The sequence below is a fragment of the Argiope bruennichi genome, chromosome 11 (assembly GCF_947563725.1).
Source record: "Argiope bruennichi chromosome 11, qqArgBrue1.1, whole genome shotgun sequence".
Lineage (NCBI taxonomy): Eukaryota > Metazoa > Arthropoda > Arachnida > Araneae > Araneidae > Argiope > Argiope bruennichi.
Window position 1 is genome coordinate 64,870,955 of NC_079161.1, and position 144,179 is coordinate 65,015,133.

At 28.2% G+C, this 144,179-nt stretch overlaps 3 protein-coding genes across 5 annotated transcripts; 2 read left to right on the forward strand and 1 right to left on the reverse strand.

Moving 5' to 3' along the window:
- Window positions 1-10,340: 10,340 nt before the first annotated feature.
- Window positions 10,341-63,539, reverse strand: LOC129957021 (ubiquitin carboxyl-terminal hydrolase 7-like). Of its 2 annotated transcripts, none has more exons than XM_056069129.1 (34): window positions 63,281-63,539; window positions 57,122-57,232; window positions 56,090-56,192; window positions 55,872-55,970; window positions 53,506-53,579; window positions 51,892-51,956; window positions 49,881-49,969; window positions 45,861-45,969; window positions 45,196-45,326; window positions 43,195-43,249; window positions 43,004-43,084; window positions 42,216-42,306; window positions 40,861-41,053; window positions 39,245-39,401; window positions 38,469-38,613; window positions 37,049-37,118; window positions 35,924-36,055; window positions 35,307-35,370; window positions 35,122-35,223; window positions 34,923-35,022; window positions 33,115-33,207; window positions 29,454-29,521; window positions 29,210-29,364; window positions 27,522-27,621; window positions 27,279-27,346; window positions 26,424-26,532; window positions 26,190-26,267; window positions 25,541-25,644; window positions 22,569-22,737; window positions 21,277-21,324; window positions 21,112-21,183; window positions 17,700-17,799; window positions 17,097-17,235; window positions 10,341-11,864 (listed from the first exon to the last, which is right to left on the reverse strand). In XM_056069129.1, the coding sequence occupies exons 2-33, from the start codon at window positions 57,132-57,134 to the stop codon at window positions 17,129-17,131; spliced, it is 3,144 nt and encodes a 1,047-aa protein (XP_055925104.1). In that variant the 5' UTR covers window positions 57,135-57,232; window positions 63,281-63,539; the 3' UTR covers window positions 10,341-11,864; window positions 17,097-17,128. The 2 variants fall into 2 exon arrangements, with proteins under 2 accessions (XP_055925104.1, XP_055925103.1); XM_056069128.1 differs by having other exon boundaries at window positions 62,968-63,539.
- A 618-nt stretch (window positions 63,540-64,157) lies between these two features.
- On the forward strand, window positions 64,158-84,173 carry LOC129956956 (HUWE1-associated protein modifying stress responses-like). Its single transcript, XM_056069014.1, has 4 exons — window positions 64,158-64,500; window positions 68,669-68,740; window positions 73,198-73,497; window positions 77,366-84,173. Exons 1-4 carry the CDS (start codon window positions 64,317-64,319, stop codon window positions 77,569-77,571), a joined length of 762 nt encoding a protein of 253 aa, XP_055924989.1. The 5' UTR covers window positions 64,158-64,316; the 3' UTR covers window positions 77,572-84,173.
- Window positions 84,174-87,916: 3,743 nt separating this feature from the next.
- Window positions 87,917-107,498, forward strand: LOC129957180 (T-complex protein 11-like protein 1). Of its 2 annotated transcripts, none has more exons than XM_056069374.1 (10): window positions 87,917-88,152; window positions 93,785-93,924; window positions 95,976-96,117; window positions 97,623-97,743; window positions 99,212-99,432; window positions 101,277-101,413; window positions 101,789-101,955; window positions 103,972-104,156; window positions 105,692-105,864; window positions 106,954-107,498. In XM_056069374.1, exons 2-10 carry the CDS (start codon window positions 93,786-93,788, stop codon window positions 107,145-107,147), a joined length of 1,479 nt encoding a protein of 492 aa, XP_055925349.1. In that variant the 5' UTR covers window positions 87,917-88,152; window position 93,785; the 3' UTR covers window positions 107,148-107,498. The 2 variants fall into 2 exon arrangements, with proteins under 2 accessions (XP_055925349.1, XP_055925348.1); XM_056069373.1 differs by having other exon boundaries at window positions 87,918-88,152; window positions 105,689-105,864.
- Window positions 107,499-144,179: the final 36,681 nt, after the last annotated feature.

The following is a 144,179-nucleotide window of genomic DNA, read 5'->3' on the forward strand; positions in this document are numbered from 1 at the left end:
TTTACCTGAATAACCCACGAAATTTAATATTCATATAATTTTTTATCTAAGTATAAAGAATACTGAACAAATATACAGTGAAAAATAAAGTATCATTCATATTGAAAATTATGAAGAATTGTATGATCAAAAGATTGGCTTTTATCATTTATAAAATTAGATTTCATAAAAGTGCACATATTAGTAGGCAGTTTAAGTAATGTTAAAAGTATTAAATAATCAGCCTTAACCTTTTTATGTTCTGATTTCTGTTATAAAATATTTTAAAATATGATTTAAAATTTATAAACTACAAAAGCTTTATTGGAAAGTAAAACTCCGAATATCATTATTTAAAAGAAGGAATAATGCAAAAAAGATCACATAAAAATTTTCCTATTAAAAAAGATCAGATAAAATCAAGTTTACAGTTTAAAAATTATCTTTTGAGAATTTTTCTTCTTCATTTTTGTAAAAACAAATTAGGGAAACTCAATAAAAAAATTAATCAGATTTAAATTTAAATATTTATTTTCTGTTTTACTTCTCACTACATACAGAATAGGGCAAATGTACTTCTATAAATGAAGATAAACTGGCCGGAGAAAGAAGAAGGGGGCGGGGAAGAAAAACAGAATTAAAACAGAAATGTATATTATCATGCATCTTCCTTTATTTATTCCCTATTTCTTTCCGGGTATGGGGATAAAAAAAGTGAGATACTTAGAAGTTTTTGAATTTATTCAATTTTTGGGTACCTCTTCTGTCTTTTAGCTAATACACGGTCAGTGCCCTAAACACAATTTTGATGGGTCGGATCGAAATGGATATTCAGCTAATAAACGGCGGCGAATTTGAGTTCTAAAGCTCTTCAGACTGAAGTTCGGAGAAATTCCCTTCTTTTTGATGCGACTTTTTATGGAAGTATGAACAGTTCGGTGAATATGAACGTTTTCGGAAAGGGGCTCTTTGGAACAACTTCCAGTCGATTGACTGCCTTTAACGGGAGAATAAGGTTTAACATACTTTCTTCGCCAACCACACTACACGATAACAACTGCTGCAATCAAGTGGAAGATTTTAACTCTGCTCTGCGCTGATCTCAATAAACTGCTTGAATGATGGTAGAGGGAAGGAGGGGGCTCAACGACAGATGTGTCATGATCAGAGTCAGACCTCTGGGGTTGCTCTTGAGTCGCACCATCCCCTAAACAGGACCCAAGTAGCAATTCTACAATGGAATTTTTAAGTACTTCACCCTTCTAAAAGCGTTTTTTTTTAATCAGTAATATATAAAAGTTATTAATCCCTTAAAACCTAAGACCTTCTGGTACTTTCTGTCAGTCATTTTTTTTTCCATGTTTAAAGAAACAGCGATTTCGAAATCGAAACAATTTAAGTGGAAAATACGCAAAAAATTCAAACTAAACTAAATGCAATAATAATAAATATTTTTTTTTTAATTTAAAAATGCTACAAAGTCAATTATTTTTTAGTAAAAAAAATCTGAAAATTAAAACAGAAATTGTAAAAATGCAAAGTGCAGATAGAAACGTGCTCACTAAACTGGAATAACAATCACATTTATAATTTATTTACTTTTAGATGATAAATGTATAAATATTAGGTTTATGACTTCTGTTTTGAATTTATATCTTTTGTTGTTAATTTTCTGTCTCTCGTACATTTATTATTTTTGTCTTGAACTACAGATTTGTAACAGAAAAAATAATTTTCTCGTTTCATATATCAATAACTTTGTTTAATAGTTATTGTTTTCTAATTTTAGGTCTTTAATGCATTCATCAAAAAAAGAAAAGGAAACACACATACACATACAAAAGTTCAAAATTCAGTTTCTGATTGGTTATTGGTTATTGCTCTTTGAGACATAAAAAATCAATTTCTCTTCAAAATAGCAAAAAAAAAAAAAAAGTTTGCAAGCATTAAATACACAGTAGTAAAAAAAATGGCGCTTTTTTCATAATCTGTTAATTTTTCGTTCATTGCACAAAGAAAACAAAATGTGGATATAATTTAAATAATTTAGCTATACACTGTGTGTTTTTTGATATAAATGAATGAATTTTTATCGAAAATTATCTAATTAAAAATGATTATTCATTTAAATATAATTATTTAAATAATTTCCTATTTCAAGGGAAAACAATAATATTTTCGTCATTACGATTTTCCGCAGAGCTCTTTCAAATTTACTTTCTAAGCTGATTTTTCATTTAGTTGCGTTTGCACTGTATTATCTATGCACATGGATCCAAGTAACAATATCATTCATTTATTTATTTTCGTGCTTTTATATTTTTTTTATTTATAAGCCGAATAGGAATTTTTATCCCCTAACTGGTAACAATTCATTTCCCAATTCAGCTCACATGCATATAAAAAAAATCTTTGGATCTCTGCATGTTTACATAAATATTTTTTTGCTTCAATTTCATATTTTGTTTTTCCCCTTATTGACATGTATTTGAAATAATATTTTTGTCGTTTTAACTTATTCAAACCCCTCTCAACTTGATTTCGTTGATTGTTTGATTCATGCGAATTTTAGTGGCGCAAAAGCCCACCCTCGATAAACTGCGCCAGTCGTATGGTTAAATATTAAAATCGTGGGTAAAAAACTAAGTTAAAAAATAATTGTGTCAAAGGATTTTTAAAAGAATTACATTAAAAGACTGAATTCCACTAGGTAAAAAGTTGAAAAATTTTATTAGAAAAAATGGTAAAACCTAAATGTATCCGTAAAAGCCAATGACTCTCGAAAACTGAAAAAGATTTTCATAGGGATTTACTCCCACTATGTCTGACATTGTTAATGATGAAATTTTGAAAAAATGAATACCTTCAGTTTTAAAATTTGGGCACTCAATCAATATATGACTGACACTACAAACAGTATTGTAAGTAGGACATTTAGGTGCCCTTTCTCCGAAAAACAATTGTTTGTGCGTAAACCTCGTGTGTCCTAAACGCAGACGAGTCAACTTCACATCATATACTCGCAAAGGCAGAGCTGGCCACAAGCCAACTGAAGGTTTAACAGCATGCAGCTTGTTATTGGTTTTTTTTTTTTTATTTTTATCCCTGGTTTCCTGACATAATTCATGTACGAAATTAGCAAAGGACCTTTTGCCATCACAATAAGCAAGAGGGTGCTTCAAAAGCATGGAGGCGTCTCTAGCAATTTTGCCTGCCAGTTCATTTCCAAAAATTCAAACACGGCTGGGAACCCAACAAAACAGGATGGAGAAACCCTGATTCTGGATAGTGAGCAAAAGGATAAATATTTCATGAACAACGGGGTGTATTTGACAGTGAAAATTTGAGAGCGTCTGCAATGAACTCATGCTGTCGGTATAAACATAAAACTTGTGGTGAGTGAAAAGTAGTATTTTCTGAAGAGCACAGAGGATAGCTGTTTGCTCAGCAATAAATAAAGAGCAAGAGCTCTCCAAACGATAACTGTGGATATCAGATCTAATAACTACTCCACGGCCAACATTTCCGCCTGATTTTGAGCCATCCGTATAAACTGGGAAGCAAGAACCATACTGATAGCGAGGAGAATAAAACATTTATTGGAAAACAATTGGCGGAGCTGTAGATTTATCAAATCCAGAAAAAGGGTTAAGGAATGTAAATTGTAGAAGATCCCACAGTGGAAAGCGCTAATGGATCATTAGTTCGAAGAGTAATATCATCAAAGCCAGAGCCATGAATGATGTTTTTAAGTCTGACACTGGAAGGGAGGATGTGAGAGGGGCGAGCACTGTAGAGTCGAAGGAGAGACGAGTGATGAGGGTGCCGGGGGACTGATAATGTACGGAAATAGTATAAAAGTTTCTTTCGGCACAAATAAAGAGGCAATTGATTACAAATTACATAGCTTTCGATAGGGGAAGTAGCATATCCTCAGAGCAGAATGATGTATGGTATCTAGTCTGCGTAAAACAGCATAACGGGCAGATCCATACACCATGCATCCATAATATATGCGAGAAAAAATGATTGCAGAATATACATGAAGTAGGGTGGTGCAATCGGCTCCCCAAGATGTATTAGATAATACCTTGAGAATGTTCAAAGATTTCTTACATTTCTTCCAAAGATATAATATATGTGGAAGGAAACTCAATTCTCTATCGAAAATCATCCCTAAAAACCTCATGTCATTCACCACTGGAAAGGAAATGTTTTTAATATAGATAATTGGATCTGGATGCAAATTTTGCTTCCTGCAGAAGTGCACACAAGATTTTTTTCAGGAGAAAATGTGTGCCTATTAGCCTCACAACACACCACTAGCTAATTCATTGCGTTTTGCAACTGCTGCTCAATAAAGCTCATATCAGATCCTTGACAGGATATTTGTAAATCATCAGCGTATAAGGCTCCGCGAACAGAGGATGGTAAATGATGTAGTACTTGAGTAAGATGAAGGTTAAAAAGGGTTACGCTAAGGAACGCTTCCTTATGGAACACCCTCAGCTTGGTTAAAATAATCAGAATAACAATATCCCAAGCAAACACGAAATGTTCGAAAGGATAAAAAGTTCTTTAAAAAATATGAGTAAATGTCCTCTAAGATCAAGATTAAAAAGCGTTTGGATAATGCCATAGCGCCAAGCGCGATCATAAGCTTTTTCCAAGTCAAAGGAAATGGAGACAAGGTGGTTATGATGAACGAAAGCATTGCGAATTTCTGTTTCAAGTACAATTATATTATCAGAAGTTGGTCATCCTCTACGGAAATCACTCTGTAATTGAGGTATGCAACCCTGTTTTTCCAGTTCGTAGACCAAGCGAGCATTGGCCCTGCTCTCGAGCATTTTGCATAAACAACTCATCAGTGCAATAGGTCGATAAAAAGAGGATTGGCTTTAATATTGGGATCAGCAAATGCACATAAGAATTCAATGACGAACGATTCTGCTTTCACTTCACCTATTTTTTTTTTTAAAGACATTCTGGGATTCCCCAAAATATCTCTTTATATTAATTGTAGTTTCATTATTTCATACTTTAATTTAAAATTGAATTTTATAGAAAATGAGAGAGAGAGATGCATAATACAATGAACAGAACGGCTTAAGGCCTACATAATATGTAAAAGTGAATAATATGACTATCAGAATTTGAAACTTAAAAACCTAATGAGAACAAGTTACATAAAATATTATCTGAACGTTTTAACGAACATTAATACTGGCGAACCGGCTGGTTGCCAAAGGTGGATAGTTTTAAATAAATCTAGACCAAAATAGCTTTTTTTCCGTGATTAATTTCATGGAGCAATTTATAGTTGAATTATATATTTACATAATTCATAAATATCACATTTTCCCTCACTCTCACATGCATTGTATTATATACACTGGTGTGCAAAACTTAAGCAGCAATTACTTTTTTGCCATAACTCCACTAGAAATCATATGAATTTCAGAAATGAGAGACAGCATTTTGCACTTAAACAATGGCGAAAGCATAGCTGCGCAAAAATGAATACAGTGCATATATATAGTATGGAATCAAACAAAACAAAAAAAAAGCTTCATTGAACTCATAGGACCGCTACACATGATTTCTGTCCAAGAGGAAGAACAACAATCAGTTATTAATTAGTATGGAATATGCCCTCCCCTTACTGCAATGATTGCTTCGCACCGTTTCTCCATACTCAGCACCAGATTGTCCAACAGTTCTTGTAAGAGTTCCCATTCCTCATGCAGCATCTGTTTCAGTTCTTGGGAGTTCCCCAGAGGATGTAATCGTGCCGCAAGGCGTCTCCCCAAAGCATCCCACACATGTTCTATGGGATTTAAATCAGAAGAGAATGCTGGCCAATCCATTCGAGTGATATCTTCACTTTCCAATAACTGCTGAACATGAGCAGTCAGGTGTGGCCGTGCATTGTCATCCATAAAAACGAAGTCTGGTCCAATAGCACCTCGGAACAGACGTACATGAGGAAGGATCACCTCCTTACAACAGCGACCTCCAGTTACAGAACCTTTGTCGAAAACGTGGAGCTCAGCATAATGCCTCCTGGACGACAGCTCCAGAACCACCCTAGCGGTCTCTTTCCCTGATGTTAGTGGGATGAAACCGTGTCCCGACCTTTTTCAAATCAACTGGCGTTGAGAATCACTTGTGACACTGGAACGACTCTCATCCGTAATGAGGACACAGGACAATATGGATGAGATGTCCAGTTTTTGTGCTCCTTACACCATTCTAATTGGTGCCACCGACGGCCAACTTTCAAATATATGCAGAGTTCACAACGATTGGGTGAATAGGCCACCTTTGTGAAGGCGTCTGGCCACAGTAAACGACGACACTTGCCGGCCTGTTCCTGTACACAGTTGCTGAGTAGTAGCGCTTGTTAACTGGTCTCTTTTCTCCTGCATGACGATATATCGGTCATCCACTGCAGTTGTTTTCCAAGGGCGGCCATCACTAACCTTTCTAACAACTATACCTATGGTTTGGAAGGTTTTCCAAGCCTGCGAAACGGCACTTTTGTTGATTCCGAAATTTTCAGCTACACTGGTCAAACTGCGCTCCTCCTCCAGCTTTCCGATCATTCTTCCACGTGTGAAGTCGTCCAGGTGATTTCTTCTAGCCATATTTCACGAAAAAAACTCGCTTGCACTTGCAGCGAATGTCTTTAATTGCGCCTCCGTCCTTCCTTTTCTTGTAGTCTTGAGCTGCGTGCCCCGACGGTAGGCGTTTTGCGTACACTCACGTCGCCTATGATGTTTTGTTCTTGAAATTTGCATGAGCTTCACTTTCTACTGAATTATGTGTTTATTGTACTGATCGCAATAACCCCTTTTCTGCAATTTCATGGGTACCTGCTTAAAATTTACATTGTTGCTTAAGTTTTGCACACCAGTGTATATATATTTCAAATCTTACAAGCAATGTTATAATCAATATTTATATTGTATATAACTGATTACAAAAATAATTATTTAATATCTTAAAAACCATATATATTTTTTTAAAAACTTTTGACACGACATTTTGAATAGGAAAAGTTGTAATCACATTTTATGAAACTGACTGCTCGAAACATCCCCCTCTCCTTCGATCTCTTTAGCTATCCTCTTAGAATTTTGTTTGTTTCGATTATCATGTTTTTAGCTATGTCAGTCGATTGAAAGTTCATGTCTCGAATAGATTTTAAGTTTAAAGCTAGAGTAAATTCGAATCTGAGACCATAATGGGATGCTCTTTCAGATCGTACGAAATTTTGTAACACTATTCATTTTATCAAAGTATTGGACAATTTCATTGCAATGAAGAAAATTTAGAATCCTAAATTTATAAAAATGCTAAGACATCATAAAATATGCCAAGTTGAAGTTTAAACAAATTTTTAAATTCATCTTTTAAAGTTGAAACAGTTGGTAAAGGAAATCCGAGACTATCTTTACAAAAAGTTGCAGCATCTTTTGGAAACAGCCTTGAGTAATGGTTCTGTAAATATTAGATATTCCCAAATTTTCTCTTTCAATAACTATTTTGGTTCATTCATAGAAAATAATTTTTCTAAAATTCTACTGATATTTTTAGAAACTTTCTATGGATATTTTTTTATGTCTTTTCGAAGTATTTGACAATTTGAAACGTTCTATTCCATTTTTAGAGAAATAATCAGCGAAGTACCGAATTCTTATTCTGAAATTTGTTTCGGTGGTAATAAACAACTCAGAGTTTCCAAAACATATTTTCACATTATACGAGACATTAGTCGTTTACTTTTTTCAGATAATTATACACATTCGTTTGACGGCAAATTTAATACTGGCGCAGCTTCTTGTTTCTTTCTTTTCCGCAAAGAAATCAATAATGAGAAATACAACCTACAAAATGCAAGAATAATCGCTGTCGTTGAAATGAAGAGAACGAATTTGAGCATTTGTAATGTTAAAAGTACAGGGTGTCCCACAAGGTATGCAGTGTCTAATATTTGCAGATTCGTATACAACATGTCACGACGAGTATTTTAATGCATAACATAGGGGGTCCCCGAATATAGCGTCATAGTTAATTAAAGTGTGAAATTTATGTTATGAAAACTTCAAGGAATAAGGGGGGAAAAAATGAAAATCAATGTTTATTATGAACTTTCAATACAACAGGTTTTCGAAATGTCAGCCGTACGAACAAATGGCACGTTGAAATCTGGAATCGAAGTTCGCAATTGTTTTCTGCCAAATATCTGTTCCAATTTCCTTAACTTATGTTTCAATTGCTGCTCTCAAGTCGTACTTATTGAGGGCTGTGCGAGATACACTGCGTTTCAGACATCTCCATAAAAAAAGTCGCACGGGTTAAGATCCGGGAAGTAAGGTGGCAAATCTATACTATTGTCTGTTTTCGTAATGGAATCCAACCCGATCAGTCTATCATGAAAATGTTCCGCTAGACATCGAAGTTTCGCTGAATGCGGCGAAGCCCAGCAGCATCTTTCATGAATCAATAATCGCTTATCTTGACTTTGCCAAGCAAGGATGGGATGAAAACACTATGCTCAGTCGAATATTTGCTCATTTCAGAACCACAACGATTACGTACAGTACACAGTAATTTCTTAGTGACTAGCGCGCCACTCATTCCCAACAAAACTTTTTTCTAGCCTTCTATGCCACTTTGCTGACGCGCTTTTTCTCTCACTGGTTGAACAAATTTGTATAGTCACCTGTGGAGGCTTTCATGTTGTGCAATCGTAGTATGCATCTTAATTTTTAAAACAAATGGTCGGATTCTTAATTAACGTTCTTCGTGCAATTAGACCACGCAACTATATTCGGGTACTCCACATGTCAACACTCGTCTTGGCGTGTTCTATCCGAATCTGTAAGTATTAGACGCTGCATACCTTGTGGGACACCCAGTACATTTCTTCTAGAATATGAAGCTTCAAATTTTCTTAACATCAGGATCTTTCGAAAAGGAATGGCAAAAAATATTTTCTCATTTGCATTCCTTAAATGCATAAGATCATGTCACTTAGTAAGCTTCTTAATGAATATCAAGATACCACGGTAATGCTAAATTTTTATTATTTCATTAAATTGCGATTTCGCTTTCCAATCGTGATAGAAGGCACTTCCAAATGCCTTTCTTTCTTCAAAGCATGGGAAGCTTTGTCTATATTTAGAATTTAGATAAAAATACACTAAATTTCATAAATGAATTCATTCCGAGATTATACACCGTAAGGAATTTACACTTATTTGCTTTATGCAAATACATTTTTTTCTTTGCCAAGTCAAGGAGGGGGGGGGGATCTGAAATTTACGTGTTTAAAAATAAGCTTTTATGCTTATATTCATTTGTAAAACTGTTGGTGTGATACATTTTATGTATTTCTTTAGGACTTTTGTTATTGAATAGCAAATTTGCTGCTCTTCAAAGGATTTCCAAAATTAAAATGTAGACTTCTATGTGTAAAATTTCAATTAAATTTTATTAGCAATCATTAATGCAAATTTACATGCTTTTTATATTTGAAAATATTAGTGTGTAAAGTATGTTTTGTAAAATTGTGCACACACTTGCAAATAAATATGATTTATAAAATGAGAAAGAGTCTATTATTTTTAAATCAAAGCAGGGATGTTTGTGACCCTATTTGAACTATGCAGAAAACTACAAGCAAGAAATGACAATGTCAATTAATTCAAAATAAAAATGTGTTACACATACATACATACAAAATAAACTTTAAAATAGTATTAATTTTTTTTTCACAGAGTTGTTTACTTTTACAGTTTATCAATATTTTTTAAAAACCAAAATGCCATATTTAGAAGGTTAAACAATAACTTTTTACATTATCTTTTGATTATTAAATGTGAAAATGTAATTTGCATAATAAATATGTAACAGATAAAGAATTGTTAGTAAGATATTGATCCGTTAATGTAGTTAAACTCAATAGCTATTTTCAGCCAATTATATCAAAAGCATTTACCGTAAGTAAAAGTAGTCACTCTTAGCAAGAATTTGAAAAGATCTACAATTATTTTTTATTAATGAGAATGGCATATCGTTCTGTGTGGAAAATTATCATGTATAGAAAGAAGATTATTGTATTAAATTTTGTATGTTGTTTAATCAGGGGTATAAAAATATTCAGATATTTTATATTCCACATCAAAAAAAATCATTCATATATAATTAATTTTTGAGTGATACATTTGCTCTCACACAACATTTTAAAAATATGTGTAAATTTAGGATAATGTGTTTCTAAACCATTCTGGATAAATCTGGATCACAATCACCCATACTAATGATTTTCTTTTGATAAAAAAGAAATGTCATGAAAACCTGGAATCAATTTTTATTCATACTCATGTGCCAAACTCCAAACTAAACATGAATTTAAATGGGATAGCAAAAGAAGCAAGGGTCAAATTTATACATTTGAAAAACATACGAAAATTTCCCATTCAGGAAACAAGCATAGTAATACAAAGCAAAAACCACATGGAATGCAAACTATACAAATGAAACTATTTTAGATATTAAAAAAAAAGACTTCATACATTATATCTCTTTTACAAAAAGTGTTTACAGTAAAGCTAAAAAAAATGATTCACTTTTAAACAAGTTTAGCTGTTAGCATCACAGTATTTCTGGTAGATGTAAAAAGAAATATCAAATGTAACCAAATATTTTGTCTATCTGTTGATAATAATAAAAAATCACAACAAACAAGATTCTAACCAGTTTTAACTGGTTTCTTTTAAAAAAACTGATTTAAGTATCCGACTCACATACAGGTAGGTGACTTAGCATTAAAACAGATAAAAATGCAAAGAAAAGTTGAAAAAAAAAATATATCATTGGGATGCAAGGTATGAGTATGTCTAACAGAAATTAAAAGGCTTTTAAGTTTATATCCTGCACTTCATTAATATTAGTATATTATCACATGTGATTGATAGTTTTGACTTAAATCAGTGAACTTATCGATCATGGTCAATTAATAAACTAAAAGTATTAGCTGGAACAAGTGAATAATACTACAATAAATTAAAACACACATATTTGTAAAAAACAAGACTGTAAAAGAAATCTTTCATTTTTGCCAGTCATTTAAACAAATTCATTTTTTTTTCTTAAGAAAGATGGCAACATTTTCATTTTATTAATACTTTTGAATTTTATACATCTTACTTATAGACAAGGCAAACAACTGAAAGTGTCATCACATGATCACTCAATTCAAACATGGCATACTCTAATTAAAGGGAATATTGCTTTAAGCCATAACTGTTCAAGAAAATGACCAACCACAAATTGAGCCTCAAGTTCACACTCACCAAAGTAAACAGCCTACTTTGTGTGTGTACAAACCAAGAATGTAAATATTATTTCCTTCTTCTCGCAATAAGAAATCTACAATTGCGCATGATTTGAGCTATTTTTTTTCCCACGGATAATTTCTTCGAAGTCAATACATGCAGCAAAAAGTCTTCTCCAGCTTCTGGCAACCTTCCATGCTGACTTTCCACAGGAATTCCAGATCCTTTGAGTAATATAAATTAAAAAATAAAAAACAGGGAGGGAGAAAAACAACAAAATGTAAAAGAGTGCAGAGCGCAGGTTAAGTCCATGGACATTTCCATCTGGGAGAGTACAAAGGCCACAGAAACGTCCAACAACGAAAATTGCTGGCGATTGTATATCCAAATGGTTGTTATTCCCCCATCTTTTCTTTCTACTCAACACAGGAGGGAACGCGTAAATGTTTGTACATTGATGAAAGACTGAACGCACATTTGTCCAGCAGAGAAGGGTCGCAGCCGCAGAGGAGCTGCAAGGCTGGAGAAAGCTGATGCCTAAAAATGTAAGAAGAAAAAAAACGTTAATGCCTAAGATATACAAAAACTATTTGAAGTGGCTCAATATTTCTATCTCGAATAAAAAAAGCATAGCATTTATCTGCATTAAATCATTTAAAATAAATAATGCATTTAATTAAAATCTATTTATTTACTTTTGGCTTTGAAAATAGAGAAATATAAAATGAAATAACAAGGATAAAAACAGAAAAGAGAGTGAAAACATTTAAAAAAGAAAATTAATATTTTATTAATAAAGAATTCTATCCTTTTTAAACCCAAATTTAGAATTTCTGATGCCTAATTTGCAAAGGAAATTAGCTTCACAATTATAAAACCTTGAAATAACAATTCTTTTTAAACAGTATGCCACAGCAGCATTTAGTTATTATGGTTCAAAAAATATAATCAAAAACTGAATTTTTTGAATTTTACTCAAGAACTAAATTTCTTCCAGCAAAAATGAAATTTAAATCTTGTTGCTGGCTAACATAATGATTAGCAAAAGTATATATATATATATATATAAATATTACAATAGAACTGTATTGTGTTTTTAAGTTTAACCAAACGCAAAAAGTATGCACAGTGAAATTGATATTTTATCAATATCTATTTAATAATCATATTTTTATGATGATTAGGTACAAAAATAAGAAAGAATGTTCTCCATTTGATATCATATGACTTCCTTTTCATTAGTAAGAAGTTTTCAACTCGTCTTTTGCATGTGGGCATTTCAGTTAATTTTAACAAATGCAATATTGCTTATTCAATTGAATTCTCTAGCAATAACAGATATAATATTTTATTATGAAATTTTAAAGAAGAATGAGTGTCTATGTGCATTGGTACTCTACGGAAAGACTGTTTGACCTATAGCTATCAAATTTAAATAAATATACTTTAAGAGAGTGAGAATGTGCACCTTAGTTTGGTATTTTTGAATTTTTATTTAAAAATTAAGCCCAAATTTAGCATTTTCTGCAATATTTTTTTTAAAAATATCTTTGTAATTAAACCAAATTTATTATTGCACACAAATTTTTCTGGAATTTCTACATTTTTTTACTTAATTTTTACCAATAAAGTGCACTAAAATTTAAATTGATTTCATTTCTCCCTCAAACATTTAATTGTATGATATTCTTCCAATCTTATAAATGAAGAAAGATTCTGCTTAGTATCAACACAGTTAATAAGGAATAATTAAGAGAAGTAATATCACAGTGAAAGTTAATAATAAATAAACGAACTGGTGATTACATTTTTAAAAGCATTATGATGTCCCGGCCTCCATTAGGATGGTTTTTACATGAAGAGAATATAAAACTATTTTAATAATAAATAAATTAATTATAACAATATTGATGCATGCCACAGTTTGATACTCAAGAATATTTTCTTTGCAGAATCATGAACGCTAAGTCATGCGCAAGAGATTTAATTGAAAGTAAGCACAATCAAAATTCCCATATAACAGCAACTGGCCCCCTAAAGATGATTAATTTGCAAATAAATTGAATATCAAACATTTCATATAAATAGAACCGTTTAAGAATTGAACCAACATCATATATAAGACAAAGATATTAATGATTGAATTACCCTCAATGTATAAAATAATGGTCAATTTAATAAACTGATATTTTGATATAATTGTGAATTTGCTTAATCTCATAACTAGAGATTAATAAATATTAGAAGTGAAATTAAAAATGCTAGAATTTTAGCTATAACCTAAGGATTTTTTTAAAAAGAAAAATGAAACAAATATTTTAAACTATATTTCATCTAGCATTAATGAATTATATTCATTAAAAAGAATGAAGAGGGGAGAGACAGATTTAGTAAACAATCTTAAGGAATATACTGGGCACTTTTAAAATGACAAAAAAATTGATGAAAATAACAAATTCAGAAATATATTTTTTCAAATTATTATTCATTATTGCACTTTTAGTTCTATATATTCTACAAAAGAAAGCATTTTTAAAATAACTATTAGGTAATTTAAAATCTTTAACAGAAAGAAAATCAGTATTTTTTTTTTTTAATTTAACTTCTCTTTAATTTCAAAATAATATTTGGATTCTTTTTTTAAAAATATGGTTTATATAGGTACATAATTATAAAAAGTTAAATTTTTATTTAAAAAATAATACATTGAAAACAAATTAATGGAAGATAACAGTATGAAAATATATTAACATGAAGAAGCAGGGGGGAAGAGGGACTTAATTTCTTAGGGACTAATTTATTAAACATTGGCAAAATATATATGGGGGAAAAAACCCATTTAGAGCCTCCTGCATTAAAAATTTTAGTCCATTTCCTTAAAGGACAATAGTGTTTCTGAATCTAATACTAGGATCATTAATGTGTAGAAAGATAATATTTATGACTTTGACTGAGACTCTAATATAAACACGATTTTATGCAGTCATTTTTTATTGAATTTGCCTCTAATTGTAGAATTACAGTTTCAGTCAATAAATGCATTGCTGAAAAAAAATTTCAGCCTGGATATTTATCTCCACCTTCTACCCTTCTCCCATTCCTATTGTTCATATTAATAAATATTCTTGGCACTTTAACCTTAAAAAAAAAAAAAAAAAAAAAAAAAAAAAAATCCAATCTTTTGTGACCAAAATGTGTGTTATGAAACTTCAAACCTTAAAACATTTATCATCACCTCAAACAGCATAATTTTTTATACCATTCAGAGCATCTTTATAATTGTTAGTTTATATATTAATGATAATAGACAGAAAGTCACAATATAAATCAAGTATAAAAATTAAATTATAATTAAGAGTAGGCATCTAATAGAACAAATATATTATTGTGAAACTAAAATTTATCTAGAAAAATTTAATACTACATTGTTTTATTTTATTCAATAGAATTTTTAATGCATTATAAATATTGCCAAAAATAAGATACGAATCAGGATTAATTTACAAAAGTTTTCAACATTAAAATACAAATCAGAACAGATTATTCAAGGTCTTTTAATTTTTCCAAAGCCAGAACAATAATTCATATATTGAAAAAATACACAAAACCAGTACTTCAATCCGAATTTAGTTTTAATAATATAATTTGCAAAAAAAAAAAAATCATAAAAACAAGTGGCAATCTATTTAAATAAACTTAACATGACAGATATTTTCATCAATTTCTGGTAATTTGAATTTTAAAAAAATTCAAACATTTTCTTCTACTTTCAAATAGTTTACTACATAATATGACTGGAATTAATTGTAATAATTAGTATAGCAGGTTATAATTACATTACAATGGTTTGCTGTCAGCCAAATTCAGTTTCACTATAAGATTATTATAAGATCAAATTCAGACAGGACTGAAGATTATCTTACATATACATTCGGTGTAAATTAAAATCCAGGTCAGTCAAATGGAAGTTTGCACAGTGAAATAAATGAGCCAAGAATAATTTTATTATGGATTTTTCAAAAAATAATTAAACTTTAATAAAGTTGAGTTCATGAAACTCAATATTTGAATTTTGAATAATGTTTTACTTTGAAGCAACTTAATAATTAATGTGAACAGAATTGGTAACTTTAAACAGTAGCCAAAATCACAAAAACAGCATTCTGCTGCATCCAAATTTATACAATAAAAATAAATTTACCCTCAGTCCTTACCATTTTCATATTTTATATTAGTATTAGAAGTAATTATCCTTTTAATAAATAATTAAATTCAAAGTTCATATATTTATTTCATTATATTTCACAATTATCAGAATATGAACACATTGCCCTTAAGAACAAAAAATGTACAATTCTTATCTAAAACCACTCACACTTTCACAAAATAATGTATTCAAAGCATAATATGACAAATGTTCTGCAAATCATTTGTCATATTATGCTTGTAATTAGATTAGAGTTTATCAAAATTTGGATAATTAAATGTTTTTTAGATTAGGTCCATGTTGTTTATTTATTACTTATGAGCTGAGATGTAATTTATATACATGGTCTTAGGAAATTGAATTTGTGAAAAGTTTTGATAGTATACCTAGGTACCAGGTATAACTTAAGTTAAAATGCTAATTAATATTAAACACATTTTTTAATGGTGGTACACAATTTAAATTATAATTATTAGAAATTACATATTCTTCATTCTAATTCTACAGAACCATTTTTATCTGTGAAAATGAGAGAAGTTGATAATTTATTAAATTCTTAAATAGATGATGTCAATTTTAATTATTAGAAAAAAAAGTAACAGAAAAAAGATGTTAAGTCTTAAACAAATTCAATTTTTAAAATCATTTTTGGAGATATATTTATTTAAATCTTATATAAAGCATCAAGAATTAATTGAATTTGAGTAATTACGGGATGACTTTAATAAAATAAAATCAATAATTTATCAACAATTACCATTGCTAATTTTTAATAAGATGGTCCAATAGGCTTGATATAAATTACAATTCAATTTCTTAATACATTCAACAATTTTTAAAAAATACTGAAAGTTAATATCCCTCCCACTCCCCCTAAAGTTATTTATAGTTAAAGAAAACTGTAAAAATTAATTAAACATTACAAGTAGCAAAATGGTGGCAAATAAATATAATGACTTAAAATATCTTCATTCAATAAAAGTGGAAACTTGAAATGATTTTTTTTTCTATGCATGGAAACATCGTTTTCAACCAATAAAAAAAAATTAATAATTTATCACCATGTAATTTTCTATATACTTCATAATACTTGAAGAAAATCTAATGAATATTTTAGATTGCATAATGTAAAAACTATTTATGAATTTTAATATAATTTATATACATCATTAACATTCAAATGTCATTTTAATTAAAGCTCTAAGGTAAAAAAAGGGCTGAATTCCTTTCTCACTTTCGTTTCATGCACTTTCTTCTGTTCTTATATGCACAATATTAAGATTTGATATTATCGATATTTCTCACCATGCCATTTTAACAGGGATATTTTATTTCTAATTAAATTGAACACCAGAAGTCATGGTCTACAACGGAATATTTAGCAGCTGGTTTCCAACTGAATAATTTTTCAAACAACTTAACAACATCAAATACAGAGAGAGATAAAAGTAAAAAATAAATAAATAATTTAACAAGTTGTAAAATACAAATTTATTACTGTAGAGGAAGAAAAAAAAAAAAAAAAAAAAGAATAACAGTTTCTATTGAGGAAATTTACTTACAACAATAATTCTAAAGAATTAATATTCCTCTGTCAGTTATGAATTTTAATTGCTTTTTCCAAATAATTATATCTTGATCTCTTTGGAGCTTTGTTTATATGTTCTAAGCCAAGCCAAGGTCTAGGCTGAACAGCATTACCTATAAAATAATAATTCTTAAGTAAGTAGGCAGCAAATAATTCAGTTTTTCAAAGATAACGAAAATTTAATAAGATGAAAAATCAGTAACACATTATACATTCTACAGAATACATAAATGAGTTCACAGAATTGTATGCACACAAATAATCAGTAATTATAACTGAAAAAAATTATTAATATATGTCCAATAATCCTACGCCTTCACAACATTCCGGAATTTTATTGAGGTTTTTTCATATCATTGAATTGTTTTATCATCTCAAAGTGTTAAATAAAGACTGCTAAATACAATTTGATAATGCATTTTACACTTTAAATGAAGATATTTTTATTTTAATTACAAAATATATCATTAAGCAGTAGATTCATGTGAATATATAATGCAGATTTTCTTACAGTAGCAATTTTCTTTAATACAAATATCTAAAAAAATTATTAAATCTTACTAAAAATCATACTTACCAGTTTGTGGATGTGGTAGAAAATCTGGTAAATTAATATAATAGTCCATTTCATCAGTAATAGGCTGTGGTCTACCCATCACAATGATTGCAAATTTATACTATATAGAAGAAGGAATGAATTAAAATCAATAAGTTGAAAAATTGGCGAATGCATAGTTTTAAATAGTAAGGTGTAAAAATATTTAGCATACCTTAGAATAAGAAACTATTCATCATAGAACATAGGTGCATTAAACAAATAACTGTTTGTTAATTAGGTGGAATATATAGTGATGGCCAAAACTGTAGATAATTTTGAAAATCTTTGTTTTCTAGCTTTGTATGCTTATAGAAAATGTTAATTTCACAAAATGCAAAATTTAAATATTTGCAATACCAAATAAAGTTATACTTATTTTAATTTGAAAAACAAACAATAATGAAGTGGATTGTAATTTCTAACTTTCCTGACCAATCACTGTTCTTGTTCTGTAGAAAAAATGCTGTTTTTTTTTTTTTTATGTAATCAAATTACAAGTAAGAAATTGTTAAATTTTTTAATATTTAATTAAAATTTTTGTAAATATTTCTAATATTTAACTTAGATGCAATGTCATCAAATAAAAGAACAGATGGGATACCTAGAAGGAGAACTAAGATTACTGTGTTACAATTGAATGATGCTAGAGCTTCTGTCATTTTCAGAACAATCAGGAGATTATTAGATGTTGGATTAAGGGGGAAATTCCAAGAAAAAAAGCCTTATCTCAATTTACAATAACGAATAAAAAGATTATAGTGGGCAAAGGAAAACATTAATTGGACAAATGATCAGTGGTCACAAGTTACATGGAGTGATGAAACAAAGATATTGTTCTTTGGTAGTGATGGTGAAAATAGGTCAGACATAGAATAGGCGAACAGCTACATCTTGACTACATTCAGGCAACTGTGAAGAACTCAGTCTTACGATTTGGCCATGCATGTCAGCAGACGATATGCTATCGACAGGACACTAAATGCAAGAAAATACATTGACACTATTCTAGAGCCAAAACTTACCTTCAACCAGTGATCTCTTTCTCAACAATGGCATCATGTAATAAAGAAGGAAGAACTTAAAACTCTTGTCAGCTCAATAAAACATTTATGTGAAGTTGTAATAAAAAATAAAGGCTACCCTACTAAGTGCTGATACCACACTGCAATCATCAGCATCTAATGTATCTCGAGAATTATTGCTGTTAAACTTTTTTGTGTAGCAAATATTTGAATTTTGCATTGAAATCAGCCTTAAATTCTCTTTAAAATGATATGCAAGAATTGGCAGTTTGGGAAACTTAACATTTTTTTAAAAGCATACAAAGTTAGAAAACAAAAATGTTCATATTATATAAAGATGATGCCCAACAAAGAGAAGAACATATAATTTGTAAAGAAATTATCTAGATTGCTTTATTTAATTATTACTTGATATTGAAAAATACTTAAATTATGATTATTACTTGATATTGGAAATAAAAAAATAAAATCCATACTATTACTAATTGAATGTATTAATTACTATTAATAAAGTGGCTGCATGCACAACCAACTACATGCTCATCATTTATATACTTAAAATAATTGGCAAGATCAAAGAACTATTCCCCTAGCCACGAACATTGCACCAATTTTTTTAGTTTTTACTTTCTCATACTCAAGTAGAGAAAAGTATTGTAATCCTCAAAAAATTCAATTTTTACAAGTTTCCATGTTTTAGATATGCCCGAGTTCGAAAAACAGATTTTTGGCATTATATCTGGGACAAAGATAACTTAAAATGTTTTGAGCTATATGAATGTAAGTACTTTAAAGCAAATTCATAAATTTCTATAAAATTTTGAACAAAACTCATTCAGAGGAAGTCTTTTTGATCGACTGTTCAAATATAAGTTAATAAAATAACTACAAATTAAAGAGATGGAGAAAATTCGATACATAGATTTAACATCTATAGTGTAGATACCTATAAAATTTGGAACCAAATCCATCAAGAGGTCAATCCTCTGTCAGTCTGTAGTTTCACAAGCAAGTAAATACGATAACTCAAAAATGTAATGACTTAAATATATGAAATTTAATATCCAATTTTACGATTAGTCTTGTTTCAAATTTTAGTTTCGCTACATTGGAAAAAGACATATTGAAAATACAAATTTGATTATCAGGAATCTATTGATGAATGTTATGCATTAATAAAAAAGAAAATTGTCGGTTTATTTGACAGATTTAGTAAAAACACTAAATTTATTCCAAAAATCAATATTTCTTAACCATTGTTTGCAAATGCCTTATAAATAATTTGTGGCTTTACTCAATCCACAATTCTATGTGGGGAGGAAAGAAATAATATCTTTATCAGAAAGTATGAGAGAAAGTTTTGGGAGGACCAATCCCACTGGCTATTTCATATAACAATACTATCCTCAATGGTCATATGAATTTCACATCAAATGATTATAGTTTTTTTTACCAATCACTGCCCATTACCGAGAAAAATTTCAAAGACATTCTTTCAATATACTATGTTTTAGAAAAATCTGACATAATTAGCCAGTCACAACCATTAAATAAAACACCTAAAGGACTGATTTTGAAATTTTTATTTACTATGAAAACTTGCAATCCCAAGACAATAGCCCTCTCCAATATCAACAAATGATCAATTTTTATTCCAAACTAATTTGTCCACTTTGCAAGCACAGTTAAACAGATCCATCATTATTTTGCAGTCACAGTTTAAAATAGTTTTACAAGCAAAATATTTGTTTTCATGAATTTCAACAAAATTCATAAAAAGATTCATTAGGACGAGTATATTAAAGATATTATTACGGACGTTGAAGGCAACTAGTATTAATAAAATTAATTTAATCATGCCAGATAAATTTGATGAATTGCATCTTATACAGACAAAAGTAAAAGAAAATGCATGGTTGGAATAAGTAAAAATTGTAAAATAATGGTAAAAATTTCAGATTGCTTAGCTGTACTTCAAAGTGATGAAATTGTTTAAGTTGGACAATTATTGTTGGTTTGAAGCAATTCCAGCTGCTGAGGTTGTGGACTGTGTGAAAGATTTATTTTGCAATACCTTCTGAAATGGGGAGGAAAAGGATAGACTGCCATTATGATATATCTCAAGGATTTATATGAAACAAAAATGTTCAAAATCGGTACAATGGTTGTGGATGGGAATTCTGGTGAGGTTTTCCTACATAAAAAATGTGTAGTGAAGTAAAATGTTTGTTGATTTCTCTCAAAAATAATGAATGATGCACAGTAGAGGTACACTATAGAAAATAATTACAGATAACATGAAATTGTTTAGTTAGAATATTCAAATCATGTTTCACATATATTCTATCAATAAAATAGAGATAAATTACCCGCTCAAATTCTTTATCGGGCACTTCCAACTTCTTCTGTATCCTCTCTTTGACTTTTTGGAATGGCTCTTTCTAGAATATCAAGAGAAATAACACAAAATGAATTCTAACAGTTCTTTAAATGCAAAAGTTTTGAAATACATAAAAATTATCAATTTCACTTACATGCTTAATTTTCAAAAGAAATGGCACACCAAATGTAGAAAAGACTTCCTAAGAACAATAAAAGGAATAATTTCATTCAGAAAAGTAAACAAAAATGGAAGCAATAACATTTTTTTCAAGTATACTCATTCTTAGGAAACATTTAAACATTAAGCTACAAATTATTAAATATTTTACAAATTTATAAAAAGGATATTCTTTAAAATCAGATAAAAGTCTTAAAAATGCCTTTTTTTTCTACTTTTACTTTTCAAATGAAAACATAAATGAAGACATTGAAAGTATATCTTTGCACCTACATAAAAATTCTGCTCCTAAAATAGTTAATTAAGTGCTGTCAAACACTTTATATTTATAACAAAATATTCTAGTACCTAAAAGTGCAACAGTCATTAGAGACTCAGAAGACCATGATAGATTTTATTGGTACACAGAAAATGTTTTTCATTTCTCAATAAGCATATTTTAAAAAAATTGTGCCTACATCTTTAAATAAAATGTAGCGCGATGTATATTTTCTAAGAAAAAATGATGCTGCTATAAAAATTAATAATTTTTAATTTTTTAAACTTAGCTTTTCAACAAAAGATTTTACTTATGCTTCAATTTTGCAGCAGCTACCATAAAAAATAAGTTTCGTGTTTATGGTATAAATAAATTTTATACAATTTATAGTTTTAATATTTTGCAATTCAAAATATTTCACATTTAGAATTTCATTCAACTTTTTGTCAATCATTTTTCAGAAACATGTTCTTATTTATCTAAAATGTAAAGTATAAATATTTGACATCTTCAATATAGTAATTTCTTGGAAGTATTTGTTAATTACTGAGAAATAGACTCAAACAATTAAAATCCTACAGTAATGACTCATTTTATGATTTCTTGGTTTTGAGAAATAAAAGAAAAAAACCTTTTCCTCCAAAGGTAATTTATTACTTAAATATCAATATAGAGAAAGGAAATTTTTTTATGTAGACAGCCTGAAATCAACGTAATCAGTAATAAAGTCAAAAAGACCAAAATAAAACAATCATCTATTGTTTTTACTTAAAATATAGAGGCTATTTTTGAAAGGATGAAATTAAATATATCCAATATTACAATTAATACAGTGAAATAACAAAGGAATTTAGTCACAAATACATTATATATTGACAAAGAAATTTAAAATCAATTTTAATGCATAGATTTCTAAAGTAATAAAATAACATTTCTAGTAAATTTAGAGAAAATTATCTAGTAAATAGTCCAGTTAAAAGCTGTAAATACTTATAAGCTATACTAACCTTTTGGAAATGAGCAACAGGTATTAGCAATTCATCATCTGCAATTTCCAACTCATCAACAGGTATTTCTTCAATCCTCAGGGACTTTGTACCAGCATTAGCAAGTGAATCTAAAGGCATATCTTCTCGCTGAACAGCAAAGATTTTATAACTAATAATTTCTAATAACCTGCAAAAATATCAGAACACGTTTAGTAACAGATTGATAATAAATAAAATGAAATAAAGGGGGGGGGGTCATAAAATTGCCTACAGTTTTATAATGCACAGATCTAGCTATGAAGCCATCAATATAAAATGATATACAATATTTATTTACTTGAAAGCATTGAACTGTAGACACTGTTTCTATTGCTAATTTTAATACAGTACTGTGCAATTTAATTGGGACAAACACAAAAAGTTTCACCTTTGTTGTTTATTTAGTATAGGTTCACTTACATGCATGGTATAGCAATCAAACGGCAAATATGTCCTCCAGTAGCTTTAATGAGATCCTGTTCATGTTTCAACATGGATTCCACTAATTTATAACATACGCTTTTGATGTCATCAAAATGAGAGCAAACTTTTATGACATTCTCAAACATATTTCTCTTATTTTAACAGTCCGTTTTACTCACACGTTTCTTCACAATTCTCTAGGAATTTTTGATGAGATTTACATCTGGGGAATTATCAGGCCAATCCAAAACTGTTAATACCTCTTCTTGAAAAAATTCTTTACTACCTTGGAATGATGGTTGGAGCAAGATCTTGTTGAAAGACACCAACACCACCAGCAAACATTTGCATCAGAGGCACAATTTTTTCTTCTAGTATTGAAATGTATTTCTTAGAGTTCATTATCTCTTCAACTGGTATTAAGCTACCAGATCCTGCAGTTGTAAAATGATCCCAAAATATCTTCTTCTGAGAATGCTTAACTATTTGATTAAGATGTTGTTCTCCGATGGGTTTTCCAGCACTTAGTCTGACAAATGTTGATTGAATCACTTGCACAAAAAAATGCTTTGTCGATGAATACAACCTTATTCCAGCCTTGTGCATTCCAGGATTGATATTTCCTAGCCCAATACAAACGTTAACACCAGCAATGAAGAGATAACAGCTGTTTTTTTTTTTACTGTTTTCCTACCTATCCCCCTGCTTCAATACGCCTTTGTCATATTGTTGATGAATCAATGCTCAGACCAGTAGCTAATAATTCTCTCTGAAGATCTGTACTTGTTTTGCAAAGGTGCATTTTACTATTTTTTACAAGAAATTTGTCTGTCTGAAGTGTTGTATTGCGTTTGCATATACATTTAGTCTTTCGTTTTGGAGAAACTGTCCCAAACTTAATTTGCAGATTAATAATCCTTGAAACGCTCAATTTTCCAACTCCAGCTGCTGCAGCAATATTCTTCACTATTGAAGTGTGCTGACTGAGGATACCAATTCTAGTCCTTTTCATGGGAGTGATATATACATTTTTTAATATGCATTAGAACTAGACAATTTACACAATCAACTTCCTGCAGCAACTGAAACACAACTGAGGGTAAAATGTTTTACATGTGATGATCACATGGTCAAACCAGTTTAGATTAGTCAAGAACAACCCTTTTTTGTAAGAAAATGTAGTTGAAACTGGTTTGAGACAGAAAATTCCTAAGAAATGAAGAAATTTATAAAAAATGGAGTTTGTCCCAATTAATTTGCACACAACTGTAAAATGCTGTCAATGTGTCATATTTATGAAAATTAGTATACATTTCTATTGCATACAGAGAAAAATTGCAATATCAAATTTGTAGATGAATCAAAATGCAATGTAATATTTTCATACTATATTAGTTACAAGTGCAATAAAATTTGAAACCATGGCAATTCACTTAAGATGATCATAATCTCCACCATGGATTCACACAATAAGCTGTTAAGTTAGCTAGTGAAAACTGTAAAAAATATTTATGAAAGAGGTTAACATCACTTTCAATTATACCTCTTAAAACCAGCAAGCATTATGAAAACAGCTGAGTGAACATTCTATAAGACTATAATTTATTTAGAATAAATTATATTGCTTGTAATTATTTTATATTCAAGAATTAGAACTGCTGTAATTTCCTGCGATATAATCCACAGATTATCTGTTAAAAAGTAATCGCAAATAATCTGTCGCTGTGAACAATCCACAAATGATATGGTGATGCGGATTATCTGATTTTTTTTCTTCTCTTTTTTACGGCTAAAAATTAGTACCTTAGGATTATATGCCACCGCTGATACAGGCAGGAAGTTACAGTAGGGAGCTTCTCCCCTGCTTTAGATTTAAAATTAGAAAAAATCATAGAATTATCATGAAAAGAATGGATAATACTTGAAAACTCAATGGTAAATATGCAAACAGCAAAAATAGAAAAAGGTTGTTTCTTAAGGGATTGTAAATAACATACAGTTTGTTAAAAAATATTTCATAAATGATTTTATTTATATACTAGTCTCTTTTGGCATCCAGCTGGTTCACCAGCGATATTAAATCCCTTTAAATCATTTAGATATATTTTCATGCTTATGATTCTGCTGAATTATTAGGCATAAAAAGCTATATAATTTTATCGTTCTGCACATGCATGCTCTGTTCACTAAGTATATGAATCTTTTTAATGGAGACTAATTCTACGACATCATAGTTCTATTAAAAATGAAAACGGCCAGGTCATCCGTCTTCTAAAATCTAAAATATTGTATGTTTACTTTTTTTATATGAGCATTGTAAACTGTAGGTAATTAACAGAACACTTCTTAATTAACTTTCAACAATGGAAGAAAATCATTAAATTTAGTATCTGATAAAACAATGAAAACGGTTTGAATTTCATAGCAACAAAGCAAAGGTGAAAATTAAGTAAAAAATATCTTTAAAAACTCCTAAATTTCCGGAAAAATTTGCACGGCTATCAAATATAACTACAGTAGATATTCACCTAAGTCTACCAGAACCATTTTCAGACAATTCCACTTGTTTCTTGGCTTCTTCTAATAGGTCAGCTACCACACCATTTTTGCTAGGATATAATACAAGTTCTTTCTGAAACACCAAAAATACAACAGAATTAGAAAAATCAAATCATATAATATATATATGTAATGATATTTTAAACTCTTAATTTAAATGAAATTAATTTCCAAAGCTTTATCTTAATTTAGTCCATCGTAACTTCCTTCTAAAATATTCTCTTATTTTGAGATCCAATTCCAATTTCAGTTTAATAAATCCCTCTGTAAAAATAATGTGCCATCAATACTATGTATCAAATGAAAGTGATTCCTTCGGTACCTTTGAAAAGTTGTCAAAGGTCACCATGTGAGTGTGGCCGGAAATCCTATGTTATATAGTGATCATTTGTTTCGAGCCCTTTCTGCTTTTGTACCACCTGCATCTGCTCGTAAATAAATTGCTTTCACGAAATGGATATTAAAATTAATTTAAAAATACAATGTCTCTTCTATGTCTTCAAACCTGCATTCTGCTGCAAACAAAATAATGTTACATATATATCCATGAATTTTATCAAAAAGATATTTTTTGAGTAATAAATCTGAATGCTAGACAAGTCAATAAAATACACTTACCTCTTCTTTTAACTTGCTATTAACCCATGTACACTTGAATTGCTTTTTGTTTTCTAATTCACTAACTCTAATATTAAGCTATAAAATATAAATAAGATTAAGAAAATTAATACTATCAGTAAGAAAAAAGCAAAATTTAAAAAATTTAGTTAAAAAAAAGAATGTTTAACATAAATACAATATAATTTTTACAACATTTCGATTATTTTTTTTAATAGAGAGAGAGAGGCCTACCTGCTGGTAATAAATTTTTTTGGGTTGTCTAGCTTTAACAGGCACCAAGAGTTCCTTCAGTGTTCCTTCATATGTACATCGTAAGGCAGCACCGGGACCATCTCTATAGCTGCATCAAAAATCAAAATTTCTATTTAAGGTTTTCTATCCAAAAATAAACCAAGTTAGTAATTTGGCACTGCATAATAATAAATTTGGCATAGTTTATGATAATATAATACTACCCAAACTTGGGTAAAAATATTTAAAATGACCAGAAAAGATTAATTCTCTTGAATTTCTCCAGTGTAGATCTTCCTAATTAATGCATCATACTTCCATCCAACATATATTGAATTTTTGAGTGTATCTGACCGATTGATTTCAGTGTTTCAGCCAAGAATTTCTGAAACTTTTCTTGAGATTAAATTAAGGGGTCATTTCATATATGGATACGCTAATCTTGGGGGGGGGGCATTTTTGTATCAATAGAGGCAGGAGATAAAATTGCTAAATATCACCAATTATATTAACTTTTATATTCTCTTAGTGAAAATTGAGTTATTTTGCTTTTGAAATTTACTTTTAATTTATGTCTGAAATTTTATTAATGAATCATATTATAATAAAATATTTATCATTATCAAACTCAAATAATATTCATAAGTATGTACATACATATCAAATTTAAAAGATAAGGGAGCAAAATATTTTGTGCAAAACTAAATAAAGGAACGTTTTAATGGCCTATTGGACAGTTTCACATATATTTAGTAAACAAAATTACAAACTTCAAAAAAGTAAAAGACAAAAAAAAAATAGAGTTATTAAAAATAATTCTGAATAACAATCCAATTTCTATAAAGCAATACTCACTTAGTAGTTTTAAAAAACTGTAGCAAATAAGGATCTGTATTTAATCTCTGAGCAACTGCATGGGCCATCTGAAATTTAAAGAAACATAATGTTAAATCATATAATTTAAAAAAAAAAAATGCTTTTACTTTTTATTTAATTCGCTAATTATTTACAAATTATAAACTTTACATAAAAAAATTAAAACTGAAAAGAATGCAAAGTTTTGAAAAATAATTTATTGAAAACAGTTCACATACATACCTGATCATAATTCATTTTCAAAGACAGTTCTATTGTAAAACCAGGATCAGTAGGAATAGTTTTATCACAGAAAGTTACATCAACTCTATGAAATAGATCACTGCAATGGGAAAAAAAAGTTTATTAAGTATTTTATAGCTAATATTTTTAAATTCTACCAGATTCTGGAAATATACTTTTCTTTAAAATTAAAATACAGTAAGAGAAAGTCCACTGAAATACGAATAACAGAAAATATTGGAGGGGAAAAAAAAGTAGTTGAATTTGTTTTGTTGTTTATTTACTTTCAAAAACAAAACATTTTAAAGTAGGAGAGACAAAATAGAAAAAATGTGTCATCAGTCTAAAAGAAACTGGTTTTGATTATAACTTTTTTAAAAAAAGAATTTTTTGATTATCTAAATTTGTCTTGCAGCCGGTCTTGTAATATTAACTGGCAATGATGACATCAGAGACAGTGCCCTCTGGAGGCTTGTAGCGCTGTGACTGAGTTCAGATCTAGCGATGGGATGTACTGCATACTCTGATCCATTCTATTTATTTATATATAGTAAAATTATTCTAACATTTTGTATGTAAATTGTCTGTGTATAATGTAACATATAAATAAATAACTGTTACAATAATTTGGATTGTTTACTAAACCCATTAACGATCCCACAGGCCCAGGATACACCAAATAAAGTATGAAATTCTTTGCACTGAATCATATTTTCTTTCTTTGTTTCCACAAATTGCTGTAGCTTAGTTATTGGTCTTCTTAAACCAACATTTCGTGCTTTAAAGTCATCTCTCTCTCTTTTTTCTTCTCCTATTTGGCATGTTCAATTTCAAATTCAGGGGGACTAATAATTATAATCACTATGGTTATGCTTTTGTATGAGTCCCCTTCATTTGGCCAGTTTAATTTAAGCAATTCTTTGTGATCCAATATGAACAATAGTAAATAAATTTTAATTTGCCTCCTAAATTTATCCCAAAATTATATTAACAAGATTATTTCATAAAACTGTATTTAATTAAGTTTCTTTTTTTTCTGGTGATACAATAACATTTTGTTATTTATTTTAAAACAGCATAGCGACTATTAGTCTTTTGAGAAAAAATTAATTGCCAATATTTAAAGATAAACATTTGTTTTCCAACAGCAAACATGAGTACTTTTTCTATCAATGATTCCATAAACCATTGATAGAACCATTGATTACCTTTTTTATAATTCAAATATTTAATAGAATTCAAATTAGGATATCAGTTTAATCAAGCTGATGATAAACATTTGCAAATCTGCTGCATTTAAAAGTTACATAAAGCTTAAAACTGAAGAAAACCAATTAATATTTAAAAAGATGTCGAGACTTATCCATTTAACTTTGAAAACAAAGTTGAAACAAATTAAAATTTCTGTTAAGAATATAGTATCACTTTGCAGTAGCTTATCAAGGTATTCTGCCTTGTTTTAACAATTTTCTAACAGGGCTCTTAAAAAATAGTCAGTATTTTGTATATCAAAACAAAAACTTAATCCTGCAAACAGCCATGACATTCTTTTCCAACTAAAACATGGTTTGAGAACAAATAACAAATATACAGTGTCATAAGGGATAATTTTGATGTGCAAATCCAAATCATAGTATTTGATCAACACATCTTTCTGACAAAACGTTATGAAAATGAAACATGCATACCGAAAGTATTCTTTTGCTGTTGGTAATTCACAATCAGCAAAATTTATATCAGCTCTTTGGAAAACGATGATGTCACCATCCATCAACTCGTCCAGGACTTTTTCAAGAGGTAAATCTATGTTTTCAATGCGCTCAACGACATTAGGTTTCACTTCCTGCAATAAAATAGCAATTACTCATTATTAATAATAAAAGCATAATATTTACATAATTACAAAAGACTAATTCCAAATATTTCACAAACCTCAAAAAGCATTAATTCTGTGTCTTCGGGGAAACCAGCCCTGTCATTTAATATTGGGACTAAGCTCCCTGTCAAAAGAAAAATATAAATACTGATGTACTAAATGAAAAAAATATTTTTCTAATTTCATATGCACAGACAATGAAAACCTAAAATAGTTAATACTGATAGCCTAAATGAAAATACGATTGACACAGCAACATTACAAAATCAAAGCTTGATATATTTGCAAACATGTATTTTAATACATTTAGGGATAGGATAAATAAACAAAATAACTACTGTTTGAAAAAGCCAACTAAGATCAAAGTGATCACTCTCTCACACAGCAAAATCATTTTTTAATTTCCCTCACAATTCCGCCACCCAACAGAGCCAGCTAACCACACTCTTGCAACGGAAAAATAGAAAAGTAAAACTACAGTATCCAGCCACTAAAATCTCAGTCGCAACAGACATGAGAATAGTCCCTTTTAAACTCGCAAGACAATCTCGTATACAGAGAAAAAAAATTATCATTTGCATAATGTTACAACTTTTTGTATATATCAGAGTGAGAATAATTTCATCTATTTTTATTATTCATATTAATTTTGTGCAGCACTGCATATATTATCATAATAGCTATATAATTTGCCTTGTTATGGTATGGGAAATAGGATTAAATATACAGACAAAACAATCAATTTCATAACAGAATCAAAAGAAAACCAGACTCATTTAGAACTCTTCACAGAAATTTTAAAGCAAGCCAGATAAATACTCAACATTTTCAAAACCATAATATTGATACTATCAACTTCTATTTCCTGAAATCCTATTGAACACTTTATTTATTGTATCTATATATAGTATAAAATGAAGTTCTCCTAAAAGTGTCTGTATGTTGAAACCCTAAAAATTCGAGAAATACTTAACTAATTTGGATATATTTGTACCATTTTGTAGGGCATTTATTGGGGAAAGTTTCAATATATTGAAGTCATATTAAAATAAAAAAAAAGGAGTTTTATAATTGCGATTTTAATTATTTTCCTACTACGATTCGTGTATACATAAAGCAGCAGTATCTGTGTTTTGCACTTATTCGCACGTGAGCAGAAATCTCAAACTTCGCATATGCAAATAGCAAGAGCTGCGGTATTTATATGCAATACACATCCGATATGATACGATTGTTTACGTCTGATTTTAAACGGCGATTCAAATCTCATTATTCCTAAAAAAAGGAAATTCAACCTTGGCCAGAGCACATTAAATGACAAAACGCTTTGTTTGTTGTGCAATAATGAAAATGTAGAGGAAAGAAATTTTAGACTAGCGAATATCACAGAAAGAATGTCGATACTTTCTTCAAAGGAGAGCGAATGTGGTGAGAACGGCAGCAAAAGTGACACCAAAAAATTGCCAACTTCGCAAGGCGCAAAATGACTGCATATCAAAGCTTAGCCCAGCTTTAAAATGGAAAGATGAATCAAAACGCATGTGTTGTTTACAAGGAAAAATTGAAACCATTTTAACAGTATAAATATAGAACAGCATTGATATTCAGTCATTTTCACCCCAAAAGTTTATCCCTAAATTTTAGCAAAATGGCTGAATGTGGCACAAAGGGCAGCAATAGCATTTCCAATCTAAAGGTTCTGAGAAACACTGCAGCAAATTAACGGAAATATAGAAAAAAAAAAGTCAATAAATGCAGTAAAATGAAATGCATGCAAAAAAATTTAATCAAAAATAATAAAAGTAAACAGAACTATGTGCAGTACGAAAACAAAATCAAGGGAAATGAACAGGAAAGATCGAAACACAGTAGCATATAGTAACAAAAAAAAGAAAGAAAAAAAAGGTGGTTATGTAAACACAAAGTGCCACCGAAAACTGCCAACCTCTCAAGGTGCCAAATGACTGTATATCAAAGCTGAGCCCTAAACATTTCTGAATATGTGCTATAAAAAATTGTTTTGTAATTATTTTTGATGATTTCTAAATATCATTTTGATCCCGTTATGACATTCCCATGTCATATCGGGTGGAGGCTAGACTTAAGTCTAAAGCTAGTTTTTCCTTTCAGATGTTATGCCATGGGCAATGCTGCACGGGTACTGCTAGCATTAGATAGAGAAAAAAGCACAATTCATTAGGAAAAATAACACGAGACACACATCATTAGTTCGCATTTTTGATTATAATTTAAAAATTGAATGTTTATACTTAAGTTTATCATAACAAGAATCAATGAATACTGAGTTTTTTCCCCTTCGTCCTCCCTCCTTTTCTTCTTTGGAATACCACTTGACACTAAATCCACTGTATTGTTATTTCAAATACATATGGTTAATTTAGATAATGTATGAATGAAATGAATGTAGGCTATATGAATTCTTAGCTATTTTGCAAAACTTGATACAGAATTAACATAAAAAGCTACAGATGCTTTATGAATTGATATATCTAAAAGTTGATAGCACTCCTTGGATTGATATCAGACAAAAGGCATTTTTTAAAATGTAGTTATATTTTCAAATTTTTATCCTTATTCTGAAAACAAATATCTAACAAAATAATGTCTAAAAAATATAAAAGAATAAGCTTTATCGTTAAAAAATATTATTCTATTTGGAATATACTGAATGATAATGTCAACAATTTTAATAAATATCAATAATTTTGACTGGCTTTTTCTATAAGACAGATAAAAAAATTGCAGTTTTATGCTTTACTCTTATGCACCCCATAAAACTTAAGACAGGGATACGATGGACCAAAATTCAAAAGAGGAAATCAAAAAATGTAACATGAAACCTTGTGCAAAGAAAAAACATGCAAAAGTAAATTATCAAAATTAACACCCAATTGGCTTTTATATTCATGTAAAAATATTTATAAGAAATCAATGGCATATGATTTTTCAAAAGCATACTATCCAAGGCAAATTTAATTGTATATAGGACAATAAGTATGAGGGAAAAGTCAATATTTTATTATAAATACACCTCACTAGCATATTTTAGCAAACATTTCTTTTTAATAATCAATGGACTTTGCAACATGTGCTGTACACATTAACGGCTTTCCCCCCCCCCTCATTTTCTTATCTTTTTATAGGTCTTCAACTAACATTTCATACTTTGCTTCTGAACATTAGCCACAATGGTAGAACACGCAGCTTCATTTTTGTACAAGATTCAGATGTGGGAGAAATTATTGAGACCTGGGATACTAATTTTTTCATATGAATATTTCTTTACAATTTGACAACTTTCACAGATATTTTACATGCAGTTTCCTTTGCCATTAGACTTTTCCTTGAACTTGACTGTTTGTAACAAACATTTTTTTTTTCCCTGATAAGAACTTCTGCTCTGTACTTGTTTGCTATTGAATTCGTATTTTTACACAGAGTACTTTAGTTTTTCATACGTTTGAAAGGCAGATTTTTTTTGAGACATTCTTAATAGTCTGAATAGCATCAAAAAACTTAATGCTTAACCTATTTGTTACAAAAAAGATAATCGAGTTCATGATAACCAAACCATATTTCAACTTTAGGCCCATGAAAACATGAGAATAAGTGAAAAATGGTTGTAAAAAAAAATGAAAAATGACGGCAAATATTTACACAATCAGATTATATAAGCAATAAAGCCAAGATACTTACGTGCTCGAGAATTGATTGACATATAAGTGTGACCACAGTAAGACATCCTTTTATTTTTAGGATCATATAATTTAAAAAACAGTAGTACATCACCTTTGGAGGAAAAAAAATAATTTGTAAGTAAAAAGTAAAAAAAAAAAATAAATAATTGTAAGAAAAACAACACATACTGACATAGTAGTTAAAAATGGCTCTTGAAATTTCAACAAAAATTAAAGAGCTTTTCAATAATCAAGCAAAAACTATGCAAAAAATATTTTCATTACCAAACAACTCAAAATAAATAAAATTCAGATTAAAAACAAAAATATGGAATAAGAAGAATATAACTCAAATTATTTGCTATCTTATTTTAAGTTTCCATCAAATAATATTCCTTTTAACAAGCAACCATTTTTAATTATAGCATACATTTATGTTTAAAACACAGAAAAGCTGTGTATTTCTAATTCAAAACGCTTTTGTATAAAAATATAAGCTTGATAGCTAGACAAATATTTTAAAAATTTATAATAAGGTATTGTCGTTTAGCAAAATGTGACAATCTATCATTTAATTTAAAACATACCAGCAAGTAAATGTTAATAGTAGCATAATTATTATCATTAGAATTGCAATTATTATCATAATAGCCAACTTTGATGCCCAGCTAGTTTGCTGGAAATCCTGGTTGTGTTTGCCTTCAAATAAATCTCATATGTATCACCTAATGATTTATGAAGAAAACAATTCTAAGTTTCAAATTGTGACAAAGTCATGTTATTTTAATAATCTTACATTGGTTATGTTCACTGCATACATGAACGATCCAAATAGAACTAGTCCCAAGACATCATAGTGCTATTAAAAGTGTAAATGTCTGGTTAATTTACCTTCTAACTTTAATGGAACTGTAACTTCACTTCCTTATTCTTTATAACCAGATATTAAACTGAATTTTGGCATTTTTCCTAGATAACTTCCAAAAATATTATAGCACAAAATTGAATTTTAAACTATATAATTTTAAAAAAAATAATCAAGCAAATTTTCATTATATATATATATATATATATATATATATATATTGCTTGACTTCTAATAACCTTGTTGCTTGAAAATTCAAAACACTTTGATTTTTTTATCATATAACTTCCCCCATTATTTACTCATCGGTTGAAAATTGAAGAAAAAAGATTCTGATTAATGTCTATGTAATCTACAAAAGAAAAAATTGCAATATTGAGAAATTTAGAAGATAGATAAATTGGATAATTGTATCTTTAACAGTGCAGTTATGTTATGGGACTAGGCTCCTTAATAAAGGCCTATGTATACAATAACAGAATTTAAGACAAATTATATAATATGGATTTCATGTCAAACAATTTGGCAGAATATCGAAAGGAAGTTATATCCGAACGATTTATCAGAAATTAAGATATAGCCAATATTGCAGGTGAATTAACTGGTTACCAGAGGCAATTACTATATAATTGCCAAAATTCAGGAAAAACTTGCACAATCCAGCAAAGACAATTTCAATTCAAAATGGTAAGAAAGTTAGATTTGTTCAATAATATTTTCAATAGTAAGGGAAATTTAAAAAAAAAAAATGCGGTTAATTTCTAATTAATTAAAATTTTGAAAGAAGTCACTGTGGTTCTTGCACTGAGGTTCACATTTCCTACTTACAAAGTATATTTTTAGCATTTTCAACTTCCAAAGTATATATATTAGTAGATCTAAGTCAAATCTGCTCATCAGTACATACATAAATATTTTTATTAATATAAGGGTAAATCATCTAAATTCAAAGAGATACATACTTTCTTTATCAAATTCCTGAATACAGGGCAGCCCCGAATCTGGCTCAACGGTTTCTAAAAATATTGTCCATGGACTAGTACTATCAGCAATATCTATGATCTAAATAAAATATTATAAATGAATGGGAACAGGAAATTATATGTTTTGTTATATGCTTGTTATATTAACCAAATGACAACATTAGTAATTTATACTTACACTTTTATTAGAATCTACTTCTAAGTCAACAGCCACTGGTCGACAAGTCTGATTCGTTCGGTATATCAGTGGCCAAGGCCGTATCATTTCAAGAGGGTATTTCTAAATAAAACGCATACAAAGAATGAGACGAAGGTAGCATCGAAAAGAGAATTGAGAACTATGGTATTGCATTCATTTCATACCATTTGCTCAGCAACAAGTTCCATGAAATCTCTCAGGGTTGACATCTTCTTTACTTTAAAACACCTTCACAGAGGAAATGATAACAATTAAACTGATGAACATTTTAAAATTATTTTTACAAATACTTTTTAAAAAATGTGATTAATAAATTTATTTCCCTGGCAGAACTATCATTACTAATACACTAATTTAAATTTTATCTAAATAGCAATCATTCTATTTCTGGCAATGTACAGATAACCTACAAAAATATATGAGGGGAAAAGACCAAGGCATGACATTAAGGCCATTCTTAATAATAATAAAGATATAAATTTGTTATTCCCTTTTTTTAGTTAAAAGAACTTCTAATTTTCTTCCTTCTTTCTAATCTAAATATAAAACTAGTTATTTCGTAGAAAACATGAAATAACAATGTACAGATAACCTACAAAAATATACGAGGGAAAAAGAACCAAGGCATGACATTAAGGCCATTCTTAATAATAATAATAATAAAGATATAAATTTGTTATTCCCTTTTTTTAGTTAAAAGAACTTCTAATTTTCTTCCTTCTTAATAATCTAAATATAAAACTAGTTATTTCGTAGAAAACATGAAATAACATCTACTCACCTATAATTTATTTTGTCTGGGTCAAACAGGTCTGTTCCTTGATGGCCACAAAAGCTATCAGAAGTAACAATTTGTACAGTCATGTATAAATGAGCTTCATTCCGTTCCTTACGCCTGAGAGTTTCTTGGCGCCTGTAAAAAAAGTTTTATTTAAAACCAGTAAAAATTCATGAGACACTTTTCCACATTTAGTAACATTCTACCAATTACAGAAATAAATTAAGTTGGTGAAACGGGCGATTTAATTACATAATATTATATATATATATACATACACACACACATATACATTAGCTTGGAAAAGCAAGAAAAAAAGAACATGAAGCAGTTGTGCGTCTATGATATCACAATGTATTTCTTTTAATTTCTAAACAAATAAAATTCTTCGATTGAAGCTAAGTACATCAATCGGAAATCTGTACAAAAATTATAAATATTAACAACCGATTCATTATTGTTGGGCATTATATTAGATATGATGGGGGAGGGGGATAGAAGAAATAACATATAGTGTGGAAAAAGCTATATCCATACGGAAAATGAATAGTATGGAAAAATCTTTATATCAATTACATTACTGAAATAATAATACAAAAAACTCATTTCAGGCACCATAGTTTTTTAACACCTACATGCAAACACAAATTTCACCCAAGACTATACTTATGTACTAAGCTACTTAAACCCGATATATTACTAGTTTAATTTTTACTTTCTGGTGCATAAAAAAACAATTACTGCAAAATACTGTAATTGATTTATTTTCCCTTTTAGCTTCATCCGAGTCAGTAAAAAAGTTTTTTTCGTTATATTTATTAATTTCTGAGCATAAATAAATAATAATTTTTTTTAAGAAAAGCAAAACCATGAAGAACAAAATTTAGCATGCAATCTTTTTACTACACCCATAGATTTCAAGCATAATTTGGATAAAATATTTGAAAAAGAATCCTGTCTATTCCTTTTATTTTCTTAAAACTTAATTACTAAAAAAGACTAACTAAACTAAAAATTCAACTCTAAATAACTAAATTATTTCAAAGACAAAATGAATCCCACAATGCAGTTTATTAAAAAAATTCGTTCAATAATTATCCAAAAATTTATAAATTCAAGGTAATTTACCTTTCCTCTGACAGCCTTTCAACCAACTGATCAGGAATATCTTGTTCAGTCACTGGTTGTAAAACATCAGCTATAAATGAGAAAATAATTAGTGCATATAGTGGCATAGCAGAGTATACAAGACAGAGGAACTTATGAATAATTTTGATCAATCTTTTGTTATTTTTGATGAAATGGTAACAAAAAAAAGTGACGATGACATATTGTGTTGTAAAAGAAGGGAACGTTCCCACCAATATTTTTATATATATTCAAGGAGCCATTAGTAAATTATCTGTAAATAATTGTTATATATGTATACTTTTGTGTTGCAAAGATAAACATATGGAAATATTTTTAAAAATAGATTTTATAGTAATTCTTTCAAGCTTCTCAGTTTAACACAAATAAATTTCAGCATTGCTCTCTTTGTGAATGATCTTCTACCTATTGGCCAAACCATTGTACAGAAAAGTTATTCAGAAAGCATATTTCCCAAAAAACTCCAAAAGATTTTATGACAAAATTGATGTTTCTTTTTCCATATCAGTAGCACAGAAGTCAATATAATACAATAGAACCAATAAATCATCAAGTTTTATTGCTAATCAGACAGGTGGTCCATTAGGTAGTCACTCCACAAATAAATTCTACTACTCTTTTCCATTGTGTCAGTAATTGCAAGATGGCGCACAAAGGGAGATAACTAAATTCAAACCCAGTGACATTTTATTTTGAAGCGACTTGAGGATTGAGAAAATAAATTAGTTTTTGCATCTAAATCTTCACTTTAAGATACAAGATGCTGTCTGGTTTATTAGACTCATATTTCAAAGAACTTTAAATATAGTGAATATTATAAATACATATTCAGCATGTGCAAAAACGAATTTTAACTAAAATGGAATTATAATTTGAATGTTATTTAAGACAAATATTTTGAAGGAAATATAGAAAGCTGGTAAAATTAAAAAATTAATTAAAATAAAAGATTATAAAATTAAGTCATAGATCCTTTTAACTGATAATAATCAAAAATAACAAAATTTCAATATAACATGGTTGTATCATTAAAAAGGAAAATTTAACAGGCAAATTCATTCATGTTTTAAGATCTGGAATTTCCCACAACAATCATTTCATTTCATATGCATGGAAATAGTGTTTTTTTTTTTTTTTTTTAATTTTAAATAAAATTTGCTAACAACAGAACAACACAGGAAACAAACAAGTTCCTCACACACTATCAGTCCACTACTCTGTTAAAAACTAATTAGTAAAGCAGTCAATATATATTGCTTCTTTTATCATTATGTTTGTTATACAGTAAATAACTTTTGAAAGAAAGCAAAGGAGGGGGAGGGGACTTTTTGAGACAAATGAGAAACTTATTTGAATTTGAAGCATATGTTAAAATCAGCTGTAATGCATATATACATACCTATTGCACTGTCTCTTATATAAACCAACATATAGGCATTTGTACAATGCTTTACAGTGATATCATCTTCATTCCCACCAAAATTATGATCAACAGCTTCTTGTTTTGAACACCGAGAGACAACATCATCATCAAACTTACACCACTACAATAAAAGTCAAAAATGAATTTCAGAACAAGGTCAATGTATTTTACAAGTTCGAAAATAATGTATAGAAATAGACTGATCCCCAATTTTCATTTACTTCAATTAGCTTCTTAACTTTCGAATATCAGCTAATATCTATTAATTCTCTCAATCATCCACATCATGAAATTTCAGGGATGGTTTTGAAATTTGGGAAAAAATAAACTGGCTAATTTATAAGTAAAATGATTGAACATTTGCAAAAGTTTGAATTAATATTTTGTACCATTTTTTTAAAAAAAATAACATTACTAGCTTAGAGCTAAAGCAAAAGAAAACAGCAATGAAGTAATTTTGTATTAATTTATGATGAAAGCTAATAAGTATTCATTATAGCAATCAACTAAGCAAATGGAAAACAAAACAATAGCTTTTATACTTGACATAACATTTTTTCATATAAATATGAGGAAACAAAATTCTACATTTCTTTCATTTTAATTCCTAATTTTTTTATGTTTTCTGCCATTACTTATACTATATTTAATACTCCTAACTGCTTCATTGAACATCCTAGAAGATACTCATCTTGCAAGTTAAACTAATTAATATGAAAAGCATTTTAAGGTATCAAGAGTATAGAGCCTACCTTGCCATCGCCTTTAGGATTAATAAAAACTACATAATGGCCTCCATGGTTATCTCCACTGTGGACTAAAACAGCATGTAATGTATACACAGGAGGATCAGTTTCCTCTTCACTCTTTAAGAATTCTTCCAAATTAAGCTTTTCAGGAAATTCAAATCTAGATTAAAATTTTATATACTCAATCTTTAAAAATTAAAAAGGGACACTTTGAATAGAAGACAAAAGCATACTTTAAAATGCAAAATTCTCTTACCTTAAAAATTAATAAAATTATTTGAGTATTTTAATGAATTAAACTGTAATAAGTAAATAATATATTATATATATATGATTATATCATTGTTAAAGACAGTTTCTTTATTCTAGAAATGTAGGAAGCAACACATTTTATGCACTAACTGATTTCTCATTTTTAAATAAAGGTTGGTGAAGATATATCTATAATATTCAATCAATGATTAGATAATATTTCTGAAGTAATATACAAGTAAAGAATTAATAAGTAACTTAATAATAATGCATACAAAAATATCAAATGGAAAATTAATTACAAGTAATAATTCCTTAAGAGAATTATTACTCTTAAGGAATAATTCTGCACCTGAGGACTCATTAACTGAGCAAAATATAAAAGTAAAATGTTTGCAACATATCACTAATTATGTTCAAGACTTAATTAGAGATGAAACATAAAATAACTATTTAAAAACTGCAGAACTATATAGTTCACATTAATATTAAATAATTCAACCATAAATTTAAATTTTATGTAAGTTTTGACTAAAATTTATTAAGAGGGGAAAAAATCCTGAATTTAAATTAATTGCTGATACACATCCTTTTGCCCCAGCTTTGATTTTAGTTGTTCCAAATTTATATTTTAGACAGATATAATTGCTCCATGATAAATCTGCCTTATTTTAAAATAATCACTGTTTCTTTTTCTATCAGTTCACTTTCAGCCAGTTTACCTTATTAGCTCCATATCCTTCTACATCCATTATCTATAACACTTCTTAAATATATATTTCATATAATGCAATATCAACAAATTATTGAAGAATGGATATTTCCAAAGAATTTTAATTAAATGAAGTAAATATTTTCAAACATTGTTCAAAATTATTTAACAGACATTTATTACTAGCTGAATATACAGGTGAAGTAATATTTAAAAAAACATCTTTTAACACAATTTTGTTGATCAAAGAAACGAACACTATTTGTTAGACATTTATAATTTTTTTTCAATAAATAGAAAAATATTTTTTTTAAAAATCATAGCTCAGATTAGCATCATAAACTCTTATACACATTTTTGTAAAGATGAGCCAATCCAGTATTTTCGTATTTATGCTACAATAAGACTTCCCCTAACACACACACATTTTTTTTAAAAATGGTTTTGCTAAAAATTCTTTCACAATAGCATTGTCATGAGTGAGGATTTGAGACGAGGGCATTTTTTTGTGTAGTTTTTTTTATAGTTTTTCACTATATATCTATTACTTCATAGTTGCTGGAGAATATGTTAGCTCTTTTTAGTTAATTCATAATCAATTGTGACAAAGGTTTTCATCAATAATCTTACATCAATTTTACTAAATAATCAGTACCTGTCATTTATTTTTATGTTCTGATCTGTAAGTGGATCATATTGAAACCGCAAAAGATGCAGATGTAGCACTGGAGGTAGAGAAGAGAAGAAAATGCCTTTTTCAGCTTCTTGGAGACCATATTCACCAGCATCATACTTATTTTCCCCATCCAAAGTTTCTGTCGCACAGTAGTCTTTAAATGATTCAATGACTAGAAAATCAAGTATTTTTATGTCATTAAAAAGGGAATATTAAAAATATAAATTAAAATTCAAACACAAATGGTCTTTTTTTTAAAAAGTAACAATCTCTTTTCAGGTGAAAACATTTTTCCTGCCCATTTTTATTTAACTAATGTCTTTATCAAAAGAAAATAAATGTAAAAAATAATGGAAAATGTAATTTAAAATAGTTACTAAGCAATTCCAGAAAACTGATAAAAATAAAAATGAAATTTCTCAATTAGTTTTACATAAAAGCAAATAAAGTGGGGAAAAAATTTAATTATAAAAAAAATAAAAATCTTTACTCAACTTAATTTTAAGAAAGAGATTCAGAAATTTTTTTCGCCATACATTAGGTGTGACCCATGATTTGAGATATTTGCTTTATTGGATATTTGTATTTTTTTCGATTGAATGAAACCAAATGAATCCATGTTATTTTATAAATTATTCTCTAAACAAAGTGAAAGGGAGAACTGAAGTACAAGAAGAAGTTTAAATAGGTGAAACAGCTTCTTAAAAACATGATTACAAACGACTTAGCAGCATACATAAAAGAGATGAGCATGCTATCAATGTGCAAGATTTAACCATATGTACATATCACTGTTTATAACTTTAATAAATTAATACATATATTGGTGTAAAATATATTATTATTATATAGTAGACAAGATCAAGACAACTGATACTAGTTCTAGAATACTATTAGTGATAAATTTTTTGGTAACATCCTGAAAATAGCTAATTGATTTATAGACAAACAAATTAGACAACAACACTAAACCATATATTACCATAACGAAGCAACAAGAAAAATAGTAAAAAAGAAATTTATTTTATGATGGCAGTTACTCAGGATAATTTCTTTACTCGCATAGTTATAGGTCACTGTAACGAGTGAAAAGTTTTAGAGGCATCCCCTACGAAAGTAAACATATTTCTAAAAACAGGACAGTGAGTAAACAGATTGTGAAGAATGTACGTTTCAAAAGTACACATTTCATTACCACTGAGAGACAAAATCAAACTGCTTATGGATTTCAATACTGAATTCATTCAATAAATGTTACAGACACATTGTAAAGCAACATCCTATTTTGGTCTTAAATATACAATAATTAAAAATAAGAATACAAAACTTCTTACTGTTTTTCTTTCCTTTGACATTTAACTGTATGTCATAGAATGGTTCTTTTCGACTGGAGGTGTAATTTACATGTTTGCAACGGAGGAAAGACTGAAACAAGAAATAAATGTTCATATTCTTTATAATATTTGAAATAGTTGAAATCAAACTAAACAACAAAACAGATATAATACAGATTGGGATTTTTTTTCAAAGCTGAATTTCATAAAATAAAGAATAAAATTATCACCAAAAAGTAAGTTGTGATTAATGAACAACAGAATGAATAAACTTAAAGTAAAAGTATTTAGGATACTAAAAACATTTTGTAATTATTATATAAAAAGAAATTAACTGATCTCAAGAGTGATAAAATAAAATTCTGAAAACACAATAATCTGCTTTTTTGTGGTACTTTGTAGTTGAACTAACACCTCTCATAAAAGACAAGGATACAATAATGCTGAAATTTAATCAATATTTATATATGAAACATAACATGTACCTATTGTAGCAATTAAAAACTTGAAATCCCTAAATATCAAGACAAAGAAATAAAGCAAAGCTTAACCTTTTTTTAAACATAAATATTCTATCATAAAAAATTCATCATCTTCCAATTTTTTCGTGAATCTGAGCACAAAAATTATGCTTCTTGATTAAAAGGTGCAATATGTACTATTTACATAGGTACTAGAAATTTTGCAAGCTTTTCATCTACTTAAAATACTAACTAGATCATCTTCCCACCATAATTTCATAGCAAAATGCAATTTAAAATAATTTAAGAAGGAAAGTTTTAAATTACCGTCATCTTTCCTTCAAAAAGCCTGGGAATTGTTCCTTCAACACATGTTCCTTTCATTTTGCTTTCCATATTATCTAAAAGCTGAAAATAAAAAATAACATATATTTAAATCTTTCCTAGTTGCATACAATCAAAAAAGAATATTTTAAGTATTTTAAGAGTGACTGGTAGATACAGAAATCATTACTTACAACACGACACAATTCTTGTACATCATGTTGCATAAAAGAATCTAAAGTTTCCCACCTATATTCATAAAGTATAAAAAAATTAATGTTTATTATTTTTTTCATAGACAAACATTCAAAATATATAGAAATCTTTAAAGAGAGAGAAAGGGGGAGAATCAAAATTCCAAGAATCAGATATCAATAATGTTTTTTTAATTTTCAAAGCAGATTTTTTTCTTTTCATTTTTCTTTTTAAATAAAATGGTAAGTCATATTTGAAGCTTTAAATGTTGAATTTATTTATCATAATAGAAAAAAAAAAAAAAAAAGATGCTTAAATATTAGTGCAAAGTGGCAACCAGAGATATCCAACTTCCAGTTCATTTTATGTACATGTAACTAAATAATATGAATTGGTTCTATACAGAAAGATATTCAAAATAAAATATAAAACACTGTGTGATTTACTAATAAATTTTTGCTTACACATTGCAGTACTGATTGAAAAAGATATATAAAAGATCTAAAAAAAAAAAATGTGGTTTCTGACAAGAAATCTGGTATTGAAATTTTTTTAAAATTTTTCTTAAACTTAAAAGGAAACAAATATATCTCAACAGCTTAAAATGGGTTAAGTAATACTATTAATATCAGAATAATTAATGCAAATAAGTAACATTAATATAACTGGGATTAGTCTTCCTTTTTATATTAGGGATAAATAAAGATACAAATAATAAGCATAGTTCAGAGAAATATCTCAATATGAGTAAAAAACATTTTTAATCTAGGAAGATGCACAATAAGTCCCCAAAAGATTTAAAAATATATAATACAAAATCACTTTTTACAGTAGGAAAACTCTTTTTATAAAAATTGCATTAAAGGTCATTTTGAAGATTACTCATAGCATTTCAAGATTCTATGTTCTTATCTCAGAAAATAAACCACAGACGCCTGATGCATATACTCACATTTTAATATTAGATTACTTATATATATTGTTTTTCCTCTATAACAATTTAAATTTGTATCTTGTATATTTCTCAGTTTTTTAAAGTGAATAATCCTTACATCTATTTTTAAAAACTTCACGATTAAAATATTTCTAAATATGGAATTACAAAGGATATATTTATTTGAAAATATTCTTTTTAGCACTTTATTTATTGTACTTTTGTGCAATTAACATTTTCTACAGAATGAATATAATTTTGATTTATGTTTTGTTAGAAGAAAAAATTATCTGTTAAATAAATATAAGGGATGTGCATCTTCGCAAGTTAAATATATCCAGAAGACAAAAGAAAGCTATCAATATTCTAAATTACAGTATACTTCTGAGTATCCAACCAAATATGGAGGAAGGACTGGCCAGAAAAAAACCAGATAGATCAGAGTTCTATGAATTCATTTCTTCGCCCACAAATGTCAGAAGACAAAGTTTTTATCCAAAACTCACTGTTAAAATGCATATTTTCTCACTTATAGAGTACTAAGCTCTTCATTTATCTCAATGCAAATAGAGCAGCAGCCTGGTGAATCATAGAAGTAGTTGCCAGTAATGTGTTGAGTTAAACTAAAAGGTTCTAAACTGGTAGTTTATATATATTTATCTACTATACTGTACATTTCAAAAGTTTATTAGAGAAAAAGAAAGTTAAAGGATATAAACTGTTCGCATTTTAACAAATTCTGTAATGACAAACTTAAAAATTGGCTCAAACTAATTTTATTTTTCGCCAATGATTAATTACATGGATATGGAAAGATAACTCTAAGATAAAGAGTCAGAACTTAGTTTTAAGGTTTTGAAAAAGTCTTTAATAGATGCCTTGTCTTCCACATTTAATTATGACGAAAGAAAACTAGACTGGATAGTCGCAAACTGGGAGGGCATGGTACTTGCAAATATAAAATGTTTAAAAAAAAAATTCAAAAGAAAATGCTCTAATTTTATAACATATTTTATAGAATCCAAAATGCTTCCCGTTATAAAAAGAAAGGGGAAAAAATACAAACCCAAAAGATTTAGTGAGTTTTTTTGTACCAACAGGCCTATCAGAAAACTGGAGTTCATAGAATACTCTTTGTAATGCCAATGCAACACTTCTGGAAGAATCATCACTTTCTGTGGGTATCTGGTAAACTGCCTAAAGAGGAGAGAAATTGACAAAAATAATTACACTCTATTATACCAAAAAATACAAGTGCAAATAATAATAATAATAAAATACAAAATATTATTATTACACAATGCAAAAAAGTAAATGTTTATTTTCTTAATGAGAAAATATTATAATAATAAATTTAATTTCTTATGGTTACACACCTATAAAACAAAAATAAGAATGAAATAATATATAAATAAAATATTTTAGCAAACTTTAATTCCTACATCATAAAACTAATTTAATTTACACATCAATTTCGATGATTGTTGTATAATCTTGAAATATCAGCAATTCAGGTTGGAACAAAACTACATTAAGTGTAGGTATTTTCTATCGAAAAGGTAATGTTTAACTACCTAACAATTATTTAATTTTGTTTTGTTCAGTAATTTGAATTACAATGCAAACTGGAGTTTCTAACAGAAACCTAAGCAGACCAATGAATAGACGTAGACCAATGTCAAAATATAATAAGGAAATATGTTTTTAGACAAAAACATAGAAAAAACTTACTTTTCTCAATTTGTTAGTGAAGAATAATGTCTGTAATAACGAGTTCATATAGCATGTAGCACCTTGATTTTTTAGACCAACATAACCTGTATGCTTTTTTGAGTCCCAACTATAAGAGAATAGATAGAAAATGGACATTTAAGATGCAAAACTTTTTATTTAATATTCAGAACACATTATATAATTAGTTTAATTTCAATAAAATACTTTTTCTATGCTGTAAAAATATCTTTCCTTTTTAAGCTTATGAAACAATGCAAAAAACCTTTTTAATTTACACTAAAAAATAAAAGATGTTTCTCAAACAACTAACTTAAATTTTAATAGACAATACATATCACTGAAATACTTTTATCACAATTAAAAAGCTATATCAATTCAAACACTTCAACCAATTTATACATAAGATATCAAACCATCCATTTCAGTGTACTCAGTAAAGAAGTGTCTTGAATTGTTAAGAAAATTCCCATTTTCTTTAAAATCTACACATTATATAAACATACACATATCTCAAACTAATGATAGCTCTTAATCTAATTTAATTAATTTCCTAATTTTTATCTTCATTTAGCCCATATTAACTTCATTCTAAAATGGTTTCTTATTTACTGAGTTAATTCCAGTTTCTATTTAATTTCTCTGAACACGCATTTTAGGAAACCAATGAATCAATAGCAGGTCCTCACGCTCTGAAAGAAGACATAAAAATACAAACATTCTTTAAAAGATAGCTAAATTTCATTTTCCTAAATCTATAAGTATCAAAGAAATTCCTATCAAAATCTCATTGTAAACCACTGAACGGAAAAAATTTGGACTCTGTGACGCATAAGCGGATGTCAATTTTATCATCACTTCTTGTATATAAAATGCCTCCCATAGTGAAACAAATTAAAGTTTTAAAATTTCAAAGGTTTATATATACATAAACACATGTACAAGTATAATTATATAGTTACACTTAGAAGACTGTAGAAGACATTAACATTTACAAATTTCAAGTCAAAAACCTTTTTTGAAAGTGTATTCATAAAAGAAAATTATATTCTTAATGTTTTTCCAAATAAAAATAGCTACATGAAAGGAAGTCTAATAAAATTACACAAAGAGATACCTTTTATATTTCCAACAGATTATGCACATTGATACTCTGTTTTAAATAATAGACAGTATCACCAAAAAGAACATAAGTTGGATAAACTATCAAAATTTGAAGCTTAAAAATTTTTTTTAGCAGTGGATGCCATGAAGACCATGTTACATAACCTATTTAATTGAAAATTTTAGCAACCATTAATGGTGAAATAGCTGGTTGCCAAAGGTGGTTTGGAATAAATAAAATTAAGTTCAATTCAAAATAAAAATATTTCTTTCTTGGTGCAATAAGTAGGTTCATATTTTGTTTTGTTCTTCTTTAATAAGAGAAGCGTTTTTCCCCCCCTTTTTTACATATTAATGTCTATAAAATGATTAGGCATTCTATAGAATGCTGGTATTTCAGACTCTAATGGTAAAAAAATTAAATTTAATGAACTTGTGACAAGATTTGGAAATCACTTGTTTAAACGAAAAATATGTAATAAAGAAGTAGCTGGAATAAAATTCTTTTTAAAATCAATATAAGTGTTACAAAGATGTCTATACTTTCATAAAATACTGGGTGGTTATAATTAAATTTCCCATATAAAAAACAGCATCATACGGATAAACAAACAACAGCAAATGGATAAACAGATTGCAGCGACATTTAGTGTATAGACTATACATGAAATGCACTCACGGAATTTCGAAACAAATTTTTTAGTTCCAAAATGTCCACCAGAGGACGCTTTTTCCTGAGAAACATTAAATTTAACACAATAAACGACCAAAATGGAATACAGGAACAATATTAACAATCTATAACAAGAATTGTGAGTAATAAAATGTAAAACCAAAAGCAGTCAGTTCTAGGAAAAAAATGCAGAGATTTACATGCTTGCGAAGAAAAAGCTTTATGCGAAACAGGTTAGGGTAAGAAACGTTTGCAGAAGTTGTCATGTTTTATGTCAATGTTTCCAGCTGTAATGATGACAGTATCTTGTTGCGATGTTGAATGACTTAAAGAAATTCATAACATTTCATGTGCGAAACATCACAACTGATCAGTTATGATCTGCTGTTGAACACACTGTCCACCGACTTGAAAATTTTGCAGGTGAATGAGGGTGGTCACATGGAGAACATTTCCCTACATCGACCTGTACATGATTAACAACTGTTTCTCTTGTGCAATTTCGTCCTAATATGTTCTTGTTTCTGCAAACTGAACTTTTTTTCTTCTTTCTCAAACAGCATACTGTTATTTTTTCCTTACCTTTACTTAATGTGGTTCGTTGACAAGGTGATCAAAAACCAGTCAATAAATATTAATATTGTTTGTGTAGTCTGTTTTGGTCATTTATTGTGTTAAAATTAATGATTTTCCAAAAAAAAGCACCATCTAGTGGACAATTTGGAACTAAATTTTTTTTTCCTTCAAAATTTTGTGAGAGCACCTCGTGCATAGTCTATAAACCAAATTTAGTTGCAATCCGTTCACCCGTTTGTATTGTAGGATGCAGTTTATAGGAGTAGTTTAATTATAACCACCCTGTATAATAAAATCATTTGGCAAATAACTATTGCTTATTTCTTCATAACAATCTAAGAATATTTTTATTCATTGAATACATTTATTATGCGATACCACTGCCTCTAAAATAGGTATTCTTTTTTCAAATGAACTATTATCTCCTAACCATTTTCAATTATCATTTAATTTTATGATCAATTTACATCTGAGGTGTATTTGTTTAAAGAAGCAATTAATTTATGAGCCAACTTTCAACTTTTAGTTACTCAAATGCAACAGCTCAATGATATTATTATCAACAATTTTATCATATCAATTTTCTTATATAATTAATTACATGGCATTCTTATATGAGCAGCTTAATTAGTTGTTGGAGTTGTTTATTGCTAATTTTTAAAAAAGACTTATTTTCATATTGGTATATTCTAATAAAATTAAGTATACTTTGTTCATGCATTTAATTTCATTTATTCATATGATTTTGTAAAACAACTATCTTTTGACAATGTCATTTTAAAACTTTTATAGAAGATGATTAAACCAAAAAAGTCACAATTAATAAAACTGACTTTCTTTTGAAATATTGACAAAATCAAACAACCTTTAAATATTTTATATCATGTGGAGGAGCAAGAACAAATTAATAAACAAAACAAATTGTTAATTATTAATATTGGATTATTAATTCTATAAAAAAAATCAAAAAGAACCTAAGCACATGAAACATTTTTTTGTTGTGTAAAACTAAATTGATAATATTCAGAATGACCAAAAGCTATATAGTCTTTAATATTCAGAATGACCAAAAGATATATAGACTATAATATTCAGAATGCACAAAAGATATATAGTCTTAATTCTTTCTCCTAACTTTATTAATAAGGTTTTTAATCTGTGCATTATTACATATAATTTTACATTTTAGAGGATTACTAAGTTTTCTCATAAAATTATAAAAAGAGAAAATTCAGTAAGATCAAGAATGATACATACTGATTTTTTTAATAAGTAATTTATTCCTAAAGTTAATTTATAACTTTATACTAGATAATTGCATTTTTCTTTTACAATACCAATAACAATGTTCAGATAATTACAAATAAATAAATGGAAAAAAATTGCTTTCAAAATATACCAATAAAAAATGTTTAAATAAATATAAAACAGTACTTGTAAATGCATGCATTAAGTATTCATGCCAATCAACAATTTGAAATGAGATAACATGACAACTTGCATCATAAAAAAAAATTTATTACAAAATTATTTGTGAAAAAAGTGCATAGATTAAAGAAGAGAATCAACATGAAAGAAGAAAGAAAACCCCTCGAACCCTCTAAAATAATGTAAAAAAAATTTAAAATACAGTTAATGCTTTAATTAAGATAGCAAAGAATAATTACCTTACACCATGTGGGGCATCAGCACTCACACTCACTTCAAGAATAACTGTGTCATCCTTTATAAAACCTTTCTCAGGATCAAGCACATCCTAAAATTAGACATATGAAAGACATTTTTTTTTTTTTTTTTTTTTTTGCTATAGTTAAAATTTTAACAGAAAGGGAATTATTTACAGTCAAAAACACTTAGATATTTTATATACTTTTATTTAACTAGAAGAGTTCAAGGTTTCAAAAATAGAAATTAATGTTAAATGGAAGAAAAAATAAAGACTTACTTTAAGGTGTATGTATACACTTGAAACTTCGAAAATCGTTCAAAATATCGAATATTTTTTAATTGCTTATTTTTCCACTATGTTGTTTCATTCAAACAATCATAACTCAACAAGAAATTAACCAAATACAGTTATTTATTTATCAAGATAATCTGTATGAAATAGCAGATGTGCCTCAATCAAAGTTATATTTATAGAAATAACTTTTTAATAGCTGTTTAAAAGTTAAAATTACAGAAAAAATCTCGCTTTTTCTATTCATTGTTGATGAAAAAATTGTTTTTAAAAACTATACATTTTTATAACTTGTTTGAGGCAGACGACATGAAGACTAATATTAGGCATAATTTCCAACTAGAATTGTGCGTCTGTACAAATTAGAATTTAAGATATCCTGTTTCACAAAATAGGCTAATTAGCTCATTAAATATTATTTAATTAATTAATAATTAGAGTAATATGGTTTTTTCTCACTGAAATGAGTTTAAACATATATTAACCTACTGTAAAAAAAAGTGAATTTTTAAAGTTAAAATTAAAAAAAATAATCTTCAAGTGTGTACATACACCTTAAATTTAAACTTTTATTAATGAATTAAATCTTTTTTTAAAAAATAGCCAAAATATGGGTATCAAACAACATTATTAAAACGTGAAGCACTAAAAACAGTATCATGAAAGAAAATTAAAAGCACCTTACACTTTTTTTATTATGTTTTGGCATCTACAATTCTGACAAAAATGTTTCTACTTTTCTGTAAAACAGTAGCTGTTTTTAATTTTTTTTATTTTAATTTGGAAAAAGAAAAAAGTACTTATGTTTTGAGGATATCTTGCTAATCACAGAATTTCCTACGATAAATATATCTATTAGAAGATGCTGTAGATGCAGTTATTATACGATTTCTTGTTAGAGATTTGACAAAAACACTAGTTTTGAATAAATGTAAAGTAGGCATGCATGAATAAAGTTTATATAAATTACTTTTATCTTTAATTAATTAAACTTATACAATTCACTGAAAACAAATTTAAGTATATACTAAGGATGACAGTTTTTTTTCTTTTCTTTTCTTCTTTTTTGTAAATAAATAGTAAGCAATCTTGCCAAACTCAACAATCAGAATTTGCTACAATAATTATAAATTAAGAATATTAAGCATTAAGACCTATTAAAACTGGGCAAGAAAATTAAAAATTGTATGCCTTAATATAAGTATAACTCAGACTATGCAAAATTACTAGTCTTTGCTAAAAAGTTTGAAATAAAGTCATTATGCTGAAAAGTTTTTTGTAAAATTATAGACTTGAGATAGAAAGCACAAATATTAACATCCAACTATTCTTTCCTCATTCCTTAACAATTGAAGATAAATTTTATTTTTTGAATTAGACATTTCAACTTCATATTAGAAATTGAATTCTTTAGCAAAGATTATTCAATAGCCTTTTTAGTATCTTTTAAAAAGATGTAAGAAAATTTAACTATGCTTTTTTAATTTAATAAATACTTATTATGAAGTAACTAAAAATAACATCAAAAATTTAAAATAACTTGCTATCACAGTTAAACTTTCAAAACTTATAAATGTCAGTAATTCTCGTAAAAAAGATTTTCCACTTGAACAGAAATATGAATTCATATAAATAAGCAATCCACTTTGAGTTACGTAACGTACCAAAAACTTTTTTTAACCCCAATTTCTTAAAATTCAAAATAAGTATTAACTCACACTCCAGGTCATAAAATGGCTAAAGCCCCAATCATTTTCTTTGCTGTAGAAAAGGTGTTGAATTTCTAAAAAAACAAAATTGTCATAATTTTACAAAATATATATACTGAACATTTAAAAAAAAAAAGAAGATACTTTTAATAGATGGAAAAAAAAAAAAAAGAGAAATAGGAGACAAATTTTCTTTATACAGGATTCAGAAGAAACAAGTTTAAAATAATGATTAACAATCAAAATCAACTGCATAAAAACTTATATGACAGCAAAAATTTTAAAATTGTTATATCTGATATCTATTGATAATGATTACTAAAACATTTTATAACATTTCGTTAGCCTTAAAATACATTAAGGAAAAAGATGATTACAGCACATTTCACATAAGCTTGGTTAAGTTGATCAATTAATTTTTCTGATAACTTACATTTTAACTCAATTTTTTTAAATAAATGATTCATTAATATAAAATAAATATGTTATGTCAGAAGTTGGTAAGAAATCCTATCCATTAATATTTTAATTATTGCGGCACATTTTAAATTTGTTGAGGGGAAAAAAAGATGCTGAACAAATAATGTAGAGGATTATTTTTTTTAATTAATGCAAAATGTTCAGATTTATCAATGAAATGCACTAAAAAAAACTGTATAAACTGTTTATACCCATTTTTTAACTTAAAAAGTAAAACAAAAAGTCTAAAAAACAATATAAAAAGGAATAGATAAAGTGTAGACTTAGGATTTTTCTCCTTTATTTATTAAAAGTTAGAATGGAATAGATAATCATATCCAACTTGATTAACATAAATTTAAATTAATAAATATAAACAGAAACCTAGAACATAGTCATTTTGAGACAACAAAGAGAAAAGCTTCACTGATAATTATATTTTATCATTCTCTCCCCCCCCCATCCCTCCTACTAATAAAAATTATTTGTCATTAAATAATGAAAAAAAATATGTCATTATAATATTGATAGTTAATTTCATATAATTCAATAATTTACAAAAAAAATCCTTACATTAAAATATTAAATTTATGAGTTAATTATCAACATATATTTATTGCATTTTATACACTTACATTGCTATTTTAAAATGTCTTCCTTTCATGCGCTCGTAGGTCTTAAAATAGAGATGACTTAAAAAAATTAAACCAAATTAAATCCCTTTATTTTTTATTCCAGAGACATATCTTATTAAATAAACACGGTAAACAGAAATTTCTACCCCAAAGTTTCGGAGAAATACACAAATTTTCAATAAAAAAACTAATTGTATTAATTTGATTACCATTTTAAATGTTTCCATCCTCAAGAATTTTATATGGATTATAAATCTTCAGTATGTTTGACACACACACAAAAAGATGGCAGAATAGGCATATTAACTTCATATTTCTCACACATAACTTTTGAAGATAATTATTTTGAAGACATCCAATTCTTCATTTTAAATAATCTCACTCTCTCGCTATCACATTACTGACTTCTTGCATTATCATTTATTGTTGCTTGAAAATATGGGAGTACAGTGCAAATTTTATAAAATTAAAGAAGCCAATTTAAAAATGGCAACATAAAAATAAAATATTTTTAATTATATATACTGACTTCTAGAGAAATTTTCCACTCCTTCTTTCTGTGAAATAAGCTTTAGATCAGCTATAGCATTACAAGACCATGTTCTGGAATAGAAGAGGAAAAAAGTTGCTAGTAGTTAAAAGATGCAATTTAAAAACAGCAAAGAAAACCCAAACAAATAACATAAAACCAGCCTTCAGAGCAGAAAATAAGTATGTTATAGTGGCTGAATTTCATTTTCATAGAGAAAGCAGATTACACTGATTTTCTAAGCTGTTTAACAAGAATTGTTCATATTGCAAATTAACACAAAATTTTTCATATTGCCATTCAAACAAAAACTAGACTTCATTTTTTGAATAATTAGAACTATTGTTTAAACAAGAAGATGGAGTTTCAGAAAACCATTCATACATATAAAAATATATTTAATAAGTCGGAATATGAGGGCTATCTAAGTGACCAAATTGGGACCCTAATCTCTTTCAAAGTAGGTCCCTTGTACATTCATACAATTAGCCCAATGATCCTTCCACTGCCAAAAACATTCCTGGAAGGCATCTTTTGGAATGGTGTTCATCTCCATTGTCACTCAGCATTATATACTCTCAAAACAGGATCCTTTCAACAGCATCTTCAATTTCAGAAACAACCAGAAATAGCTAGGAACCATATTTGGAGAGTAAGGAGATTGGGAGACAACTGAAAGAAGAAAAAAAACCAAGAAAATCTGGATCAGGTGTAACAAAGGAGCCAGAGCATTATACAATGCAATGGCCAGCTTTTTCATCGTCCAGAGGTCAGGTATTTTGTACCAAACTGCATCTCTGAGTCAGCATAGAACTTGTAAATAGTCCTTTTTTGTCATTGTTTGTCCTTCTGGTGTGTATCTGTGATGCATTTGTGATCATCTCTACCAATGTGTGACCATTTCAAAATCAGTTAAATCGCTCCTTCACTTGTGTTACCCCATAGCATCGTCTCCAAACATTTGCTGAATCTAACAAATAATTTAATTTTGAGAATAACCAATCTTTTAATAAAATTTGTTGTAGTATCTTTGCTCAACTCATTCAGTCATCTTGAGAGAAATAAAAAATCCAATGAACACTTATAACAGCACCTTACTCAGCAGGCAGTGACTGATACACTTGAATACAGAGAGAAAATTCAAGCATGTGCATTAAGTTGTCTTCTTCCACTGTGGACAGTGGCGCCATTCTAGCATCATTACGATACGCAGGAAAATTGAAGGTCGGATACTTTTTAGATAGCCTTCATATATGGTAAAATGAGTATTATTAAATGAGAAACCTCTTCTTAAATTATTCATTAACATACAATGAGTTTCTGCATAATTAATGTGTTAAATTAATTCAAAGCATAATTTTTTTCTGATAAAATTGCAATGGGTTCAATTTTTTTCTTTCAGCAAATATTTTGTGGAATGTATAATTAGCTTTCAAAGACGATATTAAAATGAATAATTATGGTTACAATTCTTTATTTCTTTTAATCAGCATATTTTAATCCAGCTATCATATTGTATGACATAAAATATGCTGCATTTTAATATTGGGATTAAATGCATATTTTGCATAAATTAAGAAGGTAAAATTGGTATTGACAATTTGCAATTAAATGACAGATGACACAAAACAGTTGCATTGTGCAACTTAATTCCATAAGACACAACCATGTACATTAATGTACAAAATAAGTGCAAGGCAACTGTTATAACATTTTAAATTTCTAACGAAATCTGAAGTTAAAAATACTTTTCAGAAGTAACCATAAATATAAAATTATGCTTATGAAATTCAACTAAAATGAAACTTAAATAGTATTGCCAGAGAACAAATCAGTGACCAAAGGCTGCTACTGTTATATAATTTCATTTAGTGGACCCCAGGTTATGTGGACCTTCAGTCTGATTAAATCTTTTTGTGTTATTCATTTTTTTTTAATTAAAAGAAAAAACAAAATGTATAAGTACAAGCACCAAGAAAGAAAACTGTGCCAAACGACTCAATCAGGAATATTCTTTGTTAGGGTCCTTAAATGAATTGCGAGTCTTTTAAGACCTGTAGGAACCTTGATTGCATATCAAAACACAACACCATAGCATAAAGCTTCTCTATTTGGTGCACATTACGACTGACAACTCAAAGAAAAATGACATATGTCAGCATTTCCACTGTTATATGAATTGATGGGCCAATGGAAATATAACGGAAAGGGGGGGGGGCTTCTAATCCTTGCATCTCACTGAAAAGTTACAATGATTATACAGCTTTCTTTAACATGAAGTAACTTAATTCTAAAACATATTTATCACATTCAAGATAAGACCTCATTTTCAAGATGATGAGATATTTTCAATAATTCATACTTACGATGAGTCAGACTCTCCATTACATTGTAAAAAGAAACCTAAACTTCTTGTGGGTTGTCTATCCTGGCCGTGAGTAGTACGAGGCATAACCATGATTTTCCTAAAGAGAAAAACAATGTTTTTCTTTTCAGATAAAAAAAATAATGAATACAAGGAGATTCAATAATAAAAAATGGTATCACAAAAAATAAAATCAAAATACAGACAGAAAATGCTCACCATGGTAAATTTCGAATGTATGTGGGAGGACTTAAAGCTGTTTCCTTTAATCTGCTAAAATTGGGAACAACAAACCTCAGAGTTGCTGAGGAGCGAGCTTCATCTGCAATTAGACAGATAAGCACAATATATAACAATGTAGATGAGCAATGAGCACAATCTTGAAATATGCAACTACTTTTACAAAAGTTACATTTTATTTCTTATTTAATACACCATTTTCATGCTAAAAAAGTTTTATACATGTAAAATCTTAATCAGATTAAATCTTAATTTCCTATTTTTTATCTTTAATTAGTCCACATAACTTTATTCTTACATCTGGATCTAAATCTTACCTTTTTATTTAATTATTTCAAACACACACTCTAAAAAATTGCTGATTTTGTAAATCCCTCCTCCAAACGAAAGGATAAAAATCCTTAACACCTACACATTCCATTCAAAGATATCCAAGATTCTCTTTCATAAACTGATGTGTTAAAAAAATCCCTATCAGAATCTCTTACTAAAATGAGAGAAAAAATTTTGTTCCTTTGCTCCTGTGTTCTGGTATCTCTACTCTTTTCCTTCCATTTACAAATTTTTGCACTCCTTGAAAAATAAATTGAAGCTTATTCCAAGTCTCATTTTTTGGCCACATGTCTGCAAAATTACGATAGATATTGCTTGATTTTTATGTATAATATTACATAATCTTCTTATATTTTATAAAAAAATATAATTCATAAAATTATAAATATATTACATACAAAGAGTTGTATCATAAAAAATACACTTTAGCTAACTTGAAACTTTGTAGGCATAAATTTTCCACAATTAATTTTTTTAATACTCAATATAAAGTATAAATTTTATTTCAGAACATATTTAAATTTATATGTAACAATTAAGGGGGAAATATTACATTTTAAATTCTTTTTTAAACATTTAGATTTTTGCCTTAATCATGTAATAAAACTTATTTAATTATGCAAGCAATTTAATAATACTGAAATCTTCATCAATTCAAAGAAAGTAATAAAAATATACCTTCATCTTCCATAGCTTCTTCTTGATTTGTTACACTATTTTCTGTAATATCACCATTTAGGTATCGCTCATCATTTTCACCAATATCAGTTTGGACTTGTCCATTATCATCTAAAAATTATAAATAAAGATTATCAAGCACTTATTATCATAATACGAAATATATTTTGTAAAATAGAAATGCATAAAATAGAATGAAAATTATAAATAATTATTTTTCTAACATTTGTCATCTAAATCAAATAAAATTTAAAAGCATTATATCAACTGCAATATAGAGAAAAATCAAAGTAGCTTTTTGTTTTAAAACATATTCTAGAGGGAGGAAATGAAAATATTTTAGAGATCTATTGCAGTGTATAATAAAAATAATGAATCGTAGTCAGTGCTATAACTACAGTATCTGGCTTTTTAACTCTAATGACAGAAATCAGCAGAAGTAACATATAATAGTAATCTTCATTCAATACCAAAAATGATAATTTTTCCAATGCTACAAATACATTAAAAATTATATTAAAAGAATTATTATGTTATGAAATAATTCAATTTAAAGCATATGGTTTCTATATACAAAACAATTTATTGGCATATACATTTTTCAGAATATGGTTTATAATATTCATTTTTTAAAAAAAGAAGGAATCACTATCTTATAGTAAAATCAGAGGACATCATTATTTAACCTGAAATGGGGTAAGAGGAAAAGAGATAGCAACGAACAGTTTTGATTTCCAATCCTGCCATTTAGAAAATTTTAAAAGTAAGATACGAAACATACCGAAAAAGGATAATTAATGAAATATTGAACTTCGTTTATAATCAGTATGAATACAAACCAGAAGTCTCCACTCTTTTTCAATTTGTACCACATAAATAAGATAAAAGCTATATGTACCATTATTAAAGCATTTTCCATCTAAATATCAATGTATCTGAAATGGAACATTTACAATCAAAAATTGAAGTTTTAAAAACCATACAAAAGAATAAGTTCCAATGAATCATTTAAAAAAAAGACAAAATGAATTTATTACTGACAATTATGTAAACCATAGCTATTTTTTTGACATAATCACACTGTAAAAATTTATATATCTGTCGTATCATAATGAGCCAGGTTTACAATCTCCTCTTCAGAGGAAGTTGTAAATAATACAAGACAATACTGCCAGTAATACAAGACCGTTTTTTTATACTATTATTTTCAAGCTCTTTGTTAACCTGGATCCCCTTAATTCAGAGAAGATATCAAAATCAGCTCTAACCTGCATTCCCAATGAAAAAGGGCAACGACACAAGTCTCATTGAAGATCTTGTTCAACAAGTTGGTCAAATGGTTTGAAAGAAATGGAGAATGTTAAAATCCTTGGCAATGAGTTGACTGAAAAGCATATCAAAATTGCATTTTTGGAACATGGTAATCTTTAGATATTCTTGTTCTATATTCTTTCTTTAAATGAAAATTTAAACTTCCTAATTAATGACAATCTTTACAGAGGTGATAAGGTTCACTACATACAACTAGTGGTAACATTCTTTAACAAAGGAATCAGAAATCAAGTCTAGCGATGTGACAAATGCCCAAATCTTTACGACTCTAATGTCAAAGAGTAACCATGTTCATACATAACATTTAACAATAAATTCACTTTATTCTCTACTCATCTTTTTTTTTTATGAGCCAACAGAGCTTTAAAAAAAAATCTCTCATATTATTTGGTTATATTTATAAATGAAATTTTACTATCACTAAATAAAAATATACTATACACTGAAGTAAAAAATGATATAATGCATAACAGCAAATATTATGACTTATTATTGATCAGGATTTAATTAATTTCATGCATAAGTCAAGTTCAAATTTCAATGATGTCCTATATTTAATTTTAACTTATACTGAGACTGAAAATACAATTTTGCAAACACATAATTTAATGTAAGGCATAAAATTTTATCATTATACTAATTATATACTTGCATATATAACGTCTCTTTAGCCAGAAATTGCATTTTTTTTTATTGTTTTAAGCTTATTCACAAGACATCTGATACATAAAATATCTAAAAGCTGATCTCCTTATTGAATTGAAATATTATCTCCCACAAGACCAGTATGAATGCCACCATAGATGCTAATTTTAAGGGATATAAAATTTTAAATGGGATAACATTTTAGGATTATAATTTTTAAAAAATTGAACTATCAAAAATAATATAATGTACCATTAATGAGACAGATATTACAAGTTAAAAATTCTTGATATATATTATTTAATTAAAAAAAATTAAAGCTTCCCAAATTAAGATTTTTTTTGTAAAAAGTTTTGCAGAGCCCAAGATTCAATTTCAGAATTGTATTTATTAATTTACATATTTTTATGATGGTACACTGAAATTTATCTTGCTAACTTAATTTTTTTAAAAATACAAATTCAAATTAGAAATGAAAAGTGATCAATACCATTACATCAAGAAAGCAAATTAAAAAGTTTTAAAGACACCAACAATTACTAAATAAAAATATTTTGGTTGTTGCTTCCCAATTATTACAATTTTTAAACAAAAGTAAGGGAAAGGATACTTTAATATTTTTGAAAATTATTCTGGTTATTTTACTAAAAAAGAGTGTAGATTACATTCACTATCACTCAATCTGATTTAATAAAAATTGGCCTTTCACTTTTAAAAAGACACGCCATAATATATTTATAAAAATTAAATTAGTTCAACATTCTTAGAGGATAGTTTAAAACTTTTTTCCCTCTTTTTTTTATCAGAGGATAAAACAGAACAGAATTACAAAATATTAAGGCAACATAACAGTCAAAGTATCTCCACTTAAAATGTTGATTCTGAAAACAACTAATCATGCATTTACTTTTTAATAAATATGTAGTATAAAAGATAATGATACTAATTTTGCTAGATAAAACTCGCATGATCAATAAAATACCACAAATTAAGAACATTTTTACTAATTTTTAATAACAGAGCAGATCTTTTTTATACACTGAATGTGTTTTAAATTTATGCAAATATTACATATAATATAAAATATAGCTGATGCCAGCAGAGAAATGTTTTATGATATTTTTGTGTTCTCTTTCTGTTTCACAGAAATATTTTATTTTCAATAAAATTCTAAAAAGAATTTACAATTCATGTGATATTCATTACTGAACAAATAATTTATGTTATCTCTTAATTACCTGAACTTTTACTTTTCCAGGATCAATATCAAAAGTTTTACAATTTCCAAACAATATCAAAAGATAAAAATATTATAAAATACAAAATGAAATAATTAAATTTGTCTTTCCAAAAATTTTTTTAATTTCTTATCTTTGATATATATATAATATGGTAAGCAAAAATATTATTTGCAAGTTATAAAAAAAATTATTTTTATTGAAAAAATTTTGGGAAATATAGCCGAGACACTCATTAATGAAAACTAATAGCATCGAATATTTTTATCAGCATAAGTAAAATCAGACTAACTTATAATCTAGAAAGTTAAAAGTTACAGTTCAAAAAATATTCAAATATATTTTACAATATTGAGATAAAAAAAAGCACAGCTACCAATTAAATACATAATGGTTAAAGTATGTAGTGTAGTCTCAAAGCATAAGCTTTCCGTTAAACAAAACATACCGTTAAATATATAATTTTCATAATTTTATTTATATTTTTAATACAGTCACAAGAGTTATAGCATTACTGCAGTACATTTATCATAACTTAGGCCAAAATTTAAAAATTTACTTTCATCTGAATCTAGATTAATTCCTCAATTTGAGAAAATGTATAGTGGTCAATAAGATTAACCATGATACCGCCTGCAATAATTAAAATTTGTTCAATAATTTTTTGAACAAATAAAGACATACTATGTTCTCATTTTTTACCCTATTTATATAAATTTACAATTCATTATTGTTTATATATTATTTATTATTATTCACAACTTATAGGAGTTATACATGAAGCATTCATTAAAGACTACAAGAATTCAAAAAAGATTGCAAACTATCAATCTGGATGAATAAAAAATTATTGCATTTACTCAGAAAAAAGTTAAGCAAAGATCTGAAAACTAAATTAAATTCTAAAATATAAAAATTCTTATACTTTTACAGCTTATGGGCAAAAGGAATCTGCTATTATAATTCTTCCTAACTGTCAACTAAATAATAAATAGTAACAGCTAAATTTCATTTATTTTATTAATGTTTGTGTGCTTAATATTAAATCGATTTAAGAAGCAAATTTTAATTATAAATCAACATATCACTCTTTTTTATAATTGGCAGGTAAATAATGCAACTTTTTCTATTTAAATTTGAGTAAGAAATCTATTAATATAACTATTCCATAATTATATGCTTAATCACAATATTATAATTTTTTAAGACATTTTTTATGTCTATAAAAATTAAGCCTCATCAAGAATGACTCAACAATTTTTTCTTATTATGAAAAAATAAATATATTTATCAAAGAGTAAACTAGGAATTCTATAAAAACATTAATTTCTCTCCTCTCTTTTTTAATAATTTAAATAAATTCCCAAATACAGATAAAGTACTAAATTTAATTATCAGAAATAAGTAAACATCAGTAACAATAGAAAAAAAATATAACAACAAATCAGCAAAATTGCACCAAGTGTCCAATAAATCAAAGAAAAAAATAAATATCTAACATTTCCATATAATAATTTTCAATTTTTAATTGAAATATATAGTATGAATTATAATACTTGAACATTAAAAAAATAAAAAAAAAAACATATATATGTAAATACCAACATACTTTATAGGTAATCCCATTACTGTTTTAATCAAACTAAAGTTTACATTAAACTAAAAGTTTACATTTAAAAAACTTTTGAAATTTTCCTTTGTCTTCACTTTTATGAATAAAATAATTACTCCATAATTTCGTATTGGAGTGTTATATAAGAAAAGTTAAAAAGAGTTTTGACATGCTGTCAATGGAAATGCATATCAATCATGACTGCTATTATAAAGAACAATTTAAAAAGTTAAACAAGAACAGATGATATCGATTTTTAGATGAAGATAGATTCATTATGATATACGTATATGGTTCACAATTCTCTTGAAATTTTTTACAGTGTAATAAACAATTATTTCAAGAGACAAAAGAACTCTTCGTAATAAATACAACTTATTATATCATATTTAAAATCAATCAAAGTTTATTTCATTTCAGAAATATTAGTATTAAAAAATTATACTTATGATGGAGTGGGAGCAATAGTAATATTGGAGAAGGATCTTATTTAGTGATGCAAGTAAAATTTTGAGACATCTACTAAATTAAAGACTATAATACATAAGCTACTTTAAAAGTATAAGCCAAATTCAAGCATGCAGTGACTTCAAACATAAACAGAAGATCAATATTTTCTTAAGTAATTCCAAAACAAAATTTTGCAGCTCAATAAAAAAAAAAAAAGTTTTATGCATACACTAAAAAAGAGGGGATAATGTTTAAAATGCTAAATCATAGAAAGCAGGCAGAAATTAATAAAAAATCGTAAACATATTACGAGTAAACAAAGTACTGGATGCAGATTACACACACACACACAAAAAAAAGCCAACATGAAAAATACGCAACAAAATAACTATTCAAAATGGCATGCATTATCAAAGATAAACAATAAAGGAAATCAGTTGTTTAAAAAAACATTTTTTATGATAAAGCAATCAAATTTGCATAATTTTCATATATAAATAAAAAAATTTAATAGGATAAATATAGTATATGAATCAGCGTCTTCATCATAAAATCATTATCATAATCACCTTCACGAGTGTCCATTTCCTCCGATTCTGAAAGGTGACAATGTTTATCATAAACAACTTGGTTTAAATGGTTCATATTAGAAACAGGACAATAGAAGCTTTCCTTAATTTTCTTCGATTTAATGTGAATTACAGTTCTCTCCTTTCCCGAGCCAGTTGCCAAATTCTTTCCAGACACACTCACTTTAAAATACTTGCTCGCGATTCGCCCAATGTCTGCTGGTGTCAACCCCCCTATAAGGGGAAGGCATCAACACCCGAACACCGGATTTACAAACCAAAAAGAAGTCAGCAAATTTAGTTTAATGCTCACCGATTAATAAGTTCTCACAAATAACTATCCTGTATTCCTCGCACGGTTAGATCACCTCATGTCATGAAAATAAACAAGATGGCGGAAAACTTCTGCCGGGTATGATGGGACAGAATTAAAAGTTAAATAATCCTTTAGAAACCTACTAATTGTTTACAAAAAAATTCGATTTTTATTTCAGTTAATTTTATGCCAATTCTTAGCGTCCTCTGATTATAGCATTACCTAAAACAGTGAGGCTAATTTTTAGATTTTTGTGTTATTTATTTATGCTCTTAATTACTCTTAGTTTCACTATAAATATCAACCACTAGATGGCAATAGGCAAATAAACAATAGTGATTGGTCAGCAGAATAAATATTATCTTAATAAACTTGAATCTAATCTAATTATTAAAAATACATCTAGAAATATAATGTTTCATTTTTTCAATAAATGTAATCAGTATTTTCGATTAAGTTTAATTTGATGAAAAAGTTCAATAGCTTTAAATGAGCAATTTTGCTTAATATTTTAATACTTTTTTAAATTCAGACTGAATATTCAAAGTTTCTCAAAATAGTACCCTTAGTAAAATGGTTACATCTTGTCAACCCGTCTAAATGAGAGAGAATGATGAGTTTTTCATTTTTCAAGCACAGGACGGTACGGTAATAAAGATGTGACTTAGAAATGCGGCTTAGTTTCCGATAGAAGCCAACTGTAACAAAATTCTTTCATTTACAGGCATTGTCTTTGTATTTTAATTAAGGTATTATGAGCCTTTTAACCACACGTTAGTTCAATATAATATTATAATATACTTTTTGTTTCCATTCACGTGATTGGCTTGTTGTCGTTCTCGACTCGATGTTGCGCAGTAGGGGAAAAGCCTCAACTCGGTAAGAGCAGCAACATAAAAAAATTAGTTGGGAAGGGCAGGATATGTGTCTGTTTTGCCTGGTCGTCGGATTTATTGCTTATCATCAAAAATAATTCAAAATTATAGTTATGGAAATTTTAATTTTAGAATAATTTTACTGGACTAATTCTAAAATGAGTGAACAACAAGAAGCTCGAGAATCATGGGGTTTAAGTTTTTGGGAACAACAATGTATAGATGAAACTGAAAAAACACCCGATATAGATGTTGAATTGCAAAATGCGAAAGACTTAGCTGTTCAGAGACTGTGGGTATTATTTCAAGATGCTGCTACAGGAATTACACAATTATATAAAGGTAAGAATAAACAAAGGTTAGGGTTTTTTTTTAATGGAGGTGGGTTAAACCAAAACTTTCCTTATTGTGATCGAGGGTTAAGACTGTAAAACAATGTGTGTAAAAAATAAAAATACAAATTTATCATGTAATTTGAAATAAATTGAGTAAATGAAAGAACATAAATTATGTGTGTTAGTATTAAAAAAAATGTTTTGAGTATCTGATCATCTATTTTCTCTCGGATCATGTTGTAAACAGTCGACTAAAATTGGTAAACAAAAATTGGTAAAGTAGTAAAAACAATTGTTTCGTCTTTCTCTTCATTACGTGATTTGGTCTGAAACTTTTAAATGCGATGATAAAATCCACACTGATCTTGAAGTTGCAAGTTTTTGTGAAGATTAGTATGAAAAGTAAATATATTAATTTTAAATGCTGCCCTGAGGGTATAATTTGTTTGCTTTTTAAAAACTTGGTACATTTCATTATCTGAATAAATATTGTCTTTTAAAAAGAATTTATATGAAAGCTGAATTGCATATATATTTGTGGTAACATAATTAAAGATCTGTAGGTATTGATTTTTCAGAGAAATATCTCTGTCCAATTACTGCAAAGCATTTGAGATTTTTTTTTTTCTTTCAAGAAATAACAATCCCTATTAAAATACAGTTTTTCTTCTATCTTTCTGAATAAATTTTTCAAATACATCATTAAACATTTAAGTTTAAAAATTTTGGCATATGTTTGGGAACACATTTTTTAAAAAGGTTTTTTACTAGTTATTAGAAAGAGACATGTTATGAATAATGGATAGTACATAACAATATACAGTAATATTCATTATGTACTTGAGAAATAGTCGCTTCTATCTTCTAATAAATTTTAATTATTTTCTTTTGAAGCAGTTTCTTCTTTAAACCACATTTAATAATTTTGTTATATTGTGCATAATTATTAAAATACACATGTTATTTCACTCAATAATTTATGTTTTCTATTTTTGTGGCACTAAATCACTATTTTGATAATTTAAAAAATTATTAAAAAATTAATAAAGTTTTAATTGTCTTAAGCTTATGGAAAGTTTATTTTAACACTGGGATTTCTAGCAAGAGACTATTCATATAAAAAAATTTGGATTACTCTTAGTTATTGTTTTTGTTCAAAAACCTTGTTTACCCTTGGATATATTATATTCCCTGATAAAACTTGTTGAAATTATATTAGTTACTCTCATAATTGTGAAAAAAGAATAAGTAGAGCAAACTATATATTTTCATTCATCAGCCTTTCAAATTTATGTATTTTTTCAGATTTACAAATCTTTTTTTTTTTTTTTTTTTTTTGTTCTGTTCAAATCTTGTAATATTTTGAGAGGTTTCTTCCTTCCTCAAAAAGAAAGGACAATAGAAAAAAAGTTGTATGAGATTATTGTTTTAATATTTTTTTGTTAAGTAATCATGTAAAATTAAAATTTCGATTAAAATTTTTTTTTATCATTTTTTTTTGAACTTTCAATTTGAAAGCAAATATTAATCTTTTTTCTTAGATAGTTTATCCCCCCCCCCCAAAAAAAAAAATGTGCTGTAAAATTTGTCTGCCCTTTTGATAAACATGGTAATTACCAAATATAGTGCCAAATGCATCTATTGCATATCAGTTTTATGATGTAGGATGTTATTTTTTTACCATTTGATATATTAGTAGAAAAATAATGGTTATTGCTAATATGTTTATAATGATTGTTTTAAATTTATTTTATTATGAATGAATACAAATCTTACATGAAAAAAAAAAATTAAGCAATAGTGCTAAACCACTTTATCATTTTTCATTTTTAAAAAAATTATTTTTTTGGAGGAGGGTGGGGGAGAGAAAAAAATTGTTTTAAACCTTTGTAAAAAGGTCTCCTGTATTTGTTAGTATATAAAACTTATTCACCTACACAATATATCTTTCTGTCTTTTTTTTTGGATCTGAAAAACAGCATCAATTTTAAATATATTTGTAAATAGAAAACTCATTTAAACAAAAATTATTTTGGCAGAAAATGAATTCACAAACTTTGTAGGATTAAATTAATATGCTTACAAGCTTGCTTTTGGAAGTTATTGCTTGAAGCAAGCAAAATCTCATATCATAGAATACTTTCTTTTAATAATTCATTCCCCCTCCTCCTAATTATTGGGATGCTGCCATTCATGTTAAATTGCAGTCTCATAGCTTTAAAAGTATATAATGTTTTGGATATAATATATCTCTTCTGTATAATAATCTCATCTTGCTTTCTTCTTTGTATTGTCAATTCAAAATGAAAGTATGTATTTTAGGTTGGTTGAAAAGGGTCTTGTGTGTGGGGGGGGGGAGTCACTATGCCATAGAAAAATTCTCAGTTGATAAGAAATAAACCATGCAGGAGAATTGGGTGCATGGTAGTGAATGACACCAGACATGACTTTCTTCAAAATGACAAGTAGCCATATATGTTAATCTTAATTTCTATTATTTTAATTAGTCTGAAGAATTTTCATTGGTTTGTATAAAAATTTTCTTTCCTAGCGAGACACCAAGTATCTGATTCTCTTATTTTACTTCTAAAAATAATAAACATTGGTATCTTCCACCCCCACATAGAACTTAATCATACAAAGTGGTAATTATTTTTCATTAAGTTTTTAAATATCTTTCTTTCTGCTTATTATAGTATTTGCTGTTAAGTACTCATTTCTTAACAGCAATAAAATTGATTTTGTCAAAACCGATCCATTGCTTCTGATTGCATAATCCTTTCAAAGTAAACTAAAATATGTAAAATAAAATCTATATGCAATTTTAAGTGCCTAACCTCTATATAACTATGTTTTGTTCCACTTCTTTTCAATTAATTGCAACAATATAATGTTTATGTATAGCATAAAGGTATTTAAGTTTAATAAATGCCAAATATTGTAATATTGATTTTCTTTGTATATTATTAGACATTATAAAAGTAAGCTTCAAAACTAGATTATCATTTGTTAAGAAAGAACTGATTTTGAAAATGTGGGAAGTAAGAAAAAAATTCTTTAGAGATCTTTAAGAAAGCACTTCAACTTTTAATATATCTTGATAACTTAAATTTTTTGCATGACATTTTATTCTTTATCATTCAGCAATACTTGGAAATTTTATTTATGGGTGGACTCGGGCATTGCATACTTAATTTCTTATATTGACTGAAGATACTTGCAGATTGAAAGTGTCTTAATTTTCCAGATAATGTAAAATGTATTGAAGATTTGTCTATCTATGATCATAGCATATATTAGGCAAACAGACTACCCAGATGATTTTAAAATAAGCGAAAATGAGAGGAGCAGCCCTATTTTAATATTGTTCTTGTCATTGTTGTAAAGTATTAAAATCTGGAAATACATTATGGTTCCTTTGTTAGTCAAATAAGTTATTATTTTTCTGAATATTTATTAAACTAAACTGAAAACTATTTTTTTAAACTATAATACTATTAATGATTATGGTAGTTTTTTGCCAACACACTTAAAGCAAGAATTTTCAGTAACTGGAAATTTGGTTCCTTTGTTGATATTTGATATCACAGGTTTCCTTCTAAAAAAATCAATTCTCGAAACCTTAAGAAATGTTTTATGTGTAATATTCATTGTGTATATGTAAAAAAAAAAATGTTAAAAATTATATCTGCTCCACAATTTGTTCAAAGTGTCCAAATTTAAAAGTTAACACTGATAAAAAAAAAATTGTTGAACAGATCGAAATGTTTGTTTAAAAACACATTAGAACAAAATTCCCATTTTATAGACCTTCTTTCTTTGGATTTATTCTTCAAATATCTATTTTTAACATTCTTTATCTTGTAAAATTGGTTATATAGTCACAATTTTGTACTTTGTATTGTGATTATTTGAAGTTCTGATTTCCAAGAAAAAAAATTAATAAATGTAGTTTTACTATTGGGCTCATTGGGAAGGGACAAAAGGTACTTGTTTAATAGATTAATTAATATGCAACATTTATATATATTATCTCTTCCATTATGAAGTGTATATTATGTAAATGTGCTATTTAAAAAGAGTTTGTGTCTAAAAATTATTTGTTTTTTTTTTATGTTTAAAAATGATTTGTATGAACTACAAATAATCTAAAATTAATGTATTTGTATTTTCAGATCGCCAAAATGGTGTATCTCTTTGGGTGCCTTTTCAAACAGCAGCCAGTAGTGTAACAAATTTATACAAAGGTAATTATTACTGTATAATGATACCACATGAAGTAAATTGCCAAATTACCAAAATTTTTTATTGTTATTATAATTTAATTCCCACTTTCAAATTACTGCTGTACTGGCTATAGAATAGAATATTACAAATAAAGAAATATATGAAATTTACTTGTAATTGCAATTGTTGGTAAGGAAAGTATGTAGTAAGTGAACCATAAATATGTAGGAATTAGATTTTTAAATGCCTATTACTAAAATTTGGACAGTGAATTTGTTAATATTATTTAATGACTTCTGCTTTTTCTATTTTGTTGTGTAGATTAAAACTGTAAAGAAACGTGAATAAAACATTGTTCAGTGAACAATTTGTGTAAATTAAAACCACAGAGGTTAGTAAATCAATTAATTAGCCTATAATTTAAAGTAGAAATTTCATGGATTTGTTAACTAATCACAAGAACTGAAATGATGAACTTGAATTTTTCATGTGCATTTCTAGGTCATCTGGGTTGATTTAGTCTTAAGGTATTTAATTAAATAGCAAAATATTAAGATAGTTTTTTGTCAATTTTAATAGTAATTATTGCACAATAATATTTTTATCTTAAAGAGCAGTAGATTTGTTTTTTAAAAAAAGAATGTTCATTTCATTTTGACATAATTATCTCTAATTTTAACAAATCCTGCATTCATTTCAAATGTAGTTTCTAAAAATTAAATTCAAACCAATTTATTGTTCTATCTAATCCTTCATTAATGTGATTTTGCTACTTTTAATGATGAAGAGATGTTACTGTCTTTGGGAATTAAATCCAATGTAGGATATTTTTTTTTCTACACTTTTCATTTTGTCGCATGGACAACTTTAACTGCATAATTTGAAGGAATTTAATTGTTATTTTGATTATTATATGATATTTTACATTTAAATTTAATACATTTTAAAATAAGCTAATTAGTATCCAAGTTTGTTGAACAGAAGAAAAAAATTTAATCATGAAAAAAAGTGATATATTCAGTTTATGGGAAAATCCTGAACAATCAGTTTTTTTTTTTTTTTTTTTCCCCTTCAATTTTCTGAAATTATTTATTTTTTGAAGTCTTCTCCCTCTCTCAAAAAAAGAAAAGCATTTAATTGTTCACGTATCTCCATGATGCATTAAAAGCAATCACAATACTAGTAAACTGAAGAAATAGGGGGGGGATGTATGTATTGTTAATTTAGAGAATTGGGAGATAAAAGAATGAGACTATTGGGAAGGAAAAAAAAATTATTTAATTTAGTTTAAAGAAAATACCTAATCAGTTATCAGTCAAGACAGGTGTTTAATCGTGCATGTTTCACCACTATGTATAAAACAGGAAAGATTACAAACCTCTGCATTAGAATTAACAAACTGGGGGACAATTGAATGAAATAGCCAAAGAAATTAAATAGTGATATTCTAATGACTGATTACAGACAGCTGTAAGTACAAATAGTACAACTGCCATAGAAACTGAAGAACTATATTTTGATCATTGATTAGGAGCAAAAGGGCAAAAGATCCATTCCGATTTCGATGCTGAACAACTGGAAGTTAAACAAATTGTGCATAGCCATGTCTTGAAGTAAATTTACAATAATGAGGTAATAAATTGTAATCAATAAAGAATTAGTTTGAATTTATTCTAGATGAGCCTGATAATAATGCTAGTAAGGTATAAAAAAGACATAACGAAATAATACAAGGGTTGAAACTTTAATAGTGGCAACACTGCTGTAAAGATACAAAGCAACAAAACTAAATAATATTGCTTATACCACATGTTAGGCGCATACCTACCTTACCAGAGCAAAAGGACTGTCCCTTCTTATTTCATGAATTTGCAGGTTGATGAGAAGTATTGGCCCTTGTGTTAGCTTGCAATCTAATAGTAGTATTCTCGCAATATTTTTGAGATAAGAACAGTGGAGTTGGATAATGTTTGAATGTGTCAGAGACCATACGGCATGACAGTGTCGTCATGGTCTACAAGTGATTAGTTGTGAACTTGCATTGCCGTACAAAACAGTGAATAAATGGGGCTTCAATGAAAGATGCCAAAACATAGGTCAGCCATGTCATCTTAGTATCCTCGAAGAAGAAGTGGATGTTGTTGCCACACTAATGGACAGCGATCTGCACCATATGATTTGTGAACTGGTCTGAGAGACAGAATTAACACATATGACTGTGCTTCACATTCTGAAGGAATACCTGGGCATGCAGAAAATTGCTTCATAATAGGTTCCATGTAATTTGATGAAAATGCAAAATTTTCTGCAATAAGACACTGTTCTGACTGACTTGGTGTAATATGAGTGCAAAGGAGAATCTTTCTTGTGCTATATCATTATATTGAATGAGATGTAGGCTTAATCTTATGAGCCACAACAGAAATGTCCATTGAACAACTAACATCGTTATAAGTCACCACGAAGATCGAAAATTTGTCGGAGCACCAGCGATGTGGAAGTTATGGTGATTCTTGTGTATGACTGTGATATTATTCTGATGCATACTGTTCCTAGGAGACTTTCAATGCATAGTATAATTATCATTTTTGGAACAAAATCTGAGTCTGGCTTTGAGAAAGAAGTGACTATATTTTGTGCAGAATGCTCCCGCCCCTTCCATTATTTTGCATGACTGTGCTTAGCCACAAAAAGCACAAGCTGTTGCTGGTTTAGTCAATTGAAGTGAAGTGCTGTACCATCTACCATACTCCCCAAAGTTCAGCCTGTGTGACTTTGACTTGATTCTTATGATGAACGAGCTACTTTGTAGTCTTTGTTTCAGAACTATTCCAGAAATTCTTCTGACAGTAGACTGATTCAAACCATCAACAGAAACAGACATTAATATAGGTATCCTAAGACTCCTACATCATTGGCAACGGATTGTACACTATGCTGGTGACTACATTGAAAGATAGTAAAACTTAGTAACATTTTTTTTTTTTTTTTTTTTGCATCATCTGTAAGTAAATAGCTGCACTATTAAAATTCCAATTTTCATGTGTAGCTTTTTTTAAAAAAATTATCTGGTTTGGATTATAAATTTTTATAGATTCAAAATTCTTTTCATTGGTAATTACTAATGCAAAATATTTTTATAAATGAAATTTCTTGCCATTTATAATATAAAATGAACTCTGATGGGTCTTTGTGTAGTAGGTGACTAAAAGTCTCTTGAACTTTCTTTAGTAAATAAATTTAACAAACTTTATATATAAATCTCACTTTTCTTCTTTTTTTCTTATTAGTGTAACCAAGGAACAATAATTTATTCAAACACCATAATTTATTGAATATTGATAAATTTAATCAACTAAATACAGCATTTTGATAGTATCTTGCATTAAGTCACATTGTTGTTTAGTTAAAGATTGCCTTCATGTTCCCATCCTCTTCACCCTAAATTTAGCCATCCTTCTTTTATGTAACTTTGGTATCCTGAATATCTTACTAAGTATGCTAAAAGTATTGTTTTCAGAATAATTGTATATAACTAGCTGTTTTCTTTTAGTTCATTGATAGTTAAAATATTTATCAAATGAATTTAATATTGCAATGAAACAAAATAAAATTTGCAGTTTCCTAACAATTTTACAGCTAAATTTTTTTATATTTGTCTCAATTGACAGATACATAGGTAATAATGTATGATAATTTATTAATAATGTAATATGATAATGTTTGCACTCAATTATATGATTGGCAAGTACTGCTCTTGACCATGGAAAAGTAATTATATTCGTTAACATCAATTCAATTAGGCTAAAATAGTATTATTAATTTTCAGATTTGCAGCATGAAAAAAAAATGAGTTACTGGAAATAATTATTTTTTTTACTTTTAAGAATATTTCTTTTAAAAAAAGAAAGAAAGAAAGAAAGAAAGAAAAGATTAAACTTGCATATAATTGAATTTTGCATGAAATTTTGCTGGAATTTGCACTTATATTAGGAAGAAAATTCTTTCACTTTTGTGATTAGAATTACTTATTTAAATTAACGTTGAGTTTTTTTTTTTTTTTTTTTTTTTTCAATTTTTTGTTTTATAGAGATTGATTTTCATGACTTGAAAATTAAAGATTACACACTTTTTAGAACATAATAACATTATAATTATTTTAAATCTTTTTTTTCTATATTGTTTTTTTTTTTTTTTTAATATTTGATACTTCTTTTTTTAAAAAAAATTCTATCTATGTAAATTCAGAAGCATTAGTTGTTCTCTTATAAACTTAGTATTGTGACCAAAATTTTTGGAATAAATTTTATAAAGTAAATAAGTGATGTTTATTGATATTTTTAACTATATTTTGCATTTTATTATACCTGCTATTTAATATACTAATGAAATCCATCTAGTCTGTTAAATGACAACTGTTAGAAGTTTCTTCATTTACCTTTATATCTTTATTAATCGAACTTTTTTACTTTTCCAGAATGTATAGAATCTCATAAATCAGTTTGTGACCTTGGTTTCCAATCTGGAACTCATAAACGAAATAAAGAATTGCTCTCATGGGCCAAAAAAAGACAACGTCACATCCGACGTGAAGACTTGATAGCTTACATCACTGGACGTACTCCTCCTGCAAACCGCCCTTTCTGTCCTAGGCCTCGCCTTGTCCTGGATGGTATGCATAACTCCTCCCACCTGTCGCACAGTCATCGATTCTCCAATTCAGAAGCTGCCATGGCTGATAATTTTGATATGTTTAGAGAAGCCTTAGCCTTTTCAGGTTAGAAATTTTATTCTGTACTGTCACTACTGATCTGTTGGAAAGTATGAATGCTTTATCATGTGTAGTTTTAAATCTTGATTCTCATTTCTGAGGAATAACCTGACCTTGGACCCTTCTGAAATGCAGGCTGATATGCAAACTTATGTGGATGATAACTCTTCTCGGCATGAAAAGAGGGAGCTGGGGTTTTTATTCTTGATTCTTTCTTAATAATCTAATTAAGTGTACTCGGTCATTCTGAATCTATGAGTTGTATCATTCCTAATCATAGAAATTAGAAAATATATGAAAGAGGTTTTGCATGTTATGCTTTATAGAATTTCATAATTCGTACGTGTGTTAAGGCAGAAAATATGTCTGAAAGTTGGAATTAGAGAAGGGGACTATTTCCAAAAATGCTAAAACATACTTCTTGAAAAATGGAAATCTTAAGAAATCTTTAATGATAAAATTTTATAGCAATAAATATTAAAGTTACTATGGTATATTTTTGTTACTTTTAAAGTGTGTGTGTGTGTCAGTACGTATATGCCTTGAAGATTGGGAATGTACTTCAGAGCAATTTTTTTAAATTAAAATTTTTATTAATTAAAAAATTAAGCCTGAATTTTACTGTCTTGCAGCAATAATGTTTGGAAATATTATTGCACAAAAATGAATTTTAAACCATTTATCTTTAAAAAAATTAATGATTCCAATTTAATAATCTTGAAAAATTTTCCTGTGATTTGGTTAATTTTTAAAAAAATTTTGTCTTAATTTTCAACAATAGATCGCATTACTATTCTGAAATTCAGCATGTTTTCATAGTTTATCAAATATTTAATCCCCAATTTTCTTCCATTAATGAGAGATAATGAGAAAAAAAATATGATTTAATATCTGTGTAATTTTCCAGACTAATTATAAAAGTGGAGTTAAGTACTCAAAATTTATAAAACAGTTGAACTGAACAATTTCATTTTTAACCACTATAATGGCATGGACCTTGACTATTAATTTGTTAATGTACTTGATGTTCAAAGCAAGTATAGACTAATAAAAAGCATGGTTTTGATATCTGTCAAAATTTGATATTTAAAAATATTTTCTTTGGAACATTAAGTTAAAAGCAAGATTAAAATCTGACTTAGAAATGAAGTTGTTGAATTTCATTACAATAAAGCAAAATAATCTTATAAATTGAATTAAAAGAAACTAATTGAAAATATTACATTAGAAGAAAAAATTTTGAAACAATCAAATTATCTATGAAAAAAATCATTTTCCTATGCCTTATTTCATTTATTTGAATTTCAATACAATAAAACAAAATAATCTTAAACATTGTATTAAAAAAACTAATTTGAAATATTACATTAGAAGAAAAAAAATTTGTAACAATCAAATTATCTATGGCAGGGGTTGTGAACCTTTATGAATCAATGTGCCATTTTTTCTACAGAAATGTTTAATGAGGTATAGACATGCTGTCAAATTAGTGGGAAAATAATAAAACTAAATACTAACAACTCCTTATTTACTATGAAAAAATACATTTTGCACTGTATTGTAGTAAAGGTTTTAGTTATATGTATAATTCAAATTAAAGTAACATTACTGTGACTTCTTTTGTTGCAGATTAGATGACAACTTATAGCTTGTATTAGGATTGCAAGATATTACTTTTTGCAGAATGCATGCTGAATTTGAGTCATCTGCCAAACGGTTTCTAAGCGAGTCTTTAATGTTATTAATCTCTGAAAATTAATGACTCATAAGCATATGGTTAAAATAGCATGAGCCAGCTTCTCCAAACAATTAAATGTGTCTGAAATCGAATTCCATGTTTCCAAAAGTTTGTTACTGGCATTTTTACTTATATTGCTTGTTAATCTTTCTGTTTCAATCAATTCCAATTTTTTCCTTATTTCAATAAATTTTTGAATCCATATTAAACTAGTCTGGAATGAGATCCATCTTGGCGATAATTGTTTTATTTGTACCTTGAAGCTTTACGCTCAATTCATTGAAATGCTGGCATATGTCTGTAAAAAACATCAATTTTGAGAGCCGCATAACATCCCACTGGTTTCTTCTAAGTGGTCAACAAATCCTTGAAGTATGTTCCTGCGGCTCAACCAGCGAACATTATTATGTATTAGTAAGCCATTATACACCTAGTTGACTTCATTCTCCTGTCAATACTGCTTCGTTCAGTGGTGGCGGGATGATCACTTGTACAGAAGAAGAAGTTGACTTCATTCAACAAAGCCTCAAACTTTTGCTCATTTAAAGCCTGCGACGATATGAGGTTGACTATTTTTGTGACTAACGCCATTACATTATCAAGAGATGTTAAACCACTCATAACATAAGGCTTGTTGGTGAATAATACAGTGGAGTTCAAGAATCGAATGTCCTACATCTGTTTGAAATAAACTAATGGAACCTTTTTTTTTTTTTTTTTTTTTGCACACTATATTTGGAGCACTATCAGTTACTGAAACAATTTTTGTCAAATCAATTTCTTTCTCAGAAAGCGAATTTTTAACAGCCATACAAATATCTGTGCCCTTTTCTTAAATGGAATGGGAACACTTGTGTTTGTTTGTAATACTTCATAGTGAACTTTGTTATTTTAAACTAAAATGCAAACCGTTCTGATCGGCTGTGTGCCCAAAATATTGTGTCATGTGCCAATGGTTTGCCATCCCTGATCTGTGAAAAGATAATTTTCATATGTCTTAAAATGTTTGTCAAATGTTATATAATATAAATGTTGAAAAATTTATTAACCATTGATTCACTTAACACTTTAAAGGGCCATTTTTTTCTAGTGGTATTATGTTAAAATATTTTTGGCTTGAAATTAGAATAAGAAAAGGGATTCATTTAGCTTATTAGATAAATTTCATTTGATTAATTAATTTGGTTAATTAATAATTAAATAACAAATCAAGACACATCATTTTGTATGAGATAAAGAACTGAAGCATCCAAGTTTCTGTCTTTCTAAAAAAAATTTGTCAGAACTTATGCCAATCTACATAAATTCATACAAAGATTGATAAATTTGGTGGAAAGCATACTTCCCATGGCCTTAGAAAGGGTTAAGTTAAAACACTATTGAAATTATATAAGGGAATATAACTTTACTTTAGCCTTTGTATCTATGGATGCAAAACTAGTTGAATCTTTAGATTCAATGTCTGTTATTGCTCCTGATAGAAAAATAATTAATTGTGTGTTCTGAGATTTTTAAATGGCTGGTCTCGGATTATGTAACCAATACTGATTTTTAAACATCTTAGAATTATATATTTTTACTTTCATTCATTTACACATATATTTCTCAGTTAATTTCAATGTTTAGTAATGATTGTATTATTTCTTTTCATCAGCAAAAACATGTAAATATGTGGCAAACAAAGCAAATGAACTAGAATCACATAGTGATCCCAAAAGATTCACAATGGGATTCTTGAGGAGGGGATGTCCAAGTCACACATTGCTGTAGTCCCAAGTATACTTCTGTCAAATTTGATAACTCTTTAAGTTCAGTGATCTGCCCTAAGAAATGTCCTAAAGAACACATTTGTTATAATTATTATGAGAAAATTCAATAGATGATTTTCACCAGAGGAAAAATATTGTCCATAAGTCAGTGGGTAATTATAATTATGATTTTGAAATGTTGGAGCATATTTCATACAATTTTACTTGCTGTATATTAATGTTTCTTGCTAAAAAATTATTATTTACCTTATGTTTCAATTTTAGAAAGTATTTAAATTTGCTTAGATTATTATATATTTGCAGATTAATTCTTAATATTCTATTATTATTTTCAAAAAATAATGGGTAATATTGTTTTATTTTTCAGCTGCTAATATAAGGCAACACAATCCAAGCTCTCCAACTAGCCTTTCTAGAGTACGAGCTCGCCATTGTAACTCTACCTCTACCTCCCACAATGAACTCAGTGCATTTATTACTGAGGAGTTATCCAGACACTCCAGAAAACGCTCTCCTTCCCTTGATGTTATAATGGACTCGCCCACTCATAAGCGTTCACGCTATTATGAATAACAAAAATTTATTCATTAAATGTGTGGCTATTGGAATTGGTATTTTCCCTTGCTATGCAGAAAGTGCAGTGATCATCTTTATTTATGCAAAAGACAGCTTTAAGAGATGGAACTTGATTCCTCCCAAATCTTATTTTCTATTATGTTTGCCTTATTATAGAAATGTGTAATTTGTACTACAAATGATATTTTATAATTAGTTAATGCAAGCCATTATTGTGGTTTGTCGGACTTTGAAATCCTTTCCAAAACTTGTTCCAGTGCTAGAAATGATGCAGAAAGAAACCGTTATAAATGCAACATCACTGAAAACAAAAGTGCAGCTCTTCATTGATGAGGGAAGATTGATTGGATAGACTATTGGATTTATGCCTAATTTCTATGTGTATGCTTTTGTATGTGTTGGTATTTTCTTTTGTTTTGTGATGACACTAGCTGTCATCTCCACCTGCCCCTTCCGTGGTTTCTGTTTTGACACATTCTTTACTGTGATGTCATTGCACTGATGGAAAATAATTCGATTATCTATAAAATTCATTACAAAATATATTATTTATAAATTGAGTTATTATCTTTGTAAGCTTTGTTTACTTTATTATGTTCATAAGTATATCTCTGGCCATAATTCTTTTTTCCTACAAGTCTTTTGGAAATTGTTTTTTTTTTTAAATACAGCTTTCTTGTTTATGAAAATGGAAGATTTAAAAGGCTGGAATTTTCAAATAATAAAATAATTTGTAATTGATTGCAGAAATTAAATTGTAGGTTTGTAGTAAAATTATTAAAAATTTAGTACTAAAAATATTATATAATGAATGTAATGTTGAATTAATTTTGAAAATCTGTTCTGAATTGTTTAACAAAGTGTAGTATGTCAGCCTTTATTCACTGGCATTCTCTTTATCATCAGTTTTATAGAAAGCAATACATATTTTGTGAATTCCATAAAAATTTCTAAGAAAACAAATGCTGTATATGCTGATGTTACGATAGACATTATTAAAGTAAAATGCAAGGATATTCTACTGTTTTGGAAGTATTTCATAAATATGTTTTATATGGTAATGTTTATAATTTGATTTTTTCATGTTTTTTCAGTATAAAATGCTTTGTTTTAATATAAAATTAGAAAAAAAGAAATGATGTATTCAAAATTTTTATTTGCACAATGCAATGGATAATAACTTTGATTTCTTTTTATATTCATTCATTTAAGATTGCAATTTGATTACTTTTAAATTATATGAAATTATTTTTTGTCATATGATTATTAATAATCTTTATTAGAATAAAATCACTAATGATGTTTAAGTATTATTTCAGATGTAATTATATTATGCGTTTAAATTTTGAACTTATTTATTTACAATTTCAAATTAATATTAGAAATGTGCAATAAACAAAATGGAAATTGATATTATGTATATATATATATTATATATAAAGATTTGTGGATAATTTGCATTGAGTTAAAAATCTGCATTCTTCAGAATAATCTCTTTATAGAATATTGGCTATCATATTATAGTTGTGTATTTTCTGTAGGCAGTTCAAGGTCCCATTTTCTACTGTGTTACTGATACCAGACGACCTATAACGAGGTAGGAAATGTGACCTTGAACTGCCTACAGAAAATACACAGACTATAAATCTTGTGGATTTTAAATGTTCTGTTTATTTTTTAGGGATATGTCCAATCAGAATGATTTTGACATCAAATCAATTTAACATGATTATGAATGAAATAATTAATAAAATCTTTTAAAGAGCTTTTTTTTTTTCATGCTGATAAAGCTATAAAAAATGTCATCATTAAAAAAATAGCCACATAAATTAATTTGTTAAATGGGTGCATTAACATAGCACAAATTAAATTCTGACAAAATGAATATATATATATATATATATACTTTCCTAATAAAAAAAAGTCAGTGTTTTGTGCTTCTTTGTTATAAAAGTTTGCAATTTGATGGACCTACATGATATTTGAAAAAGAATTATTTAAGTTATATTTGTGCTGCCCATATGATTAAAATTCTAAAAATGATGTTTGAAATGACTGTTTGTGCTAATTATATAGATGACATGTTTTTTTTTTATTTTGGAGAGATTATTAAGAATAATTCTTCCGATATAGAGAGGAATTTGATTTGCTCTTAAACTTACTGTATTGTTACTATATTTTTCTTTCAATTAGATATTTTTATATTTGTTATCAGTCAGAGTTTTATCTTTTTATCAGCCAAATTAAAAAAGAAGAAAAACTAAAATTTTAATTTGGATCAGTTTCGGGACGCTATCTGTTCTTAGACAACTGAAAATTTTGGAAAATTGTAATATATTTATGGTATTATGTATATTTTATTTTGAATATATGAGTTATGATTTTTAACTTTTTAGATATTAACATTATATTTATATTCAAAAATGTCTGAATCAATTGTAGATTTTATGTAATGAAAATGGTGAACGTTAGATGCCTTAAATTAGAATTCAAAAAAAAATTTGTAGTAAATAAATTAATTAATAGTTGAACATTTCTGAATACCTGCCTCTGAGCCATAATTTTTTTTCTAAAGATATTCATTTAACATGCATTTGTTAAATGTATTGCTTCATTTGGTATTCAGTTGATGGTATTTTCCACGTGTTTGCAAAAATATTAATATGTATTATTTAGTTTGCAGTTGATGATAATTTAAGTATTAAGTATGAAACATTTTTATATTAATTGAATTAAACTTTTTTTGGATAAATTTTTATATTGCTGTCAAATTCTATTAATACATCTTGATTATAGATCATATTAAATATCATATTTATGCTTGTTTTGAGAATCCCGATTTTACCCTGTTTTGAAGCAACACAAATATTATTTGGATGGATTTCGTGATTTTAGATGGGTAATCAGGGTGGCATCATTGCTGTTTCTACATAGTATTAATATCCAGTGAGGATATTTGCATCCATTTGTGGTAAAAATTAATTTTGCAGTTTGAGGCAAAATTCAACTTAAGATATATTATTTTTGTTTATATTACATCTGTTTTTTACTTTCCATGCTATTTATTGCTTTCCTTTTAAAAATAAAATTAGTTATACAATTTTGTTTTCATTTAAAAAAAGTACTGTAGAAAGCAGATCACTAGAGAGAATGCTTTCCTCCCCCTTCTCTCTCCCTCTCTCTTTTTTTTAATGGATGCTCATGAGAAAGGATGATGGAACTTATTCTATTCGAATTTCTTGAATAATGTCTACTTAATACAATTCTGTGTTGAATAATTATTTCTCAACCATTTCTTTCATTAATTTGTGCATGTAATTGAATTATTTTTAGTTGATTTCAGTATGTTAGCAGCTTTTTTAAAAATATATATTTGAAATCCTTTTAATGTATTTATATATTTGTTTTTCTCTCACTAAAATCCATTTTGATAAAAATAAGTAGCACTAAAATATTATTCAAAAAGAGTATCCATTTTTGCAGTTTTTATTCAGTTTCATTTGTGATTTGTTATTGCTATTTAGTCAGATATTATCTATATTTGTTATTTTTTGTAAAAATATTAATAATTTTAGAAGTTAATGTGTTAGTCTATTGTAATACTAAGAATATAATTGCAAGATAATCAATTTTCATTTAGAAATTGTGAATGCTTTTGAAACAAGATAACACTACATTGGGAAGAAGGATAATTTTTATCTAATTATTGATTTTATCTTTGATATTAAATTCCTTATGTAGTTTCAAAATAGGATTCGACTAAATTTGAATGTCAGTGAAATCATTGGAATTGTATTTTTTAAGGCTAAAATATGTGAAAATTTTTCCCAAATTCAGAGTGCCTGAATAATTTTTATTAAAAAGTGCATTGTAGGAAAACTTGTATATAATTTTTATTTGAATTATTAAAGTTGATATCACACTCTTTTGTATCAATTATAAAAGTTTTCTATTTTTCATTATAAAGTTACATATGAATTCCTATTTCAATATGTAACTCATTATTTCTTTTCAAATTTAGGTAGTGGAATTAAACAGATACATTTGCCATTCTCTAATTGCTATTTGATTTTTTTTTTTGGGGGGGGGAGGCAAACTAACAATTTTATCCTATTATATATTTTTTCTTTGCTTACTAATAAATTTCAGCTAAAACAAATGAAATTAATTTTAATTTTCTGTACTAAACAAATAAATATTGTGTCAAAAAAATGTGCTTAAATCTTATATTGAATTTCCATTTTTAAAACTGTTCATGTTTTTATAACACTGCAGCTGATAAATTTACCTACACAGTAATGTAATTTTTTTAAATCAAGTTTTAATATGTGGTGGTATTATATACAAAGTGGTTCTTTTAAACTTTGATTTAATAGTTGAACAGTATGTAGCAAATAGTGCCTTTCAAAATGTTGCTGAAAATAAACAAAATTATTATCATGTAATTATGACTATTGTTATAATACATGGATGCCTTTTATGTTATGTTTAATGTAAAGTTAAAATTTATTGAAGACTCTTGTTTTCTTTGCATATTCCCTATTCATGTGAAAATGTTTTAAAAACTCCATGATATTTTGTTATCACTGCAATTTTTCCTCTTTTATTTGTTGCCCTTCTGCCTCTATTAATGCTAAGGTTTTTGCAATTATAGAAAAAGCAAAGCTAAATGCTTAAAAATAGTATTTAAATGTAATAAATCAATCGATCCAGATAATAATTAATCTATATACTAGCCAAGGCTTATACAGAATCCCCCCCCCCCGCGCTCAATTCTTTAATATATATATAATTTCTTTTTTTTATTATTATTTAAGTTGAATTCCTTTTATATTGGAAAAAGGGCTAAAAAGATTACTATTTAATCACACTGATAAAAACAGTAGAAAGATGCAAGAGAGCTTTTTAGCTATTAAGATATATAATCTTCTTGTTCTTGAACAAGTGCTTGAGCTTGCTTGAATAGAGATTGCAGTTGCTACACTAGTATAATTTAAGGTTCAGAAAGCATCTACAACTACTTTAGATATGAAAATCATCATGGCCTCCCTCTTTTTTGAATGTTTAAATATAATTGCATTTAATATTTTCATTGTTTATTCTAAAATTGTGACAGCATTAGTTAACAGCTGATATTGTTCTTAGAATTTGCTTTGTATATGCATACAACTAACTGGTGAAGAAAAGTAAATATTTTTGATATTCTCTTAGGTGAAAAAAAGAATTTTTTTTAACAATCTGTGTAAGGAAAATAATAGTCCATATTTATTTCTCTCGATTGGTTAGTGAAATTTATATAGTTTTTTTGTAAAATGAAAGTATAATTCTGTTAAAGCTCTAAAATTTCAATGTTCACTGATATTTTATGTCAAAGATATAATGGTGCATTTTGTATTGCTATCTTAGAGGTTTGAAATGATGTTTTCTGTGCATAGTAATATTCATAATTTTTTTTTAACAACTGAGAAAATAGAAATAAGTACTTTATTTCCTATACTTGATGATAGGAAAACATAAAATTTGATATTTTTCTGCATAAACTAAATTTTTAATGTTTTTATTATTTATGCAGTGATTAAAAAGCAAGCATATTACTAAATTGTTTTAATTTATTATTGCAAAGTTTTGAAAACATTTTTTTAAATTGTGTATAAAATTTGCAATGTTAAAAAATCCTGAACCTTTTTATATTTTTATTTTAAAAATGGCAATTTTTAAAATTGTCTCTTAAGGACATCATTTCTTTTTCATTACTGGTTAAAGGAATTGTGTTGCATGAGTATGTACATGTATATATTTTTATAATTCAATTTATTTAAGAGAAAAAAAATCATGATATTTTTGGTAAAAGTAATAATGTTCCATTTAAAAGACTATAAATGGAAAATATGTATTCTTGTTTATAATGATTAAATTCTTCAAACAAATCTCATTGTTTTTCTTGATCTAATTTGTTATCAATAATTTTCTCCAGTTGAATGAAAAATGGCATTTGAAATGATTATAAAAGATGGCAGAAAATATGATTATGTATAGAAACATGAAGAAACTTATGAAAATGCAAAAGATAATCTTTGGTGGAAATAATGGAGGGGTGAGAATCAAATGCTGCATATCACTGGGGAAGAAGTTTCCTTTTATTTATATATTTTTTACTGGGCAGCATTTTGTAAATAGTCTTTTTTGTAATGTAATTTAATACTGCTCTTGTGATTGTAAATTATTTAAACTATCAACTTTATTTCAATTCATTTATGGTTTTCTATTTTTTAAATTGCTGTATAATAATGTGTAAATTTTCTTATAGTTATATCTTATGTGAGTAAATTTATAAATACTTGCCAAATTAATAATATTGTATGGGCAATCAAATAAAGACAAATGTATAAAATTGTTTCTTGTATCAGATTTTCTATCACTACTGTAATATATTAAGCAAAGTTTGAATGGAAAATTCATTTTGCAGTTTTTTTGTGTGTATATTATTTAATCAATCAAAATATTTTTGGACTCCTTTAATTTGTGTCTTATTTAATTTATACTTCTTTTTATCGCTAGCGCATTTTTGTCTTTAATTAATAAAAATATTTGTCTTGTAATATATTTCTTTTCTTATTTGTACATATTTAACAATATTTTTTGATTAATAAGTATAAAATGATGTATATTTAGAATAATTATTGCAAGTAAGCATTTTCACAACCAGCAAAAATAAAATTTACTTTATTTTTTTAATCTGTAATTATATGGCTGACACTATTCTAAATTTATCAATAAATATATAAGTTATGCATTGAAAAAGTATACTTTTCTCCCTTAATTAATTCAACAGAGAAAAAGTAAAATAAAGATGCTGTATCTAAATTCATGATTATATCCTACAATTATTTAAGTAAGATATTTTATACAGATATATTTTATTCATAGTTATGACCCAAATACTACAAATATATAGTGTAGTGTCTCAAAGATGTATTATATCTAATGCTACCTGGATATTATTTCATAATTTTTTATTACATTTTGAATAATAGTATGAAGGTAAAGTCATTACCAAAGCAGTTTTAATCAAAATGAAATATTCATCTTGAATTTTTATTGTTCTTTGTACTGCAAAATAGTATCCGGGAAATAACTGGGGAAAAGTGTGTTAATCATGGAAGGGGGAGGGACATAAAAGGTCAGGGATGACCTTTAGCTGATTGGTCTGACAACTTGAAGTTGGATGAAGTGTACTATGACTGATTATTTATTTATTATTGAATTGGTTAAATTAGGTTGCTGTTAATTAATTTTAACAGCAGAGGCTGCCATCCCCTAATGCCAGAGAACCAGTGTTAATATATATATAAAATTAAATGAACGAAGTAAAACATTTACAGATAACGCGTATGAAAAACAGTTTTTTGGACTAAATATTTAAGAGACGAAATTCATTGGTGGTTGAAAGTGAGCTTGTTCTAAATTATTTTTGTTGAGTTAATACTTTTAACAGTGTACGAGAATATGGTAATTAGACGTGCTGTTATTGTATCTTCTCTTTCATTTTTAAGCCATGTGGTAAGGGGGAAAAAATGGAATATCTCCTAGGCCCACGATAGAAGTGATAAATTGCTATTTAGATGCATCTGACTAGTCTTGAAATTTTTTTATTGATAGTTTCTTGAAAGAGAATTTTGATGGTAGAAAAAAGTACTTCCTCGTTTGATAAATAGGTGCATATTTTGAAGTGTGATTTTTTGATAATAAGAGATAACAGAAATCCACTCAAAGTATTGACCGTTTTTGCGAGATAATCCGACTTTTCATTCTAAGCTATGTTTGAATGCCCGGAAGTCCATACCAATACGAATTTTTTGGTTGAGATATGTTCTAATTAGAATTTTTTTTTAAATTATTTTATGGCGATTTTATAGATAAATTTTTCAAGGCTTGAAGAAAAGAAAAACTATCTGTTAACAACAAAACATTTTTGTTTGGAATTGCGAACTTATAAACAGCAAGAGAGATTACTAAAGCTTCGACTGTAAAGGTGGAATTAATGTGATGCATTCGATAACGAAAGAATTGTTTGATAGACCCACGATAGAAGTGCTAAATTGCCATTTAGATGCATCTGAATAATCTTGAAATTCTTTATTGAGAGTTTCTTGAAAGAGAATTTTGTTGGTAGAAAGAGGTTGTATCTTATTTTGGAAATTGAATTCCGAAAAGGATATTTTGCAAATTTCATTCTGACAAATGGGAGAATCAGGAAGGAATAAAATTTGGTTAATAGAAATGTCTAATTCTTGAAGCATGCAAATAAATGAAATTTCAACTTTTAAATCAATTAATTATATGCCAAACTTAGATTTTGGATTACATATAGGCATTGAAGCATCATTTACAATTTATTTCAAAAAGAATTGAGACGTCAATCTCTTGATTTTATCTGAAATAATTTCTTGGCCAGCAGTTTTGAAAACAACATTTGGAGTCCATTTAGGAAGACCAAAAGCAATTTAAAGAGACATTATTTAAATGGTATTTCAGGCTTTGAAATGAGTTTCAGAAAAATTATTAGTAATTGCACAGCAGTAAAAAGATTTAACTACATATACTATTAATGCAGATATTGATAAGATTCTTTCTTCTTAAGGCATATGTTTTGTAGACGATAGATTTTAAGGCGTTGATTTTTCAAAGAGCTTTGTCCAGTGGTTCTTTAATTTAATCCCACTTTTAACTTAAATGTTTGTTTCCAAGGCAATGGAAAATATGCATAAGTGACCCGAGGCACATAATGAAGTTTTCGTTTCGGGAGGTCGACTGTAAAACATTTTTTTGGCAAAATATTAAGTTTCCAGTAATTGTACCATCTGTAGATACGTTTTCTATAATATATTAGTTTTTTAAACATATAATCCAGCGAAGAGTGAGAGCAATAAATAAAGATATCGTCAGCAAAAATAGAGCAATCCACACCTTCACCAAGCGTTTCAGAAAAATCCGGCATGTAGTAGACGAAGAGAATTGGTGATAAAACGTTGCTTTGATGAAGATTTTTATCTTTCTGAATATTCTATTACTAGAAAGGATATTTCTTCAATGAACTTGAAATGTTCTGCTATGGAAAATATATACATATAATAACGAATTCCTGAATATTACCATTGATATCAAATTGTAGACACTTTAATATAAGCGCATCAATATACACAGAATCGTATGCGCTTTCAATATACAAACCAATGAAGTAATTCTTTTCTTGCTGTGTTTTAGAAAGAACTGTTTAAATTCTATAAACAGCGAATTGATTGTTTCTTAAAGGAGGAAAGCCATTTATGAAACGTTTTATTTATTTATTATTATTATTATTATTTGTTGAGAATTAAATATTGGATAATGCACAATTTCCTTTCAAACTTTTTGAAAAGATGGATGTGAAAGAGATAGGTCAGTAAATTTTCATTTTATCTTTATTTGGTTTGGCAGTTGGTATGATAAACGAATGTTTCTACTCATCTGGGACATAAAAGGGATTTATAAGTCCCGTTTTAGGATATCGAAGGTTCTAGGACAAACTTGGAATTCGAGTTCTAATAGAGTTACCACCAAGATTCTCAAATATTTTGTTTCCTTCATTTTTGTCACCATATTCGTTGTTAAAATGCGGATCATTGTATCGGCATTTATTTAGCAGCCATTACAATATTTGTAAAAGTCTCATACTTATAGAAAAGTTACTGTGCAACGAAGCAATATTACAGATTTGTATCAATATGATAGAAGAATTTCATTTATTCTGTAATACCTGAAAGCAATTCTGCAGTTGTTTCGATTTCCAAATTTGAGTACAATATTTTGGTCTGCACCTTCTACTTACATAATTCATAGAAATTTTGGGATGCAGTCTATAGAATTTTGAATCGAAAACAAAGGGTCTCATTTTAGAGAATATAAAAATGACATAATAGCAATAAAATTGAAATGAAAGTAATTTAAAGAAAGAAATGAGCACAGAAAAAAAAAAAAAAAAAAAAAGGATAAATTCTCCTTTGCGGAGAGATAAATTCTTCTTTGGAGGTAGACCTGCTGTCATGAATTTTATGGGCGTTATGAGTCAGTGTTTAAAAGCAAAACAATAATGCCTTCCGTGAATGATAAATACCTCAATATTATATAATTATTATATTAATTCATACAATTCAAGCAAATATTTCATTAATGAAACGAGAATGGATTCAAATTTTGAATTAATTCAAAGTATCAGCCTGGAGTGAAGATTTTGAAATAGAGCGATAAAGATTAAAACATGCCTTACAACTATTATGACATTTGCGCAACACAATGAATTTGTAGATGAGAAATTAAAGCTGGCAACTTGTGATTTTGGTCTGCTGCGAAAACTTAATACCGAAAATGGAAACTTTATAAAATTTTTATTGTGAATAAGGGGAAAAAAATTGTATAGATGCATTCTATCTAAAATATGAGAGTAAGATTAAAAAGAATTAAAAGATTTCTGTAGTTTTTCAAAAATTATCTTGGTTTTTATTTGTTTTACGTGGGATAGTCTGAATTGCAATTTGAAAGGTAATCTCTGAGTCATCTGTAACGGATTTCAGTATTTTTTATTTTGTTATCTAAGTAACATTTTTGTGTATGGATGTAATTATGAATATACGTTCTTTATTGTATTTTGAAAGTTTTAATTAAATAGTTTCAATTATTTCAATTGAATGAAATCTTTTATTCATTTTAAGATGTCATTTAAAAGTTGCATATGTTGATTAATTTTCTATCTCATATGAATTGCTTTGGAAATTATTATTTTTAATATATTTTTAAACTGAAGTTTCGCTGTGGTTTTGATTATTTTTTTAAAGGTTTGATCATATTGCCCCCCCCCCCGCTTTGTTGGAAAGTAAGCTTCATGGGGATTAATTTCTTATTAAAAGAGTTACATTATCAGAATAGAAAATTTGCATTATTGCAATACAATTATCTATTTCCAGCCATTTATAGATTTCTTTTAAAATATATCTTTGTTGATTATTTCAGAATTTCCACTATTTTAAGAAATTTGTAATTAGCTTATTTCATTTTATTATGTTGTTTTTTTTCAGTAATTGTAGTTTTGGAAGATTAAATATAATATCTGTGTAATTATTAGTTTATATTTAGATTATAATGAAAATTGTTATAAATCATTTGGAAAAGAAAATTCAGAAACTTATATTTTATACCAGATAAATGAATTTTTATTTTGAATATAAGTATTCATAACTTTTATAAGGTATTTTTTCATTGAACATATTAGTTAAACCTAAAAGGCATAACATTTGTATAATTTTTAAGCTTTTCATATAATTTATAAACCAAGGCCTTCTAAAATATTTCTAATATATAACTGCATGACAATGGTTAACATTGTTAATAGAATAACTTGCCATGTTTATTAGTGTTTGGTAATTAACCCTTAACTGCAACGGTGCAGTCTATGAGACAGTATTTTCATTACATTCAAATTAAATTTTCTGATGAAAGTATTAGTATGAAAATTAGCCAATATATTCTGTAGATATTTTTCTTGATACATAAATATGTTTTAGAAATTTTTCAGAATATATTATCATTGAAAAAAGTAATTGTATTTGAATATACATTTTCTTCTCAAATTACATGCTGCACCAAATAATATTCTTGAAAAATCATATTACTTTTTGCTTTTTAAATCATATTTATTTTTCCAGTATATAAATGTATATAAAGAACAATATAATGAAAAATTCAACAATTATATGAAAAATTTTAAAAAATTTGAAATTGGTAAAATTGATCCTGTTTTTTTTTTTTTTTTTTTAAATCGGCATTATTTCTGCACAGAAACTTGTAAACATTCGTTACATAGTTTCCCAGGGTATTTTAGACATACAGGTTAAGTACTAGTATAAAAATCAGCTTGTAAATTCTGTAGATATTTCTCTTGGTATATTTATATATCTTAAAAATTTTTCAAAATATGTTATCACTAGAAAAATTAATTATATTTAAACATGCATATCAGAATCAGCCGATTATGGATTTTCATTGAAAAAATTTTCTGTACAATCATCCTCATCATTAAAATCACTTTCTGCTTCATTTAAAAGTCTCTGGAGATCTGCTTCATAATGAGGAACTGTAGAGTGGATGTTATTTCAATTACCAAATTTTAGAGCCATCTACTAAGCCTTGTATAATACTGGAACACTAAAAGGAAGATGGAATCTCACAGACAGCATGTAAAGAAATAACTGCAATATTTAAAAAAAGCATCCACTGAAACTGGTTGACAAAGTGAATGTTCAGTGAAGGTCTCAAAACAAAAAGCTACCGGGTCGATTCAGCTAAAAATAGAATAGGGATGACTGAAAGTCCATCCTTAGCGGTCTGAGTTACCACCCCACCCCAATTAAGGGTTAAGCTTTAATTACAATAAATTTGATATTTTGTCAGTTCTTTTTTGACGATTAAACATTGTCATGTGATTAATAAATATCATATCATTATCACAAATATCATTTACACTTGGATTACAAATTTGTTTATTAATTTGTTATAGAATCACACTCATTAATTATATTAGCGAGGTTGATTTCTGAAAGTTAATGGCAAAACTAAACTAGCATTCTTTTTCCATTTTATACTGCTTCAGCAGTAATTTTTTATTTATTTCAATGTTTAGAGTGTTCAGCCTCAGCTATAAACACAAGAATCATTAAATGCATGACGCACATTGTACACTTATGCATCTGGAAAGCCCGAAGAAAGTGTATTGCTATGCATTATGCATTGTTCTGCTAATTCTTTTGTTCTATTAATTTTTTCCATGCCTCTTTTTAAATGATTCCTTAATTAAAGATAAATGGGATGGGAAAATATTAACAACACATCATTTAGGGACTTTTATGTGAAATCAGTGTCTTTGTTGTGTATCTCCGTTTCATTTGCTTTCATAAGAAATCAGATTTGAATGATTTAGTATCAAGAATATCCTTCCTATCTTGATCACTCTTTCATGTAAACTTCTAGTTTCATTTAGGAATTCTTTCACTTTAAGCGAAATTTATAGTAGTGCTATCTGATTGCAGGTTGACATAATCTCATTAACCATTGATGCATTTATAAATATACATTTTTTAAATTACGAATAAACTTAATTTTTTATTAGACAGATTTTTGAATTGAGAATTGCATTATAAATAGCTTTAGTAAAGTTTAGTAGTTTTAATTTTTAAAAATAAAATGTTAATATAAAAAGGAAACCAAAATCTGCAAATTATTAGTCATAATTCATATAATAATTATTATCAATTAATCCTTATTAATTAATCATTATGTTAATTGTAATTTATTGTCAAAATATTGTTAGTGTGGTAATGAAAATTAAAATAATTTTTAAACTTAATGATAATGGTTACCTTCTGAGTACCATAAAAAAATCATATTAAAATCTTGTACTGCATAATATTAAATTCGACATTGTAGCATATTAAAATTCTTTTTTGTTGTTTTTTTTATTCATTTTCTTGTAATCTATAAGAAAATCATTCAGTTTTGAAATGTTGATCATACTTTTATTAGGTCTCAACTGATCATAATTAATTTAAAGGTAAATCTATTTATGAGGATAAAATATCCATTTTTATCATAAGTTATTAGAAAGTAGTTGTCAGATTATTTAATAAATAAAAGTGACTGCCATTTTTACACATTTATTTTCAAAATTATTTATAAGAAATATTTCAAAATTTATTTAAAATATCTGGTATTTGCCTATTACTGTTCTTTTAGCTGTAAGCTGCAATCGTTACAGTGGCTTCTATTATCATTAAACATTTTCATTCTTGTGCATTATTTATATAGACTTATTTGATTATAACAATTATTCAAGTTTTACTAACAAAAAAGTTTTAAGTAAATTTGAATATATTTAATTCAAATTTAGTGATAATTTGAATTTTTCTCTGGTTCCTCGAATATCCTATTGTTTCATATCATTGCATGTAATTGTTTTCATTAATTATATGCTTCTATTCTTGATTCTTAGTGTTCATAAATTAATAATATTTTAAGGTTTTCAGTTTACAAAAGACTTTACAACTATATAATGTATTCTATTAAACCAGATTGAGTGACATTCTTGCATACTCTAATAAAAGTATTATCTCCATCTCCATCTGTTTGCCTGCATGACCTTGGGCAAAATCATGAATGTCATGAGTTTCAGATTATGCATATGAACATTTTCTGCTTCATAGTATAGCAAAGAAAACTGACTATGCATTTTAGATGCTTTTCTTTTTTGAGTAATTAAAACTAAAATTTGAGGCAGAACTACAGTTTCAATTACAAGATGGTATGAAAATTTTCATTTACTTAACTCAATTACATTGAAGTTATTAGGTTTTATGCAAGTAAAAAACCTAATTGACAAATAATCAACTCCTTGACAGATTTAGTTCAAAATTTGATTAGATCTATATCTAAATTTTATATTTCCAGCTTTTTATGCTTTAGAGTTATTGCATGCTCTTATTCTTAAACAGACTGATGAACTTCTTTTAAATGAACAAAATTTGACAGAAATTTTAGTGACAAAACAGCACACAAAATTTCCCTTTTATGTTATATACATAGTTTAAAAGGCAAATAATAAAGATTTTTTTTTTGTCTTTTAAAATTATGTTCATATAATACCATAACTATTTTTTTCTTCTTAATTTTGATTTAATTAGTTTGAATTGTACTGTTTATGTTGAAGTCATATAATTTTACATTAAAAATGCTGTGATTTGTCTTTTTAAACAAATTATTTAGAGTATGAAATGTTTATTGTTAAATTAATTATTATTAATCTTTAATTATATTGATTATTATTTTATTTATTAAAATTACTTATTGTTTATTGATCAATCATTCATTATTTACTAAAACTTTATTATTAAAGATAATCATTTGTAACTTTTTTAATTGTCTTGCACTCATTTTTAGGCTGTGATTTTCTTTATTCAAATTTTTGGATCAATCAATTTTTTTATCATAGTGTCACATCAGCCTTAAAGTGATCAAATTTTATTGTTTAAAACAAAATTTCTCTTAAGTAAAGAACCTATAAACATTATCTACATTTGTATCAAATTTTATATTTCATTGGCTATCTTTTGATAAATTCATATGTATGTAAACACAATAATTCTAAAATTGATTATTCTGGATAAGTGATACTTAGTATGTAGTTTTCTGACAAACATTGTATGTCTGTATTACATTTTAGTCCCAGTCAATTGAAGGTAAAGTTTCAAAAATGTGTACTGAGTTTTTATTTTATCATATTACGAAGCATGAAATATACTAAATTATGTCACTATACATGAAAGTTGAATATCTTGCATAACTTTCTGATTTTGAAAACAATTGATGGGAGGTGGAGATTACATTTTTATTAAAGAATATTTGAGAAAGTTTAAAAAAATCGCTTGCAGCAATTTTAGTTAAAAAAAATACTTATTTTAATCACTTCCTGCATTCTTAAATAATAAATAGCATGATCAAGGGCTTTAAAATATATATGTGAAAAATTTATTTTATTTGCTTATATGAGATATTTTTTTAATATTTATTTAAATACATTATTCATCTAAATGGAAAAAAATCTTGCAAGATTTTGCTAACACAACTCTTCTGATTTATGCAATATAAAATCTGACTTTAAAAGTGAGAATATTGTAGACTCTGAGTTATCTGGCATTGTACCGGTTCAGTTCCTCTTATAGGCTGGCATTTTCAGATGGGCAAGTGATGGCCACTTTCCATCTGAAACTGCTAGCTTGTAAGAGGTCAACCTCCACTTCAGAGAAAAGATTTCGGGTGAAGAAGAAGCCACTGCATACAAATTTTAATGACCTCAATGGGGTATAAGTAATAGGATAATGAATTATATTTTGTAATGTTATAATTATGTATTGCATGATTTCTTATGAAATTTAATACATTTTGTAGTATACAATAAGTATTATGATGTATTAAAAAAATGAACTTCTAATTTTGTGTTCTCCTTAATCTAGTTGTTCTTTAGTTTGATTTCTATGGAATTACTTCTATCATATAAAGAATTAGAACAAACTGCTTGCAACTATGTAAAATGTACTATTGTGATTACTGCACATTCATATTTTCATAGCATGGATGAAGACAGGGATAAAGAGACAGGAGAATCATCTAACTCCCAGCAACCTTCCAAGCCAAGAGATATTCCTTGCAGTAGTGGTGGGAGATCTCCTATTTTAGGAGCTGCTGTTATGTTTCCTTCATCTGTGCCAGGCAAGTTCCATTTTGTTCGATATATTCTGATGCTTTTTGATTTCGTATTTACATTTTTAATAAGGGCTTTACAAGGATCTGTGGCCTAATGGAGATAGGCAACACCTGTGTTATATTATGATTTTTTCAGTCTTATTATCAGTGGCCTTGCAAATGCAAACTGCACCCAGTACATGTTTTTTGCTTTTTCATTACATTTTTTTAAAATTTCATATACACACCAACTTTTATCTCTTTGATGGCCCTTAAAACTGGTATGCAGGGTGGCTATATCCCTCTACTGCAGGCACTACACTTTTGGTAAGAATGTACTAATTTTAAGCAGAATTTTCTCTCAAAACAAACTAAGAATCTTTCATTAAAATATATGCATATGAAGGAGCAAAATCACCAATTTACTTAGGAAAGTTATATTATTAATACTTATAAAAATTAAGTATTGATATCTTTAGTTATAATTTGATTAATATTTTTCTTTGAATTGAAATATTAGAGGATTCCTTTTATGTATTTTACATTGGAAATTCTGTTAAAGTTTTTTTAAAAAAATCCATGTAAAAGTCTCCAACATGCATATTCTTATTTAGAAAAAATGTTGTAAAAATTATGTTTATTATTTATGTATGATCAAGTTGTTTTCCTCATATAAAACTGTAATGGATTTTTAAATTACATTGTTTAACATATTCTATTAAAAGCTAGGGTTATAAAAAAATCTCTGTTTATCATCTTGTGCAATAAATAATTTTTTTTAGTCGCAAATGTGATTTTAAAATATTCTAGGTTTATTTTTGAAATTCAGGGATTGAACAATTCTGCAAAATAAGTTACTTATTTTTACTTTTCAATATTTCATATTTCTTAGACATTCTACGGGAACAAATCTGATGATTGATTTTGAGAAAATTAATCCACTCATGTTCTTTGAAAATGTTGAAATTTGATATGGAAAATCTTATAATAATGAATCCTACTCTGCAACAAAGATATGAAGCAATATTCTACATTTATGCTAGTATAGTGGAGTATAAATTAAAATGACAATTTTGGTGCTTTGAAAGACATTCCATTTTATCAATATTACATAAATTTTTAATTATTAAAAAAATAAAATGGCAATTCATGAAAAAAAAGAACTTTTCTGATTATTTATTTAAGATTCTCATAAATCACTATTTTTATGAAAAGATAGTATAGTTGCAGAATCCATGTGATTAAATTTTATTTCCATAATACAGTAAAATATTATCAAAGAATCAAGAGTGCTAGATTTTGTTGAAGGAAGAGATAATAATTTTTTAAGATTTCTGGGATATTGAAGATTGTGGAAATAATTCTTTAAGGCATTCATTTCTTATGTGAAAATAAATTAATATGAAATTAAATTAATTGAAGTATGAAAATAAATTAAGGGCAAATAGCTATTTTTTGTAGGAATGTAAAATGCTGCAAAAGTTTTATTTTAAAAGTCACAGTGAATCAATTACTTTGCAAATCAGTGAATCATTACACAGTGAATCAGTTTATCAGTTAGGCATTCCCCCCTCCCCATCCTCAGTGATCATTATTACTTGGTTCTTATTTTAAAGTAACAGAAAGCAGGTTTATTTTTCATATATATTTGAAGAAGAGAGTGAAAACTCTATTAATAATATACAAAAATTAATTAGAAAAGAAAAAATAGTGCTCATAATTCTAGAAACAATTTTTAATATTTTTTAATAACTATCATATTGAATTTTAATGATGGAAATTTCAAGTATTTCTTGAAAATTCTTTTAATTTCTTTATTGATAACAAGAATGAAATAAAATAGTTATCTTGTGATGAAAATAAATTTCAGTGCAAAGAAAATGCATTTTGCACTTGATTTAATCTACTTAACTCATTCTATTTTTGATAGAGAATCTTTTGAATCGTATGTAATTTGATAATGGATTATGAAAATATTTAAGCAGTTCTGCTGCTTTAAGTTTAATTTTAAAAATATCATGTGTGTTTGATAAGAATTTCAATTTGAATTTTAACATATATATTTATTTCATTTTTAGCATCACCTCCATCCTTTATCTCTCTTGAACAACTATTAAAAGCTGCGGAAGATGTTTCAAAATCTGGATTCAACATGGCTCTAGCTCATGAGATTGCTGTTAATAAAGACTTTAAATTGCAGCAAAATGTTCCAAAATCCAGGTACCGTTTGAATTTATATAATTTATTGAAATGACTAATTAAGAATTTAAATAAATCAAGCATTGTTTGGCAAGCATTAATAGATGATATTGTTATGAAAGACAAAGGGTATTTTTTTATATCTAGTGCACCTTTCTTATGGCAACTAATATATATTCAAAAGATTTTAATTGAATAAAATTAAATAAAAATTAAGAATAAATAGTTTTTTTTTGTTAAATTGATAATAGCCAAAACACTTATTAAATAAAATAATCTTATTCTGGTGTTTTGAAACTATGTCTAGTTTTATAAACCTGAAATTACCCTATATTTTTGTATATAGATCATGCTAAAAGAGAGTGCATGCGCATTTTTTAAAAAATTTGTCCACAATTCAAAACCTGTTTATAAAACAAAATAAAAAATTTAAAAAATCCTGTGACATTCTAATATAGCTATGGAGGTGAAAATATTGCTAAACATGTAAATTGGTGGAATATTTTCCCATCAAGTTGCTATAAAGTAAAATGTCAGATGCCATTAGTTTTTACTTTGGTAATCATATTTGAAGCTAGCACATTTTTTCTCATTCATTTCTACCTTGTTTACAAGCTGTTGTATTTGTGTTAATCTTATTTTCTGTGATATTTTATCTTTTTATTTGAAAGATGAGAAAGAATATAAATTATTATATGTTAAATTTCAGACTACAAATAATAATATTTGTGGAAAATTCTAAACTACATTGCCGCTGAGAATTTTTATATAGATGAGAAGCAAGTTTGAGAGTTAAAAACAAAAATCCTGAATTCCATCCTGAATTAGCTGAGATCAGTGATTTCATGAAGTATATGCATGCTGTGTTTTTTTAAAAATGACTCAGACAGCCTCAAATACCATTTGAAGTTTCTAAATTAATTTTTGGTCACTTTAAAAAATATGTAAAATCATAAAGTAAAAATTTATTGGACTTAAATGATTGCAATTCCTTGGAAATATTTCTATACCTTCAAACTATATATTAGTTGGGAAAAAAATGCCACAATGCATTTTTTTTTCCTTCATTATTTGCATTTTTTCAAGACCATAGTGTCACAAATTATCTTCCATATTTAACATTGGAAAGAGTAGCTGAGGCAATTTTGCTGTGCAATAATTGACCCAGTTATCTTACAGAAATAAGTTAACTTAAAATATTTCTATAAAATTCCTTTTATTTTTTTTATTATGACATTCTTCTTCAAAGTAATTGATACATCATTCATGTATGGTTAACGTTTTCTAATTCTATCAAAAAAAAAAAAAAAAAATGTTCAAATCACTCACATGCCATACTTATACTTGCATATCATTTTCTCACACATCCTTAATGAAAATATACTTTTTTATCAATATGCAAGATTACATAATGTTAAAAACTGTCTGGATCATGTTTATTTTATTATTATTATTTTTTAAATTTACCACTTTCAAAATGTTATGAAAGAGTGATTTTGTGTGTTAAAGAAATTCTGTTTCAACAGTTTAGAAGAAAAAGTCACAGAGATCTTTCATAAGGCCTTCTGGGATCTTCTTACAGAGCAGTTGTCTAGTGACCCGCCTGAGTACACACAAGCTATGGTTTTATTGAAAGAAATTAAAGAGGTAAATATCTAATTTTATTTTGTTTCTTTTTGTTTAAAAGAATTGAGTAATCAGTAATTATTAGCTTCATTTTCAAACTTGAAGTTTTTTCCTGAACATTTTTTTGGTAAAATGTTTTATAATAAAAAAGTATTTTTTAATCAATGAATAATTTTTATTCCTGTTTTGAAACACAATTGACATCTACACCAAATAAATAATAAGTTATTCCTACATTTATTTATTTTTAATAAAATGTTTAATAGGCTTTGTAAGCATGAAAAATTTCTATATTGTATATTATAATATATTAAACAAAAGTCAGAAGTAGATTTGAATAATTTAGAGTAATTTTTTTTATGGTCTATGAATTTGACAACAATTTGAATAATTAACAAGTTTGATGTATTTTAAGGAAATAAAAATTTTAGAATTTCGATTTTAAATGTATGACCTACAAATTCTATATTGTTATTGAATTTGGTTTTATCTTTTCCAAAGATCTTGATGTTATATTATACCTCTACTTATATGGTAAAATTTTCAAACTTTTCATTGAACAAAAGAAGTATGTATTTTTGAAATTTATTAAAAGTTAATTTAAATTTGGTTATGCTATTTTACAAAATTCTTTTCTACTCTATTTTATAATTTTTTTGTCTTTTTAACTATTAACATATATTACTAAATTTAATTTATCTTATTGAAGATGGAATTAAGTTCTGGAAATTATGAAAGTTCTATATGTTTAACAAAGTATTTTAATGACATTTGAAACTTTTTACCTAACTTTTCAAGGTGCAGAAAAATTTGAAATTCATATTAACAAGTGTTTGAAATAAGGAGAAGAATAGTTCATGGAATGAAAGGAATTTTCATAAATAATCCAACTATTCAATAAATTCTCTAATATTTTTACCAATAGACTGACTTCTTACTTGAATTTAACATAGGCTCAAAAGCTCCAAATTTATGTAATATTTGAATAATGTATTTTTTCTGAATTGCTAAGGATAAGAATGAGGTGATATACCTCAAGCATGAAGATGAAATGTTGCAATATAAGTAAACATTTCTTGGTTTTCTTGTAATGCAATAATCATGATGGTTGGTTAATTTCCTGCTATGGATGACAGATTACATCCGTCTGAGATTTTTGTAGCTTGACCTACATGATACTCCACCATTATTTAATTTTATCATGCACTCTTGTGACAGAATGAGTCTCTGTTTGTGATCACATTTGTTTTGAAACAGAATTTGTCAAATTGTGTCTATCTCAAATATCTGTAAATTCTCATATTTATAAAAGCAGATCTGGAATTATGATTATATTTGATCAGCAATATAATAATTTGCTTAACAATATACAATTTGGTTAATACACCATCCTATACATTCTATATATCTGTGCATTCTGTATCACTGCATTTATTCTCTGAAACTGGAATAAAATCATTAGGTAATATATTGTCTTTAATTATTTCAGATTCTTATTTGGTTACTTCTTCCACACAATACACGTTTAAAGAATGAGATAAATGAGGTTCTTGATTTAGACCTAATTGAACAGCAAGCTGAGAAAGGCATTATTGATGTGTTGAGCTATGCACAATTCATCATTTCCACTATGGCCAGAATTTGTGCTCCTGCTAGAGATGCTAAGATAAAGGAACTCCGACAGTTAACAGAAGTTGTCCCATTATATAAGTAAGATTGAGATAAAAGCGGAATCTGTATTCTAAGAAAATTTTTATTCTCAAATTAGTTTGGAATATATTATATAGATGTGTTAATTAATAAAAAAGCATATAAATGTTATGATATAATTGGTTTTTTCATGCTGTATTAATATATATATAGAGAGAGATGAATAATTCAGAGCTGCTAAAAAAAAAAAAAAATAAAATAAAAAATTCTTAAAAGAATTTTTGCTAAATAAAATAAATGAGAAATGTAAGTAAGATTTTCCCCCCTCTAAATTACCGAATTAAATCGGTTCTAACAATGAAATTTGAGAAACTAAGTTTCTAAAAATAAAATCTTTCACCTTATATTGCTCCAGATTAGTAGCTTAATGGAAGCATTCTTTGAATATGATAGATATACAACAATATAAAATAGATATGATTTATTTTGATGCTATATAATAGATTTATAAAAGAACAGTTCATATCCTTCAGTTTTTACTAAAGTGTTTTCACACCCTAGTCCTCAAAACATTCCCCATGTATGGAGGTTCAGTTTGTTATATTCATTATGGATCAATCATCCTATCATTAGTGTGGAAGATGAGAGATGAGCTAAAGCTTATATTGTCTTTGTCAATTGAGCAGTATTTAAATTAATAATGTTTCTCTTAAACTACTCCTCATATAATTTTTTTTTTAAAAAGTCTCATTAACCAAGCAATATTAAACTCACTACACATTCTTAATAATACATAAACGAGTTTCATATGATTTTGGTGTAAAAAAGCAATCCTTATTAATTTATCCCCCCTTTGCCAAATTTAGCAAATTTGAAATTTTTAAAAAGAAGTAAACAAAAGGCAGAAATATCCTGTACATTGTGAAGATTGAGTATTCAGTTATTCAGATAATTCTATTAATATCTGTACTTATTATAAAGATGAATATGTACATTGGTGCTGCAGAGGCCAGATCATTTAATTTTTAGCTAGCAAATTTCATACATATATAGTCTATGGAGGATGAGAATGTATATACTTTGGTGCAATTTTTAAAATTTGAATTAAATAAAAATTTATCTAGATTTTTATGATTTTTGCAATAACTTCCTAAAATATTCCTGCACAAAATTTTTTACATTGATTTATAGTCCCAAAAAATTATCTTATCTGTGATGATAGTTTAGTTGCTTTAAGATTATTTAATTGGATTTAATTAATTTGTAAGCATATTTTTAAATACATTTCACAGAATATTTTCATTGTTGTGAATGAAACTGATGTTGTTTTCATTGTTTTATCAAATATTTGATTGCATGATTTTCTTCCTTGTGGAAAGGCAAGGAAGGGATCTATTTAATTTTTGTAATTTACAGGATGAATAAAAAGTGCAGTTACTACTAAATTTAAAAGTAGATGAAATAGAAATTTATGCTTCTAATAATGTTGTGACGTCATGGAACTAGGCTCCATTAGAAAAGTTTACATATGCAATAAATAGGATCATATCCAAAACAATTAAAATAACACCGCTTTATAGGCTGAAAATTTGAGGGAATCATGGGCATGAAATTATGTGTAAGCAATCTAATTGAAATTAAGTATAACCAGTATCTCCGATTAATCAGGCTGGTTGTTAAAGGCAACTAGCATTTTATAAAATTTGAAACCCTCTTTCTCTTTATTCAAAAAATATTTTCTATCTTCAAACTCTTTTTTTGAATTTTGTATTTAGTTTTTTCAAGTTATTTAAAATTAGTTAAGGTTGTTCATATTTAAAATTTATTTAATATTTTAGATATATCTCTAATCGATTCAAGTAAATCTGTTTTGCTTCTTATAATTTCCTAATAATGATTTTTAGAGGAATTTTGGGGACACTGGACTTGATGAAGATGGATATGGTGAATTTCACCATTTCCCGCATGAGGCCACACATACAGCAACACTCCATCGAATATGAGCAGGGAAAATTCAAAGAAATACTCCAGTCCTTGGAAGGTTTGTTCTGCATTATCATAAATTTTGTTCATTTTTTAATGCACTATTGCCTAGGAAAGCGTTTTAATCTTCATAGCAGTTAAACTGGAAAATTTCTTTTGTCTTTTCTTCAGAATTTTTTTTCTATGCAGATATCAAATTATTATTTTAAATTTCATTGTTAATCTCATAGATTAAAATTTTGAAACTAAATATTTGCATAGTAAATGGTATTTGCCATTGATTTGTTAAATTATTATAAAAGTAATTCAATGGCAACTTTATAAAATAATAGTTATATTTTAAAAGATATTGCAAAATATTTCCCAACATTGTAAATATCCTGTGTTTTGATTTATGTATATTAATTTTTGTTGAAATGTTAATTCTGTCAAGGCTTAACCCCACCTGTTGATGGCTTGAAATTTACTCGTCTATGGTTACAGAACGTATACAATGAAGTCATGGAAACTTACAGTGAGGGAGATCCTCCAAATTCACTCATTCTCAGGAGAGCATATTTAAAAATCCTGAGGTGGAAGAAAGCAGAATATTTTCCAGAAGTAAATAAATTTATTTCATTTTGTTTCAGTGTAGGATTATATGTTTATAAAATCTAGAAAACATAACAGAATAATCATTTAAGTTTGGTAATAATTGAAAATGTTTGTAAAATTTATCTTTACATGTCAAACAATTTTTTTTTAATTTTAAAAATGAAAGTTTAAAAAGTACTGTTACAGAATAGCGCACTGAACGCAGACCCATAAGTTCTTTGGTAGTACTAATTAAGTTTTTCCACCAGCTCATTGATGTCATTGAAACCATCTTTAGACCCATAATCTAGGCCAGAGATATAATTTCATCCATTAAAGTTCAACAGGCACTTGCCCTTGCATTCTTGTTTGATAACACTAGCTAATATTTCTTCCATGCTGATATAATGCTTCTATGAAGCAAGCCCTCAACACATATTGATATAGACAAATCTAGCAAGTGATCTCATTATGTCTCCTTGTCATTCATTCTGCAAAACATCAGTCACTAAGCAAATAATTTTTTTTCATTTTGTTTTGTTCATTATGGAAATCAATGATTATGCGAGGTGCTCTTTAAGCAAGGCTTTACTGTAGAATGTTTACAAGGATGGGTTGAAAAAGTTTTTTGACCTAACAAGGGAAAAAAAAAATCTGTTTAATGGTTGCATTATTTTTCAACATAGTCTCCTTCCAAAGTTATACACTTTCTCCAAAATGCTTGGATCCCCTCTCTGCAAGAGTTTTCATCTAAGGCCTCAAAATAGGTGATGACTTTGGTGTCAGAACAGAATTTTCTTCCAGCCAGAAATTTTTCAGGTTGGGGAAGAGGACTGTAGTCCGAGGGGGGCCATATCTGGAGAATAGGTTGCGTGAGGAAGAATTTCAAACTTCAGTTCATAAAGTTTGCCATCACAAAGACAGCCTTGTGGACGGAAGCATTGTCTAGTGAAACAGAACTTTCTTGCCCAAACCTGGTATTTTTTCTTTGATTTTGGAATGTAATTTATCCAGAAGATTAGCATAATATTCACCATTGGTGATCCTGCCTTTTTCTGGATAATCTGATTATAAAATTCCCTTAGCATCCCAAAAAACTGTTGCCATAACCTTTTTAGCAGATACACATGTTTTTTTTTTTTTTTTTGGTACTGACTTATCTTTTGCTGTTCACTGTTTTGACTGCTGCCTGGCCTGTGGAGTGTAGCGATGGATCAATGTTTCATCCATAGTAAGGAAGTGCCACAAAAAATCAGCTGGATTTGAATTATACAGCTCCAAACATTGTTCCAATATCGTCATGAACTTCAGTTTTTGATCCAAGGTCAGCAAACGTGGCACTCATATTACTGACAACTTTCTCATACCCGCAATATCGGTTGAAATTTGATGTATTCATTCTTAGGATATACCAACAACTCAGCAACCTTTGTCAATTTCCATCTGTGATCAATTATAATATTTTTGTGAACTTTTCAATGATTTCATCAGTAGCGGCTGATTGTTGTCTTCCAGAATGCTCCCATCCAGACTACTTGTATGACCACATTTAAAATCTGCAACCCATGTTTTAACAGTTGTAAATGAAGAAACAGATTTCCCTCAGTGTAGTATCTTGCTCAATTTTAATATCCGTTGGAGATAAGTTTTTTATAAAAAAAATATTTTATCACAGCTCACATTTCAGTTTTCTCCACACTCAGCTAAAAACAAAAGAAGAAAATTTAAAAACAGCATGGTATAAAAAAAACACAAACACAAATCTTTTGAAAAACACAAGAAGTATTAAACAAAGATGGCACTTTGAAGTGCCTTAGTCAAAATAACTCCAGGAGATCCGCTTCTAATTCAGGCCAGAAACATTTCATCCCATCCTTGTAGTATTACTTTGTAGACTTTTAGATCTGGAAATTGTTTTAATGTTTATTCTCTATGATTGCATTTAATGAAAGAATTTATCATGTATGTATATTTTAAATGCCATTCAATTAAAATCTGTTGACCAGAATGCACAGAACTTATACCTGTTCTGTATCTTTCCAGACTTTGCATTTAGATCATGAACGTTTTATTACACTCAGGGATGATTTAACTGTGATGGTTCTCACTGCTACTGTGATACTCGTAACTTATTCCACTGTGGGACCAGCCATTCAGGGGATCACTGATTTCAAAAATACATTGAAGAGTCATGTGCAGATTCTATTGGCTGATGCCCCCCAATGCAGGTGGGTATTTAGAAAATAAAACTTAGAGTTGCGTTAAAAGTTACTATTTATCATTCTTGTATTAATGTTTAAATAATTTTTTACATTTTGTTTTAATTATTAAAATTGTATTTATTGGGAAATCACTAATGTACTACAGCAGTTTTCCTAATTATCAAATTATATTTTTAAATAAATTTTTCCAGTGATAATAATTAGAATTCAAACATTTCTGTATTGTTACAAACTTTATAAATATTAACTTTTTTGCTACATTCATGGAAATCAGCTTTAAACTCTTAAATTTGTTGAATTATTTAGCAAAGTCTAGATTTTACTAGTATACTAAGGCACTAATGAAAGCTGCTGAAATTATGTTAGTTCTTGTGGAATTTCTTTTATTACAGGATGAATTTATTTGATAAAAGTGGCTTAGTGAAAAAAAAAATTACAAAATGAATTTAATTGTTTTAATTCACGAATAAAAAGTAATAAAAATCCTATAATATTATAAATTTGCTTTTTCAAAATTTTATGAATTATTTTTTATAGTAACGTAGAAATATATACAGTAGCATAGAAATTAACAAAATCAGCATATTTTTTTTCTATAACTGAATTTTAAAACCGATTTTTAAAAATTTTTTGCAATTATTTAAGAGTTTTCTGATACAGTTCTGTATCTTAAGAAACGATTTCTAAATTTTAAATTCATTTGTTGATAAAGTTACAATTAATTTAATGTCTTTAGATTTAGTTTTACTGATGAATATTATAAAATAGTTTTTTTTTAAATTTTATTTAGAAATAAGTTTTAATAACCATAATGATTGAACTCTTCAAAATTTAATTTTAAAACTTCTTTACATAAGTAATTGAAATAAATAATATATTTGCATGTTGTGTATTGTTATTAAATGTGAAAAAAATAACAGTTCACGGATTCTGAAGTATATTTTTGATTTTTTGCCAGATTTATTTCAAAATTTTTTTTTTTAAATATTTAGAAATCACAGAAGAATTCTTATTACCCTTCCTCTATTTAATCAATTTACTTAGAAAGAAAAACGATGAGTTTTTGTTTGATTTTTCTATTGGTTTTTACCTAAAATAATTATAAGTAAAAGCAAATAAAGTGCAATTTATTAATACAGTATATATGTATGATAAGCAAGCCTCATTATTTTTGTAATCATTAAATTGATACAATCTCTATTAGCATAAAATATGCAATATCTCCACTATAATGAGTATTGTTCGATATTTTGAAAAGCATTGTGAACATTTTATGCTCATATAATTATAACCAATTTGAATTTTTTTCTCTTATAATCTTTTTTTTTCCAATTATCTAATTATTCAAACATTTAGTTTTCCATATCTTGTCAGATCCTAATTAGGAAAACTGAAGTTATTATGTTCTTTGAAACTATTTTGGCATTTGTTTTGAACATTTCATTTTTGTATCAATAAGATTATGAAATGAAAACATTTACCACTGCATTAAAATTTTATTAAAAATACTTGATAACTTTGAACTTTTTTTTATTCAGTAGCCAAAACGATTTTGAAGCTAAAATGGAAACGGTTGGCCTTCAGGTAGCTAAAGAAGTCAATGAATGTTTGGATAAACATGGATATACTGTTTTAGACAAGGAAAATGAATCATCTTTGATTGCAATGATTAAAAAAACAGCATCTGAAGATCATAATGTCCGTCAACTCATTAGTAAGTTTGCCTTTTCAAATGTATTTCCTGTTACACATTTTTAAATTTCCTTATAGATTAAACATTATTTCCATTATTGTATTGTTTTGAAGTGACTATACTAACCACTGCACTTGAACAAGAAATCTGTAAATCTTCCACAAAAGAAGTTAGACATATCTATATTCATAGGTTATTTGTAGGTTTTGAAAACTGTGGGTAATTTTAGATTTATAAATATTTATATGAAATTATAAAAGAGAATATAAATAAAACAAAGCTTTAAAATTTATTCTGATTTTTTTCAATAATGATGTTTTTATTATCATTTATATATGTAATAACAGAATGAATAGCTTTGAATATTTAACTATGTTGTATTTCTTTCATGGTATGAATCGCAATTAAAAATAGAGCAAGAGATTGCCATAACTTTAATTAGAATTATTTACATTTATGCTTTATCAGTGATTATTAAACTATTTATTACCTTTTTTTATTCAGTTAACAATCTGATAATAAACGGAAAAAAAAGTCAATTTAAAAAATATTCATAAAAGGTAAATATTCATGTCAAAATATTCATAATAAATAATAAAATTGTACCATATTTCACCTATTGAATACTCATATTGATTCTAATAGAACTAGTAAATATTTGTAAATATAGAATATTTTTATTGTTTCATGCGCAAATTATTGAATTTCTTGAGTTTGCCAGTTATTATTAAACCAGATAGATTTAGTTGTCTATGTAAATTAATATCTAAAAAAATCTTTAGAATGGAGTTTGCTTTGTATTTGTACTTATCCAGCAAATTATATACATTTTAGATGATTAACAATTGTACTAAGTTAATAAGAAAGCAAATTGTATGCTGGTAACTTATTTAATATTTCAATAAATATAACAATTTTTAGATAAATTATTTAAATTGTATTGTGTTAAAATATTTAAATCAATTATTTAATGAACAAAATTAAATAGTTTTTGCTCTTTTATTGAAATAACATGATATAAGAAAAAATTTAATATCTTGATAGATGTAAACAATTTGAAAAGTTAGTATTAGTTAAATTCTTATTATATTATTCCTTATTATCTTTCAGTGAAACGTGTGTTAGAATTCCTGGAACTTGCTTTACACACATCATCCAACCTGAAAATTCCACCTGGATTGTCATCTCTCCAAAATGAGTTGTCAGTTTTTGCAGGCCAATTTCTATCACTAATCAAACACAATCAGGCTGTCTTTGAGGAATATTATAATACTATTATCAATGAAGCAAAATCAAAGAAATAGCCATAATCAAAAGCATTTGTTTTTTTTATTATATTTTTATTTAACTCTGGTGAAAAGGCACATTAATCATATTTAGTCCTTTCTAAATGATATATTCATTTGAACCACATTTTAAACAAGTTTTCCATATAGATCCAATTCAAACTACTTATTTTTCTAATAGCATTATTGTGATTATATAAAAACTTGTGTAGACAGTGGGGATTTTTTGAAAAAAAGTAACCCAAAATAAAATATGTTATAATGTGACTTAAGTTCATTTGTGACTTTTAATGATTTAGTTATGTGACTTTTTAATGTTGTTGTATTATCAAATGCTTTTTAATAAATAAAATTATTTATAAAGTTGAAGCATCTCTTTTATCTTCATCATAGAGTGGAAGTACATCCAGAAATTCCATTTTTAAAACAGTTCTGATTTTTTGGCATTATAGGATCATGATAAAAAATATATTTTCATTGTTATTAAAATTAAAATACAATTTTGAAACAGAAAACACTATAATGAATTCGTCCATGAAAAGCAGTAGAAATCAGAAGCAGGAGGGAAGGGGAGAGTTTTAAGATATATTTTTTGGGGATTGCAGTTGCTAGTTTCGAAAATAAAAAGAAGTTATTATATATCAGTATATTTATAGCATGACATATTCTGCATGATTAATTCTAATCTGTCTGTTTATTCTATTCTGCATAAAGGCAAAATACTCACAAGGCAGACTGTTGAAATCAGATTTATTAACAATAATTTCTCCTTGAGTAGTTGGTGTTCCTCATGAAAAAGTCTCCAAAATTTTAATTAAAAATTAATCAAAATATTAACATTTTTCTGCAGTTGCTTCATTTTTTAAAATACAAAAAATAATCTTTTATTGGTAAATTTTTTTCTTTAATTTTAGTATATTTAAAAAAATATTATTTTACATACATTTTGCAAGTATTTTTCTTTGTTTTAGTTATTGCATTTATACACATGACGTTCCACCTTAAATTCTTTTTTCCCTGTAAATATTAGTCTTGCAATATAATTCTGAGCAAATTTTAAAACTAAAAATAAGTGAGTCAAACCTAAAATATTATTATGCTCCAATGTTTAGGACTGGAAGTTCAAAGCTCTTTTAAAACTTTTTTTTATTGTTACAGTAGAATTTGGCAAGTTACAAACATTTTTATTTTGAAATGACCTGTAAATTGAATTTTTTGTGTGATATTTTGTTATTTTCCTGTTAGAAAAATGAAAATTATAATATTTTGTGTGTTTTCCTATTAGAAAAATGATAAAATATTATGTGAAATTAGGATTTATTTCGATTAATTTGAAGCGAAGTTAAAAATTGACTTTATTTTGGAATTATTTTTATTAATTACATGCATTTATACCTTCTGTCTTTGCTGGAATCAGTTATTTTTGATGACCCTTCAGTAATTCAGTTTTAATTGCTGTTTAATATATTCAACCAAAAAAGCAATAAAAATGTTATATTTTTTAAAAACATCTCACTTTTTGAATGATTTACTGTGAATTTTACTGTTTTGAAGTTTTATTTTATAATTGTTGTATTCAAAATACTTTTGTTATAAAATTACTAACTTGATGAATCTGTTGTTTTTAAAGTTATTAAAATTTAGTTTTTACTTTATTTACCAAAATTATATACTATTTATTTATTATTTATTAAAACAACTAGATATTAAAAATAAATCATTACTGGCATTTTTAGTTAAAAAAATTGTTACTTCTTTTTGTATTCATTTTTAGATCTGTTTGAATTTTGATTTTGGTCTTGTCTGTTTAATTTGCCAAGTTCCATTGTAATTTCAATTCTAGCTTTAACAGAAAGGGATTAACATACGTCTATGAATCTCTAAAAGAGTAAAGATTAAATTGCTGCATTTCATTTGAAAAGTAATTTGTGTACTTTTTAATTGCCTTAATTATCAAGCACATGATAATTCATAATTACATCATGTTATGTACCGATTTTTTAGAGTTATTGATAATAAAAAATTTCAATTAAATCTTTTATACAGAATTTAGTCTTAAATAATTCTTTTCTATGCATTTTTGAAATTAAAAGACATATAATTCATAAAATTTTGGAAGCTTTATGCAATTATGTTCATTGTGCTATGTACTTCCTTAATTTATTATCCATATTTGGGTGACGGAGCTCCACTCTGAAGTTTAAAAAAAAAAATTTTTTTTTTAGAGAAAATATTTAGATACAAATCCCATACTATTATAAAATTCACATATGAATATTTTTCAATAATATGTTGATTGTAAGATCCTGAGAACTGAGAGTTAATGGTCGAAAGGTAACCCTCCCGGTCTCTCTGGTCATTCCCCTCTAGGTTCACCAGGGTGGAGTGGATGTTGGGAACGAGACTACATCTAATATTTTAGTTGCCTAATTGGCAGCACCTGTTTTAAAGTAGTTTTTTGAGAAAATTATTGTTGATTGATACCTTTCAGTCTAATTTAATACCTGCAAGTTAAGAATATACATAAAGCATTAACATACATGACACAGAGACCGCTCTGATTACTTATTGTCGAATGACAACTTCTATATGTAAAAAAAATCCAGTACAAATGTTTCAGATTGCTTCATTGAACATTCAGTCAGAAGAAACAAGATGTAAAAGATATTAAGAAACAGGGATCAAACAAAAAGTTTAAACGAGTGCAAAACAGGTTTAACAATCTCCAGATAGGTATTTGCTTTGATTTAATTATGGAAATTGATGATCATATATTTCAAAACTATTATCTCTTAAAGCTGGGTTTTGCATTAGTTTAAAATTTTAAGCAGTATAGAGAAAGTATAGTAATCGTCAAAAAATTCGAACTCTAGATTTTAGAGAATCTCCACTTTTCAGATTTTTCTGAGTTAAAAAAAATACACTTAGAAAATGTCTATCTATCTGGACAAAGATATATCTAAAATGCTTTGAGCTAGACGCATGAAATTTGATTTACGGTTTTTAGACCAAATTTGTAGATTTCTATTAAATTTTGTATAAAATCTATTAAGAGGAAGTCCGCGTGTTCGTATATGAATTAATTTGATAACTACAAAACGAAGTGAGCTATATAAGTAAGATTCGCTACACAGATTTAGAATCTAGTTTGTACGCACCTACCAAAGTGTGAGCCAAAAAACGGACGACGGATTGATTGTCTGTCGGCTGTATTTTCAGAAACATGTCAGCGATAATTCAAAAACACAATGATTTACATGTATATAAAATGAGATTTTGTTATTATAAATGCAGTTTTGTGTCAAATTTTTGTCCTTAGTTGGTTGGGAAAAACGTTTTTAAAGCACAAATTCGATTTTCGAAATTTGTGTTTTAGTAACTAATTAAACTATTAATTTTAATAATTTAACTTTTAATTTTAATGTAATTTTAACTAATTGATTAACTGCATGCTAGGGATTAATCGCAAAATAATTAGACAAGGATGACACGATAGATCCAGTATAAATACTAAATTCTCATCAAAAGTTAATACTTTGTAACTATTGTAAGCCAGTGCCATGTAAGGCGTTCTCGTATGACAAATTTAGTAGAGAGTATGCGAGAAAGTTTTGGGGAGACCACGCACGCTGGTTCTGTGCATTTATAGATGGTTTTTTTTTTTTTCTTCTTTTTACTTTGCCATCGAAGTGAATTTTCTTCATCACGGTATGTTCATTAGTCCATACTTAAATACATCCACAATTGATTTGCATAATTCTTTTTTATATGTATAATACAGAATCCTTATAGAATATTTTATATAATACGTGTCTGAAAATATAAAAATTTATTCAGAGGATGTCTTATTAAATTTGAAGATAAATGATGACAATCAATACTTGTCGATTAATAAACACGAAGATAGCATTAAGTTTCCGATAAGTTAATATACAATCAGTTAGTTAATCGAATTCTCTAATCATGCAAGTCGTTCTCTAGCATGGCAAGTTTATTAGATAATATGCGATAAATTTTGGAGACTACTCCGCTGGTTAATGACAAAAATTGTACAGAAATGAAATTGATTTCTTTATTTTTAATGATTTTTCTAATTTAACCCTTTAAAGGGCCATTTTTTTCTACTCATATTATGTTAAAATATTTTTAGGCTTGAAATTAGAATAAGAAAAGGGATTCATTTAGCTTATTAGATAAATTTAATTTGGTTAATTAATAATTAAGTATCAAATCAAGACACATCATTTTGTGTGAGATAAAGAACTGAAGCATCTAAGTTTCTGTCTTTCTAAAAAAATTTGTCAGAACTTATGCCAACCTACATAATTTCATACAAAGATTGATAAATTTGGTGGGAAGCATACTACCCACGGTCTTAGAAAGGGTTAATCGAATATACAAAATGTAAAAATATATTTAACATAAAGGAATTCAAATTCATCCATGAAAGCATTTAATTTCCTGCTTTCACCGATATTAGGATTAAAACAAATTGTGCTCCTTGGATATTAACTGGAATTAGAATTTTCACTTCCGCCTTTATTTCGAAATACTTGCGTTTTTTTTTTTTTTTTTAACCTGCATGTATTGTATTTTGTATTAGAATTAAATTAAATTTATATTTTTCATTTATCAAAAATATCAAAGTGAAATTTTAAAAAAAAATGCATTATACATCAAGAGTTTAACAACCAAAAACTCAATATTTTGGGCGAACAAGCTGGTTGCCTAAAGGGGCATGTTTACTAAAAAGTCGTAAAGATTCGAAATCGGTATTTTTGAAAAATGTCTAAAACATATTGGGTATAAGGAGAACTTTTATTAAAATATTGACCTTTCTTTAACGCTTTGATATTTACAAATAGAATTCTTTCTGCACATTGTGTGTTGAGTTTGCATAGAATGCAATTACTGATGCAATCAATCCTAAAGAAATATAAAAATACAAATGTTTCATCCTAGAGTTTTGAATGTCTTTCTTTTTATATGCCATGACTCAGTCTTTGCGACAAAATGATCGATTTATCGATTATTTGAGCGGGAGCTTGTTTATTGAAGTCTAAAATAAAGAGCGAGGGGAGCAGGAGCTCCGCAGGGCATTGTGGGAAATTCACTCACCTGGTTCCAGAGGGGAATGAACTATCGATCGCGAAGAGGAGGAGGACGGATAACCTGTTGCTTGGATACCGCCATTTTAGGCATATGCAACTGGTGCAGACGCGCGAAAATTCTGGAAATTATTATTTATTGACTGCGAAAGAGATAATATAGAATAATATATATTTTTTTTTATTTGAACACATCCTGTAATTTTTTTTTTCTTTTTTCGAACGTGTGGATATTTTGATAATTTTTATAAAACGCAAACGAAGCATCCATTGAAATAAACAAAAAGAATTCGAATTTCTTGTCCGAAATATCATAGCTTCATATCATAGCATAGAAATATCCAGAAAAAGGTTTTAGACTTGATTAACTGTCGGGTTTCTAAATTACACTAGCTGATTCATTCTATGCATATATGTATGTTTTTCTAGCACCCTAGAATTCCAGTCAGAGACGTTATCGTCTTCATGAAAAAAGATAATGAAAATGTTGTTTAGAAGTTAATCACTCTTTTTTACTTTCTCTTATACGTAGTACAGAGAAAATGTAGTAATCGTCAAAAAAATATATTCGGAATATATATATATTCCGAACTCAAGGAGGTTTAAAACGTGAAGATCGTGATATATATATATATATATATATATATATATATATATATATATATATATATATATATATATATATATATATATATATATATATATTTGAAAATGTCCATCTGTCTGTGACATAGATAATTCAAAAATTCTTTGAGCTAGACAAACGAAATTTGGTGTACGTTTACACCAAATTTGAAGACTTCTATCAAATTTTGAGCAAAGCGGCCTGTCCGGTTGCGTGAATATAAGTGAACACGATAATTATAAGACAAGTAACATAAAATTCCATACACACATTTAATATCTATATTGTATACATATATCAAATTGTGAGCCAAATATAAGGTTGACCATCCTCCGGTCTGTATTTTCTGAAACATTTAAACGCGATAACTCAAAAGCATACTGATTTAATAATGTAAAATTTTATATGGCATTTTGTAAAGTTCTGTTCAAATTTTTATTTCAATCGATTGGGAAAAATGCATCTAAAACACAGATTTGATTCATAGTTACTATTAACGTCAGGTCAAGGTTTAATAAACAAAACAAAACAAAAAAAAAATTGCTAAAGATCACACGAAAGAGTAAGTAAAATTACCAATTTCAATCCAAAGATTAATATTTTGTGATTAATGTGCGTCAATGCCATGCAAGATGTTCTCTGGGTTAACACTTTAATTAGAGAGTATGTAAGAAAGTTTTGGTGAGAAAACTCTCATTGGTTTTATTCGAAACAAAATTATATAGTTAAAAGAATTATTAATTTGTCTTGCTGAAATTAAAATATTCCAGAAAACATGATCTAAATCATTATTTTCAGTTTCACTAATCATTTTAACTGCCAAATTAAAAATCGTTTTATTTGGGAAATTTGATTTATGCCCTCTGTATCTCTTGCCTTTCATAATAAAATAATATGCCTTTCTGTTAATTCATGGCATTTTCAAATATATCAGTTAGAGAAAACAACGAATTATGTTGCAATTTTGAAAGAGCTGATTTTCTTTTCAAAAATTATATATGATGGTTTAAAAAAAATGATAAAAGATATAAATTTTATTTATTTACAAAAAAAATTTTTGTCATTGAAAAGATAATTTTTTTAATTTCAAAATGATATACAAATCCCTTTTGTACAGAAATATTTTTGATGATGTAATCGGAAAAAAATGCCAATTTTTTGCTTAATTTTTAAATTAATATTAATTAAAATTCTTTCAAAATTCTTTAAAAAATATTCTTCTCAGTTATATATTTTCACCATCTCAAGTATATTCGTGCCAAATCAGGTAGCTCTAAATCAAATGGTGCAACTTGTTGAGCGCCAACACACATGCATTCATCTTTATTTTAAGGAAAGGTAAAAATAATATCAATAGTCAACAATTAATGTTTGTTCCATGAATTTTATTTTCTTAAAAGAATACTGAAGAAAGAGTTATCAAAAAAATGAGAATAATTACATCTAAATCAATTCGGGGAAATAACTGAAAAAACAACAACCCCAAATTGAAATACGTTTCTAAGAATCAAAAAAAAAAAAAAAAAAATTATGGTATAAGAGGATGAGCGTCAAAAAAAAAAAAAAAAAAAAAAACCGATTATAATGGCAGCAACGTGTGTAATGAATGGCCGCTGTTTGATAAATTACAGGTGAGAGAAGTGTTCAGCGAAGGGAAAGACAAATCAAAGCGGCATTACGTAGGAGTAAAGGAATAAAATTTGGAATAAAACAAATTTCGATAGATTTATTCATCAAAAAATGTGCAAACAGAGCAAACGATTCCGTATTTTTTATTTGGAATAACTTGATCTCGAGGCCAAACGATTATTTAAAACTGAAATGGCAGATTAATAAATCTCGGTTTATTTCAAAACTTGAATCAGCGAAAATATGAGTTAAGAAAAACTATTTCTTATTACGAATAGGTAATAGAAAACGACAATTTTTTAGTTGCTGATAGCTGATTTTTTAAATTACTATTTACGTGAAATACCTGACAACAAGCTTAAATATTTTTTAAACTGACAATTTATTAAATTCCACCATATAATAGAATAATATAATCTTAATTTATAATAATAAAAGATAAATAATCTCACTATGATTGCTGAATGCAGCAAAAGATAGACAGATTTCCAAACCGCAGAAATCGTTTTTCAAACAGTTGGAAAATTAAACTAAAAATGACTACGAAAGCTTGCGTTAATATCTTGCTTTTATATATAAATAACGCACAATGAATATATAAACTATTAACGAAGTATTTTTATTAAACAAAATAATAATCACAATGAAAAGTTTTAATATTTTTTGATGAAATTTCAATAAAAACATTTTGAAAATGATATATGTGCAATAAAACTTTAAAATAAACAATCCAATTTAAATGTAGAATTCTTAAATTATTTTCAAAAACTGAGAAATATTTATAATTATGTTTTTATTTTATTCTTAAGTAAACTTCTTGATTCAATTATGGCCTAAAAATTACTTAACTATCACTCAGGACATAAGGCTTAGATGTATTTAACTATGGAAAATAGCTTAGAAATATAATCCATTTTTTTACAGTTTTTAATTTTAACTTTAAAGTAACCAAAATAAATTCGAATTATAAACGAAGTTTAAACTTTATCTTAATAGCAAATTCAAGGAAACCAGTTAAATAAAAGCAAATTATTTACGAATTTAAGTTCAAAAATTTTGTAATTATCCAAGTTTCATTGTATCATTAAATATTTTTGAGTGAAAATAATAGAAATATGTAATCCAGTAATTTTAACATTTTGTTCGGAAAAATTTTAAACCATGGTTTCTTTTCTCTTTCACAAAAACGTTATTAATGCCGTTTTAAATAACATCTCAAAGATCCTCTACATTCTGCTGTATGCTTCTCTGTTTTTTTCTTTGCGGGAAGGGGGGGGGGAGGCAAATTGGCAATAGGGTATTAAATCGGAAAATAACCATGAAAATTTTTTTATTGCTTTAATCATTTTAGTGAAGACCTAGTATAATTGTCCCATGTTTTCTCCCTCCAGATAGTTGAACGTTGGCTACAAGGTGGAAAAAATGATGTAAAATGGAATGTGTTGCTTTTTTTTCAACTAAATAAACTTTTTACTAAATAGTTCGAAAATTATATATTCAATCCTAAAAGACCTAATCAAAATGCTGTAGAGTATAAAAATCTACGTAAAATAAAAATCAGTCTTAGTTACCTGACAACAGAATTACAAGTACTGATTCTATTTAAAATTCTGATAATTTTCAACTTTCAAAAACAACAACAACAACCGAATTTTAAAATTAGTCCCTATCAAAATAGTCCATGTCAAAATAATTTCAATATTGCTACAATTCGTAACTTTTACATTATTATCATATGGCATTATCCTTAAAACCCTCGATCACTAGCCTAAGCCCAAAATTCTAAGATACAATATTCTTCACCCAGTTCTTCCACGGAAAAAAAAAAAGTAGGGAAACTTACAGCAGAATGTCGAGGACTTTTGAGACTTAAACATTTTTTGAAGAAGCACATATTTTTTTTCTGTTTAAAATTACCGAACTAATAAAAAATAAATGTGAAAATATTCACTGAAAAAGGAAAAGAAGAAACCTCAATCTGTATCTCGATTTTAATCGATAATGCTTTCGTTATAAATAGATTTATCAAGCCGCACATGCGGTACTGTTGCCAAGACTACGGCCGGAAGGTAACCATGACGACCGGATCATATGAGCCACGTTTGAAACTCCAGACGATAGCGGGGAAAACAACTATTGATATTCAGTAGGGAGCAGAGTGTGGTGAAAATAAAAAGAGGCTCTCTATTCTAGGGAACTAAAACATTTTATATCAATGAAATTTGCTTACTAATTTCTAACAAATCCATTTTCGTTTGAAAAAAAATATGTCACTTTTTCAATATTATATAGAAATGCGAATATGTTTCACTAGTATACGAAAAATAAAATATAATTATAAAATAATTATTCGCTATGTTTTAGTAAAATATGTTAATTGAAATTGGTTTTCTTATTATGTATTATATTTTGGGGACGAAATGTTTTTAAGTGGCAGCTATTTTTGATAAAACTCAAATATAAAAGCATCCCAAATTTTGCTAAGCTATCACAGTTTGTCTTTTTTTTTTATTTTTTTTTTTATTTTTATTTTTCTCGTTTATGAAGTATAGAGAAAGTACTATAACCGTCAGAAAATCTGAACTCGAGATTTTGACGAATCTTTTCGTTTTAGGTCTGCCTGAGTACGAGAAAAAAAAACCCCCATTATTTGCATTTTGTCTCTCTGTGACAAGAATAATTTGAAAATCGCCATGAGTTAAAAGGACGAAATTTAATATACTGTCCTTTTACTAAATTTGTAGGTTTCTATCAAATGTTGAGTAAAATTCACTCAGAGAAATTTTGTCTGTCTGTCTATCTGTCTGCCCATCTGTGATAAAGATAAATCAAAAACGCTTTGAGCTAGACGGATGAAATTTGGTATAAGGTATTGACACCAAATTTTTAGATTTTTTTGGATCAAAGTTAGAGCAAAATCCGCTCAGAGGAAGTCTATCTGTCCGGCTGTTTAAATATAATTTAACTACAAAACAAAGATAACTACAAAACGAAGAGAGCTAGAGGGATAAAATTCTGTACACATATTTAACATCTATAGCGTAGACGCCTGTCAAATTTTGAACGTGTTGAACGTCAGTCGATCTGTACTTACAGAAACATGTAAACGCATTAACTCAAAATCGGAATGACTTACATACGTTAAATTTTATATTTGATTTTATGTCTACAATTGTGGTTATATGTCTAATTTTTGTTTCAATCGGTTGAGAAAAACACGTCTAAGACACAAATTGGATTTTTGGACACTATTCACCGCATATCAAGATTTATCATCAAAAGATTCGCCAAGGATGACGCGAAATATTCGTTCTAAAATGCAAAATTCAAGCCAAAGTTCAATATTTAGTAAGCATTGTACTCCAATTCCATGCAAAGCGTCCTCTGGGATAACACGTTTATTGGCGAGAATGCGAGAACGTTTTGAGGAAACCACTCTCACTGGTTTTAAATCTGACATTGAGAATATTTTTAAGTGATTTTTCTTATTTATTTATTTTACATTTATATAGAGAATTCGACTTATCTTTTGTATATTTATTTATATATGTTCGGATCCCCCCTCCTCAAGTATCGCTGCTTCTATTCTTGTATATATGAACACAATAATTCAAAAACACACTCTTATAAATAAATGGAATATTGTATGTGCCTTTGACACCGTAACTATCGAATTGTACTTAATATTAAAGCTAATCTACAATAAATAAAATGTCCTAACTATATTTTCTTCAATTATATCAAAAAAATCTAAAAGTTCCCAGTGTCTTACTGTACAAGAAAATCGAAGAAAATATTTTTATAAAATGTTTCATAAATAACCGATTTCTTCTTTAAAAAGCCGCAAAAGATCTTTATTCGATTCTTTGAAATTCTGACGTAATCATAAATTTTCCCATCGGGACGCGAGCTCTGGTTTAATATCTTTTATGCTAACACTTATTGTTTGTATCAAATATTTATTTGAACCAGCGGGAATGATTTACCCAAAATTTTCTTGTACACTCTCTAATGAACATGTTATCTATCTTTTTGCCGTGTAGAGTTGTGGACAACAAGTAAAGCCGTAAACACCACGAGTGCTCAGATTTTTATTTTCAAAGTGTTTTGTGTCTCGTTGTTGAGAAAATTGATTGTGAATTAGGGACGTCATTTTTCGGCCTATACAGAACTGCCATTGTAGTGAAAAGATCACATTCAAAATTTCATTTATCTGAAACCTTGTTTTTTTAATTATTGCGTTCAATGAAGGGAAATATAGTGAACCGACTGACAGTCAACCGCTTGACCGTTTTAATTTAAAATTTGATTAAAAATCTACATCATAAATGCTACCAAAAATGTGTACCAAATTTTAGTCATACAACTCTTTATGTTTTGTAGTTTCGCTTGCACTTGGACAGCCAGACAAACTACGTGTACCAAATTTTAGTCATATAACTCTTATGTTTTGTAGTTTCGCTTGCACTTGGACAGCCAGACAAACTACCTATGATTGGATATTTAATAGAAATCTACAGATTTGATATGTGTAAATGCCATTTACCAAATTTCATCTATTTAGCCCAAAGCTTTTTTGGTATTATCATGTTCTCAAATAAAGCGACAGACAGGCAGACAAATTCCAAAAATATGTTTTTCGAACTCGAGAGTGAGAGTTGAGGTGTGGAGATTCATCAATAGTCACAAGTTAACATTTATTTTTGAAGATCTCAATATTTTCTACTTGTATATTGCGAAGATGAGAAAGTAAAAAAATAAATTTCCAAAGACTTTAACACGATAATGTTTGATATAGACTGGTCTACTTTCTGCAAATTGTGTGGTGTAGAAACAGCCATGAACAGACAATATAATTATTTACAGAACAGAATTTCAGCAGTGCAGATTATTCATTTTACGCATATGCAGCTGATGCCGACTTATAAAATGTTGTTATATACCGTTACGGAACGGATGTTCTAGAGAAGGATAAGTCAGCCATCTAACTCTCCGACCCGCCACGAAGGCACACGGATTTAAACCATAAAAACTGAATGACCGGACCGCCGCAACAGCAACATTGGCGGGAACTATGGTTGAGTCCTAAGGGCCGTCACCAGCCACGGTACAATCTTCCCCGAAGGAAGTACGTCCCGTCATCGATGGGAGGAGTCAGATCCCCCACCTATTAGTGTACCCTCCAGGGTGGCGAGATCCAACCACCATGCCGGAAGCATCTCATTCTCATTTCGAGGTGCTCCCCGGGGGGATTCTAGAGAAGGATATTTTTTTTTTATGTGAGCACATCCTCTGAAATCATTTTCACTTTAACGAACATGACGAATATTTTGATATAAGTTCTTGGAAAATGCAAACAAAACACTCATTAAAAAGAGAGAGAGAGAGAGAGAATTTGAAATTTCACATTACAATAATGTTTTATGTTTGATTTATCTGTCTAGTTTTCTTTAGGTTTGATTATAACAGCCGTTTCATTTCGTGCATTGCTATTTCTGCATCAAGCAAAAAATGCCGTTCTAGATATATTATCATCTTTTAAAAAACGTTAGTGAAAACTGCTTAAACGTTAATGCCGGAAGAAAGCATTTGTTTCCCTACTTATCTTAACATGAATAGTAATAAAAACGTGACTGAAAGATTTCGTGAAATAATGACTTCGGCTTGAAATTCAATAACAAAATTAAAAAGATTTGTTACAAATTGTGTTTAAAAATAATTTAAAATAAAAGAAAAAAAGCTAAAAAGTTGTTTTTTTAAATAATTTCCAAGTGAGATAATTTTTTTTATGTGCAAAAATGCGTTTTGAAGTTATTGAGAGAAAAACATGAATGTTTCCATTATTTTTAATTATTAATAATAAATTTAAATATTTTTTAAAAACTATTGAGGCGAGCCCTTATCTCACACGCAAATGGGTTGTATTTGTGGGTCAAATTTGGTACTAGCATTCTGAGTGTAAAGATTTTTACACTGCAGCACTTTATCAAAAGATGCCAAATTGAAAACATTAACACGTTAAATAATTTTTAGAAAAAAAACACCCTATAAAATAACGGTTGAACTTTTGCATTAAATTTATTATATCAGTCTCTTTAGCAGGGTTGGATTTAGATATTTTGGGCCATACGGGGTATTTTTTAGATTAGGTTTGAAGAAGTTTTATGTTATTATCAAATATTGATTTGTTTTTTTTTTCTTTTTGTTAATGACATATTAATTATTGAATTAACTGATTAAGTTTTATTTATGTTTCAATATTTATGAGTCAAATTTAAAATACTTATGTACCAAATATTAATACCGTAACGAAAAAAAGTGCTATCGACGGTTTTCAAAAATCATTTGGTTCAACTGATATTCTCATTTGAATTAAAAAAAACACAACATTTCAGACGATTTTAACATAAAAATACCCCGTTTCAAACGATGACATGATTTTGTTTATTATGATATTTTATTTAAAAGTAGTTTTATATTAAAAAATATTAAAACATCAAAGTTTAGCTTTAGTCTTAAAACTGTTCAAAGACGTTAGTTAGCAGATTATAACTTATCCATTTTATTAACATTCAGTCATGTTAAATTAAAATTCATGTTGGTGTATGATTACATTGAATTTATTTCTATCAAAAATTATTAGTGTTATTTGAATAATACTAATACAAATGCACATGTATGATATGTTCACTAGAGTATGCGGCAATGTATATATATAAATAGGTTTGATACAAAGGAACTTGTCTAATTTCAAGTTTATGGGACTACGATCTAAATTCGATTGATCCAAATATTCAAATTAAGAAAAAATTCGGTTTAAAATAACCTCAGCAAAAGTCAAGATTAGAAATATTTTTTTAAGCTGAAAATTGCAGAATATACCTATTTTCAACATTTAATAGTTATAATAAATAATACATAATGTATAAATAAATGATAAGTAATTTTAATAATTGTAAATTTTAATTAAAATATTACAGATGTTTTAAAATGCAACAATTTCTATAAATAAGATGGAATTCTAACAAACAAATACTATAGAGCGCTGAGAATAAATTTACTTCATATAATAAAATAAAAATATTAAATATAAAATGCATTAAAGTAATAGTATACATAGCAAATAAATATAAAATACATTTATATAATAAAATTCCTCCCAAAAAAGCAACTGATATCTAACGTTTTCATAATTTGTATCATTATGTGAACTTTTTTTTTAATTGTTTCAGTATTTGAGAGCGTTGGGAAATAGGAAAATCAATTAAAGACTAAAATAAACATTGAAGTATCTCTGAGGACAGAAGACAGAGACATTTTTAACTACCGAAAACAATACAAAATGAAAAAAAAAGTTTATAATTAATCAAAATAAATTCGAATTAGATAATATTCCAGTTTTGTATTATTAGAAAATTTAAAAAAACCAGGAAAAAAAATCGAACTACTATTAAATACAACATAAGTATTTTAGATCTAATCAAGTTCAATTGCAGTAAAAAATGCGAAAGAAAAAAAAAATCTAGCATATGCATAAAAAATTACTGATTAGTAATTGAAATAAATAAAAATGTTCGTATAGCACTTATAGAAATTGAATGGCAGCATGCGTTATTGTATATCTGATTTCATCAATATCATAATTTTTGTTCGCTTTTCAAACTGCTGGAAAGAAAAGCAGTATAGAAAAGATATTTATTATAACGCTGTACGAAATGGAATGGGAGGTCTTATAAAACCCATTTCCCCCCTTCACTACAGACGCCATTCGGCATCCCGAGGGGAAGATAATCGATTTTTAAACTCTAATGGCGTTTCTCCCTCTTCTCGGTAAGCAACCCACGCGATGTTTTAGAATCGGTTCAGAAAAAGATTCGTTCGCGAATGGAGCGATGTGTTAACGTGTTATGATGAACGGTTCATTTCTGAGAAATGATTTTGACTAAAGAAATTCTTTCGTACAATGACTGTGTTTTGTTTAGTTAATAAAATTAAAATTTTGTTATTTCTGAATATTTTGCTAAAGAATGGAATTATTGCGAAACAAATGGAGTGTGAAACAATAGAAGAAAAATTTTCTCTGAAATAATTCTCAATGAAATACAAGTTTACATTCTTTTCTCTTATTCTTGGACGCAGAAAGTGTAAAAATGTTTTTAATATAAACTGTTGAAAAATTTGAACTACTAAGTAAAAGTTTATTTATGAGCTTTTAGTGAAATAATTAGCATCCATTTAATGTTAAATTCGAAGGAATTCCAACTCTTCGGTAAACAATGCTATTTAAATAACTTGTTTTATTAAATATCAGCCGACTTTGTCGACCAGCTGATCCACTGGGATTAAAATTGAATAAAATTTTCAATTCAATGTTTTATATAACTTGGTCTGAATAGCTACGCCAAATAGATATTTTTATAGCTTCAAATTTTGATGGATAAATAATTAGCGTTATTTTACAAGTCTTACGGCATTCTGTTCATTTTACTATGCAATTTCTGTCAGTTCCCTGAAATTCGTAAATAATGGATCAATTTTGCTTATTTCTAGCCTTTTAATGTAATCACACATATTGAATTTATTGATGTGAGTTAAAAAATTTTCCTCTATTAAATAATAATTGCGCAAAGATGAAAAAACCTCGATTGTTTAAGAGGTAGCATGTTTCAAATTTACATATATTCGCATATATGTAGCCACAATAACTTTTTATGTTGCGATTAAAATATAAAAACAAATAATATACGAATGGAAAAAGTTTTAAACCCTTATTCTCCATAATTTTATATTTTATTATTGTTCTCGTGTCTTCAGTTAAATTTTATTCCTTGTCAAAAATTTATTCCTTTCCAAAAGAAAATCCTTCCCTTTGAGCGTTCAATGGAAATTCATGTCAAACAAGTGAACGCGTTCACGTGAACTGAACACAAAAGACTGGAAGGAAATTGATTTTACTCATTTCTCCTACTGCTCTCGTAGTGGTAGGATGCAGACATGCTCCGTTATGGAATTGCTTTCTGCTTGCAAATGGTTTATCCAGTTTTAGCTGAATTACAATGAATTATTTTGATATTGATTTTTGGACATACTTGCCAATTACTTCCAAATGAATGCATTTCTGATTTCGAATTGAAGACTGATGACTTTCGGCAACTGCTATTCCTGTGCTGTACTAGAATCAATGGCGGACTACTCATTGACGTTCTGTTCATATATGACAGCGTTTGTGTTAAGTGGCGAACTGACAAGTGCTTAATTATTTTTTTTTCTTGGAAGAACTTCATCACCTGAAAGAGCATTGAGTTATACCTGGACTGGTTATTTTTGGCTCTGAAATGACTTTTTATTTTATGTGATAAAAATAATATTCTCATTTAGTGTCGACATTATCAAGTGAATATAAGATCTCTGATGCTTCTGGAATATTATAAAATAATATTGCTGCTGATTCCTCAAACATAAATAAGATTTGTTCGGAAATAAATCAGGAACTCTGACTGTATTGTATTTAAAACATAATTTTTTCATCGATGCTCTTCATGAACTGCTCTTATTATATCTTAAAAATGAATTTTGACATTTAAGATTGTAGTACAATACTAGGAAAATTCAATTACACTCTTATCAGAACTCTTTATTTCTAAATCGAAACTACAGAACTTTTTGTCTTGATGCTTAAAAAAAAGGGCTTGAATTATATAAAAATTATTTTTTTCACATCAAAACTTTAAAGAAAGCTGTGTTTCCGATGTTAAAGAATATTGAACTGTTGTTATACCTTTTCTCCTCAAATAGAATCTATTGTTGCATTACAATACTGAGAAAATTATGTTTACGCTCTCACTGGAACTCTTTATTTCTAAATCGGAACTGCTGAACATTTTTATAAGGTTATAAAAAAGGAGCATTTGAACTCTACAACTTTTTTTTTTCAAATGTAAACTACGAAGAAAACTGTATTTGCTATGTTAAAGAACATTGAACAGTTACCCCAAATTGAAACAACTGAATCAGAAATTTTTATAAATCAATTCACTTATCACCTGAAATATTTTTATAATCAGAGCAATTATTTCAAATCATTTATATTAGTACTATGATCAAGAACATCTCAACTGTACAAGAATTATTTTTTTGCTTGTCTCAGGAACTACAATTCCCAGATAGTAAAAAAAAAAAAAAAAAAAAAAAACACACACAAAAAAAAAAACAGTTTTGAAGGGACAGCTATGAATTTTAATAACAATATATCATTTTTCATTTCAAGTACTGTGTATGGTTCCCTTTAACACATTTCAGTTCTATAGAAGAGTATCTATCAGTTATATGAAAAAATTTAGTTCTGAACTTATGTTGAATTTGTCGAACATTGTGATATGCTTTGAGACTATATTGGCAGGATGACTGTTGAGCGTATGCATTTTTTTTTGTCCAGAACACGACTGGGTGGAGGGTTCCAAGGTGATATTGAGTGTGTGGATCGCTTCGATTTCAGTGGTTGATGTCGATTTTGAGGACAATTTGTTTTTGCTGTTGTCTCTGATCGATTTCAAAACTTTTCAAACAACTTTAATTGGCATAACGTTAATTATAAATATCACATAAATACTTCACAAAATTTTTTTAATCATTTTTTTTGGATATTGGATTTCTTATCCGTCAATGTGATTCATAAAAAAAATGGTAAAACAAACCGGTGTTCTTGAAATTATAATCAAGTTTATATTTCATTGTAATAAGTCTGAAATTTCTGGAGGAAATTGTACTACATATATGAAAGAATTAGAAAATGAATAATTGAAAATATTGGCATAGTTAGTGTAATTGAGGTCCTGGACATGATATGTTTTTATTTTTAATTTTCATCATATTTGACTCAATGAGAGGCATTAGCGTACTCGTATTTTTCTGAAAAAAAAAAAAAAGATTCTCTGGCTTCTAAGATTGGTGCATTTATACCCTTCATGCTACCTTAGGCACAACGTCATTGATTCGGATTCATACAAAGCTAGTATTCGTGTATTTTTTTTTGGAGCATAAAAGATAATTATCCATAAAAAATTTTTTTCGACTTCGTTTGATACACTCTAAAAATACTGAACTATTTACAGCTGACAATTTGAGAAATGTCTGTTTATTTACCACTGCATTAAATGATTAATGGAAATTTATGACATCATAGAATCAATTTTTCTTCTGGTATTTCATTTCTTTTGCAAACAATTTCATAAGTTTAATATTTTTTTGTTTTAAATTTGTTATAAATGAGACGGAATATTCCATTCTAGAAGATGTATTACATGCATTCTTCAGTTTTAGATGTTTTCTTAAGGCAAATCAGTTATTCATATAGTATTGTTATGTATTTTAAATTTATTGTCCATTGAATTGCGAGAATTTGTTGGTGAAAATTCTAGCCTTAATATTTTAAAATTTTCACTAATCATTGGAATTTTACAGGGAATTCTGCACCGGTTTCATTTGTTTCATAGGGTTTTGAGTTTCACGTTTGCGACCTGTAAAGAATTTTCTCATTTTCTGAAATTATTTGTTGAAATTCTAATTTCGTTTTTTTTTCAAAATTCGACTTTTATTTATTTTTAAGAATTTGCTGATTTAAAATGGACTGGATTTTTCCTATCATTCAAGCGGAGCAACATGGGCAAATGTAATTTTTATGCCAAAAGCCAAGATTACTTCAGTAGATTATTAAATACTTGTACATCTTTATTCTTTTGAGATTTATGCTTGGATGGCGTTTTACAAGAACTGCAATAAGCAATAACTGATTCCGTTTATAACAAGAAATAACAATCACACTCACAGGACAATTTTATTACGCTTTTTTCTTAGCAATAGCAGTTATCTTTAAATTCATTATTTACACAATTTCATTCAAAAATCAATTTTTTTTATTAAGCTTCAATTTTTTTCAAAATCTATTCCAAGTGATATGTGAAAACTGAAAACTGAATCAAAAACGGAGTCTATTTCATCGCTCCGTGTTTACTCAGGAATGTTGTGACACTGCCCATGATTAAGAAGTTAAATGTTGTCTTTAACTTATTAATTTACGATTCAGTCAAATTCAAATAATCAATTTCAGTTTTTTAAAATTGCATCCACATTTATTTTCCATATTCCAGACTTCATCCATGTTACTGGTTTTTGCACAAAAGTTCGTTACATTCTTTCAGGCTTATATCAACTGTAACCCTATAAAAATTCACAGGTGGAAAAGAACTTTTCATAAAAAGTACCTGAAATACTATATTTAAATAGACTTTTATCTTCAGCTAATATGACAAAGAGATATTATTTATTAAAAATTATACTTTGAATGACATAATTATTAGAATTTACTGCAATCATACTGATGATTCAGTATCAGTTTTTTTATATATCTCTTTAACTGCTGTCTTCCCAGATATACTTTTTTCTTTTAAACACAATTCATCTTGCTGAGTTTTCATTGGAGAAACAGGAGCTGCTTAACGTGCTTTAAAACGAAATTCTAAGAGCCAGAAAAAACATACACCAAAAAAAAAATAGACTGAAACGAATTTTTCTTAACATTTTTTTGCATAATTATTTGTTTTTTTAAATTTCTTTTATTCGATTTAATTTTTAAATTATTAAATTTTATGATTAATTTGTTAAATCTTAATATTGTTAAAAATAATCAATTAACCATAAAATAATCAATTATGTTTCATATTTTAAAAGCACTTCTAATAGTTATTTTATTTTTTATCCTATAAATTTTTAATTATAAAATTTTATCATTTAAAATTTCATCGACATATTTAAATCATTGCTTTATTAGCATCGTCTGTTTTGACACAATGCAGTCATGTCCGGCTTCTTGCGCCACTAAATAACGAAATCGAACCCAAACTGCCGAGAATCTATGCCATGTCGTTAAGTGCGGTCTCTTTGTTGACATGACCCACAGAAACAGATAGAAAGAATTGATGGCTATTGTTGTAAATATTTTGTGAGTGTGTTGTCCTTCCCTATTGCGCGACCGAGGGTTAAAAATGTCGAAAAAGCAAGTTATGGCTGCAAGTGTTTAGTTGATCATCATTTTTCTGACAGTCGAGCAAGTATACGACAGGAGAGTATTTTCTTCATTCATTCTTGATATTATTTCCATATTTCACATGTCATCAAAATCATATAAAAAGTTGCAGAATGACATATTTCTTCCATTTGTTGATTGTATCCTCAATCTCATTCAGTTACATAAAACTGGTGATTCTAATTTTCTGGGGAGAATTATATGAGTGAACAGAAATGTATTCTCATTAAATTGTCTGTTCCCGTTCTTTTTATCTTTATTATTTTTTATAAATTCATGCATTAGATGAAAGCACTTATCATTAATCTTTTACACTTCTGCTGCGTCTGTCAGTGGTTTTGTGGATTTTGATATCTTGAGAAGCGGAACGTTTGAAAGTCCTCCTAAGACTATTAATTAAACCAATAAAATTTGTATTCGAATTGGAAACCACGTTTCTGTTGAAATAACATCTGAAATCACAGTATGAGTCTTTTGCTTCAAGGTTTGGTTATCTTACAACCATCTCAAACATATTAACTGATATAATTAAACGAAGTCAATATATTTCACATTTCTTTCAAGGAATGACTTCACTGCATTTATCCGTCGTGGAAAGCGCTTTTCACTATCCATCAATCTTCTAATTCATGACTTAAAAGAAATGTTTTTCTTTTCTTGTTCATTTGATTGTTCGCATGCTTGTGGATTTTATTCTTTTTGCTCAAATGGATTTCTTGACAAAATAGTGCCAATCATTTGGTGTATTAAAATAAAATAGCAAGAAAACTTTTATTCCGTTGAGTGTTTTCTCCCAGCAAACCACGAATCTCTAATGACGATAAGAGATTATTGCACATTGTTTAAAAACGTGTAAAGACGACATATTTCCTCTTTCTTTCAAAAAATAAAGCCAGTGCATTTCTTCTCAAAATGCAACTTTCACTAATGCTCAGTTTTGGAACTCATGACTTAAAAGAAATTCTTTCTGCTTTTGACTTGACTCTTTTTAATATGTTTAATTTTGAATTTAACTGATAAGAAGAACAATAACGACTTTCATATTTCTTTTTTTCATTTGCGGAAACGCAGCTCGTTCCAAACAGAGGAGTGAGTGTGTCATAAAATATCAAGGGCTCTCAGTACCTGAGAGAATGAACACAATAAAAATGGTTTGCTTCACGATTCATTTTTCTGATTCTTAATATCCGCTCCCGTCGACGGAACAGAATCTTAAAATAAGTAGAGATAAAATCAGCGATAGTGAAGGCCATCTGATTCCTTTTAATGAACTTCATATATCCGGGTTCTTGGTGTGTAATGTAGAGAACGTGCCAGAATACATCAAAGACGCTTTACATCTCATTTCTTTCATTTCGGCATAAAGTTGGTGCCTGGATATATAATAAAGAAAATCAACAGAATAGCGGAACGCAAAAATAATGAAGTTCCACAAATTTCAATTCGTACATCACTAAAGAGAGATCTCACCGTGGGCAAGAGTTTTAGAGTGTCGGAGAGTGTGGAGAACTCATAATATACTGACGAAACAAAACAGCAGCAATCCGGTTTGTTTCCTCTAATTTCTGAGAATCGCTCTCTTTTCCTGCTGTGTGATAGTTATATAAACAGAACATATAAGTAAAAAAATATTGGGCGAGTTTCAACTCTTTATTCGAGTAAGATTTAAAAAGAATTTAAAAAAAACCTTATAAATAAACACTTTTATTAGTGGTATAAGCTGTATTTTACCAGATAGATAAACCGAACCACAATGGCGGATTTTAAATTTGTGTATTTTATGTATGGACAGGCTCAAAATAAAATAGTTACACCAAAAAAGAAATGTACCAGATAAACGACATTTGGGAAGTGTAGTTTCTATTGCCCGCAATTTTCTGAAAATGCTGTATAGACATGGTCACGACGCAGTAAGAGGATGATAGATTGCTGGAAAGAATCCTAAGTAAAAGCCTTTTTTTAAGTAAATAGATAAATAATGAGAAGAATTGAATTCTATTCAGTGGATTGCGAAGATGCAGTTTTATTAGGAATAAAGGATGCGAAATATGTGAAAACGTTGAAATCTCATAAAACTCAATAAAAATAGAACAGGAATAATGACAGGCTTCATATTCAGCTTTTGTTATTACTAAAAAACAGTCTCTGTTCCCAGATACTTAGAATGATAGCCACTGGAATCATACAAATGAAGACATGCATATGGCTTGACCCAACCTCACAGCCCACGGTACCTCTTCAGCTGTTCAGTCGCTGTACCACTGCAGCCAATCATTATCGTATCTTTAGTTCGTCCCAGCATCCAGAAACATAAAGATGCCATTTTCGAAATATCAAAAAGGGGATTTATGTCAAAGGTGTCCCTTTTTAAATTACACTTGAACAACAATGATGCAGCAATCTTCATGATTAACTGTATTTCGAAGAGGTCTATATTAATTGACGATGTTCCAATAGGATGAGAACAATTTAACGCCGTACACGAAAACGCTTTACACCTCATTTCTTTCACTGTGACGTTGATTTGTTGCCATAATACATCGAGAACATTAACATTCGAATGGATGAACGCCAAAAAATGAAGGGCCCTAAACTTCAACTCATTAATTGCTAAAGAGAGACCTAATTTTGGACAAAAGATAAAGAGTTTCAGAGAGCATCAACATCTCACAGTAAATGGGTGAAACGAAGCAGAAGTAATGAGATTTCATTGGTCTAATTTCTGACAACCTGCTGCTGTCCAGAATCCTTGCCTGCTGTCTGAAAACAACAGTCGCTCTTAAGGCAAGCGTGAATGAACAAAACAAAAATGATTTATTTCAGATTTAATTTAACCTGTTGTGAAGATGCTTGTTCGGGCAAGGAAATTTCGATAGACCTTCAGAAATCTTTGCAAAAAAAATATATATTACCAGGTTGTACATCAATTAATTAATATCAGGCGGTTCCCAGCTTTTATTTCGAGAGAGATTTAAAAGAAATATATTTTTTAGAAAGCTTATAAATTAGTATTTTTATTATGTGTTTACATTAATAAAATAAAAATGAAGGGTTTCAATTTTCTTAGATACATACATATACGTTGTATTTTAGCAGATATATAAGCAAAACTATAATTAGCATTTGAATTTTTACTTAGCCTCTTGGGAAAATGTGATAAGTCTACAAATATAGGAGATATAATCTCATGAAATACATAAATTGCTCTAAATGGAGCATAACAACTATGAGGGTCTTAATGTTCAGTTCGTATCTTTACTAAGATATGCCCTCATTGCTATCGAAGTCCAGAAAGAAAAAAAAATAAGAAAAACTTAAAAAACGAAATTTTCTTAGTCTCTATGGAGCCGATACTGCAATAAGGTCACGTAGGATAGATCAATTCTACCTCTTCAAAATTATATTAAAGTGAAAACTGGTTAGAAAAAGGGTGAGTTAAACTCAATGTGGAAATCACTAAAGCAATTCTTTTTTTTTGCAAAATTAATAAAAAATGTCAGTAATGATGTCAAGTATTCTTCCATTCAATATCAGGGAAATTTTGGATAAGCAGCTATAATTAAATACCTCATTATTTATATCAGAGAAAATTACAGTGTCTATCATCTTTATTTTGGCATGGACAGATAAAGCAGAAGTCTAGACAATTCAGTCTTTAAAAACAAACAACTTGCGATTGATGGCCATATCCTTCTGGTATCAGACAAATGGGGACATAAACAGAGAATTCGCTTCGAATAACTGTCCGAAAATATCTGGATCTCATAATATACGGAAGAAAGGACATAACAATAATGATGGAATTTGTATTTATTTTGTCCCATTTATCCGAAACTGTGTCAATTTAACCGAAAGAGGGAAACTGTCAGAGAAGAATTAATACTTTTTAACATCTTCATGATTGATCACAGAAATAATGACGGCTTTATGTATAATAATAGAGGGTTACGGATTTTCTTTAATCGTCTTCGAGCACGAAGTATCCTTATGAACAAATTAGACAAAATGACAGAAAACGCCTTGATCTTACAATATCGGGTGGTAGAAAAGGCATAAACAATGGTGGGATTTATCTAATTCTATGGAGAATCATTTCGATCAAAATCTATAGTGTTTTGTGCCCACATGAAATAAAAAATATTTTTTTGTGACGTTCGTGTGAGTGAACACAATAATGATAAAGGTTTTTGAATTTCTTTTTACCGTCGCGTAGGCTTGAACATGACACAAGCAAAAGAGAGCATCCTAAGTTAAAGCGCTTTTTAACAAGATAGATAAACACAGCAAAAATTGCGTGTGTCAGATTTTATTTAACTGAATGAGAAAACGCAGCATCACCAAGAGTGAAAGAAACACAATATTAGAACACCTTAGAAGCGAGAACCCTGAAAGATTATAAGGAAATATCGTAAGTTAAACATTTTCATTATCGGAAACTAAATAATATTAGAAGGTTTTTCATGTTTTTTCATTCTTTGGCAACATGCGATAACGTTAGGAATAAAGAAGATATGAGATCAGATTGGATATCGAACAAATACGGTAATGCTGCAAGTGTTTTGCTGCTTATCATTTTTTTGAAAGTCGAGGAGGTATACGGCAGGAGCCTATTTTCTTCAAACGTTCTGGATATCATTTCCATATTTCATATGTAATCTAATTCATATAAAATAGATGCAGAATGGCATATTTCTTCCTTTTTCTGTTTGCATTCTCAATCTCATTCTGTTACACAAATCTGGAGATTCTAATTTTCTGAGGAATAATGTATGCCTGAATAGAATAATATACGCAATGAATTATCTGTTCTCGTTTTATTTTTCTTTATTACTTTTATAAATTCATGTATTAGAGAAAAACAGTTGGCGTAAGTCTTTTACATCGCTGCAGCGTTTATCACTAACTTTGTGGATTTTGATATCTTAAGATGCTGAAAGTTTCAAAATCCTCGTAAAAACTTTTAACTAAAGAAAGTACAATCTCTGTTCGAATCTGAAGCCGCATTTCTTTTGAAATAACGTCTGAAATCACAGAATGGGCATTTTGCTTAAACGTTAATTATCTGGCAGCCATCCCGAACACATTATTGATATCATTAAGTGAAATCAATGTATTTCACATTTCTTTCAAGGAATAATTTCATTGCATTTATCATTGATTGCGGAAAGCGTTTTTCGCTATTCATCAGTCTTCTGACACCCTGAGTTCAAAAAAATTTCAACTTTTCGGGATTGGATGGTTCAGATGCTTGTGATTTTTTTTTCTTTTTGCTCAAATGAATTTCTTACAAAATAGCGCCAATTATTTGGTGTATGAAAATAAAACAGCTAGAAAATTTTATTCCGTTGAGTGTTTTCTCCCACCAAACCACGAATCTCTAATGACGACGATAAGAGAATATTTCGCATTGTATAAAAACGTGTAAAGACGACAAATTACCTCTTTCTTTCAAAAAATAAAGCCAGTGCATTTATTCTCAAAATGAATCTTTCAATAATCATCAGTCTTGGAACTCATGACTTAAAAGAAATTCTTTTTGTTTTTTACTTGTTTTTTCTTTAATCTCTTGATAATGAAGAGAAAACGACAGACTGGACCGCCACAAGTGCAACATTGGTGGGAACTGTGGTTGAGTCCTAAGGGCCATCACCGACCATGGTGGAACCCTTCCCTTAGGAATTAAGTCCTGTCATTGAATGGGAGTAGCCAGTGTACCAAACAGAGTTGCAACAACGAACTACCATGCCAGAATCTTCTCATCCTCAATTACGAAATAATATGTAATATGCTTCGCCATTTGGGCCATATTTCCTTTCTAATTTGATACTCTTATTTAACATAATCCAGACCAAATAGAAGCACCCTTCGCAATGGCTCGACACTGCTTTGATCTCAATCATTAAACCTTGGGAAGAACAACCCAATCCTCTGAACTAAAGACCGATTGCATTTACAAACTGTGCGCATGCCAATGGGTCTAATGAAAAAAAAAAAAAAAAAAAGAAAAGAAAAGAAAAAGAACAATCGATGGTGGTTTTCAAAACCTCGATACCGTTCTTTCAGCATCTACTACATAAATAACACATGTTCATTTGTGTATTAAAGTCCAATAATACCCTTCGCTTATTGTTGTTTCTTTCCATTTTTTCAATGCATCTGTTTATTCAAGTTAAAAATTCATTTAAATTTTATTTGTCAACGTGTTTTGAAAGCATATATCTACATTTTGCTGTCTGAATTCAGAAAGCAGTTCCGAGATAGTGTGAAATGAAGCTTCGTATTCAGATAAAAATGCTACTTGTATTTTAAGAAATTTCATATACTGTGGCACAATTAAGCTGCTAGCAACAACGGAAATATAGAAGAAAAATTTCGAAATATTTTGCTGACATAACTACAGAAAACATTGCTGTTTCGAAGACTTATTTGATAGAGTCGAATATAAATTTTATTTCATATATCCTCCCTTGTTTATTTATATTTATTTTTAAGAAATATAATAGGCACAAAAAATATATTTCTTTTGTTGTATCCAGAATTTAAATATTATTTTACTTACGAATTCAATTATTCGAATAGTTGATATTTTCGTATTTTCCATTTTCTTTAACTAATTTCTGAATATGAAAGTTTTGACATTATAGGCATGTAGTCTGTCAAACTTAACGAGGTAGAGACCTGTGTTTAAGTTTATTTCTTCGTGCTTTCCTGAAGTCGGAGAAAAGTCTGTATAAGTAATTTTTCCGCCTAAATCGCATGCCGATATTTTTATAAATAAATCAAAATTGGAGTAATTAATATAATTTTAAGAATGGCATAAACTATATAAATCGTTTTTGGTCATTCCATGCTATTTCCAAAAATTTCTTCCAGATAACTGCTGATTCGTCCGTTTCTCTGAATTTTTCCATTCCTTTCAGCCAAAAGTTCGCGCCCGTTGAGTAAACCATCGCGTTTTTTTGTGAGTATTCGTTTATAATTTTTTTCTTTTTAAAGTCAGAAGGCAGTTTGTTTATGATGTAATATGAATATTTACAGATAGGCATAAAATAAAGAAAAAAACTAAGTTGTATAATAAGTTGTCAATATGTTGTGTAAAATAATGGCAAAAATACTGCAAACCAGCTTGAGCGTGATTCAGAATTCTTGGTTAAAAATGGATGCAAGACTTTTGTTGATCAAAAAGTATCAACGACTAACATAAATATAATAAAAAGCAGTTCTATACGCGCATTTCAAAATATTTATTAAAATTCACAAAAACTGAGCAACTACTTTATGCAATGAACACTTCCTAAAGCTTAGCTTTAAGTAAACATTATGAGAATGCTTTTTACACCTAAATGGGACATTTGATTGTACATACTTGTCTACAGAATGACGTGTTAAAATTATTCTTTTAATAATATTAGGCACCATTTTCTTCACAATTAATCTCATTACATTATAAAAAGTAGGAGATTCTAATTTTCTAATGAGTATTATATAGGTGATAAGAAGTGCATATCTTCTGAATAACCTGCTATTGCTCTTTATTTCTTTGACACTTTTATAAAATCGTGTATTAGAGGAAAACACTTGACACTGGTTTTTTCACATTTCTTTAGCAACTGCCATTGAAGCTGTGGATTTTGATACCTTGACAAGATCAACATTTTTCTGTCCTCCTAAGATTTTTAAATTAAACCAATACAATTTCCCCAGTTCAAATGTGAATCTCCATTTCTATTGAAATAACGTCTGAAGTCACAGTAAGAGCATTTTCTTTCAAGCGCTTATTTATCTGATAGCCATCATCTGGCGAAGGGCACATTTTATCTGACAGCCAATATAACATACAAATGTAATATACAATAACATACAAGGCATATTACATTTACAATAACATACAAGGCATAGTACATGATATAATTAAGTGAGATCAACATATTTCACATTTCCTTTAAAGAATAGGTTCACTGCATTCATCATGCACCGCATATTCGTTTCCGAATGAATGTCTGACTGGATAATATTAGTAATTTTTGACATTCTAAAAGTTTTGCTTCTCTAAAATGTTTAAACAGCAATTAATTAAAGAAATTAGTTTTGAAATTTATTAGGTATGAAATATTTTATTTATTACTATTTGATTTGGTTATGCCTTGTAATACCTTTACTGGAAATAATTTGATGAGCAGTATCTCTGTTATTACAGCTGGGTAGGTTTGAATAAAATGATGTCCCGGAAGGATTTAATATCTACCAAAAAATGGCTTGATAATGTAAGCGACACTCCTTCATATATCTTGTATTACATTGAATTAAATACCACGCATAAAGGAATATCAAAAATTCCCCTTACCTGCTGTTAGGTGGCTATGTTTTGCACATTATGCAAAAAAGGATTTAATTTTGTACATGCATACATTCATTGCATCTAATATTGGAAGATTCTTAATAATTTTTTCTTATTATATCTAAATTGTAGTTTACTTTCATCTCTTTTATTTATGAGCTAATCAGCAGAATTATTTAGAATTCATGCCAGATGTTACAATAAGCATCTTTTGAATATAAATAATATCTCTCGAACCAGAAACAAATATTCTGTGAAGCAGCCTGTAAGGTGGATGTATGCAAACTATTGGGTGTAAATTCATATTTATATAACATTTGGGTGGAAATGCATAGCGTTGTATTTAATGGCTTCGATTTTTTTATACAAATTATCTTGGATATATATTAAAAATTTCCTCTTTCCGTTTTATAAAAATCAACATCCAAGATGAAAAAGATTGGTTCAGTCCTTCAGGAGTAAGAGTTTCCATTCCCCTGAAAGGAGAAACTCACCAGTTGCTCCTGGAGCAAGTGGTGAGGATTGTAAAGATGCGGTATTATTAGATATAAAGGAGGCGAAATATGTGAATATGCTGAAATCTCATAAAACTAAGTAATGTGAGCACAGGTACAATAGCGGGATTCATGTACATTTTGTCTTATTACAAAGAAAAACTGCTGATTCCTTTAAAGTCGAAGACCCTGACAATGATTGCCAAACTCCGCTGGAGTCATACAAATGAGGACTTTCAAATAGAATTAAGAATTCTCTCCTAACTGAAATTATCAAAAACCTCCCCGAGAAAAAAGTCTTAAATAAATTTTTGAGTTTCAAACTCTCTGCAATAACAGGAATCTCTCAATATGATCCAGCCGAAATTCCCCCCGACCAAAGCATATAAGATTCAGAACTATTGCATTACTTGAAATAAAATTCAGTTTAATTACTCTGGCGGAGTAGATATGAGCAATATGTCCATTATCCCATTCCCATTATCCCATTATTATTATCCCACTCTCCTCTTGCTGTGTCAAGTGAAGTTCCTGCTCCTGTCTTAGACAAGCCTTGCAGCCCACGTTACCTTTTCAGCTGATAAATCAATGTTCCACTGCAACCAGTCACTGTTGTATCTTTAGTTCGTCCCGTAATCTAGAAACATAAAGACGCCATTTTCGAAATATCAAAAAGGGGATTTATGTCAAAGGTGTCCCTTTTTAAATTACACATTAGCTGTATTTCGAAGTGACTTATATTAATTGGCGAGGCTCCAATAGGATGGGAACAATTTCAGGCCATACACAAAAACGCTTTACACCTCATTTCTTTCACTGTGACGTTGATTTATTGCCAGAATACATCGAGAACATTAACATTCGGATGGATGAACACAAAAATAATGAAAGGCCACAAATTTCAATTCTTTGATTGCTAAAGACAGGACTTAATGTGGACAAGAGATAAAGAGTTTCAGAGAGCATCGACAACTCACAGTAACTGGGTGAAACGAAGCAGAAGTAATGAGATTTCATTGGTCTAATTTCTGACAACCTGCTGTTGTCCTGACTCCTTGCCTGCTGTTTGAAAACAACAGTCGCTCTTAAGGCAAGCGTGAATGAACAGAACAATGATGGATTTCAGATTTAATTTAACCTATTGTGTAAATGCTTGTACGGACAAGGAAATCTCGATAGACTTTTAGAGATCTTTGCAAATAAAAAATTATATTACCAGGTTGTACATGAATTAAGGAATATCAGGCGGTTTCCAACTTTTATTTGGTGAGAGATTTAAAAGAGATATACTTTTTAAAAAGCTTATAAATAAGTATTTTTATTATGTGTTTACATTAATAAAATAAAAATGAAGGGTTTCAATTTTTTTAGATACATACATATACGCTGTATTTTAGCAGATATATAAGCAAAACTATAATGAGCATTTGAATTTTTACTTTGCCTTTTGGGAAGATGTGAGATGTCTACAAATATAGGAGATACAATCACATAAAATACATAAATTTCTCTAAAAGGAGCATAACAATTACGAGGGTCTTCATTTTTTGTTCGTATATTTACTACGATTTTCCCTCTCTGCAATCGATGTCCAGAAAGAAAGAAACAAAGAAAAGAAATACTTAAAAAACGAAATTTTCTTAGTTTCTATGGAGCCAATGTTGCATTTAGGTCACGTAGGATAGAGCAATTCTACCTCTTCAAAATTAAAAACTGGTTAGAAAAAGGGTGAGTTAAACTCAATGTGGAAATCACTAAAGCAATTTTTTTTTTTTTTTTTGCAAAATTAATAAAAAAATGTCAGTAATGATGTCAAGTATTCTTCCATTCAATATCAGGGAAGTTTTGGATAAGCAGCTATATTTAAATACCTCATTATTTATATAAGAGAAAAAAAACAGTGTATATAATCTTTATTTTGGCATGGTCAGATAAAGCAGAAGTCTAGACAATTCAATCTTTAAAATCAAAGAACTTTGAGATTGATTGCCATGTCCTTCTGTTATCAAAGAAATGGAGACATAAACAGAGAATTCGTTTCGAATAACAGTCAGAAAGTATCTGGATCTCATAATATACGGAAGAAAGGATATAACAATAATCATGGAATTTGTATTTATTATATCCCATTTATCCGAAACTCTGTCATTTTAACCGAAAGAGGGAAACTATCAGAGAAGAATTAATACTTTTTAACACCTGCATAATGGATCACAAAAATAATCTTACAATATCGGGTGGTAGAAAAGGCATAAACAATGGTGGGATTTATCTAATTCTTTGGTAACGTTCTCACTTCGATCAAAATCTATAGTGTTTCATACCCACATGAAATAAAAAATAATTTTTTTTCTGACATTCGTATGAGTAAACACAATAATGATAAAGATCTTTGAATTTCTTTTTACCATCGTGTGGCTTGAACATGAAACGAGCAAAAGAGAGCTTCCTAAGTTAACGTGCGTTTTAACAAGATAGATAAACACAGCAAAAATTGCGTGTGTCAGATTTTATTTAACTGAATGAGAAAACGCAGCATCACCAAGAGTGAAAGAAACACAATATTAGAACACCTTAGAAGCGAGAACCCTGAAAGATTATAAGGAAATATCGTAAGTTAAACATTTTCATTATCGGAAACTAAATAATATTAGAAGGTTTTTCATGTTTTTTCATTCTTTATCAACATGCGATAACGTTAGGAATAAAGAAGATATGAGATCAGATTGGATATCGAACAAATAAGGTAATGCTGCAAATGTTTTGCTGCTTATCATTTTTTTGAAAGTCGAGGAGGTATACGGCAGGAGCCTATTTTCTTCAAACGTTCTGGATATCATTTCCATATTTCATATGTAATCTAATTCATATAAAATAGATGCAGAATGGCATATTTCTTCCTTTTTCTGTTTGCATTCTCAATCTCATTCTGTTACACAAATCTGGAGATTCTAATTTTCTGAGGAATAATGTATGCCTGAATAGAATAATATACGCAATGAATTATCTGTTCTCGTTTTATTTTTCTTTATTACTTTTATAAATTCATGTATTAGAGAAAAACAATTGGCATCAGTCTTTTACATCGCTGCAGTGTTTATCACTAACTTTGTGGATTTTGATATCTTGAGATGCTGAAAGTTTCAAAATCCTCGTAAAAACTTTTAACTTAAGCCAATAGAATTCTGTTCGAATCTGAAACCTCATTTCTTTTGAAATAACGTCTGAAATCACAGTATGGGCATTTTCCTTAAACGTTGATTATCTGGAAGCCATCCCGAACACATTATTGATATCATTAAGTGAAATCAATGTATTTCACATTTCTTTCAAGGAATAATTTCATTGCATTTATCATTGATTGCGGAAAGCGTTTTTCCCTATTCATCAGTCTTCTGATTCATAACTTAAAAGAAATTTCAATTTTTCGTTATTGAATGGTTCTCATGCTTGTGATTTTTTTTCTTTTTGCTCAAATGGTTTTCTTGACAAAATAGCGCCAATTATTTGGTGTATGAAAATAAAACAGCTAGAAAATTTTATTCCGTTGAGTGTTTTCTCCCACCAAACCACGAATCTCTAATGACGATGATAATAGAATATTGCGCATTGTATAAAAACGTGTTAAGGCGGCATATTTCCTCTTTCTTTCAAAAAATAAAGCCAGTGCATTTATTCTCAAAATGCATCTTTCACTAACGATCAATCTTGGAACTCATGACTTAAAAGAAATGTTTTTCGTTTTTTACTTGATTCCGGACTGCTCCAAGTGCAACACTGGTGAGAAGTTTCGTTCTTGACGAAATAGAGCCAATTATTTTGTGTATTAAAATAAAATAGCAAGAAAATTTTATTCCGTTGAGTGTTTTCCGTAGTTCTCCTGCCAAAACTACGAATCTCTAATGACGATGAATTAGAAAACAGAATACGATGAGAATTGAATATTGGGCATTGAACAAAAGCACGCAAAGGCGGTATATTTCCTCTTTCCTTCAGAAAATAAAACCACTACTAATATCCTCTGATTACATCTTTCGCTAATGATCAGTCTCGTAACTCATGACTTGAAATAAATTCTCGTTTCGATCTTTTCTTCGTAAGAGTAAAGAAAGAGTTTTCTCCTCTCAACAGTAAAGAGGAAACGCTCTTTCCTGCAATATCAGGTACCTAATATAATCTTGATTTGGCCATATGTGCACCTGAACTCTTATAGTTGCAGACATTAGAAAAATGTGCATTTAGTGATCATTTCCCTATTATTGTCTCCCATGTTGATGGTGAGTGTTCAGTTCTTTGTCCTCTCTGTCTGTCGGTTTCTAAAGCAGCGGTCAGAGTGGACTGCATTCTCCCAATGGATAAATATCACAGAGACTGTCAAGGCTTCAAATGTTTCTGTAGCAGTGCAGCATTTCGTTGTTAACATAATAAGCAAGGTAAATGTCAGAATTCGAAACAGTTCCCACCGTTTAAAGAAATTTCGCAGGTGATGGTGGAATGTAGCACGTCGCAACAGATTTAATAACCAGAAAAAATGTTATCACATTTTCAATAAGTACCCAAAGTCAGAAAACCTTATCGATTCTAAACGAGGTAAATCCTTATCTCGCCGCATTCGCCATCATAGTGAGAGCGAAACCCTGGTTTAAATTCGTATCATTCATCACATCCTGTACTTCCAGTTAAATTTCTGTGGGAAAAAATCTAAAGCTGCTAACATACAATATACAAGACATACAACATGATATAATTAGGTGAGGTCAACACATTTCATGTTAACTTCAAATATTAAGTCCACTGTTTTCATCATTCATCGCAGATTTTATCCGTCGCTCTCAATCAATCTTGTAATTGTTGACTTAAAATAATTTCATTTATTTGCTAGTTGGCTGTAACTGTATTTTTGTAGCGGAAGAGACAATATTGGGCTAATTGGAAAATCAATATTATTTGCGGGTATTAAGTTTTAAATCCTTTGCTAATATGCGGTACCATTAAGATTTAAGAAGACACAATGTCAAAAAATGTCTGAATCATACTATAAGGAAAGAAGGAGGTATAAAGAAACTGTGCTCCTTATATCTGATTCTTCCACTACACTCCCGTTTGCTATGAAAGGCGAAAAATATCATAGAAATTAAATCTTTATTAAAAGAATTAATAAAAAATTAATAGTTACGATGGTCTTGAAACTTCTTTCGGCTGGTTGCTAAGACATGGGGGCAATAAAATAAGATGATGAATCGATTGAATGCATCTTTAGTAAAAGTCAATTTTTAATAAATAGATAAATACAAAAATAATGACCTCATTCGAAATTTATTTACCTGTTTGCCAACATGCAGCATTGATAAGAATAAAGGAAAGAAATATGAGAAAACCTTAAACGGTTATAGAACTCAAAGAAAAAAAAACAAGAATAATGACGGATAACATATTCAGTTTGTGTTACTATTAAAAAGAACTCTCGTTTTCATTAGAGTCCAAGACTCTTAGAATGATTGCCAAAGGCAGCTGGAATCATACAAATGAGGACCCACACATAGCTTTAAGAACCCTCCTCTTGTCGAATTTATCGGAAACATCTCCAAAAAATTCTTCAATAAATTTTTGATATTCCAACTCACTGTAATAATAGAAATTCCTCAATATGATCAATTCGAGCACTGAAAACAGAATATTTTCGGACTACTCTAAATAAATTTTTGTTTGATTACACTGTCGGAATTGGTGCGCGCATTATGCCCTCCCACTCTCCTCTTTCTGCCCAGGCTCTTGCCGTGTTAAGTGATGTTACTTCTCCTGTCTTATACAGGCTTGCGGCCGACGCTACCTCTTCATCTGCTGAATCAGTGTTACACTCCAATCAGTCACTGCTCTATTTTTAGTTCATCCCTTAATCCAGAAACATAAATACGCCGTTTTCGAAATATGAAAAAGGGGATTTATGTCCAAGGTGTCCCTTTTTAAATTAAAACTTGAGCAATAATGATACAATAATCTTAGTAATTAACAGTACTGGAAAGAGAGCGAAATTTATTGGTGATCCTCCAATAGTACGGGTACTTCACACCGTACACAAAACCGTTTTACACATAATTTCGTTCATTTCGACAGGAACTGCTTATGAATCTTCTCTATACCCAGACTTCTGTCTGTATCCGTCTTCTTTCATTATCCGAGTAGCATTTAAAGAATTGCCAGAAATGATATTCTTGTTGAATTCATGACAGTAGAAATTTGAAATTTGCGTTTTAAGAGAGAAACCACGTGATTGCGTCTGCAGTGCTGTTCAAATCTCTATAGCTAAATAATGCATTTTTCGAGAATCGATGGGGAGAAATATTTATATAGATGGCTGTCTCCCATAAACATAGACACCAAAAATTGTATACAATTTTATACTTTTCAGTCGACTTTAACGCTTTAATACATTTAAATAGAGATGGACTGTCAAAATACATCAGGATCGTTTAATACAAGATTTGGTAAACACAAAAATAACTACGAGATTCTTGCTACATTTGACCATTTGCAAAGATACTGACTCGCTTTATATGCGAAAGCTCAATACAATACTAATGACGGTTTGCAAGTTTCATATAGTCGATTGCAAGACTGTTGTCCGTTTCGGATAAGCGAAGTATAATGTCAAATGACAGCGAGCTCACAGTACCCGAATGGAAGTGCACAACAAGAAAACGAGAGTTTAAATTTTCATTTTTGACTCCTTAGAAGTACTCCCGAAGGAAGAGTATCTTGAAGCATAATATTACTTGCATGGAGAAGTCCAACAATACAGACGGCCTTCATATTTCGTTTAGACGATTGCAAACAGGATTCGATCAGACGATTGCTATTTGCCTGGAGTGTATAATGTCGGAATACTTCGAAAACTGTTAATACTCGGATTAATGACCAAAATAAAGTATTAGTCTTATTCGGATGTGCAGCTCTTTCGTACTTGAGCAATAATGATTCAGCAATCTTAATAATTGGGTGTATTTCAAAGAGGTCGATATTAAATAGCCATTTTCCAACAGTACGGAATGTTCACACCATAGACAAAGATGCTTTACACCTCATTTCAATCATTCGTATATATGGCGGTGAGATTCTTGCTACATTTGACCATTTGCAAAGATACTGGCTCGCTTTAGACACCAATGCTTAAATACAATAATAATGACGATTTACAAGCTTCATTTAGTCGATTACAAAACGGATGGTCGTTACGGATAAGCGAAGGAGAATGTCAGATGACAACTAATTCACAGTACCCAAAATGGAAATGCACAACAATGATAACGAGAATTTCAATTTCCATATTTGACTCCGTAGAGGCCCTGCCGTTGCGAACGACAATGGAAGAGTATCAGAAAATATAATATTACTTGCATGGAGAAGCCCAACAATACAGATGGCCTTGGAATTCCGTATAGCCGATTGCAAACACGGGGACTAAATGCCAGCAATGTATAAAATAAATTTTGGAACACTGAACAGTTTGTGTGAAAACAGGAATGATGTAGATGCGTGTTTCATGTGTGAAATTGCAAATGTGGAGTGTACTTTTGAGTGTGGTATAAAAATTATTTATGGCCAAATGGGTAAATGCAAAAATAGTTATTGGCTTCACTCTTAGTTTGGCTGAAGTTACAAAGACAGTAAATGAAACAAAGTATTTCAAATTAATAGACAAGCACAATGAAAATAATGACTTTCAAATTTCATTTATCCCTTTTCGGAGACGCTGCTCCTTTCAAACAAAGGAGAGA

Bases quoted from the DNA above. Each gene is read 5' to 3' on its own strand.
- LOC129957180 (XM_056069373.1), top strand. From the start codon at position 93,786: ATGGATGAAGACAGGGATAAAGAGACAGGAGAATCATCTAACTCCCAG. The intron at 101,956-103,971 runs GTAAATAAATTT...GTATCTTTCCAG, and splicing joins AAGCAGAATATTTTCCAGAA to ACTTTGCATTTAGATCATGA. The intron at 105,865-106,953 runs GTAAGTTTGCCT...ATTATCTTTCAG, and splicing joins TAATGTCCGTCAACTCATTA to TGAAACGTGTGTTAGAATTC.
- LOC129957021 (XM_056069128.1), bottom strand. From the start codon at position 63,043: ATGAACCATTTAAACCAAGTTGTTTATGATAAACATTGTCACCTTTCA. The intron at 22,738-25,540 runs GTGAATATCTAC...ATATTTTTGCAG, and splicing joins AATGGTTCTGGTAGACTTAG to GTTATTAGAAATTATTAGTT. The intron at 17,800-21,111 runs GTAATTTATCTC...TCTTCTATATAG, and splicing joins CCGATAAAGAATTTGAGCGG to TATAAATTTGCAATCATTGT.
- LOC129956956 (XM_056069014.1), top strand. From the start codon at position 64,317: ATGAGTGAACAACAAGAAGCTCGAGAATCATGGGGTTTAAGTTTTTGG. The intron at 64,501-68,668 runs GTAAGAATAAAC...TTGTATTTTCAG, and splicing joins AATTACACAATTATATAAAG to ATCGCCAAAATGGTGTATCT. The intron at 68,741-73,197 runs GTAATTATTACT...TTACTTTTCCAG, and splicing joins TGTAACAAATTTATACAAAG to AATGTATAGAATCTCATAAA.